The 106,646-nt window shown below is 42.3% G+C and overlaps 5 protein-coding genes across 7 annotated transcripts; 3 read left to right on the top strand and 2 right to left on the bottom strand.

Annotated features, from left to right (window-relative positions):
- Positions 1 to 6,416: 6,416 nt before the first annotated feature.
- On the top strand, positions 6,417 to 13,568 carry LOC308137097 (allantoinase, mitochondrial; the record flags this gene model as incomplete). Its single annotated transcript, XM_080505671.1, has 11 exons — positions 6,417 to 6,563; positions 7,865 to 8,016; positions 8,271 to 8,385; positions 8,486 to 8,632; positions 8,742 to 8,787; positions 9,008 to 9,101; positions 9,173 to 9,359; positions 9,461 to 9,599; positions 11,514 to 11,686; positions 11,775 to 11,807; positions 13,419 to 13,568. 11 exons carry the CDS (start codon positions 6,417 to 6,419, stop codon positions 13,566 to 13,568), a joined length of 1,383 nt encoding a protein of 460 aa, XP_080361797.1.
- A 1,764-nt stretch (positions 13,569 to 15,332) lies between these two features.
- On the top strand, positions 15,333 to 19,956 carry agxta (alanine--glyoxylate and serine--pyruvate aminotransferase a; the record flags this gene model as incomplete). Its single annotated transcript, XM_080506956.1, has 11 exons — positions 15,333 to 15,488; positions 17,202 to 17,394; positions 17,609 to 17,673; positions 17,755 to 17,855; positions 17,933 to 18,003; positions 18,087 to 18,171; positions 18,257 to 18,355; positions 18,447 to 18,516; positions 19,453 to 19,548; positions 19,631 to 19,759; positions 19,849 to 19,956. 11 exons carry the CDS (start codon positions 15,333 to 15,335, stop codon positions 19,954 to 19,956), a joined length of 1,173 nt encoding a protein of 390 aa, XP_080363082.1.
- Positions 19,957 to 22,012: 2,056 nt separating this feature from the next.
- dtymk (deoxythymidylate kinase (thymidylate kinase)) lies at positions 22,013 to 25,711 on the top strand. Its single transcript, XM_080506028.1, has 5 exons — positions 22,013 to 22,235; positions 22,313 to 22,421; positions 23,225 to 23,315; positions 23,408 to 23,605; positions 25,480 to 25,711. The coding sequence occupies exons 1-5, from the start codon at positions 22,106 to 22,108 to the stop codon at positions 25,588 to 25,590; spliced, it is 639 nt and encodes a 212-aa protein (XP_080362154.1). The 5' UTR covers positions 22,013 to 22,105; the 3' UTR covers positions 25,591 to 25,711.
- Positions 25,712 to 26,285: 574 nt separating this feature from the next.
- atg4b (autophagy related 4B, cysteine peptidase) lies at positions 26,286 to 42,153 on the bottom strand. 3 transcript variants are annotated; one of them, XM_080506026.1, is made up of 13 exons: positions 42,116 to 42,153; positions 36,222 to 36,323; positions 36,065 to 36,136; positions 35,546 to 35,644; positions 35,336 to 35,437; positions 35,163 to 35,235; positions 34,994 to 35,073; positions 33,875 to 34,071; positions 30,167 to 30,245; positions 29,937 to 30,082; positions 26,709 to 26,765; positions 26,501 to 26,594; positions 26,286 to 26,426 (listed from the first exon to the last, which is right to left on the bottom strand). In XM_080506026.1, exons 1-13 carry the CDS (start codon positions 42,123 to 42,125, stop codon positions 26,353 to 26,355), a joined length of 1,185 nt encoding a protein of 394 aa, XP_080362152.1. In that variant the 5' UTR covers positions 42,126 to 42,153; the 3' UTR covers positions 26,286 to 26,352. The 3 variants fall into 3 exon arrangements, 2 of the variants coding, with proteins under 2 accessions (XP_080362152.1, XP_080362153.1); XM_080506027.1 differs by lacking the exon at positions 42,116 to 42,153 and adding an exon at positions 41,981 to 42,003; XR_013936845.1 differs by having other exon boundaries at positions 26,383 to 26,426; positions 26,709 to 26,751.
- Positions 42,154 to 52,899: 10,746 nt separating this feature from the next.
- hs2st1b (heparan sulfate 2-O-sulfotransferase 1b) lies at positions 52,900 to 61,293 on the bottom strand. Its single transcript, XM_080506658.1, has 7 exons — positions 60,862 to 61,293; positions 59,395 to 59,621; positions 58,305 to 58,390; positions 57,916 to 58,054; positions 57,727 to 57,824; positions 56,653 to 56,810; positions 52,900 to 54,100 (listed from the first exon to the last, which is right to left on the bottom strand). Exons 1-7 carry the CDS (start codon positions 60,983 to 60,985, stop codon positions 53,874 to 53,876), a joined length of 1,059 nt encoding a protein of 352 aa, XP_080362784.1. The 5' UTR covers positions 60,986 to 61,293; the 3' UTR covers positions 52,900 to 53,873.
- Positions 61,294 to 106,646: the final 45,353 nt, after the last annotated feature.

Genomic DNA, 106,646 nt, shown 5'->3' on the forward strand with positions numbered 1-106,646 from the left:
CCATACATCAAAAGTGTAGTCAATGAAATTCCCCAGCAGAATCTCTGGAGGACTGAAAAAGACACAGGAAGGTGAGGATGAGGTGGTCTGATGAAGAACCTGAGAAGTCAGCTCACAGTGCAGATCCACATGTGCTCCAGATATGTAGTCCAGATGTGGTTCACATACTTGTAACACAAGTTGCCCACGTATTTCCACTGCTTCTCCAAGGGGTTGCGTATGGCCAGGCCAAAGTCAATGACTTGTACTTGGAGTTGTTCTGCATCTCGATCCACCAGCATGATGTTGCTGGGATTCAAGTCAGCATGAACAACTCCTGCTTCCTTCAGGAAACTCAGAGCTTCAGCCAGCTGAAAGAAAAGACACGACAACACTCAAAATGAAATGCATTTCAAAAGCATCACCATTTTTACTACCGTTTTAAAGAAGTGAAGCTACACATCCATCTACAACCCTAAACACGCTGCAAATACTTTACTGTGTTTCATCATTTCTGTTCTCTGACTTTAAAATTCAAGCTACGTCATGGAAAGGAAGTTGCAGCTGGAGAGTTTTAGTAAACCAAAGCATGGAATCAGGAGATGTTGAACAAGATGACAAAACAAAGAGAAAAAGAAGAGAAGAAGGTGAAACCTGATGGAGAAGTGCTCTGATGTCTTCCAGTGGAAGCTTCCCCCGCTCTCCCAGGTAGTCTGCCAGACTGATGTCTAACATGGGGAACTCGATGCAGAGGCTTCCCTCAAACATGAAGGAAGCATTACAGGTGGCAATGTGGAACTCTTCTGCCCCCAAATCCTTGAGGTAGTTCAGTACCTTCACCTGGAACCACACAAGGCCACATGAAACCAACTGCTACATAAACATAGAGGCACCAAGTGAAATGGTAACGAGTGTTTTATCGTCTCACCTCCTCTTTCGCCTGTTGGATGAAGACACTGACTATTTTCAAAGCCACCACTTCATTTGAGGGTTTCTTCAAGCACCGGAGCACGGTTCCAGAAGAACCCTCGCCCAGGAGAGCCTCCACCAGATAATCACAGGTGGGAGATGAGATTATGGAGCCACTTGGGTAAGAACTGGAGTCCATCGCTGGTTCCTCAGCACCAACCGTCAGAGAACTATGAGAAATGTCTGCTCTGCTGCAGCCAGAGAGCCAAACATTTGGTGTGAGAGCAAAGCAGGCTAACAGTTAAAAATCACACATTAATATTCTGGGGTTAAGAAATACTAAACTTGTCTCTTCTCAGGTCTGTTTGTTTAAAAGACTCAAAATCATCAGAGAGACGACAAGAGGACAAATACCTGTTGACAGTCTCTGCATGGTCCAACTCCTCCAGGTGCTTTTCATTGGTTGAAGACTTTTCTTCACTGAAGGTGATGCTGGAGAAAAGAGGCTGAATATATTCATATTCATAAGAGCTGCAGTTGTCGCACTCCACCACATGGTTGCTGTTGGACCTGGTGATGCTGGCAAGAAGTGGCTCAATATATTCATCCTCCTCAGAGCTGCAACCGTCACACTCCACCACGTGTTTGCTGCAAGAATTCACAATGGAATATAAACAATCATTACACAGCTTGCAAAAGCACAATGTTGTTGAATATTTGTAACACTTAGCATCTATTGTATTGGTCTGTTTGTTTAAAAGACTCAAAATCATCAGAGAGACGACGAGAGGACAAATACCTGTTGACAGACTCTGCGAGGTCCAACTCCTCCAGGTGCTTTTCTTCAGGTGAACAAGTCACTTCTGGAAAGAAATCTTCTTGCACCGAGAGAAACCCATGGCTTGTTCTTTCCTGGCCATTCTCCACCTCTTCATGCAGGTCCTTCAGCGCTTTTTCCAGAGCACCGATTTTCTCCTGCTCGTCATTCAGATTTTTCAAAAACATCGCTGCAACTCCCATCACCTCCGCCGCGAGGGTCTGTCTGTTGATAGTGGGAGTGCCACTAATGTACTGCAAAACACAAGCAAAGACCATCATTAGACCTGCTCAGTTTAATTTTTGCCTTAGTTACCTTAGAAAACGTTATTGTGGTCTTCAATCTTCCTCTCATTTCATTTACATCCAAAATGACGTGGTTCTACTGGAAATACTTGTATTTAACAACAACTTACATTCAAAATCTGGACCACTCCGTGAAGCACATTCCCCTCTCCGGTCTCCATCTCTGGAAGCTGTGGTGGGACCGTCAAGTTGTTCATCGCGTTGTCACGACAATCTGCAGCAAATATTTGTAGAAACATATTGTCAATTTTTTACAGCTGCAGAACCAGCAACCACAGTTAGCAGGAGGTGCTAACTACAGGAGAAGACACCAGCTTCACTCCAGCAGGACAACAACTGAACTCCTTCAAGGAAGTGGGAACAACTGGGCTTTACCTGAGATTAGTTAAACCTGATGCTATGATATAACTGTTTAACTTCATGAAGATGTGTTGATTATATTACAGTGATTGAGTTCTATACATAATGATATTAGGAGCAGTTATCAACCTGTAAACCAACGTTAGCTCTGCCACAGACACAGGGTCTGCATGCTAATCTTTGCTTTACTAACTTGTTAACTCACAACCCTACACATATCACATCAAAGACAACATCACACAGTAACTGAACACCATCTGACGACTCCTGACGTTTTACAAGACAAATCTCATTCACATCAACTCATCTAGAAATGGTCCTCTAGCAGAGACGCACAGGAAGCAAAGGCAAAAGACTAGCTTCCATGTTCCATTGTTGTCCAGCACATGGTGGAGACCCAGGACAGACTTCCTGCTCTCTGATAACCTCCATTTGAACGTAGTTTCTTGTGATTCACCATCTTGATCCGGGAAGATCCTGTTGCATGGACTTATTGTATAAAGTGTATCATCTTCTGTTGCAGCTATCATCCAGGAGCCTCAGGGTAACATTTGTTTGGGTCCCAGCCCATGTTAGCATTGAGGGAAATGAAGAAGCGGATATTTTAGCTAAGCAAGCTCTGCGGTTAGAAAGCATAAGTATTGAAATTCCCTTGAGCCGAACTGAGGAAAAGTCCCTTATCAGTGATAAAATATTAGAACTGTGGCAGGAGTCTTGGGATAATAGTGAGACAGGCAGACATTTGTATAGAATTCCAAAGAGAGTCTCCTACAAAAAAAAGTCCAAATAGAAATCGCAGAGCAGAAACTGTTGTCTCTCAATTGAGGATTGTGCATTCAGGCTTGAACCATTCACTCTGGAGAATTGGAAAACATCAATCAGGGTCATGTAATTATTGTGGGTGTGATGAAACAGTAAAACATGTACTGACAGAGTGCAGACAATACGCAGAGGAGTAGAAAATACTCCAACATGCTTTAGAGAAGGAGAAGAATATGTTTGATTTAGGTAATATTCTTGGGGAAGCTTCAAGTAACATTAAGAAGGCACTACTGCAGTTTTTAAAAGATGCATCTTTAATACATCAAATTTAAAGTATAGGGAAATGTCGGGAGCAAGTTCCGGTATAAGGTATGAAGTACATACAGTGGGGCAAAAAAGTATTTAGTCAGCCACCAATTGTGCAAGTTCTCCCACTTAAAAAGATGAGGGAGGCCTGTAATTGTCATCATAGGTATTCCTCAACTATGAGAGGCAGAATGAGAAAAAAAAATCCCGAAAATCACATTCTGATTTTTAAAGAATTTATTTGCAAATTATGGTGGAAAATAAGTATTTGGTCACCTACAAACAAGCAAGATTTCTGCCTCTCACAGACTGTAACTCCTTCTTTAAGAGGCTCCTCTGTCCTCCACTCCTTACCTGTATTAATGGCACCTGTTTGAACTGGTTCTCAGTATGAAAGACACCTGTCCACAACCCCAAACAGTCACACACCAAACTCCACTATGGCCAAGACCAAAGAGCTGTCAAAAGACACCAGAAACACAATTGTAGACCTGCACCAGGCTGAGAAGACTGAATCTGCTATAGGTAAGCAGCTTGTTGTGAAGAAATCAACTGTAGGAGCAATTATTAGAAAATGGAAGACATACAAGACCACCGATAATCTCCCTCCATCTGGGGCTCCACGCAAGATCTCACCCCGTGGGCTGAAAATGATCACAAGAACGGTGAGCAAAACTCCCAGAAGCACACGGGGGACCTAGTGAAGGACCTGCAGAGAGCTGGGACCAGAGTAACAAAGGTGGTACATTTGAATGAGGTCTGTAATGTACTGAGGGGCCAGTCCATTCAAAGCTTTAAAAACAAACAACAACATTTTAAAATCAATTCTAAAATTAACAGGGAGCCAGTGCAAAGATGCAAGGATAGGGGTGATGTGTTCTCGTTTTTTGGTCCCTGTTAAAAGTCGTGCCGCAGCGTTCTGGACTAACTGCAAGCGGGAAAGTGCTTTGTGGCTAACGCCAGAATAAAGTGCTTTGTGGCTAACGCCAGAATAAAGTGCGTTGTGGCTAACGCCAGAATAAAGTGCTTTGTGGCTAACGCCAGAATAAAGTGTGTTGCAGTCGTCCAGACGAGAAGAAATAAAAGCGTGCACGACTTGCTCAAAAAGATTAAAAGATAAAAACGGCTTAACCTTAGATAAAAGTCGAAGATGATAAAAGCCCGATTTTAAAATGCCATTGATCTGTTTATCAAATCTAAAATCACTGTCTATGGTGACGCCAAGGCTGGTGACTTTGGGATGCAAATAATATTCGAGTGATCCCAAGTCCGTGAGGGCTGATCCAAATACCATCAGTTCGGTTTTTCCCTCATTCAGTTTTAAAAAGTTCTGGGCTAACCAAGCCTTAATGTCACCTAGACAGTGGAGCAGGGGTGTCAGGGGGCTGTGCTCATCTGCATAAAAATGGTACGACATGCCATGCTTTTTAAAAATCTCTCCAAGTGGGAGGAGATACAAAAAAATTTACAACATATATATATATTGAAGGAATATACAAGTTAAACATTTGATTTCTGTGGGACAACTGAAGACATTGTATTGTTATCTTCCTACACAGCTGGGATTTCTCCCACTGCTAAAGTTGGGAAAAACAAAACTATAAATTAATGTTCAGGGACATTCCTAGTTGGTTGGCGATGTCTCCTCAGTGCTCCATTCTGCACAATTCATGGTCAAGGTAAGATTGGAACAGATAAGAGGTCAGAGGTTACTTTGGTCCCACGGAATGACAAGCTTTGAGTAAAACCAGTTTTAAGCAGTTTTGGAGACAAAGGAATAACAACTTCACCATAGCAACGCATACATCACGAGGAACTGACCAATGTGAGGTTGAGGTGTCGTATGCAAATGTATAAATATGAACCCCGCGTTGTAACGGGGCCTTGCTTCATTGTAAACCTGGTCTGTATTCTTGGGTCTGCAGGGAAGAACGGTCCGAGCTCGTATAGATGTAAACTCTGATATATGGAATTTTGTAGCATTGTATAATCTGATATGCATTTTTGTAAACTCTTGTTTGTGTGATTATTAAATGCATTATTGAAGAAATTAACACTCTCTTTCTGCCTCTCCCGGATCAAACGAACATGCAGGAATTCAGGGGAACACAGGTACGAATTCCAACAATATATACACATTGTTTATTGTAAGGAAAATAATCTTAAATGGGATTTGACAGTAGCCAACATGAATCCCAAAAAATATAGAATGAACTGGACTGTTAATATCTGTCTTTTGATTAACATGGTTCAACAGAATGTGGATCAAAGTGCAACATAATGATGATGTGGAACTTCATGGAAGAAAAATAACAAGAAAACGAACAAGATCACTGTTTCTTTCAGTGAATCGTCTCAATTCCACAGACAACAGAGCAAACTACTGCAACAATTACTGAGGGGAAAATCCTTCACTTCGTGCAATGCTTATATTCAGCATTGATAGTGTGGATGCCATAAAAACAGATGAATGGCGTGTTAAACACAGCAGGCCATGCAGATTCTGGAAGGACAGTGTCGTGTGGCCCAGTACACAGTGTCCCTTCCTCAGAGGTTCTACCGTATATATAGCCTGTCAGAGGTAAGTACAAATGGCTGTGGAAGTGGATTCATACAGTTTAATTTCTGTCCAATCTGGATTTCTTTAATCTTGCTTTAAACCTTGAGTACCATGAGGAGTTTCCCTAACTGGTGTTTGTTTCTGCCATTTTTCACAAGTTTTATTTCCTCCTAACACACTGACTGCAATGAGTGTGTTTTAAAACATGCAGAATGACTGACTGATCAGTCCGCAGACATTTTCCTGAACATGACTGGCTTGTGCACAGTGAAATGTCAATAATGCAAAAGGGGGAAAAAAGTCAATAAATCCTAGTCCTTTGACCTGTTCAGTAGGGGGTGGCGTCCCGGCTGGAGGACACGGAGCAGCAGGAGTTCATCTGCAGTGCAGAGGAAGATTTGAAGAAGTATCTTCTGACATGGAGCTCGGATCAAGTGTCAGCGCCGTCAGAAGTCAGAGGGTGTTGGTTGGTGATATAGTTTGCCCTGCTGTCATAGTAATAAAAGATGGAAAAATACATCAAATACTCTCCAACGGCAGCTCTTCTCAGGATGTTGGCTGTAAGGTAAGCCAACCTTCCCTGATATTCTGAAGGTTTGGTACCATGCAAAATAACTCACTTTATTATTTAGAGTTTCCGGTTGTGTGCCTCAAAACAAGGGAAGACTTTTGAACCACGAGTCCCTGGTAGAGTTTATGCTTTGGGTGGGGTAACCTTGTCTGGGTCAAATTTGAAGAAAGAACTGAGTTTGATTTGCTGTTGTAGTTGTTTTTTCCTTATGAAATGTAGCATGGATTTGAACTGTTTCTCTTCCAGGCAACAGCAGATTCACAGTAATGTTTATTGTCACGATAAGCAGATCTTTACAAGCCATCCCCACCCAATGAGATCAAATAACTTGTGTGGACTTTCTGACATGACACCAACACACTTTCTCCTGAAAACAACAATTCTGCTCGTTCAAGAAAGACAAAGCACATTTGGGATTTGTTTCTAATCTACCGAGTAACTAATATAATATTAATTCTGACTCCAACTTTTTAAATGGCTTCAACAGCATTCCTGTTGACATGAGTGGACTAAGAGAAGTGCACACAGCACATCTTTGCAATTTTTTATTGTATAATATAATAAAACAATGTCGTGTGCTGGGTTTTGTTGGGTAAATAAAAGCTGATTTATTCAAATTCAATTTAGTTTTTCATTATATCATGTGTAAGGTGCATCAGACTGAAAAAGAAGTAGATTATAAAAAAATCCTGAAAATCACACACGAACAAGCAAATACTACATTTCTTGACTGATCCATCAACATCAATGTAGAAATATTGTGTTTATATTTTAACTTGTGATTCACATTGTAGTAGTGAAAGTGACGGACAGTCTCACAGGAGTAATTGCGACAGCTCATTAAGTAAATACAAGTGCACAGTGTTATCTCCCTGTGCTCTCATGTCAGGTGTGAGAGAATAATATGAGTTAACGCGTCCAGTCTGGTTTAAAGACGCAGCAGACAAAACTTCCCACAAACAACTGGAAGCAAAAAATTTAAGTTTATAAAATGTCAACAAATCAAAGAGTTGTGAACCACTTGTTTCATTCTCAGTTGATAATTTGCCAGAATGCCGTTCTGCAAGAAGGCTAAGTTGTCATAAGATCTCCGTGGATTCGTGACGAGCCGTTCAGCAGAGGGCTGTGTGTACATTTGCTATTTCAAGACCATAGAGGCCAGATGAACTGGAAATGCGACTTTAGCTAAAACAAACAAGGAACCTTACTTCATACCGCTTTTACCTGAATGTAAAAAAATGAAGTGTTTCCATGTGGCTGATGGTGATACCCTGAGACTGTCACTGTGACTGCAGGTGTTGGACGTTGGCGACAGCCTCGTGATGCCGGGGATTGTCGATTGCCACGTCCATGTGAATGAACCGGGCCGCACCTCCTGGGAGGGTTTCTGGACGGCCACCAGGGCCGCAGCAGCTGGAGGAGTGACCACGATTGTCGACATGCCGCTGTAAGTCTGGAGACACCCACCATCAATCATTGCCCACCGCCTGACCTGACGGGGTCGCTGGTGTGAGGGGGAATCCAGACAAGTGAATGCGTTGTGAAAGTAAAGTAAACAAAAGTTTCTCCTTTGGGCAAACATCAGATAGACCTGACAGTGACACTCACCCGTCCACGTCTCATGTATTCCTGGAGTGTGTCACAGCTAAAGGTGAAAGCACGACTGCAGCTGATTCTTTCTTGTTCCTCTTACTCCCACAGAAACAGCATCCCTCCCACCACAACACTGACCAACTTCCATAAAAAGATGCAGGAGGCGTCTGGGAAATGTTTCGTGGACACGGCCTTCTGGGGGGGAGTGATTCCTGGCAATCAGGTTACACATGAAACACCTGTGATAATGAAAAATAAACAAATAAAGAAGCGCTACTGAAATGAAATTGTACGACCAAAACAAATGTGTATCTCCTGAACAGCTTGAACTTCGGCCCATGATTCAGGCTGGGGTAGCGGGTTTCAAGTGCTTTCTCATCCATAGCGGGGTGGACGAGTTCCCTCATGTGACCGAGTGCGATCTGCACGCAGCCATGAAGCAGCTGCAAGGCACAGGAAGTGTCCTGCTGGTAAATTACTGACCGTAGTCCTCATCAACAAACCCCTTCAGTACGATTGGTCATTATGAACATTCTGTACATGTCCAGATGTGTACCTTTTGCCTCTTATCTTCACCAGTTTCACGCTGAGAGGGACATTCAGGAAGGCACAGCAGAAAGTGGTGGTAACAGATTTACATTGTCTTAAATTGGGATGATGTTGGAGCTTGGAAGATCTTCAAATCCCAATGTTCTGGTATTTTTGTCAATACACATCATTGTACGATTGCAATAATGTGTACTCTGACCATCCAAGCTCGAAATATCTGCCATCTTTTATAAACTCTGTGAAATTAAGATGGTTGGCTTTCAGTAACAAATGCTGCCATTTCCCCAACATGTCAGACCCTTGCCAGTACTCCACTTTTCTTCAGTCCAGGCCAGATGTCATGGAAGTGGAGGCTATCCGCATGGTCACCGAGCTCTGCCTGCAGTACCAGTGAGAAGCATTTGATAAATAACCAAACCGTCACAGTCCCTCCTTTTTATGCTGACGTTCTCTCTTTATAGGGTACGCTGTCACATAGTTCACTTATCTTCTGCAAAGCCGCTGAGACTGATCATGGAAGCACGGGAGGCCGGAGCCCCGCTGACGGTGGAGACGACCCACCACTACCTCAGCCTGTGTGCAGAAAACATTCCAGCAGGAGCCACTCAGTTCAAGTGCTGCCCCCCTATCAGAGGATCCAACAATCGGGTAAATCTAGCGTGTTTTACAGCAGATATATATAATAAGATCATGTACAGCAGAAATCTACTCTTTCTCTGATTGCTACTGTGCTGATTCTCACTCACCAGGAGCAGTTATGGTCGGCGCTGAAAGCCGGACAGATTGACATGGTAGTGTCCGATCACTCTCCCTGCACCCCCGACCTCAAGAAACTGGACAGTGGAGACTTCACCCAGGCCTGGGGAGGGATTTCCTCTTTACAGTTCGGTACTGACCCATGACAAACGCACATATAAAGACTTTTTTTTATTATTCTTTGGCAGCTTGAAGCACAATGTGACACTGTAAATAATAATTGGTTTAAATAACAACTGTAAAAATAGAAAGAAAGAAAAAAGCAGCAACAGGAAAAAGTCTAGACTCAAAAGGGAAAGCCTTCTACACAGACAGGATGGGGACATTATTATTATTATTATTATTATTATTATTATTATTATTATTATTATTATTATTATTATTATTATTATTATTATTATTATTATTATTTAGAGGGAGCCCTAACTGTAAGCTGTAGTAAATTGAAAGGTTTTGAGCCAGTCCTTAGAGACGGTTTCAGCCTCCCTAAGTGACACTGGGATCTGGTTCCACAAGACGGAAGCTTGAGAGCATGTTTCTAATTTTGGAAATATTGCGTAGGTGAAAAAAGGCAGTCTCGCAGATTTGTTTAATGTGTGAGTTAGAGAATAAATCCTGGTCAAAAATAACTCCCAGGTTCCTCACAGTGGTACTGGAGGTCAAAGTAATACCATCCAGTGTGACTTTTTCTTTAGATCATTTGTCTCTCAGATGTTTTGAGCCAAATGTAATAATTTCGGTTTTATCAGAGTTCAGGAGCCGGAAATTATGGCTCATCCAATCCTTTATATCTTTAAGACAAGCTTCTAGTTTAGAAAGTTGGTTATTATCATCAGGTTTCATAGATAAATAGATTAGTGTGTCATCTGCATAACAATGGAAGTTAATAGAGTGTTTATTAATAATATTCCCTACAGGAAGCATGTATAAAGTACAAAGTATAGGACCTAAGACAGAACCCTGTGGAACTCCATGTTTAACCTCAGTCTGGACTGACGAGTTATCGTGAACATGAACAAAATGGAACCTGTCTGATAAATATGATCGGAACCAGTTCAGTGCTGTACCTTTAAGTCTGATGATGTTCTAGCCTCTGTAACAGGATGCTATGATAAATAGCATCATATGCATTCAGGAGGAAAACAGGTCCATCTCTTTAGTTCACAGAGAGATTTCTTCTTCACTGGAGTGATCTGGGACGATCTATTGTCATAATTATCAATTGGCACAATTTTTTTCAGACCCATGTGTCATGGTTTGATTGATGTTTTCAACTCACTGTCTACATAGGAGCCACAGAATCCAAATCACTGGATGGTTTACTGCCCTTTCAGAAACTGCGTCATATGAGAGATATTTATAGAATAAATGGGAAATTGGACATCTATACAGAAATGTGGGTGCTGTTCCAAACAGACCGAAGAGTGTAACTTAACAATTCCACTGTATCTGACATGCATGATCCTAAATAAAACTTACAGTGAACACCCCTGACTGGTGGGAGGGGGTGGGATGACAGCGGGTGGGTGGGGGTTAATTAAAAGGGGAAAAAAGTTTCACAACTGATCATCTAGCTTATCTTATCTTGGTTAGTATAATACTGTTCAATCATATCTATGACCAATTTTACCTGATGTCATTACTTTTCCTGGCATTCTTATTTGTATGCTTTCCTTTTTCTAACCTATTTTCTGTATTTTATGAAATAATTTGTTATCTTGTTTCGGTGTATTTTCTGTTTCTATGTTTTGGCCTTACATGAGAGAAACAATCAAAATTTAAAATGGAAAAAAAATAATCTGAAGGGATTTCTGGACTATGCCAGGGATTTAATGTTGACTTTGGGGATTTCGAGCAAAGCCTCCCCAGTTGGCAAAGTTCACGTGGAGGTAAACAAGAAGTGAGTTCAGGCCGGCGCCGTGCCACGGCGGACATCAGAGCGCTGACACTTTGACACACCGGAGAAGGAATCGCCCTTAGAACAGAGGCTGGTGTGAAAAAAGTCAAAGTTTGTGTTGACGTGGACTCGGTTCTCCGTGTCCCCAGGACTGCCTCTGTTCTGGAGCTCGGCCAGTGCCCGAGGCTTCCGGCTGGCTGACGTCGTGAGGCTCCTCAGCCACAAAACTGCACAACTCTGTGGCCTCGCCAGCCGGAAGGGCAGCCTGGCCCCGGGCTACGATGCAGACCTCGTCATATGGGACCCTGAAAGAGAATACGAGGTGTGTGTGTGTGTGTGTGTGTGTGAGCCGCTCTGTTAACCACCAGAGGTTGGATACGCTGTGGTTTATGTTCTGTGTTACTTTCCAGGTTCAAGAGCAAGGCATCCAGCATAAGAACAAGGTAATACAGTCACTAAACCACATCCAAACAAAAAATAACTGAATGACAACAAATTGTTCTTTCAAGAATATGTTAAAAAAAATTCTTTTATTGGACATTTTGTTATGATAAAGATGTCTTAAAAGGGGTGAAATCCATAGCTTGAGTTTCTTTTCTTTCCCACTCGGTAATTAGAAAATGAATGAATGAATGGTTTATTTCGGTTACAGTTTCAGTATAAGTGCAGTTGATGAGTTTTTGTGCATTCAGTTCATGGTACAAGTTCACACACCTGTGATTTTTCACTGTTTCCACAATATCCTTGTATTAGGCTGAAGCCAAGGCTTATTTTAGCCTCTCCCTTAAAAACCCGTGTGGTTACCCCAGACACCAGTGATGCAAAAAATATAATCACATTTTTAAAAAGAATCTGGAGAAAGAAAAAATAAATAAATAATAATAATAAACATAGCAGTCGTAATACGGGAGAAAAAATTCATATGGAACATAACAGAAGTAATACATGAGAAAAACCCAACCAAACAAAAAGAAGTAACAGAAATTATTGTTCATTGTAACCAATAATTATTTTTCTTTTTACTGTTTTTTTGAAGCAGAACATTGATTTGCACAGTTTTAAGTTGTCACTGAGACGTTCCATTAACCAACTCCCAGAATAGAAACACATCTGTATTTCACGTTGGTTCTCGCACCACCTTTTTCAAATATACACAGTCCTCTTAAGTTGTCGTTGTTTTCTCTTGATTCAAATTTTTTTTGAATAGCTGTGGGAAGACTTTTATTCTTTATTCGAAATAGTATTTATAAAATAAACCAATGAATAAGTGACACATATTATAATGACCCTGCGACTCTTCCTCTGCATTAAGTCAGCTTACGTGTGTCAAACAATTCTATGATTTCAGAATTGTTTTTGACAATGATAAGCTAAAGGATCAGGTCGTTTTCAAACCAAGAATAAAAAGAACTCGTTAGACATCCAAATAAACTTAAATCTTTATGAAAACCATTGTCTCAAAGTTGTGTAACAGGCCTTGAAACGTGAACAGTATATGATCTGTTTGCAAGAACGATGTATTTACCATGTCATTGCAAAACATCAAGTAATGAAAGAGGTTTCAATATATTTAATAATTTTGTTTCATAAATGGTCTGTCTTCATTCTCTGTAAATCCCTTATTATTTAAAACCAGTAATTATTTAAAATCAGTAATTGGTAACATTAATCACACCCTCTGAGTGATTAGAGTTTACTCTTCACTTCAATACATGCTTATACTTTATATAGAGATTGAAAATTGTGATTTTTAAGCAAATGACTATCAGAGAAATGAGTTCGGAAACAATTGTCATGGTGTGGGATTAGTAATACGGTTATGTCTTGTTTATCTTATTTTATCCCAATATAGGAGAATTCAACCGTTCTTAAAGAATGGCATTTGATTTGTTGAAAGTACAAATATATAGATATGATGAGAACACACAATATATTTCCTGTAGTTTAACACATCCCGCATGTGTAGAAATATGATCCAAATGAAGCTATATACGTGGTAAAGTTTGATTCGAATGAAACAGAGATGGTTGAACCGAGCTGTGTTGTGTGTGCAGCTCACTCCGTACCTCGGCCTTACGCTGCAAGGCGTGGTGCGAGCCACCGTCCTGAGGGGGCAGCTGGTATACAGAGATGGCAGCTTTTGCCCCGAGCCGCTGGGGAAGCATCTCCTCGTCCCTCAGGCGTGCCACGCTAAGCTGAAGTAATAAACCTCACAGAGGTGGAGTTACCGGGTCCTTGATGCTGCTGGTGACAACATTCTGCATGAGCACCTGATTAAACAAGTGGTTTAAAACAGTTTTGTTGACTCGTGATGGTTCAGTTCATTTGGCTTCATTTATTTGCATTTCTCACACATAATCCTCATGTAAAACAAACAGCGTGGCGTCTCTGGACTGGAGATTGTTTCAGTTGTATGTGGTTCCAGAAAAGAGACATTTTATTATCTGTTAAGAGAACGTGAATGAGAAATAATTATTGGGGGACTCTTTCACCACTTTGTCCTAACTGCTCTGTTTACCTATATTAGCTGAATGTCCCCTGTTGAAAGGTGAACACAGGTCATACTTGACTCAATACCACATTATATAACAAGGTATACACGAAAGAGTATACATAGATGTAGCTATATTTATATATATATATATACATCTCTGTGTATGTATGTATGTATGTATGTATGTATGTATGTATGTATGTATGTATGTATGTATGTATGTATGTATGTATGTATGTATGTATGTATGTGTATATACACACACACACACACACACACACGGATGACAATATGCACAAAATAACAATAATGGAGGGATACTGGTATCCTGAATTCTGACATATTTTTCTTTGGGTAAAAATGAATCCAGCCCATTTACTGTAACACTGACATTCAACGTGTGCAGCTCAACACATATGTCTACTTTTGATTCTCAGATTTTTCTCACATTCAACAATTTGTTTTCAAATTTGAAGAATTTCTCTTTGCCCCTTATGGCCCTACAAGGACTTACTTGGCCTTTTTTAATTTTTACCTCATCACTTCCAACCAAATCTAAACAAGGCAACAAGTACAAGAGTACAAGACACCCACACCTATACAACACAAAGCAGAATAAATGTTTTCACCACATTGCAGAATACAAGTTTTTAAATCGTAGAATGAAAGGGAGCAGAAGGAAGAATAATAAAGTGTACATTAAAATTCAATTTTATTCACGTAACTTTGATTCTCTTACAATTCCTAATGGCAACTGTTGTGATAAAATTAAAGTTCACTAAAGGACAAAGAACAGAACTGAAACTAATACCACATAAGGACGCGGTGCAACTTCTGATTATTGGGATGTAATGTCATTAAGATATAGGAAGGATTTTTAAACATTTTCCATCATTGAACCTAAAACACATATTACAGTGAAATCTAGAGCAATAGCTGGCATTCTGGCTGACTGGAAGTCAAACATGGTGTTCTAGTGGTAAGTTCATTGTATTTAAAGAGAACTTGTCCTCCCCTCTGTTGCCCCAGTACCTCCCTGGAGGAAAACTCTTGAAGAGGATAAAGCCTGAGCTGTATCTCCAGAAACCATCGGATGATTTGGCTTGATGCATTTAATAGTGAAGTTAATTCACGATGTTAGAGAAATAAATCCTCATTACTGGAGCTTGAGCACAGCAGTGAAAGAGTTAAACTGGATTTAGTGGAGACTCACCGGTCAATTATTAACACATATGTTGGGTGACTTCCTTATCTTTGAGAGAGAAAAAACAAATCCAACATGGAGTGGAATCATCTGAACACACTGCGCAGTGTTGACAGAAGAACCACAGGAGATAAAGGCAGAATATGTTGACAGACTTGTGACAGAGGAGCTCACTGGACAGGCCGAGGGGTGTGCTGCTCCACACTGCATTACTTCACTTGCTCTCTGCAACCACTTGTGGTTTGTCTTCATTTGCCCCCCGTGGGAAACATGTCGCTCTCCGTCCCGCCGCCAACATGTCTGCAGAAGCCCCTGGTGATCCCTCATCGCTGCATGTTTGGACCAGGACCTTCCAATGTCCCTCCTCGCATCTTGGAGGCTGGAGCCAAGCCCGTTATTGGACACATGCATCCAGAGACCTTTGAGGTGACAAATGAAGAAGCTCAGAAATCCTAACCCTAACAAATAGAGGATGAAGTGGTGGTTCAGTTTTGGGTTGTTTTTTTTCTTTTTTTTACATTTTGTACTGGACAGATCAGTTCATTTTAGCATTTCAAAATATGTTTAAGTGATTTTTTTCATGACAACAAATTACAGTAGGACTTTTTCTTATAGCAGCATGTGGACTCTGAAGGGTCAGGGTGAATCTCTCTACTGCAGCCAATTCTAGAAAGGTCTGTCTCTGTGAAAAAACCAGCTTAAGTGCATAACTATTGTGTGGAGGCCTGTTTGGTGTGAATGACCTGAAATAGTTGTTTAACGGTTGAAAGGTTAGTTAAAAATTACAGATAAGTTGGATTTTGGTTTAGCTATACAGTGGTTGCATGAATTACACAAAATGAGTATTACTGTATTACTTCTCAACCCAAAGTCTGAGTTTCTGGTTGATTATTCAATCTTCACGCTTTATGAAATGATCTGCAGAATGTTGCTAAATATCAGGAAGCCTTAATATGTTAGATGTCTTTAGATGTTTGCCAGGAGAATTTCCTCATAAAAAAAACAAACTCAAGGAGACAGAATACACAGGAATCCCACTGAGACTGATTTAAAAGCACTGAAAAATGATGTTGTTTTCATTTTGGACCTTCCAGTAGGTGCTGCTGGTTGTTTGTGTAATGAAAGCACACACACAGTCACACACGTGTGCAGAGAACAATAAAGTATAAACTTTAACGATGGGGGTACATGATGAAGGTGGATTGTTTATTGCAGTGACTCTCAACTATGAAACGATGAAGTCTCAGGAGAAAAGGCACTGGAAGACATGACACTCTGGAGGCAAACACTGTTGTTATTGTCCATCAGCTGAGCATGTGCAGAAGGATTCTTTACACCTGCCATGATGTGCGAACACAGTAGCAGTGTTCCTGCCGTCCACACAATTATTACATTATTCTTGCAAGAAGTGACAAAGTCCCAGTACAACGTGTGCATGGTTATCCAGTAGTTTGTCTCACTATGGAGTTAGACAGCACCTTCTCAAAGGCAGGATTGTTTTGAGAAAGAGTCACGTGCTTCCTGCACCGTAGACATTGAAGGTTACAGAAAGCAGCACAGAGATTCTTTGAAGTGCTGACACAGGTCGTCCTTGAAACTCTGAGAGTGAACTCGCACATAATTCTTTATGAGACAAGAACAATGTTCTTAAAACAGTTGTTAGTGTAGCTGTAGTGACACTAAATATCATCATACTGACGTCAAAGTGTCGGGGGCCACCCGTCACTGCCTATTTAGTTTGCTATTTATGGATTGTTTTTCATATTTATTATATCATAGTAAAAGGAAAAGCTTTGGTAAAGTTGGATTGGCAGTGGAATTGTTGATTTAATGACCAGTGAGGCTTCAAAAACACAAAAGTTGTGTTCTGTTGTGTAACAATATTGCAATAACCAAAACATGTATGAAAACATGATGTAATTTTATACCACACACAACTTGTTGTATTTTAAATTGGGAAACTGAGGTGGTGACAATTTACCAGCTGACCAACAAAAGGTCCCTGTTGTACCTCTGTATTATGTCGATATTATATTAATGAATATTGCGCACACTGTGGATTAAGAGATATAAGGCAGAACTTAACGTGTTTTTGATTTAAACTTATTATCACCGCTGTTGGCCCGTTGTGCCTCACAGGTAATGAGCGACATCAAAAGCGGGATCCAGTACTTGTTCCAGACCCGAAACAAAGTGACCTTCGCCGTGAGCGGCACCGGCCACACCGCCATGGAGTGTGCCATCTTCAACGCGGTGGAGCCGGGGGACTGTGTGCTCACGGCAGTGAACGGGATCTGGGGAGAGCGAGCCACAGACATCGCAGAGAGGATAGGTGAGTGTGGCCCGCAAGAATCCAACGACAAGTCCAACATTAGCGATTTGATGTATTTCCAAGACAAAGACGGTGCTCTTGAAACTTGAACCCGTCACATTATCCTGGGTGACCATGAGGCTTTTGAAGTTCAGTGGATTCTCCAGTTCAAACTTCTTCAAAACGTCGTCACGTGGGAGGATAATGATATTAATAAGAACAAAATGTCACACAGGGGCCAGAGTGAATACCATAGCCGCCCCTCCTGGTGGTTACTTCACCAATGAAGACATTGAAAAGGTATTGTGACCAGACATCAGGTTTCTCTAAGGATTACGCTCAGTGTTAACCCTTTCCATTCCCACTGTGATCGTACCACAGGCTTTGTCAAAGCACAGGCCGGCAGTCTTCTTCCTTACTCAAGGAGAGTCTTCCACGGGGGTCCTGCACCCCTTGGATGGCATCGGACAGCTGTGCCACAAGTGAGAATCCGGCCTCATGGCGTTGGTCACGACAGATGACCCGATGACAGCTAATACGTTCTGACTTGCGCCCACAGGTATGACTGCCTCTTCCTTGTTGACGCTGTGGCTTCGATTGGAGGAACCCCTCTCTACATGGACCAGCAAGGTCGACTGATAAATCTGGCCAAGGGTTTCCTTTATTATTCCTTTGTTATTCTGACACATGAGTTTATTGTTTGGTGATCACAGAGATAGACATCCTGTATACGGGCTCTCAAAAGGTCCTGAACGCCCCTCCTGGCACGGCTCCCATTTCCTTCAGCGAGAGGGCCTGGTGAGAACTGCTTCCTGTGTATTTCAAATCGCTGAAAATAGCAAAAGTATTCATTCCCTTTTCTTTCTTTTTTTTTTTTTTAAAGCCAAAAGATTTTCAGCCGGAGGACAAAACCTCTGTCGTTCTTCTTGGACCTGAGCTGGCTCGCCAACTACTGGGGATGTGATGACAAGCCGGCAAGACTGTAAAACCCTCACACTTTGAACATTTTATTAGAAATATTCCGGCAACACGTAGCTGTATGTGGACGTGTGGGCCGTCTCTCCCCTCTACAGGTACCACCACACAGGGCCAGTCACTTCATATTATTCCCTGAGGGAGAGCTTGGCGGTCCTCGCTGAAGAGGTGGGACACAAAGGTTTTCTCCTGGCGTATCCACTCTGAGCACTGAGCAAATTAATCAGGAGGCACTTTAACTGTTAGGTCAATGATACATTTGCCAGAATACCAATACATTAGTGTGTACTTATGTTGATATTGAGATTGATATCTTTATGTAGTTTGAACATGGAAAACAAAAAAACCAAATCAAGAAAAAAACAGAGAAGACAACTGAATCTGTCTGAATGTACATGAACAGTATAAAGTTTCAACTGATCTAATCCTACCACTCAAGTGCTTGTGCATTTTAATCAATTATTTTTTTCTTAATTCAGCATTAGTCTGCGTCTGACACATAATGCAACAATTGAACCTTGCTCAACAGTGTTTTCATGTGTCTGTACATTCATACAAACACATCAGTTATTCTAGAATTTTCTATAGTATATTTATCAATTCAACATTATCCACAAAACAAACAAACCCCCATATTCATTATCAAGTGCCACAAATGTAAATTCTTTATAAACTGAGTTATGTTTCAATCTGCTTTATCTCCACATAGTTTGTTCCACAGTTTTACTCCACAGGCGGTAATACAGAAACTTTTCATTGCAACCTCTGGAGCACCTTGTAAAGATTAACAAATAAATTAGGTAAACTCAGTTAATGAGCAAATAAAGCTGCTCTGATGCAGTAAATTAAAAAGTTAAAAAGACGAAATTGTTTAAGAAAACAAAAAATCACAATGACCAAATAAATGCTGCAATAAGAGCAAAAAGGTAAAACTATCAACAATAAACACAAAGGCCATCCTTCTAATTAGTTTAATGTGAAGCCAATTCACAGTCGCAACAGCTGCCATGTCTGTAAGAATTAATGCGCTTAACATGAACAAAATTCTACTATTTTAATCCAAAGTCAGCCAATCTATGGTTTTCTGTCACTGATTGAATTAAGGGTCTGGAGAAATCATGGAAAAGACATCAAGCCGCAGCGGAGTATTTCCATGAAGGCCTGGAGAGCATGGGCCTCAAACTATTTGTCAAAGAAAAGGTGAGTTTTAACATTGTTTGCATTGTCATATAGATAATATGTCTGTGGATATTCAGTATATACTGTCAACGGTTGGTTACAGCGAGCGAGGCTACCAACAGTGACCACTATCGTGGCCCCTCATGGATACGACTGGAAAGAAATCACAGGCTACATCATGAAGACACATAACTTGGAGATTTCTGGAGGTCTCGGGCCGTCAGCTGGTTTGGTAAAGACAATATCGGACGCCTGCTTTCATTTCATTTCTACGTCTTGACTGCTCACATGAGCTGTTTCTGTTGTGTGTGGTGTTTCCAGGTGCTGCGTGTGGGACTGATGGGCAGCAACAGCAACAAGGCCAATGTGGACATGGTGCTGGCAGCAGTGAGAGACGCTCTCAAACACTGCCACAAGAGCAAAGTGTGAATCACTTCTGTCTGGTCCTTGAAGGACGATTATCAATCAGCTCCACTGTCATGAGGAAGAGTGATCAATAAACATGGGTCTTTCTCGTTGTGTTGCACTCTGGATTGGATTTAATTTCGATGGGTATCAGAGCTTATAAATCCAGTTTTTATTAACAACAGAATACAGAATAAATAGCAGATTAGTGACAAAATTCAACAGTTCATGAAAAATAGTCACTTTTTACAAATTTGCTGGTTGCAACACTGAGTTAACAACTTGGGAAATATTAATGTCTCCGACTGTGATATTACTGATTATGCTAACAATTCAGGTCAAAACACAGCTGCTATAAATGTGTGTGTTGTAAACATGAACACAATACACACACTCCCTCAAACACACAATGTAGGTATGAATGAGTTTTAGTAAAGAAACAGTAACAGTTGAGTTTATTTTTCTCTCTTGCTGACACACACACACACACACACACACACACACACACACACACACACACACACACACACACACACACACACACACACACACAATTAAACAATATTTAGAGGTAAAACCCCTTTGAAAGGATCTTGCAAAGCTTCTGGAATGAATGAATGAATGAATGATGCTGGCACTCTGCAACAAGAAATGTGGTGTAGCCTTTATGAAACGCTGGCACAACAAGCATTTAATTATGATTGTAGATTCCAATATGTGCATTTCCATGTTTTTCAACTACAACTACATTCATGTTAGTCACTCAGACATTAGTATACTCAGTTAGATAGCTATTTAAATTAAGGTTCAATCAGTATACAATAGAAGAAGCACACAAGAGTTAAGAAAAAAAGTAATATTAGGATTTGTGTATTATTGTACAGTGTGCAGTTCTTCAGTGTTCCCTACCTCGGACCTTTTACGCCTTCTTCCACCCAGGTAACCCTAAAGTCATCTTAGAGAAAATGAAAATATAACATCAGATGATAATCTGTATTATGGTTTCCATGATTTATACTGTATATTCTATGTTTTGATCATTGTCCCTGTAGCACACCCAGCCTATAGTCGAGGATGACAGAATTTGGATTCCCAGAAAAGGGACTCTTGTGTCATTCTCAGTGCACTTAAATGATACTTGAAGTTCACTTGAAGATACCCGAGAATTATGACATATTCAAAATATGCTGTTTTCTGTTGGATAAATAACATCAATTAAAATAAGAAATAAGATCTATCTATAACTGAAGACATAATTCACTGATTATACTTTATTGTGCCTAAAATAGTGGTTCTTCAACATTCAATGGTACTAAACATTTTTTACAATTTGTCTTTACAGTACACAAAATCATAATACAACAACAAAATATGAAGCATCTTCCAAAGTCTTACTGGACAAACAAACAAATGAAAAGATAGATGGATAGATAGATAGATAGATAGATAGATAGATAGATAGATAGATAGATAGATAGATAGATAGATAGATAGATAGATAGATAGATTTTTTTTCAATTCGATTTAAGGATTAACATTTTTATTAGATTAGTTGTGATTTAGACTGATTCAAACCGCTAGGTAGGATGTTGAACATTCGTCAGCAAATATTATATTACCACGAAATATTTACACCACTGGAAGAACATGTGTACATAGAGTTTTTCCACCACATGGCACCACCTTGTGGAACAATACAAACATCGCAAGCAACAGAAAACCGTTTAAAAAAAACAATGGTTTGATTAAAAAAAAAGTTATTTTGTGAAGAATATGAATGATGAACTAATGTAGTCAATTATTACAGTTCAATTTTATTTTTTACTGATGATGAATATAAAATGTGGAAGGCCATGTCCAGCACTGAATTGTTTTGATAAATGCAAACGCTTCACCCAGAGACCAAGAAACAGATCCCTCCAAAATAAAACAAAAAGATAATTTTAACTTTAAGATGCACCTTCGTCATTGTTATTTAATCATCCGCCATGTTGTTTGTCCATGAGCGCCTGTGAAATAAAGTTCATTTAAAATTGAAGAGAACCGGAAATACGTCACGAGCACTTCCTTTTGTTGACATGTTTGGCGGGTAATGTTCGTCAACAGAAATCCTCCGCCCATTATCTCTCCGTATCCCCTGTAGCGTGACTCTCCGAAGAGTGTATCCGGGGCGATGGCGTGCAAGCGCGGGGCCCTCATCGTCCTGGAAGGGGTGGACAAGGCCGGGAAAACCACGCAGTGCAACAAACTGGTCCAGGCGCTTAAGCAAAGCGGCCGACCCGCGGAGATGATGAGGTTTCCCGGTGAGACGCCTTCCCGGAGGTTCCGGTCCGCTGTGTTGTTTCGGCCTAACGGTGTGTTCGTGTTGTTTCCCCCGCAGATCGCTCCACGACCATCGGGCAGCTGATCAACGCCTACCTGGAGAAACGCGCCGAGCTGGAGGACCACGCCGTGCATCTGCTGTTCTCCGCAAACCGCTGGGAGCTGGTGTAACTGACCTTTTGTCTTAGGAAGAAGGTTTACACGTCTGACAAATATATTTTAATGTGATTCTGATGAGATAATCATAAATCACAGTGTTTCACTCTGTGCTGTTACGACGAGCTGGTGTCACGTGGTCAGCTGTTCCAGCTGCCTGCAAGCTTTAAAGTAAAAACACTTTCCTGGTTCACCTAGTGACACTCTTTGCAAAGAACATTGACTAAGAAGGAAGGCAGTCAGTTAAGAGAAAATCAACTCCAGACACAGAATAAATGCTTATTTTCTTTAGTGAATTGGGAGGCTGCATATTGGACAGAATGAGTAAGCAGGGGAAACAGTTTTTTCTGTCAAAACAATGACAGTAGATTGGGTTTAGATTCGAGTGTTATTGTGAGTATAACACCATGGCCAAAGAGACGTGCTATCAGGCTGTTTATGCATCACAACATTCATCCAAATATTTCTATTGGCTGCAGAATGAGTAATTGGGTGAAACATCCAGGAAGTGTATTGACACATTTTGCATTATTTTAATGGAAGTGTACTGAAGGGAATTTGACCCAAGTTAAAAACAGATACTGCCAATGTTTTCTTTGCATATATTAATATATAAGGGAGAAATAATCCCTTAAACGCAAAATGAATGTGTTGTTTGGTTGTATGAGGTCTTCCATCAAACATACACCTTTTAGTTTCCTGAGCTCTGATTCATCAATGACCCAAACGGCTACTGGTGGATTATTTTAGAAGACCTTGCTTGGTCAACATTGCAACCTGGATCTATAAATAAGAGCATTCACTAACCCCCCAGGCCTTTAATGAAGAAGAAGCTGGAGCAGGGCATCACTCTGGTTGTGGACAGATACGCCTTCTCTGGAGTGGCTTTCACCAGTGCCAAGCCAGTGAGTCTGCTCATGTCGCCTCTCAGCCAGTAGGAAAGTACGTTTAAGAAGTCAGACGTCCTTGACTGTTGAAGTCATTTGGTGTCCTCCAGGGATTCCGTCTGGACTGGTGCAGGAGCCCTGATGTGGGGCTGCCGAAACCCGACCTGGTCATGTTCCTGCAGCTGAACTCGGCCGAGGCGGCTCTCCGAGGTCACTTTGGGGAGGAGAGGTACGAGACCAGTGTTTTCCAGAGAGCGGTGCAGCAGAAGTTTGAGGAGCTGATGAAGGATCCATCGGTAAAGTGGCAGGTAAGAGAATATCTTGGATTGAAGTAGAACCCCTGTCTACGGTGCATTTGTCCTCATCGGGGCGCAGGAGTTTTTTGTGGCCTTGCCACAGGTCACAGTTGGTCATTTCTGCACTCAGCAGTCAGAAATAATATGATTCAAAGAAGTTGCAGTGGGGCAAAAAAGTATTTAGTCAGCCACCAATTGTGCAAGTTCTCCCACTTAAAAAGATGAGGGAGGCCTGTAATTGTCATCATAGGTATTCCTCAACTATGAGAGACAGAATGAGAAAAAAAAATCCCGAAAATCACATTCTGATTTTTAAAGAATTTATTTGCAAATTATGGTGGAAAATAAGTATTTGGTCACCTACAAACAAGCAAGATTTCTGCCTCTCACAGACTGTAACTCCTTCTTTAAGAGGCTCCTCTGTCCTCCACTCCTTACCTGTATTAATGGCACCTGTTTGAACTGGTTCTCAGTATGAAAGACACCTGTCCACAACCCCAAACAGTCACACTCCAAACTCCACTATGGCCAAGACCAAAGAGCTGTCAAAGGACACCAGAAACACAATTGTAGACCTGCACCAGGCTGAGAAGACTGAATCTGCAGTAGGTAAGCAGCTTGGTGTGAAGAAATCAACTGTGGGAGCAATTATTAGAAAATGGAAGACAAACAAGACCACCGATAATCTCCCTCCATCTGGGGCTCCACGCAAGATCTCACCCCGTGGGCTGAAAATGATCACAAGAACGGTGAGCAAAACTCCCAGAAGCACACGGGGGACCTAGTGAAGGACCTGCAGAGAGCTGGGACCAGAGTAACAAAGGTACCATCAGTAACACACTACGCCGCCAGGGACTCAATCCTGCAGTGCCAGACGTGTCCCCCTGCTTCAGCCAGGACATGTCCAGGCCCGTCTGAAGTTTGCTACAGAGCATTTGGACGATCCAGAAGAGGATTGGGAGAATGTCATATGGTCAGATGAAACCAAAATAGAACTTTTTGGTCAAAACTCAACTCGTGGTGTTTGGAGGAGAAAGAATGCCGAGTTGCATCCAAAGAACACCAGACCTACTGTGAAGCACGGGGGTGGAAACATCAAAGAACACCAGACCTACTGTGAAGCACGGGGGTGGAAACATCATGCTTTGGGCTGTTTTTCTGCAAAGGGACCAGGACGACTGATCCATGTAAAGGAAAGAATGAATGGGACCATGTATGGTGAGATTTTGAATGAAAACCTCCTTCCATCAGCAAGGGCATTGAAGATGAAATGTGGCTGGGTCTTTCAGCATGACAATGATCTCAAACACAACCAAGGAGTGGCTTCGTAAGAAGCATTTCAAGGTCCTGGAGTGGCCTAGCCAGGCTCCAGATCTCAACCCCATAGAACATCTTTGGAGGGAGTGGAAAGTCCGTGTTGCCCAGCGACAGCCCCAAAACATCACGGCTCTAGAGGAGATCTGCATGGAGGAACGGGCCAAAATACCAGCAACAGTGTGTGAAAACCTGGTGAAGACTTATAGAAGACGTTTGAGCTCTGTCATTGCCAACAAAGGGTCTACAACAAAGTATTGAGATGAACTTTTGTTATTGACCAAATACTTATTTCCACCATAATTTGCAAATAAATTCTTTAAAAATCAGACAATGTGATTTTCTGGATTTTTTTTTTCTCATTCTGTCTCTCATAGTTGAGGAATACCTATGATGAAAATTACAGGCCTCCCTCATCTTTTTAAGTGGGAGAACTTGCACAATTGGTGGCTGACTCAATACTTTTTTGCCCCACTGTATATGTTCTTGTAATTGAGAAAAGGTGACAGATGGTGCCGTTAAGCCTTCTAATTGTTTACATCCACATGTAACCATCTATCTGATGTTTTCAGGTGATCGATGCCTCACAGAACATTGAGAGTGTGCACTTGGACATTTCGGACCACAGCCATAAAGCCATTGACTCGGCACAGAATTTGCCACTAGGAGAGCTGTGGAAGTGAACCTGGACCAGTGTGGCGACGTCAATGCTTTGCACATTCTGTTTACTTGTCCTCACGTCAATGTGGGAGAAGAGTCTCTTTTATGAAAAACATGAAATATAAACAATTCTGAAATACCAGCTTCTGCTTTTATTTAGCTTTTGAATTTCTTACATATCTGTTGTTCTGTCACCATCATATATATTTCGATTAAATAAATAATCTTCTGATGAACCTCTGTATATATTCCGGACTGGGCGGGGATGCTTTCCGTGAACAGCGAATGTGTCTCGTCTTCAAATGGGACTAAATTTGGTTAACTTGCAGGCTGTTACAGACTTTATTTATTAGTGACAAACTGCATAAAACCATAGGTGTCATGAGCCATCGTGTTTCTATACAACATAAAATTGTTATGGCGATTATTTTTTTCTCTTTAAATTTTATGGAGTCAGGGAAAGGCACCATATCACTTCAGAAGAAACATTTAAAAGTGTTAAGACTCAAATGGAAACATGTAATGTGAAGATGTGCATACAGAATTGATCCTGAGCTCCTGCTACAGCTTCCACTGGGGCAGTCTCACCGTTGGACACAGAGAGCATCATTCAGAGGCTGTTGGAGAAGATTGTGTGCTAGAAAAGACACATGGTGGGAGCTGGACGGGCTCAAGGGGTCTCCGCTGAAATGTTCATCCCCTCCGGTTTCTCTTCTGATACAGAGAAGAGACGCAATCCTTCGCCCACCGCCGAGTACAGTAAAAATTATTGTTCGTTACGTCCCTCACAGGGAAAGGATCTCAAACTCCTCATCCTCTGAGTCAAAGAACCGCTCCAACCTGTCAGAGTCTGAGAAATCTGCAAAGGACGAGGAAAAACATTAACAACTGAGGCTTTTGGGTTTTTAAACAAGAAACGAGACGTGGACTTACCAGGAGTAAGGTTTAGGGCGTCCACGCTCACCATGTGAGAGGGTTGGCTGTCTACCAGTTCAAACATGGGCAGCCCGCCTCTGTTGCATGACAACTGGAGAAAGAGAAATATTAATCTATTATTTTATCAGGAACAACTTCACTGAAAACAAAGTGATGCTTTCTTTTCACACAAGAGACATCAGGGGAGGAAGAGACGGTGACATACCCTTCTGATGCGCATACACCAGTCGTCAAACTCGTCCTCCGTTCTGCAGAAGAAGCCCTGGTAGACACCAGAAAGCAATCAGCTATAATACATTTATTTCAGGGTGCTTTTCTTGGCACTCAAGGACACTGCAATCAGTCAAAACATCATTAAAAACAACACAAGACAATTTGCATCATATGGAACAAGCAGGTCTGAACAGACGAGTTGTGAGTTGTGATGTGAAGTGGGGGAATGAGTTCCAGAGGCTCTGCTCCTCATGGTGGTGAGACGGGCGGAGGTGAAAGACAGGTGGATGGAGGGAGAGGATCTGAGAGAACGGGAGGGAGTGAAAACATGGAGGACATCAGGCAGATACAGGGGGCAGGTTGTACATGAAGCTGGAGGACTGGGGTGATGTGGTGGGTGGAGCTGATGGAGGACTGGAGTGATGTGGTGGGTGGAGCTGATGACTGGAGTGATGTGGTGGGTGGAGGAGCTGCTAGAGGACTGGAGTGATGTGGTGGGTGGAGCTGATGGAGGACTGGAGTGATGTGGTGGGTGGAGCTGATGGAGGACTGGAGTGATGTGGTGGGTGGAGCTGATGACTGGAGTGATGTGGTGAGTGGAGCTGATGGAGGACTGGAGTGATGTGGTGGGTGGAGGAGCTGCTGGAGGACTGGAGTGATGTGGTGGGTGGAGGAGCTGCTGGAGGACTGGAGTGATGTGGTGGGTGGAGGAGCTGCTGGAGGACTGGAGTGATGTGGTGGGTGGAGCTGATGACTGGAGTGATGTGGTGGGTGGAGCTGATGGAGGACTGGAGTGATGTGGTGGGTGGAGCTGATGACTGGAGTGATGTGGTGGGTGGAGCTGATGGAGGACTGGAGTGATGTGGTGGGTGGAGCTGATGACTGGAGTGATGTGGTGGGTGGAGCTGATGGAGGACTGGAGTGATGTGGTGGGTGGAGCTGATGACTGGAGTGATGTGGTGGGTGGAGCTGATGGAGGACTGGAGTGATGTGGTGGGTGGAGGAGCTGCTGGAGGACTGGAGTGATGTGGTGGGTGGAGCTGCTGGAGGACTGGAGTGATGTGGTGGGTGGAGGAGCTGCTGGAGGACTGGAGTGATGTGGTGGGTGGAGGAGCTGCTGGAGGACTGGAGTGATGTGGTGGGTGGAGCTGATGACTGGAGTGATGTGGTGGGTGGAGCTGATGGAGGACTGGAGTGATGTGGTGGGTGGAGCTGATGACTGGAGTGATGTGGTGGGTGGAGCTGATGGAGGACTGGAGTGATGTGGTGGGTGGAGCTGATGACTGGAGTGATGTGGTGGGTGGAGCTGATGGAGGACTGGAGTGATGTGGTGGGTGGAGGAGCTGCTGGAGGACTGGAGTGATGTGGTGGGTGGAGCTGCTGGAGGACTGGAGTGATGTGGTGGGTGGTGGAGCTGCTGGAGGACTGGAGTGATGTGGTGGGTGGAGCTGATGACTGGAGTGATGTGGTGGGTGGTGGAGCTGATGAGGACTGGAGTGATGTGGTGGGTGGAGGAGCTGCTAGAGGACTGGAGTGATGTGGTGGGTGGAGCTGCTGGAGGACTGGAGTGATGTGGTGGGTGGAGGAGCTGCTGGAGGACTGAAGTGATGTGGTGGGTGGAGGAGCTGATGACTGGAGTGATGTGGTGGGTGGTGGAGCTGATGGAGGACTGAAGTGCTGTGGTGGGTGGAGCTGATGAGGACTGGAGTGATGTGGTGGGTGGAGGAGCTGCTGGAGGACTGGAGTGATGTGGTGGGTGGAGCTGATGACTGGAGTGATGTGGTGGGTGGAGGAGCTGCTGGAGGACTGAAGTGATGTGGTGGGTGGAGGAGCTGCTGGAGGACTGGAGTGATGTGGTGGGTGGAGGAGCTGATGACTGGAGTGATGTGGTGGGTGGAGGAGCTGATGGAGGACTGGAGTGATGTGGTGGGTGGAGGAGCTGCTGGAGGACTGGAGTGATGTGGTGGGTGGAGGAGCTGATGGAGGACTGGAGTGATGTGGTGGGTGGAGGAGCTGATGAGGACTGGAGTGATGTGGTGGGTGGAGGAGCTGATGAGGACTGGAGTGATGTGGTGGGTGGAGGAGCTGCTGGAGGACTGGAGTGATGTGTTGGGTGGAGGAGCTGCTGGAGGACTGGAGTGATGTGTTGGGTGGAGGAGCTGCTGGAGGACTGGAGTGATGTGTTGGGTGGAGGAGCTGAGATTGAAAACAATCTTTTAAAGTGATGGTGCTTGGTAAGGCCTTAAATACATCTGAGAAAAGAGTAAAGTGTAAAGAATCCACCTGGTCGTGTAAACGTCTTTCCCACTAGTACCTACTTGACTTGCTTTGCTTCACCTCGGTCGTTTTCCATGACAATGTATTGTCACCGCCGTGGGCGGAGTCATCTGAGCTTTTTCCTGTTGTGTACAACTAATCACCCCGATATGATGTGGAACGAATGTGCATTGGATATCAGCTTAAATAATATATTAAATAGTATATATTTTTATACGTTTATTAATAATATTACAAAATGTGGATTGTTCCGATAAGTGCTTCACTGTTAGGTGTTCCAGTTTCACTGGTGCCGCTGTTAACTGGTGACTTCAGCCACTCGCCGTTCGCAGCAGCTGATGTCAAAATAAGACAAACAAACGCTAAGATACTTTAAACTTTAATGGAAATGCGGTTAAATGGCGTTCGCCAGGACAGCTACAGATTTTAGTGGGGTTTTTAACATCTGCTGTGAAAAGGGGACACTCCAAGAAGCCGGCCACCAGTTAACAGGGAAACCAGTTAATCCAGAACACCGTGGCTGGGAAACCTCCCGATACTCGTAGCAGGTCAGTACGTGGAGTTCCCTCTAAATCTGCTGGTCGCCGCGAGACAAAGAAACTTTTACACATCGTCCTTTGCACCACGGGGTATATTTTTGTGCAAATGTCTCTGTGAGCGCTTTTGTTGTGATCGGGTTTAAAAATAGCGGGGTGAGTGAGCCGCCTTCTGACTCATCTATGTTGTGACCCGCCGGCCAATCAACGGCCTGCCATGTGTCAACGTCACATTTTCAACTTGCATGAGCTGGTTTGGGACCTTGGCTGTGCAGGAACCACAAAAGTACCTGGCAGCAGGACTAACATAGTGGGAAAGCGTCAACAGTGAGTAGAGTCCAGTAGAGTAAGGCCGAAGAGGAAGTAGTGGAAAAGCCCCATTAGTTTGCTGTGCGGGACACTCCTACCGCTGCGATCGACGGGTCCAGTTCACAGATGTGCATGCGGCAGGGCGGGTGCTGACAGTGGTACGTGTCGTCGGGGACCTGTCCGTCGTCACACGGCTCCACCGCCGGCTGTGTGGTGTGTGGGTCTAAATAGATGAGCTCCTCTCCTGGGGAACACAAAGACACGCGTCTTGATGAAGTGGACACAAGCTGCATTGCAAATGCAAGCTGAGCACAGAGGAGCAACTTACCGACATAACCGATGAAGTAGTGGGCGCTGTTGGGCTTTCCGCCAATAACCCCGAGGGACTGAGGCAACATGAAGCATTGCTGTGAGAAGAGAGGACCGAGGTGTCAAAATGTTGGAACTGCATCTCCCAATGTAAAGTGCTGTGGTTGTAGAACAGGGGTCGGCAACCCGCGGCTCCGGAGCCTCATGTGGCTCTTTGGTCCCTCCACTGTGGCTCCTGGAGCCTCCGTCCCACTTCAGTTCATCCCGGGGGGGCGTAAGGAGGCAAAGCCACCCAGAGAGGGGCGTAAGGAGGCAAAGCCACCCAGAGAGGGACGTAAGGAGGCAGAGCCACCCAGAGAGGGACGTAAGGAGGCAAAGCCACCCAGAGAGGGACGTAAGGAGGCAAGGCCACCCAGAGAGGGACGTAAGGAGGCAAAGCCACCCAGAGAGGGACGTAAGGAGGCAAAGCCACCCAGAGAGGGACGTAAGGAGGCAAAGCCACCCAGAGAGGGACGTAAGGAGGCAGAGCCACCCAGAGAGGGACGTAAGGAGGCAGAGCCACCCAGAGAGGGACGTAAGGAGGCAAAGCCACCCAGAGAGGGACGTAAGGAGGCAAAGCCACCCAGAGAGGGACGTAAGGAGGCAAAGCCACCCAGAGAGGGACGTAAGGAGGCAGAGCCACCCAGAGAGGGACGTAAGGAGGCAGAGCCACCCAGAGAGGGACGTAAGGAGGCAAAGCCACCCAGAGAGGGACGTAAGGAGGCAAAGCCACCCAGAGAGGGACGTAAGGAGGCAAAGCCACCCAGAGAGGGACGTAAGGAGGCAAAGCCACCCAGAGAGGGACGTAAGGAGGCAGAGCCACCCAGAGAGGGACGTAAGGAGGCAAAGCCACCCAGAGAGGGACGTAAGGAGGCAAAGCCACCCAGAGAGGGACGTAAGGAGGCAAAGCCACCCAGAGAGGGACGTAAGGAGGCAAAGCCACCCAGAGAGGGACGTAAGGAGGCAAAGCCACCCAGAGAGGGACGTAAGGAGGCAAAGCCACCCAGAGAGGGACGTAAGGAGGCAAAGCCACCCAGAGAGGGACGTAAGGAGGCAAAGCCACCCAGAGAGGGACGTAAGGAGGCAAAGCCACCCAGAGAGGGACGTAAGGAGGCAAAGTCACCCAGAGAGGGACGTAAGGAGGCAAAGTCACCCATAGAGGGACGTAAGGAGGCAAAGCCACCCAGAGAGGGACGTAAGGAGGCAAAGCCACCCAGAGCTCAGTCCCGCTACAAAGAGTGGTCAAATGTAGGCGGGTTGTGAACGACGCAGCGATGTGACGTCATTACGCAACAATGAAGAACGTAGAATTGCAGCTCAACTGGTATCTGAAGCTGGGAGCTTCCTGTACCTTTCACAGTAAAAGCCGACAGTTCCAGGAGGTTCATTACAGACTTGTTGAGAGTGACGGAACATTCTAGTGAATTCCACAACAACTACAGGACATTAAAGACACACCATCACACTCATGGTTCTAACAATCCACATCTCCACATTTATCTTCCATTTTAATAATGTGTAGCAATAAAGGAGCTGAGAGCTGCAATGCATTGTGGGAGTTTCTGTTTGTGGTGTTTTAAATGTAATTATTGGGGGTTATGTTAGGTTTGTAGTGTTGGTAATAATTGTGTTGTGTTGTGTTTTTGTTGCTTAGTTCATGTAGTTTAGTTTATTAGTTGTAAGTTGTCAACCAGCAGTGAAGAAGGTTTTGTGTGTCGTGTCCTCCTGGCATGGTCTGCCTGTGGGACTGTTAAAATAAAATGCGTGTGGACCTTTGGGTGTTGTGTACGGAGCGAGACGGGTCCAAATGGCTCTTTGAGCATTAAAGGTTGCCGACCCCTGTTGTAGAGCGTATTATGTACCGTGGAGAGCTGCTGGTCCAGTGTCAGGCCCCGTTAACATGACAGGAGTGCTGGGGCCACTGGAAACCAAACGTTTTCACCCCAAAAAATGTGACTGTCTTTTAAACAGTGGAAACGCTGCCACTGCAGTGACTAGTTGTTCTGCACATGCTCAGTTGGTGGACAAGCAAGAAAGTTTTCCTCCAGAGTGTCGTGACTCTCAGTCCAGGTAGGGTCAGTTTTATTGTTGACAGTCATTGTAACAACACACGATTGTCTGTCTAAATGTTTATAGCGTCTTGTTCTCTGCGTGCATGTCTGTCGTTTGATTGCAGAAACAAATAACAGCACCCACTAGTGGCCCGACATAAAAACTACATCAGCATTACTGATGTAGTGGAATGGAAACGGACATTGTTTTCAAAACTTTGCAGAGTAAGCGTGAAACCTTTCTGAAACAAAAATGCAAAAACTATGTTTTCACTTGAAACACTGTTGTGTAAAAGGGGCCACGGGCAGAATAAGTTTCATTATCGTAGCTTTATTATTTCACACCTAACATCACCTAATTATTTAATGGTGTTCCTTCTGGCACAGAAGAAATTGTACGAAACTGTAATTTTCTTTAAAGAAATCCAGCTGAATGAATTTATGTGCCTTAAGATGTTGCCATCGTCCTTTTTATTTATTTATTTAATTTTACTTATTTGTTCATGTTATTTCATGCCATTTCACAATATATATATATATATATAATAATTTGTCATTCATACATGAACCAAGGGGAACAGAGAGAAGATTAATCTTGTGTTATCTGTTCCTATTAGCACTGTTCAACAAAATCAAATCAATTGGATTCCCCATCGGTGTGTTCTCTATAACCTTTCTTACTGATGATTCTAATTGCTCTTTTTTGCAACAGGACTAAGGGCTTAGTGGTCCTGGTAGAAGTATGACCTCAGACTTCAGCACAATAACTGAAATATGGGAGAATCGTTGAGAAATAAAGCATATTCAACAGGCTACAATCAAACAAATCTCTAACTTTATATAAAATGCTGATACTTTTGCTGATTTTTCTTTTTACATAATCAATATGAGCTTTCCAATTTAATTTTTCGTCTACAACAACACCTCGAAACTTAACTTCCTTGACTCTTTTTATGCTAACTCCATCAATTGTGAGTTTCACATGATCAATTTTGCTGTGATTACTGAAAATCATATAGTTTGTTTTGTCCCAATTTAAGGACAACTTATTTTCGATAAACCAATTTCTCCCTTTTAACATTTCTTCTTCAATTATTTCCGAAAGTTCCAACAAATTACTTCCCGATTGAAATATACTGGTGTCACTAATTGTTATGTAAAGAATTTTTTCATTGCTGCATTTCCATCATGTGGGAAGTTGAGGTTGTCCTCTTGTACCATGTTGACATACTGGGTCTTTGAGACACAAAGGTCAAACAAATGCAGACAGCTTTTGTTTTCTTTGTTTTCAGATCCCTTGAAAAGCTGTGAATGCCGACATCAGTTCCCTTGTTTCCTACCGAATGAAATTAAATGCAAATCCAGCATTTAACTTGAGCCTGCCATCATTAGAGGAAATCAAAACTGTTGATTCCTGCCTAGGAGACTGTTACTTTTTCAGACTCCACCTCACTATAGTACATCGAAAATTGCACCAGCGGTAACTTGTGATGGACGAGTTCTGTTAAATAGATATTAGTAGCCTAAAGCTGTCATTTGCGGAGAACAGTCAAAACAAAGCAAAAAACACACCAAAAGTGGCAGCGTCCATAAAGCCAGTAAAGATATGCAATGATGGTAGGTGTATGAGTGCTCACCTTGAGGGTTTCAATGTAAGCCTCATTGATATCGCTCAGGCCCAGCCTGAGGGGGATGAGCAGGACCAGAGGTTTCCAGAGGGCCGTCTCCTCCTCCGCCAGGGAGCACGCTCCCTCCAGGCAGCCGTTCAGCTCTCCCACTCCCTCTGCCACGCCACAGGCTCCGGCCACATCCAGCCAGGGCATACAAAGACGCTCTGCAGAGGAAAAGGCGATTGCAGCATTACTGCCACATGGAGTGACCATGCTATTTCTTCTTCTTTCGTTTTTAAGCTGCTACTTTGGACTGAAAGACGGCCCATTGAGTCGCTCTGGATTTCTGACCCCGTTTACACAGCAACATTGTGACAACAAAGTCTGTTTTCACAGAAACAACAGACATTAACCATGTAGTTTCATGTTGGTCCACTAGTTGGTGCTGTTGTTTGTTTTTATAATGAAACCACACACATGCTAACAGAGTGTATGGTTATAGACTATAAATAAAAATGGAGAACAGGACATTCATATGGACAGATGATCTAGTGGGATTGTCATTACAGTGGCTTTGGACTACAAAGTGAGTGCCAGGAGAATCTGTCATGACACTGTGGAGGAGACAGTAGCACAGTAGCAGCGTTTCCACTGTCTACATGGCGGCAGAGCTGAACACTTTGATAACGGTTTTTTCCACCCGTTTACACGGAGAAAGAGTTGGAGAGTTTTTGAAAATTCTACCCTGCGAATAGTTTTAAAAAAGTTCTGCCAAAGTTTTGCATTTTCACTTTTATAGAATGTTGTCGAGTAAATGGAGCCTTAGTAAAAAATATTAAGGTAACATATTTTGGATTATGGCTAATCTGACAAGTACAAAAACATTATATTAATGAAAGTCATAAAAGCTCCTCCTGGTCACCACTCTTAAGTCTTCCCTGAAGGACCAATAAGATTGAACTGAACTGCTAAACTATGTGAGCACAGTTCACTATTGAGAGTACTATATAAGTACTTCAATAATGCCAGAGGGAATTATTATTGTTAGATTAAATACAAGAAGTAAGGCGACGTTTCAACTGCTTATGCCACAAAAATCCAACAGGGAAAAGCGTTTAAATGAAGGTATTGCACAGCTGGACTCACTGATCTCTTCGATGACCACGGTGTTGTCCATTGCCACATGTACCACTAATCTGCTCCATGTGTCAAACACTGCCAGCTTCCTGGAAGCAAACACAATGAAGTATTAAATACTGTTACTAATGACAGAAAGATCAACAGGGCTCAACTCTCCTGCTATCTGGTAACGTACTTGAGAACCTGGGCGACTGTGTTTGGTCCGTACCACTGGCCAATAGGTTTTCCCTCTCCGACTCCCATTTGAGCTGCAACATTGGAGAACAAAACAGTTTGACACAAACTCCCAGTGAGATTCCACTGGTGAGCCTCTGATTTGATTGGAAGAGTCCAAATGTCACTTCTGACCAATTTGATGGATGGAATAATAGCTGTCTTTTTTGTCAATGAAGGCATTGAGAATGCTGATGTACTCTTCTCTTTGTTTCTGGTCTCGGGCCCATCTCCAGTCTGAAAACAAGCAGCCAGTGTTCAGGCCTGTGTGGAACAAGCTCCGTGTGGTACAGTGTGATCCTACCGCAGCAACGGCGCCACACAGTGCTCACAGTCTGTCTTTACCTCGGCCTACATGTCTGCACATCAACGCCTCGCCCAGGATCATCTGGCCGCACCGCAGCATGCAACCCCAGCCTGTGTCGGACGTTGGTCCAGTGCCCCCTATAACACACAACTTCTCATTTGAAACTCCAAGCAAAAACCAGAGCATCTCAGATTATGGGAGCAGAAGTAAAAACAAAACAAGAGCAATCAAGAGATTTCTGACCTCCGCCAAAGGTCGATATGGACACAGGGAAATGACACGTTCCAGATCAACTGCCTTTATTCATTTATTTAGTTATTTAGTGATTTTATCTCATAATTTGATATACTGCGAAATTAACAATTTCTATTGTGACAATTATTTTGATCCTGATCACCAGCAGAATTGAATGGTTTCTTCCTTTGATCAAAAGTGTACCAATCTTTTTGAAGATCTGCACATTAGTTTTTGAGCTATCTTGTTAACAGACAAATAAACACAGGTGATTTTATAACCTCCTTGTTATAACTCAAAACACAGTTGTTGGGATAACTTACCAATTGGAGGGAAGTTTTTTCTGTATGTGAACCACAGCCTTGAAGTGACATCTGATAGAATCTGATCTTTCTCTACATAAAGAAAAAAAACAACGCATTACATTACAACCATTAAATGTAGTAATGTGCTGCAGAGTTATGCATTTAAAAGTCCCACCTGTGAGTGCATTGTACTCTTTCCCCAAGACCCACACGGGCTCCAAGGTCTCAGGAAAATCTTCAAACTCTCCGAAGCGAAGTGTTTCGTATGTCAAAGTGGCTACAGAGAAAACCAGAGGACAGAGAGGGAGACACAGCTGCTGGTTATCACTGTGGTTCACAACAACTTCTTGCTGCACCTCATAAAAGTGAAGCTATCAGCCAGGATGGCAACAATTAGTCTGCTGTGGGGAATCGATCTGAAGAGCCGTCTTCCATAATTAGCCATGTTTAAGGTTTTAAAACTCATGATTCTTCTTTTGCATACATGCTAGCATTTTTCTGTGGACTGAATGAAGTGGACAATTCAGGGGAAGTGGACAAACATCACAGCTTGAATCCAGTGAAACATGACTGTCATCTGGCGTCACAAGATGGAAGCCTTGTTTTATCAATGATTAATTTGGTGGGTCCCACAACACTGGAACTTCTCTGGCCAACGCCACACACCATATAAACTTAGCCAATGTGCCATGTGGCGATCACAGCCAGAACAACATTGGCACATTCATTAAACCAGCTCTATTTAGACAAGCTCATGGTGGCGATGATGCTGATGCTTCTTTTCCAAGCACCTGAACGACCTGAGATAGTAACTGGTAGATTCTCTCAAAACAACCTAGGGCCCGTTTACACAACAACATTTTGAAGTGACAATATTGCATTTTGGGCTCTGTTTACATCACAATGGTGCTTTGGAGCCACGGAAGATGCTACTTTCCAGAAATGCTACGACACCATCATTGTGTAAATTGGACAAAAATGCAACAAACTGAAAATGCGAAGAGTCCGAAACACTGCCCTTGCAGATGTGCACCACTGGCAGAGTAAACAGTTTATAAGAATAACGTGTATGTCACGACTCCCAGTCCTTGTTCTCCTGGGACTTGGTAGTTTTATTTTGACAGTCACCATAATAACAATCCATTAGAATGTGTATGCACTCACCAATGTAATTATTGATAGCGTTGTAGTTTCGGAGCATATGTGTGTATGGTTTCATTACAAAAACCACCAACCACAGCCACTAGTGACTCAGCATGACAATTACATTGTTTTCAGCGTTTATGCCGTTTCAATAGAAACAAACCTTTTTTCAACATGTTGTGGTGTAAAAGAGAAACTTCTCTGAAACAAAAATGCTAATTTATGCTATTTCCCTTGGAACGTTGTCGTGTAAACAGGGTCTTGGTTTCAGAAAAGTTTCATTTTAAAAAACAACCACCATACAATCGCAAATGCCAGAAATACTGAAAATACTGTCGTCTGCATGCCACGCCATAATTTGGTGACATGTTTTTGCAATAAGTCACACACATGCATGCAGAGAAGAGTACGATGTAGATGTTTTGTTTTCCAGCTGTGTATATTCATCGTATGGATCCAGTATATCTGGTGTATTTAAAAAAAGTCTCTACATGTGATCCAGATGAAGGTATCACTATTTAAAAAAACAAAAGTGCTGTGAGGCTGAATAGAGCAGGCGGCACAAACATTCCTGAAACCTTCCTCATTATTGTCTTCAAGCGACTTGCACATGTGCAGAAAGAATCATTTGCTCCAAGTGTAGAGGGCATCCCTGTTTACACACAAACTCGCTGTAATGAATACAAATGGCCAAAAATGCAATGAAAGTTTCCAGTTTTCACTTGAAAATATCATCTTGCAAACAGAGCTTGGGGCTCTGTCCATACGTTTCCAGTTTCCCTTGCAGTGAGACAGCTGACCTTGCTTCAAACGTTCTACCTCCCACATCTACTGGCTGCACACTGACTGGCCACATGTGCTGTTCAACATCTGCCCTCATGTCTGCACACATCAGCAGTTTTCTCCTTTTGTAAGCATGTTGATTTACCAAAGTAAAAAGGTCTTGCAGATACAACAGCTGCTTGTTTGCAGCGCTTTGGACTCAGAAACAAACTACCTGAGAATAAAAATGAACAAAGAAGAAGAAAACCGGAACTTTGGCCAGAAATGAAAACGGAAATCTATCCTATTCAAACTGTTTGTTCATACAAAATAAGGGTTGTTTTTCACCAGAAGCTGCCCAATGAATGACGTTGCAGTACCAAATAAGGAAAGTACACAGTGTAATGCTTTTTGTATAGGAAAAAAAAAAGAAAAAAACAAGCCAACAGCGATAGTCTGAGAAAGCCGAGGTAAACAAAGTAAAAGGCCTTGTGGCCAAACATGGAGTAAGTAGACGCACTAATCGACACACGGTCAGATGACTGTATACAACACGATGCATGTAGCCACCCACAAGAGCAACCATCATTTAAATTGGGTATCAAGCGGGCTGAATAGATTCAATTCCAGATTCTCTTCTTCAATTTTTACTTTTAATTCATGGTCAGTGTTTATTTGAGGAAAGAGCGACCCAAATGAGCAGCTGGTGTAATTACATGAACCTGTGGCAGTGGTTTGTTCTGCTTTCAGAGTGCAGTGAGAGAGTAAACCAAACCAATGTAGGTGTGAGTCTTTTTAGCATTCCTCGGCCAATTGAACAGTGTGTGTGAACTATCCTGGTGTGAAAGCACCAAAAGTTTTCCCAAGGAACTATCAGCTACATGAAATCATCTACGTGTTTACTGACAGGCCATGACACTATCTCAGGGCTCAAAGTATAATGAAATATTTCTTGAGGGATGACAAACTTCCCTCCTAAATCCTAAATCAGCTTGCATTTCTAAAAGTACCTTCCAGGTGGCCATAAACTAAACTATCCTTCTTACTACTGAATCCACCTGTCTTTGTCTCCAGCTACTACATGCAGATCAAATTTTAATACTAGCTTATGCCTCCACGTATTACAGCCTTGTTTCAAACCAACCTTCCAGCCATTGCAGTACTTTGTTGACACAATGTTCATGATGGGTTCCAATTTACTCAAAGTGTTAGGTTCTGGGATACTGACAGGGAACCTTCTTCGACTCTCCTCCATACCCCACCGGTCACTCCAACTCTTGCTTGAGCCTCTGCACCTCTAACAACCTCCTGCTTTCTACGTACCTGTTCATTCTCAGACTTCCTTAAGCTGAGCTCCAGACCAAACATCCTCACCTACAATCTCTGAGCTGCTTCTGCCATCTGGGGTGTCACTTCCTCCCCGTGGTTGTTGGACTTAGAACCACACTCCTAAATACCATATCTTAATCCTAGATAACAACGGCTCTGTCCGAACAGTGATATACTAAAACTCTTCTCTTAAACTAGATATTGATAGTAGATGAAATGTGCCTTTCCATACAACACCACAGTACCTAAGACAACTAGGTAAATGTAAATATTATACAAACAACATAATATATCAGCTAACAATCATTCTGATCACATAAACTGCAAGCACCACAATTTCAACTTTCCTGGTAGAGCCAATCGATTTCATCGAACACTTCAGTTAGTTACTTTGTAATCTTTCTCAAACAGCACAAGCTGTTGACCACCATTCAGGTCCACATCACACCACCGACATAACTCTTCAGTGACTTTAGTGGAAAACAGCAACTTGGCAAACATTTGTTATGAGGTTGTAACATAATTTACTCTCCACAAACAATGTCCTACTTTGGTTAAAAAGGTTAATAACACTAACCTGCTTAAAAAAAATTGTTTTACATGTAAACAGTACAATTATTTAGTATTATTAGTTGACACTGGACCGTGTTAATATGCTAAACCATGATCAGATCTACACTGTAGACCTCAAACATACAACCCAGATCACAGTGTTGACTCTGATATATTTAACATTATTTATTAATTAAAAAAACTGTTTCACAGCTAGTAAATATAGCAGTTGATATCAAAATATGAGTCTATCACAAGTAGACTCTCCTGAAAATGTAAAAATGTGAAATGTACCCCAAATAGTATTCAAACAATACAGAAATTAATCAAGACACACATCAAAATGGCCCAAATGAAAACAGTTACCTACCCCCAATTCCAAAGAAGTTGTGAATAGAAACATATGCAATGACTTGTTTCATTTAAAATGGAACAGAAACAATATAACAGAAGTTGAAACTGAGACAGTTCACAATTTCTTTTGGAATTTGATAGTAGTGAAACATATTGAAAAAGTTTGGACTCTTTTTTTAACGTGTGCCTTCGCATGTTATGTGTAGGTAAAGGTAAAGGTAGGTGTAATAGTAAAGGTGTGCATAATGAAGAGAGCAGCTGCTGGAAATTCAGGGGAAGAATGTCACCCCATTCTTGTTTGACTTTTGAATTCTAGTCACTCAACAGTCCTTCACTGACGGACTCCTTTACGTTTCTTTTTTTTTTTTTTAACAACTTGTCATACATTCTGATGGTGGAAGATGTGCACTGCAGACAGGACACTTGAACATGTAGACTCTTCTACTGAGAAACCATACTGTTGTGGTGGATGCAATATGTGGTGTAACATTCTCTCAGCTTCCTCCCGATTCTCTTGAAGCCTTTCGGGATATTTTGTTTCCTGCATATTGGTAAACTTCTGGCTAATTTTACATCTGAGAGACTGTACTCTGAAACGATCATACGGTTTTGTTTATAAGTCTGTTTTTTCAGCCTCTTGTAACTCCTGCCCACATTTCTCAAGTCATGTTGCTGCCATCAAATTCAAAATCAGTGAATATTATCTATGTGGTAAAATATGTCAATTTCAACTTTTGAGGCAATGCTGTGTTTTACTGGGAGTGAAATATGAGATATTTTGATTTCTGTACATTTATAAGCCTTTTCCATCATGACACCGCAGTGCTTTTGAAATTGTGGTGTTTTACAGTATAGTTATTAATATCTGAAGTCTAAAATCTCAAGCAAACGAGATGCGATATGATCAACACTGAACTGCTGTGATAATCCTGGAGCTGATTTAAAAGGCTGGAGATATTCATGAGATTCGGGGATTTCATAACAGATAGAAACAGTGCATGGCTAAACTGATAAATTACTGTGGATGGGAACAAACATCCAAACTGTTCCAGAGTTCAGCAATCTCGCTAATGGACTGTTTGCACACATTTCACTGCAGTTGGGAAAAACTGGGCCCAGAGCCAAATGTAAAGTTAGACACAACAGTAATGGGTGCCATTAAAAGATTCAGTTCCTCTTCAGACGGTCAGAACAGCCTGATCATATCCGTGAAAACAACAGATTGTATTGGTGGAAAAGAAAAGAGGGTTGCTGTGCCAAAACAAAACCTTTTTTCTTTTCCAGATCATTACATGCAGCCAGCTTTGACACAAAGCTGACGTTTACAGGAGGGTGTGAGGCCAAATGCAACAGGACGCCCGTGGATCTTACATGCTTAACATATTATTTGTCACAGCTGATCTCGGTCCCAGTGTTGGGAAATGTGTTGACGGTGACAGTGCAGACTGGTTATTCTCATTCTGGGCGTTAGCACAAACAGACGCGAGAACACTGACTGGCTGACTGACTGACTGACTGACTGACTGACTGACACACACACACACACACACACACACACACACATTTGGACTTTTCACCAAACACACCGACAGTGACACAACAGACAGCCAGACACCGTGTGTGTGTTCACACGGCAACACCGGGAGCTGTCAGAGTGAGGGAACCCCCGCAACCTTTAAAAAAAAAAACCACCAACAGCTGGCTAACGTGAGGTTAGCATTTAGCTATGGTCATTACTTTAGCATGCTAACGTCACCGAGGTTACAAAGCAGCGAGTGTCTGTGCGGCACTGACAGTCCCGTCAGCACACAGCGACCGGATTCACCACCTGCTGGAGAAACGGGCCCGACTGTGGTTCTCGGCAGCAAGACACTGCTGCTAAAATAGAAATATTAAATCAATTTCACTCTATAAAAAGCCCTGGCTTACCTGCACCCATCCCGACGGTCTGCACCCTATCTTGTTTGTTGTTCTCTGCACACTGACACGCTGGACCAATAGAAACACAGTCCCACTGTGGAATCCGGAAGTGGGCGGGGCTACTATGATGACGTACGACACCATATATTTATAAAAAATAGACAGCTTGATGACTGACTATTATTTACTTAATTAAAGTTATCGCAACTCGCTGAACGTAAACCGATTTTCACGTGGTTCAATCTGTAATAATTATACGGTGAAAAATCACTATATTCTGACTTTTATGGAGGTATTATTGGTGAAAAAGGTTTGAGCACTTGTAAAAGTGGGATTTGTCGTTGTGTACTGTGAGTTGTGTACTTACTCACTACAAATACAACTCCACACTTACATATTCACAAATCCTTAATTACAGGTGCACAAATACAAGTTTAAGTCACAGATTTGAAAAAAAACGGCATATTTTTCTTGCAATTGTTGCAGTAAGTCTGGTGAAAAACACATTTGTGCATCTGCATCAATGTGAAGTTGATACAGGTGCACAGTTCTCCACGAGTCACACATCACGGCTCAGCTGAGTTACCAGGGGGGTATTGCACAAAAGTCGGATAAATCAATCCAGGAAAAAGGAGAATGCGCGGCCAGGTTAAGTCTGGTCGGCGCAATCTTGGATAATTTGGTTGCACCTTTGCCGATGCAGGATAAAGAGACGAGGTTTAATCAAGCCTGGTGTGGATGTTTGAGATGAGTGCAAGCTCACGGTGTCCTCAAGAAGACCCATGAATTCGATCACAGAATCACTGATGGAAACATGGATCACGGACGTGCAGCTTCATTTACACCTGCCGAGCAACTGCTGCTTCTGCAGCAGTATGAAGAAATGAAACACCAGCGCTGTTCGAAAGGAGAGAAAGGCTGGCGATTATAGCTGACCGTCTTAATGCTTAAGTAACCCAAACATGGAGAATTCATAAAGTGAACTTATAGAGCGTTGATCAGTTATATAAATCACTGATTATTAGATTTCCCCCACCCCATTTTTTTTTCAGTTCCTCATAGAACAGCATGCTACCTACTAGTTCAGTGTTTTTCAACCACTGTGCCGCGGCACACAGGTGTTCCTCGAGATACAGTCACGTGTGCTGTGGGAAACTATCCAATTTCACATTTTCTCTAAGAAAACATTTACTCTCACAGTAGTGATGATCCAATTTGAACGAATCGTTCAATACCCACGAGTTACGAATTACTGAACGGTGACTCACGAGTTTTCACGTTCATTAACTCGTTCACTGAGTCATTCTTGCTACAGCCTCCAGCTGCAGAGAGGAAAATATGTGTCTCAGTTCTGCAGCTCGTCTAACTCCATTACTCACTTTAGTCGCCCTGTGAGAAAAGCAGCTGTAACTCTAACCCTAACCTGTTACATACCACCGTGACCGTGTTTATGTGGGTGTGTCACAACAGTGACGTGTACCTGTCTTTGCTGTTTGTAAAAAGCCCGCGCTCCTGATGGATGCTGGGAAAAGTAGTTTAGTTAAATAAAGCCGTTGTTCGAAGGCACACAGTCGTGGTCCTCCTACTTAAAACATAATATTGGTGACGAGGATGGAGTTTTTTCCACTTTCACCACTTTCTGCATTCCTCGCTTTGCCGGGCGAGCCGCCGATCCCGTGGCCCCGCTGGTTTGAGTCTTTTCAAACTTTTATCGCCGCCGCCGGGTTAGCTGATGCTAGCGACGCTAGGCTAACGGCTCTGCTCATTCACAACCTGGGAAACGAGGGACAGCGTATTTTCCGCACGCTTGGACCCGTGGACAAGTATCAGGACTGTGTCGCCTTACTGGCTGGACATTTCGCTGCTCCACAGAGCGTCATTGTCCGCCGGATCTTCTTCAGACAGCGCCGACAGCGACCCGGTGAGCCCGTACACCAATACGTCATGGACCTCCGCTGTTTGGCCAGTGTCTGCAAATTTGGAGCCTTGGAAGACGAGTTTATTCGGGATCAGCTAGCCGAACACATAGCGGATCACAAATTACGTGAGAGACTGCTTATGGCACCGGATGATACGACTCTGTCTCAGGCAGTGGACATGGCTTTTCAGCTCCAGTCGGCTGCTCAGCTGACATCGCGGCTAGCGGCTACAAACGCCCCTTCCTATTCTGCTCCGCTGGCACAGACCGTGGCCCTAGCAGCTCAGGATCCCGGCCCCACTTATCCTCACAACGAGTTCGAGGTTAACGTCGCGGGACACCAGGATACCTCACCACGCCGGCCATGTGGAAACTGTGGCTCGTTTTCCCACACCACACGAGCACAGGTCTGTCCAGCCACGGGACAGAGATGTCAGCGGTGCGGTAAGCTCAATCACTTTGCTAAAGTGTGCCGCTCTGCACCTTCTACTACAAGAACCCAGCGCCGCTCATCCCGCCCATCAAGCCCAACCACCATTCACTCAGTGGGCGCCAACAACAAGCCCTTCACCTGGTGCACGGTGGAGCTGGATGATGTGTGTTTACCACTACTACTGGACACTGCTGCCTCCAGGTCCCTTCTCAGTGAGTCCACAGTCCGGCAGCTCTTTCCCAGACAGACTATTAAAACAGGAGCAGAAGAGCTGTACGGCTATGGTAAATGGTAAATGGTAAATGGTCTAGATTTATATAGCGCCTTCTAACCACACTGAGTGCAGTCCCAAAGCGCTTCACATATCAGTCATTCACCCATTCACGCTATGGACACACTAAAATTAGAATGATCGGCACGGCTACCTTTTCTGTCCGTTATGGCTCCAGAGTCCTCCCAGCGTTCACGTTCCAGGTGTCACAGCGTGGCGCCAACCTCCTGGGATTCGACTTGTTCTGCGCCCTGGGTTTCTCCATCTCTGATAACCTCGGTGCCACCATCCTGACAGTGACCACGCCATGGCAGCAGCGTTGGCCATCGCTTTTCACTGGGCTGGGCTGCCTCACTGCCTTCAACCACCAGCCGCTCATCGACCCAACTGTGAAAACAGTCATCCAACCTCTGCGTAGGCTACCCCTCACCCTGTGCGATGATGTCACTGCTGAGTTGCAGAAATTGATGGAGGCTGGCATCATCGAAAGAGTAGACGCCTCGCCCTGGATCTCCAATCTGGTTGTAGCAAAGAAGAAGACAGGCGGCCTCCGCCCCTGTGCCGACCTCAGACAGGTTAACAAAGCGGTGGTCCCAGACAGATACCCACTACCCACAGTGGAGGAGCTCTCTGTGCAGTTTTATGGCTCGACAGTTTTCTCAAAACTCGACCTTCGCCAGGGCTACCTGCAGGTTCCCCTACACCCTGACAGCCGCAACCTCACTGCCTTTGTGACCCATATGGGGGTCTTTCGGTACACCCGGATGCCCTTTGGACTCAGCTCCGCTCCCAGCTGTTTTCAGAAGATCATGGCCACCATCTTTGCAGGCATTCCCGGGGTGGTTGTGTAGCTGGACGACATTGTGGTACACGGAGCAACATCAGCCCTGCATGACGACCGCCTCTCCAGGGTGTTGGATGTGCTCGCCGGTCACAACCTCACACTGAATGGGGAGAAGTGCATCTTTGCAGCTCCTGTTATTGAGTTTGTGGGGTTTCGTCTGACCGCTGAAGGCCTGAGCCCGCTGTATTCAAATGTCGACGCCATCCTGCGCCTGCCCGAACCATCCTGCCCGGCGCAGCTATCATCGTTTCTTGGGATGACTGCATATTAATTGCGCTTCCTTCCCCAGTACTCTGACACCACTGCACCGCTACGCGCCCTTCTGAAGCAGGATGCACCCTGGGCCTGGTCTACTGCATGCTCTGCTGCAGTCAGCCGGCTCAAATCCCAACTCACCTCCCCACCTGTACTTGCTCACTTTGATCTCGAGAGCCCCACATTTGTGACCTGCGATGCCTCCAACACTGCAGTCGGCGCAGTCCTGTCTCAAATCCACAAAGGGACTGAGCGTCCGGTGGCGTTCGCTTCAAGGGCGCTAACTCCAACTGAGCAGAAGTACTCTGTAGGGGAAAGAGAGGCACTGGCCTGTGTCTGGGCATGTGAGCGGTGGCACATGTACCTGTACGGGCGACATTTCACCTTACGGACCGATCACCAGGCCCTCACAGCCCTCCTGGTCACAAGCGGATCTGGCCACAAACCGCTGCGCCTCTATCGATGGTCTGAGAGGCTACAAGCATACAACTTCTCCACACAGTTTACCCCAGGCAGGGAGAATGTTGTAGCAGACCTCCTCTCCAGAGCCACATCCACTTCTGCACCTGACACCAACCAGGACTCCTCAGAACCAGAACTGATCCTCTTGCTGCACGCACCCCTCGAGGCAGCTGTTTCCCTGAAAGAACTTCAGGCAGCTTCTGCACAAGACCCTGTTCTCACCCAGCTCTGCACTTTCATCCGTAACGGCTGGCCTGCCAGGGTTCCTGAAGATCTAGCACCCTTTCACCGGGTCAGAAGTGACCTCTCCTGCTGGAATGACGTCTGTGTGGCGAGAGGGCTGTGTACGGTGGTCCCAAGCGCTCTGAGAGAACGAGTCCTGACCATGGTCCATGACGGCCATCTCGGCATTGTAAAAGTCAAACAACGCTGCAGGGGACTGGTCTGGTGGCCAGGTATCGACAGAGACATTGAAGATCTGGTCAAAGACTGTGCAGCCTGTCTCACCAGTGGTAAAACCGGCCCTCCCCCGCCTCCACCCTTACAGCCCGTGCCATGGCCTCAGGCACCATGGACCCACATACAGGTGGACATATGTGGTGAACTTCATGGCACTCCACAGCATCAGCGCTTCCGCCTGGTGGCCTACGACCTTCACTCTAAATGGCCAGAGGTACTTCCTGCCGGGTCTGTCACCACTGCAGTGATCATTAACTTTCTCTCCTCCTTGTTCGCCCGCTGGGGTGTCCCTGACGCCATTACCACAGATAATGGGCCCCAGTTCATCTCAGCCGACTTCGCAGCTTTTGCAGAAGAGAGAGGGATTAAGCACATCAAAACTGCCCTTTACCACCCTCAGGCCAATGGAGGTGTGGAAAGGTTCAATCAGACCCTGAAGAATGGGCTCAGAGCACACATGGCAGACGGCCTGTCATTCTCCACATCACTGCAGAGCACCTTACTGCACTACAGAGCCACACCCCACACTACCACTGGCAGCTCTCCAGCCCTGCTGATGCTAGGGCGGGAACTACAACTTCCTTTGGACCGCCTACGCCCTCCAGTGAGAGACACTCCAGTAGCAACACCCTCACCAGGCGACCGAGTGGCACAACAACAACGTACCATGAAGCAGCGGTTTGACAGGAAACACCGTGTGAAACCACCTGCCCTCGCTGTATCGGACTGGGTCCGAGTCCGGCGTCCCACTCCTTCTCACCAGCTGCTCTCTTTCTGGTCTGCACCAACGCAGATCACAGCACAACTGGGGCCGGCCACCTTCCGTGTGACCGATGGCTCACGCTGGCACGTCAGTCGCCTCCGACGGGTGAGGCAACCTTCTGTGTCGGCCCAGCAAGCTGCGGCTGATTATCATCACACCAATGGGGTCTGGGACCCTCCAGACATATGGGTGGAGACTCCGGCGAGACAACCCCCTCAACCACATGTGCAGGCTGAACCCCTGCAGAACAGGCCCCGCCCACTTCGGGCCCACCAGAGGCCCTTGTACCTCAATGACTACGTTACTGACTTTTGAGACATTATCACAGTGTATAGCCTGTCATGTGGCAGAATAACCCACAGGGCTATACTAGTAAATCGGCAGTCTACCCGGTTTACTTAGTTAAGCTGGCCGTTCGGGCCTGAATGTTATTTTTGTATATTTGGGGTCTTGGTTTGCGACCATTGTTCTGATGTTTAAATGGGGGGGAGTAAATGTTACATACCACCGTGACCGGTGTTTATGTGGGTGTGTCACAACAGTGACGTGTACCTGTCTTTGCTGTTTGTAAAAAGCCCGCGCTCCTGATGGATGCTGGGAAAAGTAGTTTAGTTAAATAAAGCCGTTGTTCGAAGGCACACAGTCGTGGTCCTCCTACTTAAAACATAATATAACCCACTAACCCTAACCCATTTAATATCACTTCAAAGTTGGTGTGATAGGTGCTCAGATGAGCAACTGCAGAAGGCTCTTATTTTGAAATTCCACATCAGATCTGGCTGATACCTGGTGAGTGGCATCCTGGGGTGTCCTTCTATCAGTCTGAATTGGAATGGTTAAATGATAACGTGGAAATTCCATTTAATATCACTTCGAATTTGGTGTGATAGGTGCTCAGATCTGGTATTTCAAAGGGCTCTTATTTTGAAATTCCACATCAGATCTGGCTGATACTTGGTGTGTGTCATCCTGGGGTGTCCTACTATAAGTCTGACTTGGAATGGTTGAATGATAACGTGGAAATTCCATTTAATATCACTTCAAAATAGTGTGATAGGTGCTCTGATAGGGTATTTCAAATGGCTCTTATTTTGGAAATCCACATCAGATCGGTCTGATACTTGGTGTGTGGCATCTAGAGATGTCCTACTATCAGTCTGGCTTGGAATGGCTCAATGATAACATGGAAATTCAATGTAATATCACTTCAAATTTGGCATGAATGTTTCTCAGATATGGTATTTCAAATGGCTCTTATTTTGAAATTTCAAATCAGATCTGGCTGATACTTATCTATAGTATTATAATAACAGTAATAATAAAAAATACATCTTTTTTGGCTTCTGTGGGCAATAGTTTTATTAATGTCATTTTATAAGTTTGTATCAATGATAAAGTCATTTATTTTCTTTGTTGTTATTAGTTAGAGTATTAATTTGTGTTTCATTAACTATCTGAATGAAGGCGATATTTTGTTCATTGAAACGTCACTTTTATTTTGAAATCGGTTTGAGTTTGCTCTTACGGTAATGCATAGTGTATATGCGCACTGCTAAATTGAGTGGGGGCTGGCTTGACGTTGTTTTCCGAAGTGAGGGCTGGCTTGACATCAGTCTATGTGTATACCATTTCTGTCATTTAGACAGAGGATTTCTTTTTTTACTGGATTGTTTATTCTTTTTATTTTTACTTATTCTATTTTCTTGTGCTCTTTTTTGCTTCTGTTTAGATTTACACATGTTTACATATTTTTAATTCTTTCATTTTATAATTCTGCACCTTCTACCGTGAGCTGCTGCAACGTTGTGTTTCCCCCTGGGGAGGAATAAAGCTCTACTTTACTTTACTTTATAATCTAGATTAAGGAGACCCGGACCACTAAGAACGAATGTGTACTTATTGTTTATTTTCCTCAGAAGTGTTTCAGCATTTTACTATGAATACATGATTCTCCCCGTGGTTCATGTCGCGGTTCAAGCTGAGCCTCCAGGTCCAGGAGCGGGTGGAAATAGTGCGCATGGGCAACTGAATCAAATGACTCAGACAACTGATTCACTTGGATGAACGACTCAAAAACCCGTGAGTCCGTTTAAGGAGTCGGGTTTCTCATCACTGTCACACATCCGCTTCCAGCTGTGACGAGTGCCACGGAAGAATTGCTCTGAGTAGAAGTTCTATTCTACCAGCTGAACACCAGAGGCTCTTACTTTGACTTGAACACACGTAACCGGAGCTTCATAACAGGATGAGACTCCACACAACACATTACTCACTCATGGTTGCACACCAACATCCAACAAACCAAACTAGACAAAATAATGAACTACAACTCGTAATATAAACAACCCACCAATGCCTGTGTGAAGAAAAGAGAAAAGAAAAACTCTTTTTTTCCCCACACCTGAAAAACAACCTTTTAGCTCAGTTGGTTAGAACGTTGTTTTAATAACCCCAAGGTCATGGGTTCGATCCCCGTACGGGCCACACAAGTTTTTTGCCTCCAACAGAGAAATTCAGTTATTTTTTTAACACTTTAACCTGCTTTCGTACCACGTTCTTGTGTAATGACGAAGGTGTAAAACCCAATTTTTACTCAAACTAGTCCAGAAGAAGTCAGGTTTTTGATGAAAGCTTCCATTGCTAGCACAACATAGCACGTCTGTTCGATTCTCACTGGTGGCTCTGAATGTTTCCAAGCCCTGTAGTTAAACTGAGCCAACACGGCTTCTATAAACATGACTTAAGCCAGTGTTTTTCAACCACTGTACCACCACACGAGACATAGTCAGGTGTGCCATGGGAAATTATCCAATTATACATTTTTTCTAAAAGAACATTTACTTCTCATAACTAATATCAGTTATGAGAGTAGTGTGCAGAGTAAATGTGAAATACTACTGTGGCAAGTTCCAGGGCAGAATTGCTCTGAGTGGAGATTCTTTTCTGTCAGTTGATCACCAGAGACTATTATTTTGAATTGACCACATCCAACCAGAATTTCATAACAGGATGAGAGTCCACACAACACATTTCTCACTCATGGTTGCACACCAACATCCAACAAACCAAACTAGATGAAATAATTAACTATCTGAACCGAGGAACAAAAACACAACACAAGCATAAATCAACACACACAACAACCCCAACAATAACCCTCGATAACCTCCAGCAACACATAACCTGAACTCCCATCATGCCCTGCAGCGACCAACTCCGTGATGCTACAATACTCTTCACCACTAGAGGGCAGCACAGAACTTTGCTGGTGAAATGAAACTTAACAGAGTCAGTGTGGTTAATCTCCACCTCCTGCTACCATCTTGTATCAAAGTACTGTGTCAGTGACAGTGATGGAGAAGTTTTTGAAAAGGAAGAATGTGAACCAGGATCTCAGCTCTTCATCCATCAGGTCCAGGTTTCACACTGACGGAGTAAAAATAAAAAAAGAAATTGGGAAATACTTTTGTCTGTATTTATTTGATTCCTGTTGATAAAGCATTGATGAGAATGACTTTATATTGTAAATAGAGGCTACAGAGTTTCACATTTTAACATTTCCGGGTGGTGGTGTGCCTCCAGATGTTTCCAAACAAAAAAGTGTGCCTTGGCTCAAAAAGATTTAAAAACACTGGTCTATACCATGAGTTTGACTCCCCTGCGCTACGGACATTTAAACGTTTGTCCCTCGCTCATTGACTGTAACATTTCTGGAATTCTGAGTTGCAAGTGGTCAAATGTAAACAAAGGATGTGATTTCACTCACAAACTGTCTCATTGAAATCTTACTTGAAACTGAAGTAATTTGAGCTTCACACACACACACACACACACACACACACACACACACACACACACACACACACACACACACACACACACACACACACACACACACACACACACACACACACACACACACACACACACACACACACACACACACACACACACACAGACCAGATAGGAACCATTTCCATCAGGAAGAGGATTTGAGGCACGAGAAGCTTTAAGAAGTGTCTCTTGGTAGTTGGAGAGTTTAACCATACATCCATATAAGTTTCATTCCATAAAGCACAGGATCAGAGGTTTGCTGTGCTGGTCGGTTGATGCTTGTTCTGATTCTGTTACATCACTATGTGGCAACAAAATAACTCCAAAGCGTTTACTCTGTGACTGACATACAACTGAATGTCACATTACTCACTGGCCTGCTAGTTTAGATCGGCTGATGTCATTACATCCAGGGGGGGGGGGTGCTTAAATACTGCAATGTAAAGAAAGAGGCAGGCCAGAGGCACAACATCCTCATTCCTACATATTATTATACAACTACTCAACCCTTAATATTCCACGTTATCAATAAAGGTCCACAGACTCTGACCTGAGGAGCTGCATGTATTTTAGGGAGCCATTAACCCACCTGAAATGTAAAGAAAGCCAAGTTCAGCTGGCATTCCTCATCAGCTGGACAGACCGTTGTGCAGGAAGGATTTAATTTCATCCATGTGTAGATGACAGTAGATCAGAGAATAGAAATGACAATGGCCTCTGATCCAACACTGTTCAAAGAGAGACCATGAATGTTACTTCAGACACCAAAACTCTGGTCAGTCAGTCCAAGTGACCTTCTTGGAAGTATTTCCTGGTGTAAGGTTCATCACAGGTCTGGAGCCTGTCCTAAGTACTGACACGATGATTCTTCACTGCAGGCAAGTCACAGTGTTGGAATATACTATTAAACACATTTGAGATGAGTTACCTCCAACTTGAAGAAGCTCCGATTTCAAGATCGGTCAATTCACTGACTTATGAACCGATGTCGACTTTTTCTTACAATAAAGTGCTGGACTCTCTCAACTCTGATGAAATGATAATTTGCGTTAGATTTTGAATGTCATACTGACCATATCAGCGTCATATTGTCCCGGTAACAATCAGCACCTCTGCTGCACCACAGCCCAGAACACAAACACACTTTCGACACTTTGACTCGACGAGACATGAGCCTGACCAACAAACTGAGATATCAAGCTTGTAGAGCTGATACAGCTGTTCCACCTCTGCAGTTAGGTTCCTTCCCAGCAGGTCACCAGTGTCTCTCAGGGTCTCTAGGTGCACAACCAAAGTCAATGAGCGGTTGCTGGACGAGCTCCACTGTTAGAACGTTGTTGGGCTTTACGTCAACATGAACATTTTACTCTGGGCTGAAAATGAAAACTGTCATGATGGAAGTTTCAGCTTGAATTCTGAGTGAACCAACACATGAAGTGGCACAAATAAAGACGATAAGAAACAACGAGCTGAATCTCCTTCAGTTCAAAAGAATGATTTTTTTAATGAAGTCATTCAGGCTGATGTGGAGCTTCTCAGACTCCAGGTAGTGTCGCTCACCAGCCATGGAGGAGTCGGCACATTGCACCACACTGAACCTCTGAGAGGCCAAACCTGGAATCACATCACATCAGATCTCATGTTACACACTGTTTCTGGATAGAAGAGAGTCACAGACTGAACAGAAGCAAACAGCAACAGAGCTAAAGCGACAAAGAGGCCAAAACATTTGCAGTTCTGTTTTCATGTCTTGGGATTTATTGTACATGTGGAAAAAAACAAAACAACAGAAAGGCTAAAAGAACACGGCAAATTAGAAGGAAACTGATGGTGGGAACACTGAATAAGTAACAATGAAAACAAGAGCTTCCTGATACATCCGAGTAAAGGCACTATCAGTATATGCCTGCTTAAAAAACCCAAACCCTGTAGTCACCCATGTCTTCATCAGTACTCGTCTTCTCCTCTCAATTGCGCTCCCAAATACAACAGTTGTTTGTCTTCACAGCATTCTCATAAGAAATGTTTGTGACGTGTTCAACACATGAAATGAAGACCTTTTCAATGGTATAAAACAAAAGTTACTAAAATGCTTTACATTTGCTGCCATTTGGTCCAGAAATTGTTGATTGTATATCATTACACAAAGTACAAATGCACCATTTTAATCTGCAAAATGCTAATAAGTACGGTTACATCTAAAATCTAGTGTGGAGTATTAAAACTTACACAAACTGGACTTAGTATGTCCCTGGAAAATTCTATTTGAATACAAGTTCTACCTTGTAAAATCACTCTTTTTGATGGTCCACTGTGTTTGCACTTAATAAACATGAAATGTTTAACACCTTCAGCATAAATTCAAGAATAAAAAAAGACCCTGGTAAAAAAAAGAAGAAAAAAAACCAAACAAATTCCAACAGCGAGTTTGTGTGAGAGGTTTCCTATAAATCTTACAGTCTTCTTCTCCCAGTGTCGACTTGCAATTCCTCTGCGACCCCCCCCCCCCCCCCCCCATGCAGCCATCTTCAGTTTACTTTGGGGTGAATCTTTTCGTAGAAGAAGCTCTGGGCCAGGATGAAAACTTCTCCATCTTTTTTCCTGACAGCGTGTGCACGCACAAAATGAAAGTATTCCAGTGCAAACTCATAAAACTCATTTTCCACTTTCCAGACATCGGACTGTCGCAGCTTTGCTACGGTCTCTTTGGCGAGGGGTCTCTTCTCATTGGTCTTCCGCAGGTGGGACTTGTTACCTGAAGGGACACAAAAAAGAAATTCACAGATGGTAATGCAGAAGTGCATGAGGTGCCTCACAAGCCAATCAGCTGGCAGGATTAAGTCAATGGCGATAACCTGCTCTCTCTCTCTCTCTCTCTCTCTCTCTCTCTCTCTCTCTCTCTCTCTCTCTCTCTCTCTCTCTCTGGGATGAGAGTATGGCATGGCAAGCGCCTGCAGGAATCTCAACAATGACTTCAGTGGACGATTTAGTGGCGAGACGTGGCTCGACCTCACGAGCCTGGAGATAGTTGAGTTTTGAACGGACCAGGAAACAGTGGCTGTGAAGAGCATGACCAACAACTGAGCTCAGAAGAGAAAGAACCGCAATGTTCACTCACTTAGTGTCTCTACTTTGGAGTTGAACTGCGAGTCTCTATCATGAACGTGTTTTATACAAAACAAACAAGAACTGCTGTTCTGAATCTTTGTGTCCATCCATAGACGTATGTAAGCAAGAATCCTTTTCACTTATTTTGTAAAGAAATCACATTTTAAAAGACATTGTCAGATTATCATTATCAAGAAAAACATTCCTGAGGTTTTATTCTTTCTGTTTGTATCGCACACCCCTACATATAAGAGTCTGAAATATTGAGAAACGACAGGATCCATCAGAAAGAAAGAGTGTCGGTTCGTATTAATACTTAATCACAACGACCTACACACTGGTTCTGATCATGTCTCAGTAGTATGGATGCGTTAACCCACTGGATCCCAACCTTTTTCTTGAGGGAACAAAATATGAATGATTATAAAGCTCAGTGGCGCCACATCACTCCACCACATCCTGTACAATTACAACGACGAAGAAACAGTGGAAGGAAACTCCTAACATGTGAAAGACTCTTTGTTTTATTGTGTAACGATGAGTTCCTGTCCACTGAGGATAAACTCTTTGGCTTTACACTCCGTCTCGCCGGGTTTTGGTGGACTATTGGAAAGATGTATTCACCAATGAAGCCATATTTTATGGAACTCTCTTGGTAACACGGTTTTTCCTTTTGGCCCGATTCATCTTTCTCTTTAACCCGACACTGCGCCATTGTTTTCTCCTGCTGCTTTCACTTTTGATGTAAACACTTAAACGTATTACTTTTGTGACATAAATGCAGTTGACAATTTTTTTAAGATATAAAAAAAAGTTCCACCCCTTAAAGCAGGTTGTCAAACACGTTTTAGTTGAGGGGCCAAAGACGGAACAATTTCATTATGAGTGGACCTTTTTCCTCTTCCACTGTTTCTTTCGCGCTACAACTGCATTTCCAACAGTTTCTCCAGGGTCACTCAGTGCTTTCTCTGTCTTATAGTATTGTTGTTTGTTTGTTTGTCTCTGGACTTATTCCAAACAAATCCCATAGTGGTGTGGATGTTTGTATTTGATCACGAGCACATCTGGTTCCACCTTTGGTCGGTTCAGTCAGATGTGCTTGTAACAACTCCTGTGCTGCAAATTAACTTAATACATTTGTATTTTATCTCAGATGTGGAAAAATAAGCCAACATGTCAATTTAGTTTTATAGAAGCATTTCATTTTCTCTTTCTTGGAAACTGATGTGTTTGTAAATCATGAAAAAAAAGTGCTGAGTCGCAATGAGGGTTGAATAATGTTAAGTATGTGCGTTTAATAAACCTTTATATCGGACGAGCTTTTGAGGCTGTGAAGGAGGAAGCAGCAGAAACTGAATGTGGATTGAAAATAAAATCTCCTGTAGAAGTCTTGCATCTGGTGAACATTCTGGACGCAGTCATACCGGTACTGCATCCGATACTGCATAGAGTACTCCTCTACAGGTTCATGGCAATGCATAGTGCAGTGTATGGAGTATGAATTGGGCTTTATGGCATTGAATAAGTACTTGTATCGGTACTTGGAATAAAGGTTAGTACTCATAATGGGGCTGCTCAATTAATCACATTTTAATCGCGATTACAGTTTTGGCTCCAGACGCTCTGAAAATTCATATAATTGAGGAAAAAGAACGATGTTGTCGAGCCGATGAACGGGAGTCGGAGGCAAGGAACTCCAAACTTCATCCTCCAGTAATCCACACTTCTCAGTCACTCCTCTTTTCTCTCTCTTTCCCCAACATGAGAGCGCAGCTGTTACACCAAAATACTACCGACCGCAAACCCCCCCCTACAAAATAAAGTTTCACAAAATGAACTCCCGTTCATCGGCTCTACACCACCACTATTTTATTTTGGACCAGTTTATCAAAGTATTTATGTTGGACTTATTTATTGTAGTACATCTATCTCTTATTGTATTTTATTTATTTTTTTGTTTTCAAAAGATTAAGTGTAGTACAACAGTTTATTGTTTACTACTACATTACAAGATATTTTCATATATTTAACAGGAGAGTCTTTTTTTAAAAACATGTTCAATAAATGCTGGTCCAATTTCAAAGAAATAATTGTGATTATTATTTTTTTCCCCCATAATCGAGCAGCACTAACTGTTCAGAACTAAATGTTCATCCTTTAGGAAAGTGGTCTGGGTGCATCTCCACAATGTGTGTCTACCTGTTCTATAGAGTTGCGTGGCTCCCTTGAAGAACCGCGGCAGCGCTGCCTCCAGGATCATGATGAAGTCCTCCAGCTCCTCGGTCACTCCCACCAGCAGGTACCGGTTCATCAGGTTGGCTTTCGCCTGTTCCAGCGCCCACCGGCTGCCGACGTTCCTGGAAAAAGAACCCCCCCCCCCAAAAAATGTTAAAAGTAAAAACCAGTATAGATCATAATGTTTGATTCAACCCAGTCTTGGTCAACCGTTTGAATGTATTTTCATAAATAGCGACAGCTGCTAAATTGCTGAAATCATTTAAGAAGTTCAGACCCCGTTGACACGACAACGTCTCGAGTGAAAACACACCGTTGCTTTGTTTTCGTCTCAGTAAAGTTTCATGTTCACACGGCAACGGCGGACACGCTGAAAACGATGTCATGTTGGTCCACTAGTGGGTGCTGTTGTTGATTTTGTAATGAAACCACACACATGCGTGCAGAAAACAAAATGCTATAAACAATAACAATGGGGAGTCAACAGACATTGGAATGGACAGACGACTAAGCTGCATTGTTATTACGGTGACTGTCAACTGTAAAACTATTAAGTCCCAGAGAATCTGGACACGACGAAGAAAACGTGTTATTGTCCATCTACTCACACTTGTGCAGATTAAATATGTATTATGTCTGTAGCGTGCAGTAGGAGCGCTTCTGCCGTCTACACTGAGACCGAACCCGGGTGTTTCCAGTTTAAACCGTGACGAGCACCGTTTTCATGTAAACGAACTAAAAGGAAAGCAGTTTTTCATTTTCAATCGAAAATGAGAGATTTCAAATAAGCTATAGGAAATATGAAGCTGGTGTCAAGCGATAAGAACCCAGTGCTGGATTTTACCAAGGTTCAAGGAAAGTGGAACTTCAGAATAAGATAACAAAACAACAACAAAAAAAACCAAACATTATGGCTCATAGGTGATGGACAGGAACACAAAGCTTTTATGGGTTTGAGGACTGTAGTTACTGGCGTTCCTCATTTCATTGACCGTGAACCCTGAGAGGTCCGCAGCCTGGTTCGTCCAGTTCTCTCACCAGCACTCTGAAACATGTCCACAGAAGAAAGGGACCTGCATCCAGAGCTTCTCAGGTTTACAGTCGGAGCCTCCTAAAGACACGCACTCATCGAAGGTCTGAAACACAACAGAGACGCCTGATGTCATCAAACCGGACGGCCACACCAAAGACTAATGCGATTCAGAAGGACGGGCTGTTGCTCATCACCTGCTTGTCTCCTTGTTTCCTGCGCCGGAGCCCTGGCCTGTAGTTGTCACCAGAACGCAGGAAGTAGTAGTACGACACCAGACGCTCCAGAGGATCCCGCACCACGTTTATATAGAGCGGCTTTTCCTTCGCACCATACCTGAACAAAAGAGGGAAATAAACTGCTTTTTACAGGAATCTGTTGTTCCGGGCATTTTCTTTTAAAGTGAAATCCAGGTTGGCAACCACAGCAGGAAGTGATCACCTTCCACCTCTTCCACTGGAGCAGAGCTGGACTCTCTCTGATCATCCACTGAACATAATGTGAACCGTACGTTCCAGATAAATACATGCTTACCATTTGCAAGTAATGTGTATATTACTACGACCAGGGAAATAAAGAGCCTTACTTTGAGAAGTCCAGATAAGCCATGTGGCCATGGTAGAAGCCGGGCTTCTTCTCTTTCCATGAGGTGACGTTTTTCACAAAGCGTATCTGAAATTAAAGATAAAAAAAACAAAAAAAGATTAATATGGAAAAGAGAAGCTGCATTTAGGTGTTTGGGCTGCATGGAAACGTCCCTTCTTACTTTAATTGACATTTCTTTAAGACTGAGTCAGTTCACATGTCTTTACCACAACTGAAATGGAAAGCAAAGTAGCCCACTAACAGTGACTGAGGACTTTTAAAGACCAATGCAAGTTTCCCAGATGGATGTTGTTGAAAAAGCAGAGGTGAACATTGTGGATCCAAGCAGGATATTTTAGGTCTCATGATTGTGGCGCACAGTTGCACATTTCAACAAACATTTAAGTCTGTCCAGATTCAGTCCCATTCCCTGCACAAAACTAAAACCTTTCTAAGCCACGACGGCTTCTGTAGGGTTAGTGGGTGAGCGTTTAGAACTGGATGGGACACTGGTCCATGGCAGGTTAGTCCCTAGCAAATCCTGGTGCTCATTGACAGCTGAGTCGACTGGAGCAGCACGGTGGAAAGGCCAGGAATGGAACTCACGAGTCAGACACAGAAACCACTTGGCCTCTGTCCCAACAGGGTGTAAACAGCAAGTCTGAACGCGTTTTAAGTTTTATGCTTTCACATCAAACTGCGCTGCACCTTTTAATGGATGATCAAGCTGAACCTAGGTTTGAGAAATCTAAGACAAAACTCCAATCGAAATCGAAAATCTTCCAAGAACTTTGGATTTACAGTTTTTTCCCAAATACTTCACAGTAAAATAATGTCAGGGACGGGAGCATCTGAATGGAGGCAACTGTCAGTAAAATACAGCAACAATTCCGACAAGAATCTGATCCAATAAAGAAAAATACATGTAGTTTTCTTTCCTTCAGTACATGGTTTTAACTTCTGACCACAGACTTTAATAATAGACTAACATTCTGTGAAATAACAGAATTTGCCTCCATGTTGGATCAGTAGCACCATGATGGAAATGAGCTCATGTGAGAGTTGGAATCGTTCTTCTCCTGGTCGCTCACCTGGTCCTGCAGAGAGAGGAGGGGGTTGTTTCGGGAGATGTTGATGTGCAGGACATGGAACTGGTTTTTCTTGCACAGATCGTAGGCGATGTTGGCGAAGGATGTGCTGGCCGTCTTGGGCACCCTGTTGTAAACGATGACCGTGTCGTCTTCTCTGGCCAGCGGCGGCCGGTCCTCACCGACACGCCGCTCCGCCTCAGCCGCCTCACGCTTGAGGATCGTTCTCTCTGAGTGGGGCAGAAAGCAGGAGATCTGAGGAGGACTCACAAGAGAACGGCATAAATCGTCTTCATATGTTGTTTTTGTTAAGTTTGAGAATAATGTTTTGAAATGGGAACCAAATTTGATAGCTATTTTTTTTTTAATGAACAATTTACAAAATGTATGTCAAATGACAATTATGTCATTTTAAGAGAAAGTACATTGTATGTGTGTGTGGTGGTTCATAATAGGCACCACAGTGGAGCAGTGGTTTGCACTCTTGCAATTTTTAATTTCAAGGTGTTTCTCCTGGCCAAATAAATAAACTAGTAGCAAATATATTTGCTCGATGCTATTTTCTTTGCCATTTAAAGCATTACTGTAAGATCCCCCTGTTTGGTCAGTTAACTCAGTATCTTATCACACGCACATGTCTGAACTGGAATGTATGAATCATATCATTATTTGGTTCAAAATGCTGCAGCAAGAACACTGACAGGCCCCAGCAGGACACATCACGTCACGCCAACACTGGCTTGTCTTCATTGGCTTCCTGTTAAATCTGGAACAGAATTTTAAATCCTTCTTTCAACCCATAAAACTGTTAATCATCAGGCTCCATCGTATCTTAAAAGAACTGTTAGTATCAAAACCACCCCAGAAGAACTCTTGGGTCTCTGAGTGCTGATTCCTGGAGGTTCCGAGGTTTATTTAAAGGTAGAATGGGAGGCAGAGTTTTCAGCTATCAGGCTCCTCTCATGTGGAACCAAATCCACTTTCAGTTAAGGAGGCTGATACGGTCTCTACTTTAAAGGTCAGGCTTAAGACCTTTCTATTTAAAAAGCTTACAGTTAGGGCTGGTTCAGGCTCCCCTGACCACTGGAGTGGAGGTCCTTCCCTGTATGATCAGTGGTTGGGACCCAATTTTTGACCATGGAGAATTCAGGCGACTCCCCCACTATATGTGAAATACAGTTTAATTGTTCTATTCTGTAGCTATGAGTCCCTTTCCTCTGAGGGTAAGCCTTCTGGGTTCACACATCTTCGTGTGGTGTTGGTGGGGAATCCCTGCTTCAGAAGTCTCTGCCTGCTTTAACACTCGGTGATCTCGTGATTCACCATGAAGCTCCCGAGAGGCCCAACCACTGACTGCAACCAGGTGTGTCAGGAGTTCTCCATAAATACTGGCCACCGCCACCACATGTGCCTCTCAGAATGACTGTTTAACAGCAGCTGCGTCCAGAAGGGTGCAGGATGGTCTCTTACCGAGCTTAGCTCTCGATTCGTCCAGTCTCTGGATCTGATTCTCGATCAGCATCACGGCCGCCCCGAACACCACAAGCGCCAGGAGCTGCATCTTCTGCGGCATCATGATCTTCCACAGACCCATCCCCTCGGCCAGGAGGCACCGTCTGCACCACGATCCCCTGTTAACGGCTCCGGACCAGCGAGAACAGCTTGTTGTCAACAGCTAATCCCGATCCAACCCGGATTAAGTCGAGCATGGCACGTGTAGCGTGTTGTTGTTGTTAGCATAACAAAACAACACCAACTGGCGTATTACACAAACGGCGTGCGCGTCACCATCACAAAAGCACCCAAGGCCGAGTCTGCATATCCACCCAAGGACGCTCAATGCCTGAAGTGGCACATAAAGACAGAGACTGAGAAAAAAATAATCCGAACTAAGAAGTTTTGAAGCGGCTTGTTGCGGCACTTAACGCTTCTTCTCTGGTCGCACTGCACGGCCGGAAACCAGCGTTAAAGCTCCGGGGCTCCCCCTGCTGGACAGTGCGCAGTACAGCACCACTGTGAAGCGGCACAACGTTCCTTGTCAAAAATCACAGGATTCGAGCAAAAAGACCCCAAAAAAGGTATTCATTAGGAGAATAGTGCGAATTTTAAGTTGATGTTTTTTGTTTTTTTTTGTTTCGGACAAAGTCCGAATTCTGAATAAACAATGACAATCAAACTATTACAATAAAAAAAAAATAAAAATCAACAAAAAAGTTCAACTCATTCTATAGTGCGTATTTATGGGTATTAGACAGTATGTTGTACATCAAATATTAAACTTGAGGTGAATCGATTTGGTTTAGGAAGCAGAACTGAGTTTGCAATATGTACTTAGTTATTGCTTAGTAGTTCTATATAAAAATACCCCAAACTAGAAAACAAAAACTATCATACTTTATTACGGTAATCCCCTTAGGAAGAGTCCTTTTTCAACATTTACTCATATCATTCTAGATCACATCAAGGGACTCCGGGCAGCTGATGTGGGGTCAAGAATGACTCCTGCTCAATGACCACCAGTAGTGAAATGTCTGCTGTGGGATTTAAATGTGCAAACTTTCAATCCCAAATCCACTTATCCAACTTCTAGAGCACCACTATAGAACTGCAAAACATTTATTCACACAGACACACTCACACACGTTAGATTTTGAGCTCTGAAAGGAAAAGAAATTACCCAGAATATCTCCACCATGCCTGTTCTCAGGGTGTGTGTTGGTTTTCTGCTGAGCCTCTGATTTCATCCCACTGTCCACAATCATGAATGTGAGTTTAATATGTGATATGGTGGGAATTGTGAGGATAAAGTCAAAATTCTGATTTTAAGGTCATAATAATAATTTAAAAAAAACCCAAAACAAAACAAAATTTTTAATGTGGCCCTAATCCTCTTCCCTCCCAGAGCAATTAAGAAAGAACAAAAAGAGAGATGCTGGAAAGTTAAAAGTATCTCATGACATTCTTTAGAAATGTGATCCAGCAATATGTATACAGTCATTGATACCAGTGGGAGACTTTTTAAGTTGTTTTCAAGACAAATCACGAGTCCACTGTTCCATCTTACTTCATTGTGTCTCCAGCTGTCATAGATTTCTAAAGATTTACTGACATGGCAGAGCTGTTCTTTTAAGTTCCTATAATTGTTTTTATGAATGTGAAAACACATTTGATAAATGGCCACTGCACTCGTCCACTAATATTACTGATATTGCTCATTTGGGGTATATTTAATTTATCATTTAATAAGGTATAAATATTTGCATTTAGTCTTTCAGTCAGAAATGAATGTTGGAACGTGTAGAACAGGACTAAACTAACATCTAACAACTGTAATAGGCTGCTGTATTTCATTGTGTTCAATTATACTTATGTTGCATTGTCTTCCATCACACCCCATTGTTGTATGACATTCCATTCTCCATCCAGTGTTCCCAGTGTGCAGGGTGTGAAGTGCTGGAGTGGATCTCCCTGGTCAGGTCACCAGTCCCTCATTTACATCCTATTCAGTTTAATTTAAATTAATTCTATTTCACACTATATTATCACTTTGAATCTATCTGCATTTAAACCCATTTTCCACCGAACAAAATAAAAATATGGTTTGCACGGTTCTATTTCATCTGAGATGGGAGCCTCAATTGAGGCAGAAGTTTCAGTCGGTCTAAGTTTTGAACAATACAAACATTGCTTCCTCCTCATGTACTGAGATTTGTGTACATTGTCAGCGATGAGATTAGAGTGGCTAAGCTTGATGCAGCATGTCCGAGCCTCCTCCCACCGCTGCCCAGCTCCATTGTTTCACTACTTACCTCCAGGGTTTGTGGTTCCTGAACTGAGAACAAAAACAGCTGCTGTCAAATTGGACCGTTTTCACGCCGACGGCAACAAAAATACCTCTACCTCTGCTTCCGTCCTTTGTTCTGTCCTCATGGAACCAACCCTCCATTGCAGGGTGTCAAACACGCAAACTGCAGGCCAAAGGTTCAAATCACTATGAAACATTGACCTTTATTTCCTGGTTGATTCACTGACGGTTGCACTGTTCCAGTAAAAGCTCCGTTACTTCCAATCATTAGCACACAAACAGGGTGAACTTGTAAAAACCTGAATGCTGAGGGATGCAGAAATAATGTGTCTTGAAAAGTGACAGGATATTGTTGCAGAGGGGATCTCAGATGTGTCTACAGATTGGAAGGGTCAAAATATGACAAACAAGGAAAATGATTGGCAGTATTTTGAACACTGGGTACATAGAGAGAACATGTTTTTTTCACATGTTTCTTTTTTGTATCTTGCACCAGGCAACATAATTAATGCTTAATCGTCTTAATCGTCTTTATATAATTAAACTTGGTGGGTTTTATGAAAAATATATATGTCATTGAATTGTCATAATGGGTCATAATTAACTACAACCAACTACCTAGATTTTTATATTTTTATCTAATTTTATATTCTTGCACTGTATTGCACTGTCTTTCTTACCTGTCTTGTCTTGTCTGTGTGTCCTGTGGTGCATGGTGGCTCTGCCGGAGCACCCCCCAATTTCCGTTGTACTCCCCGGTACCATGACAAATAAAGCTATCTATCTATCTATCTATCTTTCTAATGTACTCATACTTCACTGTCATTTTGCTTAAAACCTTGCAAATATTTTTTGTTGGAAATTGACAAGTGAATCTGTCTCTCTGTTTGTCATGTGACAGACTGGAGAGCTGACCAGGGTGTGTCCTGGATGGATGGATGGATGGATGGATGGATGGATGGATGGATGAATGGATGAATGGATGAATCGATGGATATCATGAACGTGGTTCAAAGATGAGACGAAGAAATCGCATCAAAAGAAATTCATGCAATCGTGTGTAAAGTCCAGGAGCAGCAGCAGCAGTGATTCTCTCCCTTCACTGACAGCGTGGTGGTGCAAATATTGGCCACTAGATGGCGAAAGAGTTCAACTAATGATCAACGCAGCTACGTATTATAGGAAGAGCAGTTTTTTTTTCCAAGAGTTGAAGTTCAAGTAAAATGTGATGGCCTCCCTCTGCTTATGAGATCTTTTTTGGAAACGAAAGAGGAAAACTTTTATTTATTTGCTCGTGTAAAAACTCCATACAGGTTGAAGTCCGATGAGAATTTACTTGTTGGATCCTTGTCTGGTGAATCAAATAGAGTGGCTCTCCAAACCAGGCATTAATGCAGGACATTTATTTTTATAGTTTTTACAAATTAAAGATAATAAACCGTGATTTCTGATTTGTAGAAGTGTAGAGTTTCTTTCTTTCTTCTTCTGGCAATAAGGGAAACCACACCAACACTGAACTTGTATTGAATATGAAACAACAAGAACACATTCAAAGTTAAACTAAGTGACATAGAGAGGATCGTGTACCAACCATGGGGACCGGCTTACAAACCTCAGGTGACTTTTTAAATCACTAATACCAATTAACAGATGTTTTGAGTTTTTAAGGACTGGGTGATGTTCAGAACGTTGGGCCACTGGCCTCATTTACTGACACTGATCCCCAAAAGAATTTACATTTCCAAGTCCTTCCACCTCTATGTGGTTGTTTTCTTGGTGAAAAATGGACTGACAAAGTAAACAAAATAACAAAAAAACAAAGGAATACATGAACTATACATTTCTCCCTTTGTGAAATCCAAATCAATCAAATATTTCAAAATATGTAATTCCACAAAATCACCAGGATTAGAACATATTCACGGGTTGAGCAAGCTAAAGGAAAAAAAAGACAAATTTGTCACAACTATTGCTCACATCGCATAATGTCCTATGTAATGCAAATCATTGAGCTATAGACATTAGAGAGGAATACTTACTATTATGGAACAGTTTGGACAGAGCACGGGGCTGTTTGATCAATGAGGTTTACGTCAAACGTGTAGCGTCTGTGGAAAAACAGTCACTTTATTCAATTAGTGCGAAACAACGTCACAGTGGTTCTGTCTCTGGTGTGGAGCTGCAGGGCAGCAGATAACAGGTAAGTACTGTGGATAACCTGATGACCACTGCATTTTCCTCTGATAGCACTAATAGGATAAATAACAACACAACAATCAATAGAATGCGATTTGATCGTCGTTTGTGTTGAATCAGTGTCTTATGCTGAAAAATAATGTCATTTCGTTTAACCCGAACAAAACGTGACATGATTCTACACGTCAGATTTTGTCCAATATCACAAATTCAGTGTAATTTTGTTATATAGAAGGCAACAGTCACTGGTTTCAAACCAGCAACTTAAAATATTTACATACATAAATGTTGGGTATACTTTAAATATAAAAAACTAGCAAAACAATTATGCATGCATTATACATTATCATTACATTATTACAGCCTCACAGTGAAGCCTTGCTCTTTTATAATTCTAATATTCTAACAACAATGTGAATTATGGCTGAAGCTTCATCCAGTGTGGTAATCACATTTATCACATTCATCACATTCATCACATTCATCACTGGAAAAGTAACAAGCTGATGTTGTGTCAGAGTTTAACGAGTATTAATAACAGGTGACAATCTGATCGATGAAGTGATGCAAGTCTGCATGATTAACGTGACACATAAACGATCAACAAAACAACAAGACCCTTCATACGAGCTCAGAGGGTTCGTCTTTGTTGTTTTACTTTCAGAAAAGGCTTGTGTTTAAATGGCAACATTTTGAAAACGATACCTGCTTGCATAGAAACGGCAGAAACACTGAAAAATGATGTTGTTTTCATTTTGGGCCTTCCAGTAGGTGCTGCTGGTTGTTTGTGTAATGAAAGCACACACACAGTCACACACGTGTGCAGAGAACAATAAAGTATAAACTTTAACGATGGGGGTACATGATGAAGGTGGATTGTTTATTGCAGTGACTCTCAACTATGAAAGTATGAAGTCTCAGGAGAAAAGGCACTGGAAGACATGACACTCTGGAGGCAAACACTGTTGTTATTGTCCATCAGCTGAGCATGTGCAGAAGGATTCTTTACACCTGCCATGATGTGCGAACACAGTAGCAGTGTTCCTGCCGTCCACACGGAGATGGAACAGAGATGTTTTGATAAAATTGAGTTTCCCCCTCATTTCCACGGACACTGATTGTTTTCTCAAATTGCTTTCTGGTATCTTTATCCACCGCTGAGGAGGAACACAGTCATATTATGCTACTTTTTATTTTAGTAAAAAAAACCTCAGCGAGTCAGAATACACAGGAATCAGACTGAGAGCGATTTAAAAAAAAGTCCCAGTACAACGTGTGCATGGTTCCAGTAGTTTGTCTCACTATGGAGTTAGACAGCATTGAAGGTTACCAAACGTAGGATGGATGTTCCAAAAATGCTGACACGGTCATCCTGCAAAATATATTCTTTATGAGGCAAGACAAGATTTCCCTAACACAGATTACCCTGACACATGTACTTGAAGGTCACAGATTACCGTTGCTTTTTGTCTGCAGCTATCAAGCCAGCAGCAGCAGCAGCAGCCCACCCCCGCTAACAGGGCAGGACCTGACTACTATCTGAATGAGGAAGAAAAAAACAGGTCAAAACTTCCCCGTCTTTTTTCTGGATTGAATTTCAGTTTGTCTTACGTCAGAGTCGGAGCTCCCGTTAGTCCGTCAACGTTCATGAATCCATCATCAGCACATGTTGCAAAGCCAGAACTTTCATCAAGTCAGCACGCCACAAGCACCTGACAAAAAGTCAGAAAAGAACAGAATCACAGCTCACGACAACGCATTCACATGCCTGCGAATAGAAACAAGATCCCAGCCTTCAGACACATTGAGGCCTTGATGTTGTCCTTCACGTTTCACTTTTTCAAGCACTCGAGTGCTAATATGGAGATCAGAACACCGAAAACCCCCAGAGCGATGCTGACGATCGTCAAGGTCCGGATGGCTCGGAGCAGAGCCAGACATAAAGACCTTTAAGAAAATGTTTTCACCTGCTGATCACAATAGGGCGTGACAAAACTTTAAAATGTCCAAGCATTTCTTGAAAGTGAGGTCAGGAAATTTTCAAAAAGTTCCACCGTGTGTTCTCACAAAGTTGCGTTTTCAGTGGCTCTGGGCGCCGCTGTTGTTTTAATGGACTCAGAGCTGAAGTCATATGGTCAGTGCAAAGTTACTGTTACTGTTAACTGCAGTCTTTATATTTATTTTTATTCACCTTCATTCATTTCAGCTACTTTTTCTCAACAGAATAAATCCGCAGATGTCATGAGAGAAGAGTATAAAGACAATACAGTCCAGGTATTTCCTGAGGAGTGTACATGAGTGTGTCCTGTCATGTCACTTCATACTTAATTCCATTAAAAGCACTGAGTTCACAGGCAGAGAAAATTGAAGGGGCCATTTTGTAATTACGTCTGTATCTGATAATTACAGGATGATTCTGAGAGCTACCTAGTGTAATTAGGACCTCTTTTCCTGTATTTACAAAATCGTCCATTCGTCTTACGTCATATCTGTGTGAAAACTATTTTTCTCATGCTCTTATGGCACATGTGTGGAGGCCCTGAAAAGAAAACAAGTATATAAATAACAGACCAAACAATCAGATATGCACTACAAAATTAAACTATAAAGATTCAGATTCATCAGATTTGCCATTTGCAGTAAAACCACATTGGAATACATGTGTAAAAGTCCCCAGTGTGCACAAGACAGGTACAGCCATAAAATAACATTAATTAAAAAGTACATAAATAAAACAGGATAAAAGTACAGAAATAAAACAAAGAGAACAGTAAACAATTGACACTGTGAAATCGATCAACTGAAACAGATTCAATAAAGTGCAAGATCATTCATTAAAGTGCTCTGTTTAGGCTGATAACAGCTTGTGGAAAGAAGCTGCTGGCATCTCGAGATGTCCTGCATCTCAGCGAACGATCTCTTCTGCCAGAAGGAAGAAGCTGGAACAAGGCTTTTCCAGGACGGCCAGAAGAGTCATTGATTATTCCAAGTGCTCGGTTTAAAAGTCTGGATTTATAAAGAACTTCCAGAACAGGAAGCTCACAGCCCACAGTCCTCATTGCAGAGCGGAGCACCTTGTTTAGAGCTCTCCTCTCTTTGTCTGTGGTGTTACCAAACCACACAGTCACAGAGCCAACAAGTACACTTTCAATGGTGATAAAAATTAAGCAGAATCTTAGAGTTAGTGGTAAATTCTCTAAGTTTACGTAGAAAGTAGAGACGCTGACGAGCTTTTTTAACAACCCGGTTAGTGTTTTTGACCCATTTCAGGTCTTTAGAGAGAGTTAAACCGAGAAACGTGCACTCCTCTACAATCTGCACCTGGGAGTTATCAATAATGACAGGTGTGTGAGAACTGTTCCGGCTAAAGTCAAAGACCAGTTCACATGTTTTTGATGCGTTGAGCTGGAGGTTGCTAGCTTTACTCCACTGAACCACATTGTGGATCTCTGCTCTATAAGAGGAATCATCATTATCACTGATGAGACCGATGATGGTGGTGTCATCAGCATATTTGATTATCAAGTTAGAGTCAGAGGAAGACACACAGTCGTGAGTGTACAATGTAAAAAGCAAAGGACTCAAAATACATCCCTGAGGAGATCCGGTGCTCACAGAAACAACATCTGAAAAACAGTCATTGATTTTCACTCTCTGAGATCTGTCAGTTAAAAAGCTAAAAATCCACTTACACATGGCAACACTCAAACCGAGAGACATGAGTTTTTCAACCAGTTTACCTGGGACAAGGCAATTAAAAGCAGAGCTATAATCAATGAAAAGCATTCTCGCGACAGATTTGCTATTGTCCAAGTGACTGTACACAGAGTTCAGAGCAAAGGAGATGCATCCTCAACACTTCTGTTCTGTCTGTAAGCAAACTGGAGCGGGTCAATACTCACAGGGATCTGGCTCTTAATGAAGTCCAACACGAGCCGCTCAAAAGTCTTCATAAGAACAGACGTGAGGGCCACAGGACGATAGTCATTAAGGCAAGACACAGGAGTTTTCTTAGGAACGGGGATGATGGTCGACTCTTTAAAGCTGTTCGGCACAGTGCAGTTCCTTAGCGACAGGTTGAAAATGTCTGTTAAAACAGGGGCAAGTTGCTCAGAGCACAGTTTCAGGACACGAGGAGGGATGCCGTCCGGGCCTGGGGCTTTCCGGACTGTGGTCCTGGACAAGACCCGCTTGACTTCCTCCTGAGTCACGGTGAAGGCACCTTGATTGAAACAATCAGGGAATACAGCAGGACAGGCATCCGCAGATTCAAAGCGACAGTAGAACGTGTTAAGCTCATTTGGCAGAGCTTGGCCAACAGATGCAATGTTCCCAGCACTAGGTTTCCAGGACGTGATGGCTTTTATACCGTTCCACATGCGGCGAGGGTCAAAATCAAAATAACCCTTTAATCTGTCCCCGTAACTGCGCTTTGCAAATACTTTTAAATGATTTTTGGTATTATATTTGGTATATTTATTAGCAGAAAAATTAATTCAACATTTTTATTAATCATTCAGTTATTATTCATATTGATCTATAACAGAAAAGCAGTTAATCGCTAAAAAATTCCTGTAATTATAAATCCTGTGGATAGTTTTGGAAGGAGTATTTTTTTCATGATGGGCACGTCTAAACACTTTTACCTTGAAAGTATTTATTTCATCGCTGCCACTTTCATATAAATAAACGTATTCATATCAATAAATGTTTTTATCAAGTGAAAACACATACAGAAAGCCGTTTATAGACGCTTCCGCATTTCAACATGATGAAGAAAGAGGAATAAGGAAAAAGCCTCCTTATTTTCTTTGACTGGGGATGGCAGGTCAACAATCACTGGAAATTGCCACTTAAGATATTGTCTGATTTACAAAAGACAAGAGAGGTCCTCATTCAAATGAAGAACTCGCTTTTCTTCCCCGATCTTGAAGATGAAAGCAAAAGTAATTAAAGAGGTCTTCATCTCTGCAATTAAATTCCCGTCTTAGTTCAAGTTCCCTACAAAGGAAGTTCAAGGTGCTTCACAGACACATAAAACAAGAGAAAAAATCAAAAAGGTAAGTACACACAACCCTGTGCATGCAGGAGCCACAAGGATGTGAATAAATATGAACTGAGACATAAATACTGATCAAAGGAAGAGGTTTAAACCTCAGCAATTAGAGATATTGTCCTCCGGACCGATTAAGCTCTGCACACTCGGAGTTCACATTCAATTAAAGTTCTAAAAACACTGAATCTATGTTATTTTCCAGCTTCGGGACAGAAAAAAAACCTCGTAAATCAAACACGCTATGCCATCTTTCAGTGTCCTGAGATATTGTACCTGTATTATTCTAGATTTAAGCCTTTAAGACCTTATATACAATATGCTCTACACTACATTCAGCTGTTAAGTACAGAGTGTGGAAATGTACTTTACATTGTGTGACACGCTGGTAAAGCTTGTGCTTGCTCAGCTAAGCTTTGGATGTCTCATCAAATTTCCATTCGATTCCCGAGAGACACCATCTTTTCTGCCGTCGACTGCAGTTTTTACACAACTGGAGAGTGAAGGAGGGAGCGTGGAGGGTAGAAGGGGGGGGGGGGGGGGGGTGAAAAAAAAATCTGCCCTAAAACCCTTCCAAATATTCTAAAGTACCTTCCAAGGTCCTTTGGAAAATGTTCTCCTCTAATCTGACATGTGGAGGAATATTTGATAAAACGTCTTTTTTCTTTGCTCTCTTCCCTCCCCGAGTGTGATTCTCTTACCTGGCGGTGCCGGGCCGGTAGGGCCGGTTGGGAAGGTAGGGCCGGTAGGGCCGGTAGGGCCGGTAGGGCCGGTTGGGCCGGGCCGCCTCTCCTCCACCTCCACACGTCAATCACAGTTCGACATTATGAGCCCTGGTGATAGAGGAATGGTTGTTGACTCCACTGCTAGTAGCTTTGACAAACCTTCTCCGTAGGGTGGGCGCTCCGACCGATACTGTTCACACTTCCATACAGACGTACTCATTTTCTCGTCGCTTCAGGCAGAACAAAGCAGAAATGGATCGATCAACTGTTCAGCAACAACAAACTGATGGAAGTGTTTACTGGAAAGAGGAAGGGAAGTGGAGATTCAATAAAAACTACCTTTAGGCGCCATGTGACAGTTATGGTCAAAAGTCAGCCTTGAAATCTTCTTTGTAACCCGAGTGGTGCACTTCTCCATTTCCAGTGTTGGGAGGATCAAACGATGCCTTTTCAATTCACAAAAGTTGTTTTTGTTGTTGTTTTTTAAACCCATCACATACTCATTTGAAAACTTACAATTCAAGATTTTAAAAGTTTCTAAGTTAATAAATTTAGTCATATTTGCATTTTCTGTCCCATTTTGTTTTTCAATGCTTGTATCAGATGGGGTCAAAGGTCAACACATACCTGTTAAGAGGGTTCATTCTGGCCTGTGAAACAACTAGACTTATTAAATAAAACTAATGCCAAGACATCAACTTCCATTTTCAGTGGAAAGCAACGGCTCTTCTTATGTGTACACCGGAGATTGTTCTGTTTAGTGAGCGGAGCTGGAAGAACACGACCCCGAGACGCAGAGCTGCGCTGAAGATAGCAGCAACGCCTCTGAGCCAGAGATCAGTGATGCAATAGTGACTACCTGATTGCAAGGGAAGTGCAGTGGCAGAGTAGTAAAAAGTTCATCAAAAGTATGTAGCTGAACTTCTTTGCATGAAAGCAAAAGCACGTTTGGAGTTTAAGGGTTATCATCGGTTAATATGGTGTCGTTTTACCGGGACGGCCAAGATCAAACTTGGCTGCACGTTTGCTCCTGAACAAACACGAGACTGTCGATCCTGTCACGTGTCGGCAGGAGACACTGTGAGATGAGAATATGCTGCTGCCATTTAACACTGATTACTGATGTCTGTCATCTACGGCAGCGCTCAGAGCATCTGAGAGTTGATCCATTTAGCACAGTTCCCGGGGACGGGGGGGGGGGGGAAGACTCATGACGACAGGAACAGTCTCACTGAAATAAAGCTTTCACCCACAAATGTTTTGCTTTTTTGATCAGTTTGGTTGGCTGCACTTAACGCAGCATTTTGAGGATTCACTTTGAGCGTGACTCTCCACAAAAAAAAAAAGGTTTCATTTTAAGAGCACAACATTTGTAGATTAAATATTGTTCTGCACTGCTGCGGGTGAGTGAAGGATACCACGATGGGGCTTTTGGAGTCGGAGCTCCGTATCGCTGCGGCTCCCGCAGCCAGTCAACCAAAAGTAAATACTGATATGATTGTAGTGACCTGAAAGCAATTTGTGTGTGACTGATATGTCGGGGGGAACATGGGAGGCGGACGGACTGAATCAAAACGGGTTTAAAACACAGGCTGTGCCGCTCTGCATTGAGCCGTGTGATAAACACAGAATTTTACCTGCTACAAACGAGAAGCCAGATTCAATAAATCAACTTGTCAGGTTGTTTTGGTTCAGGTTATTCACCTCCTCATAAATATATTAATCATTCCCTTCATAAACTGTATATATATGTGTGTGTGTGTGTGTGTGTGTATAAAGACATTAAATCAGACCATTTTCTCCAATTTACAATAATGTTTGTGGATAAGCTTTGCGTGTGTCAATGGAGCCATTATATTTGCCTTGCTGAGGCAGACAAATATCATTTTTAAGAGATATAGAACTCAGATATAAAGTGTTCTTTGGACTAAAGTGGACTATAACCACTTCACCACTTCAAAACATAATTTTGAGAGAAATCTGCAACTCTGAATAGCCTGTTGGTGTGAATGTATGATCGTCTCTCTGTATTGCCCCTGTAACAACCTATCCAGGGTTACCTGCCTTCTAGTTAGCTGGTCTCGGCTCCATCACCCCACAACACCAACCTGGATGGAGTGGTATCAAAGAGGAGATAATAAACTGAGCAAAAGATGTCCGGTCAGCTTATCAGTTATGAGTGATGACAATGATTATCACTTCGTAAAAGAGAAGGGGGTCGAGAAATTAAAAACAGATGCATTGTCGCCAAGAAAAAAGTTATAGTGAAAAGGTTCGTGGTGACGTGATTCAATAACTCCAACTGTGTTAAATACGATTTTGAATTCTGAACCATAAAAAAATTGATTCTGATGACGATGCAAATTTTCACTATTGGGTGTTGTTGTTGGACAATGTGTTGGGTGTTGATACGTCGGTGTAAATAAACACCAATACATGCCACATTTGTCAAATAAAATGTGTTGAGGGTTATAAAATTGACCAAAAGCACTTTATATTTTTGGATTTATTCTTAATCTGATCTGATGAAAAGCACTCAGCTGTCTCATTCTGTACACATCTTATCGTCTCAAACAAAAATAATAAGTGATGTCTTGTCAACATCATGAGGGTTTGTTTGAAGAGAAACAACAAAAAAAAGTCATAAATCCACATAAATTACCTGATAAAACTGAGGTGTCAAAAACAGACGAGAAGGAGACAATCTTCCCGCAAAGCCACCAAGCAAACATGCCAAAGAAAACAATGATTTTTAAACAAATTTCTTAAGAGTAGCAAACACAAAAACAAAACACAACACAGAAAAACACAATACAAGAAAAGAAAAACAAACCAAAGCAAAAACAGAACAGAACAGAAAGGAAAAGAAAAGAAAAGAAAAGAAAAACAACACAACACAACACAACACAGATGCATGTGTTAGGTTTAACGTGCGGACTCCAAAGCAGAGACAGAGGCAAGAGGCGAGTTAAAGATTGAATCAGAAAACAGGTCTTGAGCAGGCAGAGGAGCTGAAGAACGTCACCGGAGCAGGAAACACCAGAACACGAGCAATAAGCCACCAGGAGGCCTGAGCAGGAAGGAACAACCTGGCAGAGGAGTGCTGGGCTCATCAGGCTTAAATACAGGGCTTGATTAGCAGACCAGTTGCAGGTGTCCAGTCTGCAGCAGCAGCAGCAGTCGGCCACGCCCCGGTCACGCCCCCGGCCACGCCCCCTGACACACACTGCTCTGCTGAAAAAACAAAAAGGGAGGACGACAAAAGGAGTCCAAAACATACCAGCATGAGCTGAGATATCGGTGATGTGGCCATAAAGATATAAACTAGCCTCAAAGTCATGCTGTTGGAGTGAATTTGTAAAAACTTGCATAATACAACATTTTTTAATGAGACATTTCACTGTATTTCATCCCAGAAGGTTTCATGGGAATTGGCTTAATAATGAGACTTCAGTAATTTTCTGAAGTAACTGTTCTTGTTGTGTTTTCATGGCGTATACGCTGCATCACAACAAAGAAAAACTTTAACGTTTGAATTTCAAAGTTATTAGGTCAATATTGTCCCGATCCGGCCCACCCAGTGAAATTGGGCAGCATGTGCCCCCTGAATTAAAATGTGTTTGACACCCCTGCTAAAAAGGGTTAGGAAGGATATTCTACTTTGTTTTTTTTCAGGGTTGTTTCAAAGCTCACTGAACTGTAATCATTATTCAATAAGAATTCTATGGCAAACTAGATTATTAGGCAGGTTGGAGAAACATGCACAGGAATAAACAAAACAAAGAGAAGTTATGGCGAAAACAGTTAGAAGAAACCCTTGGCCTCTCAGGTCGCCGTCCACACAGGAAATCCCTGATAAGTTTATTGTGAAAGGCTCTCGCCGTTGGCCTGATTTGATCGCTGTCTTCAGAAATAAAAGAAACCTACTGCGTGCAGCGCTAATGATTTTTGGCCGCTGCTGTGCGAAGTCGTTTGTCTCTCAGCAGGCCGAAGTGTAAGCAAACTATTTTCCCAGCCTCTGCGGGATCCGAGGTTCACTTATCTTGAGGCTGCTGATGGAAAAACGCTTGAAAAGAGAAACCACTTCACAGCCATTTGTTTCCTCTGCTTTGAATGAAACGTTTTTCTCAACTATCTCCTTGAGTGAAAGCTGCGTCCATACGTGGCTTTGTGTCAGTGGCTCAACCGTTATGAGCTACATATATGCTTCAGCACTAAATATTACATTTTTAAAAAAGAATTAAAAAGAACTAGAAGATAAAATCAAGACCATAGAGACAGCTCATGCTGCTTCCAAAGACAACCGTGTATTAACAGAGTTAAGGAAATTAAAAATGGATTTGAATTAAATAATTGAACATAAAATACAATTTCAACTACAGAGATTACGCTGGGAGAACTTTGAACATGGCAATAAATCCAGCAAACTCTTAGCCAATCAGCTAAAACGAAATAAAGAAAAGTGTACAATCCCCTCAGTTAAAACTCAAAATGGTGAAATCACTTGTGACCTTCAGGAAATTAACACTACTTTCAGAGAATTTTACAGAAAACTTTACTCTTCACAAATTGACCTTCACAATCTGAAATAGAGACTTTCTGAACAGTTGACCTCCAAAATTAAAAGACGAACAGATCCAAGGCCTGGAAGCTTCTGTATCAGTAGAAGAACTGCATGAAGCTCTCCAGCACATGTCTGATGGTAAACTTCCAGGACCTGATGGTAATCCTCCAGGACCTGATGGTAATCCTCCAGGACCTGATAGTAAAGCTCCAGGACCTGATGGTAAAGCTCCAGGACCTGATGGTAAAGCTCCAGGACCTGATAGTAAAGCTCCAGGACCTGATGGTAAAGCTCCAGGACCTGATGGTAAAGCTCCAGGACCTGACGGTAAAGCTCCAGGACCTGACGGCAAAGCTCCAGGACCTGACGGTAAAGCTCCAGGACCTGACGGTAAAGCTCCAGGACCTGCTGGTAAAGCTCCAGGACCTGATAGTAAAGCTCCAGGACCTGATGGTAAAGCTCCAGGACCTGATGGTAAAGCTCCAGGACCTGATAGTAAAGCTCCAGGACCTGCTGGTAAAGCTCCAGGACCTGATGGTAAAGCTCCAGGACCTGCTGGTAAAGCTCCAGGACCTGATGGTAAAGCTCCAGGACCTGATGGTAAAGCTCCAGGACCTGCTGGTAAAGCTCCAGGACCTGATGGTAAAGCTCCAGGACCTGATGGTAAAGCTCCAGGACCTGCTGGTAAAGCTCCAGGACCTGACGGACACACTGCTCAATTTTACAAAGAATGTTGGCCTTTACTCTCACCAATTGTTTGTTAGAACAGTTGAGGAAATTAAAGAATCTTTATCTCTTCCTCCACATATGAACTGTGCAAATATCAGTCTTCTTCTTAAACCGGATAAAGATCCTACACTACCATCTAGCTATCGCCCAATATCACTAATCAATGTAGATCTTAAAATAATCAGTAAAACCTTAGCAAGCAGAATAGAAAAATTACAGCCCACATCATCACCCTGATCAAACTGGGTCATTAAAGGACGACACTCCACTAACAACACACGCAGATTAATTCAGCTTAATTAAGCTGCTGCTGCTCTTATAACTGTAAATAATATATGTAGCACTAACAAGGACTGTGTATGTTGTCCCCCACCCACCCCCTGCCCCCCCACTCTCTCTCTCTCTCTCTCTCTCTCTCTCTCTCTCTCGCTCTCTCTCTCTCTCGCTCTCTCTCTCTCTCTCTCTCTTTGAGCACCCCCCCCCCCCCCCCCCGTCGTGTACAGCAGCCATGCAAACTTCTAATAAAGCAGCAACATGGGGAGACTCTTAGTCTCTTCCTGTTGCAAGAGCAAAAACTGTTCTGACATCAGAAGCTCTCAATCACATCATAATGTCTGCACAAGCTGCCGAACAGGACAAGGGTTAAAATTATTATTATTATTTTTTACTTTGACAGGAGAATTAATTAATTACATCTATATTCTATACCAGCGGTTCCCAAAGTGGTGGGCTGAAGGTGCTGAAGGTGGGCCATGAGTGCTAAATCTCACAAATAGCTTTCAATATTCCATTTTGTATTTGAGTTTGGGCCCACTAAACATGATGTAAAGATGCATATTTTTATTAAAATGTTATTAAGAAATGACTATATTATGTCAGATTTTGTCGTCAGCTTCGTTTCAAATGTGAAAGTGTGTCAACAAATTGCTTTAAAATAAAAAGTAAACCATCAAAAAACACTCCAAGGTAGGTTTTATTTCTTTAATATTTTACAGCTTAACACTCTTCAATTCTTCCTAAACATCCAGCTGTAATAAACACTGTAATGCAATGCATTTGTTTAAAGTTATGCAAGCCTTTTATGTGCATCTATTAAGATGCAATTTATTGTATGTCCAACATTGAGTTATTGTGTTAATGGAACAAATGCTTTAGGGAAATTGATCCCAGTGACATGTTTAGATGAGATTGTAGATATTAAGATTTTGGGATATTCCGGTGTTTGGTACTTGCTGTTCTGCGTCTGTTCAGTATCCATAATTGGTAGATAAAACAATAACAACCTAATAAACTAAAGGTCATCCTCACAATTCACACTATAACTCAGAACTCGAGCAGTTTAAACATATCATGTTTGTGTTTCCCCCTGGGGAGGAATAAAGTTCTATTTTAATCTATATGGACTTTTGGACATTTTGGCCCAAGCTAGGCCCCGTTTACACGACAACGTTACACGTTTTTGCATTTCCGTTTTAGAAATGTTTTGAAACGGGCTCTTGGTTTAGTTATTCTTTCATTGTGTTGAAGTTTTCAGTGAAACTGTTGTTTTCCTTTACTTCGGGCCTGTTTACATGACAGCGTTTTCAAGGGAAAATCCAAACGTCTTTGGGGGTCCATCATTTCCATGACAACGGTCCTTGGATTCTCCAAAAACAGATTCCAAGTTGGTATTATTTTCTTTTTTTTTTAACACGGACAATTTAGGAAAAAAAAACATCTTTTTGAACTTAATTATAAAATCTAATTTGTGATGCTGGAGTGTCTTTAAGAAAATAGGTGGAACTTTTTGACAACGCTCCAACACCATCTCTGTGTCGACGGATAAAAACCCAACAATAATACTTTAGTCAGGTAATCTCTAACTATATTACAGGAACGTTGCTTGATTTGAAGGAATCTGGCACATAAACTGAAAATTGGACTCCCATTGGACTGACCAGGGGTGAGGCTGGCCATATGCCTTGCTCATGGACCCAAACAATAACTGTAAGTAGTGTATTCAGACCTGCAAACCTCTGAACACCAACCTGTTTCTCTAACTTGTTGGCCACCACTGCCTATCCAGTTTTGTTATATAGCTTATAGGACGCCTGGATGTCCCTCATGTGGTTGATATAGCAACGTATCGCTGAAGCTGTGTTGGACTGGATGTCGGTCAACTACACATATTCTGCCTTCTCTTTGACTTTTACTGTCATGATGAGTAACGACTTTCCATCCAGATGTGTGGCAGATGCAAAAAAATTGGTATTCACAGTAAAAACAGGTTTAATTTATTTACTGTGGGCATTTAATAAAAGTGGCAACACTTGTAATGTAAGCTCAGTAGTACTGAACAGTCCCTGTGGTGTGATAACTGCAATAGATGAGCAAAGAGTAAAGCGACATCAGCGACGAGGATTCATCCTCTGGGAGTTATGAATCTCCACGATCGTTTTCTGGCAGCGGGACTGAACTTGTGAAAACTTCACAACCGATGCAAACACATGGATATTATTATTTCTTAGTCAATGTTTGTGTAAAATTGTATTCAGATCAGAGTAATATGAACAGAAAGCATGGGGCGATACTCACTTTGATGATATCTCAATGTGTTGTTGTTTTTTTTAAAGAAAAAAATGAATAAATGTATATTAGGTGGTAACTGACACTAGGTAAAATAGTGCTGTTCTTGTTTTTGTAGCCTGTTTATCTCACTGCACTGCAGACAATCCTTCAAATGGACTCCAACACAATGATTAAATTAAAGAACGGTTCAACGGAATGCCATGGCCCGGTGCAAGCTTTAAACATAAATGACAGAGAACTAAAACCTCTCGTTCATCTCAAACAGCTGTGTTATCTTCATTTTAAAGGTTAAATATGTTTTTACTGATCCAGATCAACATTATTTGGTGTCAAGTGGGCAAAACGGCTCATGAAAGTTGTGAAAATCCACCAATAACTGAATAATCACAAAGTTTATTTCCATATTATAGTTAGATATCAAAGAGAGACCTCACTAGAATCACAGCATGTTTGGCTCCTATCTCCTAATAACGCCTTCAAATATTCTCTGGATTATTCCAGAATAAGGTTGAGGCACTTTTCTGTCTGCTGCTTCTTTCAGTTAAAGTAACATATCAAATACATGCAAAGCCATGGTGTATCCTCTCCCCCTGTATTTGTAGAAAACCTGTGTTGAAATGAGCAGATTCATTCTCAAAACAGGGCAAAAGTCACATTTTGTGAGGTTATAATTGTCTTGAACTCTAAAATCAGCTCCTTCCTCTTGTTTCTGTTTCTTTTTCTTTCATTGCACACAATATGAATATATTGTATAAGGATATATGTTTATATGAAATCCATTATTATAAGCATTACAAGCACTACTATAATGGGAATAAAAGTAAGAGATGAAGGAAGAACAAAACAAAGTTAATATAAACAATCAGCTAAACCCCACAACATGTTAACATAGAATTGTTGGAATCCCATTTGGACAACAGATAATTAAATAGTTTAGCCTGAAATTTGGCCAAAGAAAGGAAGTATTTTAGGTGTTTTTTTTTTTCTTCTTCACATTTGCCGGTATCACAGAGAGGAAACTGAAAGTCTTTCTTGGTTCCTCGTTGGGTTGCAGTGAACGTCTGGTGACAAGAGGAGGAAGTTGTGAAACGTGTCTGGTAGGTCCCGTCTATCATTAATGAATCTATACACAAATATACATGTTTGTACAGTATTTTTTAGATGAAACTGGAACAAGTTCGACATTTTTAGCATTCCAAACAGAGTTGAGCCTTCAATTCTGGAATATGAGAAGTCCTTTTTGTCTGAGAAGTATTTGATGAAGTGGAGAAGAATGCGAGGTGTCAGGACAATATTACAGCATGTGGATGTATTAAAGTATGGGTGTAAATAATAACAGCTGTAAACAAAAAGAGATGACAGTTGAGGATGATTATATCCTTCCTCTCTATGGGCAGCGATACATTATAGTGTGCTGGTGCTAATTCAATGAAAGTCCAACACTTTAATAAAAACATTGGACTTTCATTGCAGGACTATAAGATGGAAGTGATCTGGACTTGGTAAATGTTTCTTGTGGAGAGCGACTCCTCACTAATGCAGTGACACCAACAGCAGGTCATACAGCCGGGCGAGTAGGATAATCTGCCGCTGTCATTTTTTCAGAGTTTTGTTACCAGGAAAAAAAAAAAAAGTTTGGGCGACAGACCATGAAAGAACATTTCCACGCCAACTTCTATTTTGAACTCGAGTCAAGAGCTCCATTACCACTACAGGCCACAATAAGAAAACACTAGAAAGAGATGTGTTGACATGATGAAAGGCTGTCTCAGAAAATGGTACAAAACTGGCCCATTTACTTTCTTCCTCCTTTTGGGAGTCTAAATGGATTTATAGTAATAATGACGGCGATGGCGGGCAGCGGCCACTAGAGGGCAGGGTGAGCGCAGAGAAGGCAGCGGCTGCCTCACAGCAGGGGAGCAAACTGGCTGGCAGTGCGATAAGGAGGCCTGAAGTGGATGTGCTGCTCCTCTGAGGGCCTCAAGGAACTTCTGCAAAATACGAGCAGGTCAGAAGGGGGGCAGTGGCGCTGCCGAGGAGGGGGTTGGAGTGAATTATCCCCCACCTGTGACTGCATACGGGAGAAATCAGTCTGGAATTAACCGTTTGGCTCGGAAAAAGAAAGAAAGAAGCCGGTTCAATGTGAGCCAAAAGCCACCAGCACCACCCTCCCCAACCTCAAACCTCCATGACAATGAGTTGCTACCTGGGCAGCAGACGCAGAACACCCCACTCTCATCCTCCCCTTCTCCCTCCTCCTTCCCACAAATCTGCTGCATTTGAAGAATGAGCAAAAACTTCAAAAATCCCCGAGCAATTAACCAATCACAGTCCAGCAGGACAGTGTGACAGAGTGCACACATCATCGGTCGACAGGCTCGCATCCGTTATGCTTTCAGTGGGGCGAGATCTAAATTAGAGAGCCAATTAACTCTGCTAATAGCTCTCTCCTATTTAATCTGGAAGACAATGGGGATTGAAGAAGAAGCTTTTACAATATCCTCTTTCTGCCACCATTCTGAGGGCCTGCGCTTGCCTCCTTGTTTTCACTTCAATTAGCCCAGTGCTTTCTATGATTAAGTACCTATAATTATTTTTCAATTAAGGCTTTGATCTGCTGTGTACTGTATACAGCTCCTCGGCGTGGCGGGAAGAATGAGGATGAAACAGTAAATTTGTTCCCTTCTGTGTTGTGTTGATGAGAGTGCAAGTGAGATTAAGCTTGCAAGAGGCTGCGGAGAGAAGCCGCTGCTGCAACGCGCCTGAGCTCCATCCACGTCCTTCTCCGGCATTTCACTCCACTCTTTCTTTTCTTTCATAATGCATCGCATCGCGAAAGCTGTTTTTAATTCTCCACTTGGCGGTGCAGTGGTTGGCGCCTCAAACTGAAAAGGTTGTGGGTTTGAACCCGGGCCTTGTCGTGCAGTTTTCCTCGAGAGGTGGAATGTTGGACTCTGGTGTGAATATGACCGTCTCACTGTGTTGACCTGTCCACGGTGTGTTCTGATTTAACCCATCCACTGCTGGGCTGGTCTCCAGCACCATGAGGCCCTGGACTGAGGGAAGCATTGGTGCTTTAGCTTGGAGCCCCGTGGGATTTTTATTACTCTGCACTGGTTCTGCAGCTGGAAAGATGCCAAACTCAAGTCAAAACAAATGTGTGATTCTTTTATGCGTTGAAGATTTTCTATCTTACTGGTTATTTTAGGAATTTAGTCGTTTGTCTTTACAGACATGGGGAGACTTTACGTTTGTCTTTTACAGTTCTTAACTGTAATTTGGTCACTTCTCTCTCTTTTTATGTGTTCTACTATGATAACAATTGTCAATTGGAGGATAAAAATAAAGGTTTGGGAAGATTTTTTTTTTTAATGATCAGGAAAGTTCTTTTTGAAGTATGTTTGACCCTTATACGTAAGTTATATTAAGTGTACACTTTTTGGTAAATAACACATGGTTAGAAGTACTCAATAATGTATAGCCAATATCTTAGGTGAATTAAAGCTTATTTACAGTATTTCTTTTAACTCGAAATGCTAAAATGTTTGATCTTGTCAGTATTTCCCCACTTTCAAGAAAATATTATTGTATAATTGGTATATAATGGCAGTGTTAGGGTTACACCGATTTTAACTTGTTGGAGTATATGAATAACCTCTAATAAACGCTGTGAAGTTAAAATGTTCAGTATTCATATTTTACTGAGAGCCCTATATAGGGTTGATTTTACTGACTGTTTAATGATTAAAAGGAAAACCTAGTGTTTTCTCAGTCATCTTCAGTTCACAATGCTCTACGCATTCCTGTGTAAATCTGATTGAAAGAAGGATGTTTGGTTTCTAGTAGTATGAATCGTTAGACGGAAAGCAATTTGTCTTATATGAAAACTTCTACGCAAAGTGATTTTAATGGATTCTTTTTTGTACAGCGAATAGCTGAGTTTTTTTTTTTTTTTTATTACCGGACATTTTAATTCCTTCATAAAATCCTAATAATAGCATTTAATTATGACATCTCTTTTTTACACGTTTGTTCACAAAACTCACATGAATTGAAGTCATGAACATATGTATATATATATATGTATATACACACACACACACACACACACACACACACACATATATATATATATAAATATATATAATGTCAAAAGGTGTAAGATTGGGGGGAAAATATGATTTTTATGCTAGTTAAAAATATGAAACATTACTTCTTACTAAGCATTTATAAATAGTCTAGAATTCTCAGAGTTTCAGTTATCAAAACCTGTTTTTAAATCTTTATCCGTAACAAAACAACTGTCTGGTGCAAGAGTTTTTGTTGGTTTTATTGTTTTCTGCTCCCACAATAGAAAAAAACAATATTTTCAAGCTTGCCTGGGACTTCGGCGCTGATGTACTTGTTTAAATCAGTGGCAAGTAGGAACAACAGCAGCTATGTTCTAAAAAAAAAAAAGTGTTGGACTCAATCTGTTTGACATTCAAAATGGGTTTTTATCGTTTCAGCACTACAAAAGAGAAAAAAACATTTCTTCAAAGGATTACTGCATGACTATGAAGATGATGAAGAAGAAGAAGACGATGATGATGATGAAGATGATGATGATGATGATGATGATGATAATATTAGTGTAACTGGGTCATGTCACATACCCACTGAATGTAATGTTTATCAACAGGATCATTACATAATTACTATGGAAGTTTCAACCTGTGTCGTGATTAACATTGTCAAATAATTGTGTGTGTGTGTGTGTGTGTGTGTGTGTGTGTGTGTGTGTGTGTGCGCATGCGTGCTCTGTCTTGACAGTTTCCTAAAAAGAACCCAGCAGATGGTTGTCTGTTGTACCAAAGGCGGAGGTGAAGATGGGTAAAGATGCCAGTGAAACAAACAAAACAAGCAAAAGTGCTTGATCCTCTCCAGCGCAACAAGGTACTTAATAACACTTATTATAATTCCTCTGTTTACCTTTTGCTACCTGACCTGGGAGTGAGATCAAAAGCACGCTGACGCGCAGGGTAAAATGACAGTCTGGGTTAATTATCTGTAAAGCTGCAGGGATTAAAGGCATTCACAGTAAAGCGCAGCCCTCGGGGAGGTGGAAAGGTAAAACATGTTTTCTGGAGGAAAAGGCCTGGGATCAGACGCTCCCAAACAGAGGAGCTGTGTGAATATGTATGTACACGCCAAAGCAATCACATTCCATTCATGGAGATTTTTCACAGATACTGAAGTATAATAGTATCTATTATATCTGCTAAATGTCTTTTGAGGTTTCATTACAAAGCCAGACAGCAATCTGTTATACATGGATAAAAAGTAATTTCTCACTAACTGTGATTAAAAGTTGTGGTTTGTGGTTGTGTTTGTGCAGTCGAACAAAACGGTAATAGGATACTTTTTAGGATCGTGGATCAATCTGGAGATACAGATACTTTTAAGAGGCAGTAAAAAACAACAGGTCAAATCTTCTGAGACTACATTTACACAACATTTCCAGTGAAAACGTTTGTGTTTTCATTTGAGGAAAGTTTTGCTTTTACAAGGCAACATTTTGAAAATGATGTGGTTATCATGTAGGGCCACTAGTAGGGAGAGAACAATTCATTCATGTGGACAGGCGATGTCGTCGGGTTACGATCACAGGTGACTGTCAACTCGAAGAGAACCAAACCCCAGGAGAACATGACCGGGAGTCATGAAGAGGAAACATGGTTGTTATTGTTATCTAAGGCCATGGCGCGTGCGCAGTAGCCTTCAAACAGTTGTGTTGTTGCCTGTTTACACATTCACACAGAGTCAGAGTGTTTTCAAAAGGTTCCACCTTGGGAGTCCTTTTAAAAAAGTTCTGTTTTCAGTGGCTCCGAGCAGCGCTGTCGTGTAAACGACACCAAAACACAACAGACGCTTTGTGTTTTCACTTGAAGACGTTTGGTGTGAACAGGCCCTCAGTTTGAGTGTCATTTGCTCTCACCAGTTCAGGTGTGGTTGGAATGCAGTGACAAACAACAACACCAACCTTTTTCACCAACAAAACTACAAAGAATCATTGAGTTTATTCCTATTTAGCTGTAAAAAATTATTCTATGTTTACTTTTGGTTTCAGACATTTTTCTGGTTGACATACATTCTTTCTATTTTAATTTACTGAAAATGATACAAATATTGATGACTTAAGTTCCTGCTCTGTCAAATATGGTGATAAAACTAAAATGAATTTTACCAGCTGGTTTTGCAAAGTAACTTTAGAAAGTATTCAGGTGTCAGCCTGACCTACTGCAGGCTTGAGGGTCTTTTACCTCACTTCCTCGGGACAGGACTGTAAAAGAATCTGCATTGCATTTAATTAAGGCAATAAATATACAATTTATACGTCTGTCACACAGCCTTCCAAACTAGCCGCAAGGCTTAAAGCTCCTTTTGGTCCCTTTGCTCGTCTTCTCTGTGTAACTGCTCAGGGCTGAGTGGTTTCTAGAGCAAGAAACTTTACTTCACAAATAATAGAGATGTTCTTTCTCAAAAAATAAAAAGTACAATCCCCATACTGGACAAGATTTTAAGTCCTAATTTCTTACGTTTAAGCCGAGTTCTTGTGTTTCAAAGTTCTCTCCCACAGCTGGAGGAGGGTGAGAATCTGAAATCCACTGAGAGGCCAGTAATTAACTCCTTTACTGTAATTAAAACAGTCGTCTCTAAAGGGTGTCGCGCTCCTAATGAGTTGTGACATTTTCGAGGCTCCAAGTACCCAAAACTGTACTGTCACCAGACGCCAACCTGAGGAGAGGGAGAGCGTGTGCAGCCAAGCGCGGAAAAAATAGAGAAAAGAAAGAAAGAAAGAAAGAAAGAAGAGAGGGGAAGAAAGAGGGAGATGGGATGCTTTCATTGCCTCAGAAATGTAGAGAGAGGAGGAAATAATGAAATATCATGCCTTTGTGAAAAATAGAAAAATAAAAATGGGAGGCGCAGGTAGCAGGGGGTGGAGGGTGCGATGGGGGGGGGGGATTGTGTCTGAAACATTTTGTATGACCTCCTCCCTCGCCCATCCATCAGGCAGGCTGGCTCATTATTCTAACTAGCCAGCTCTTTTCTTCTGCTGCGGGACGCCATCAGCTGCAATCTGCATGCCAATTATCGGCCAGACCCCTTGATACCCCTGCATGGAAAATGATCTGTCAAGGAAAAAAAAAAAGAGGGGGGGAGAAAAAAAGGAAAACGAAAAAGCGAGAAGGCTCGTGCACTGTAGCCCCAATCTCTTTATACCCCCCCCCCCCCCCCTCCCTCCTTTTCTACACTCTATTCCTCTCTCGCCGCTTCCCCTGTACAGGCAGTGACAGGGCTTCCTAGAAAATTAATCTATGGAAAGAGAAGAAAAAAAATTATAAATGTAGCTATTCTCCCACTCCGGCCGCTCAGTTCTCTGGGCTCCGGAGGGCAGGGGAAGTGGAGTTTGTGATAATTGCCAGGGAGAGGGGGGGTCGATAACAAAGGGACACTCTTCCCCCTGAATGTTAGACTAAGGGCAAGAGGAGCGGTCATGAAGCAGCCATCATGCTCTCATGCTCCCAGGTATGCTCCCCCCTTTTTCCCTCTTCCCTCCCTTTTCATTCCCATCTATTTCATCATCAAATTACAGAGGAGATGAGCTGCCACTCCTGATCACTCTCTTGATCTCTTAACTGTGCCGAATAGGCAGAACCGGGAATATAGAAATTTGATGTCAATGGGCCAAGTGGTAATCACTTAAAACCACATGAACTGTGCGCCCCGATCGCAAACAAAGCCCGGATATGTTTAAAAGTCACAAATGACGCCCCCCCCCCCCCCCCCAGTCCCTGACCCCCGACCCCACAGCAGATTAACTCAAACCAAATATTTTGTATTCATTACAGAAATACATATTTACAACAAATAGCTGCCTGTGTTGCATTAACAATTATTTGCGTCTTATTTGCTGCGATGTTGTGTTCAACTCAACTGTCACAAAACCACTAACACTACTGGAACTGGTAAAATAATTTCTGGTGGTAAATTCGAACAGACAATGTATTTTCCATTCCATTGTGTTTGTCAAACATCACTCTGCAATGTTTTTGATTCAGGTGCTTTACGTATATAATATACCATTTTCCAGACGTACTTTCCACAGAACAGATTTATTTGTTGCAACACCAACAAAGAAGAAGGAAAAATATTTTGAGATAAACGAGAGTTGCTAAAGTTTTGACTCATTGAAAGCAGTTGTAGAGCCGCTGTCTCTCTCCTGCTGGTTTAGTGAGCGGCGAGCATTAGAAACCTTCATTTGTTTGGTTTTTTTCCTTCTTTTTTCTTTTCTTTTCTCTTTTGACACCTCAGTTTCACATTTCCATCTCGCCAAATTTCCATCTCGCCAAATTCTCGGAGAATCAGTGATCATCATAGGTGTCCTTTTTTTTGTGGCTTTTTAGTGACAAACCGTAACCATAGTAACATTAAAAGGCGAGGAGGAGGAGTGTCTCATTAATTCTAAACTCACTTTGTACCTGTGGTGCATTAGTGACTTTACATAAACATTGGCTTTTATTGATGAAAGGCGCCTGATCGCTGGCGATTCATATCAGTAGTTGTTGTAACTGTATGAAAGACCTCGTTCATGCTGCAGGGAAATGCAACCTAATATTACATTTTTCTCACAGTGACCCATATTCAACCTGTTTTGTAGCCGTGTGAAAGCTCCATTTGGATTTTTTCACACCAGACCCAGGCCTCCACCATATGTGGTACCATTTCACATAGTTTTCTACAGTACATGCGACTGCTGAAGGAAGCGGCTTAAAAAGCTGTAAAAAGCTGTGCTCTCTTCATTCCTTGTTTCCATTCTCCTTTCACTCATGATATTGTCTAGATTTTGTCGACTGGTTGCCAGATATGGTGGTGTCCCTCAATGTAGGAGCCAAACTTTCTTACCCATTAACTCCGTTTATTTTGTGTATTTTGTGTTTATAGTGTGTTCATTATTACATATATGATACATTATAGTTTTACGGTTAACATCATTTGTATACAGGTTGAGATTTGGGCTGGTTTTTATTGAAGCGTGTGGGTTTTACGTTGTCTGGGCTGGAATCAATGAGTCACATCTGGCAACCCTGCTGCTGACCTGTGTGCTGAGCGTGAACAGCTTGCTCGGTGTGACTTCACATCATTTTCTGCACTCCGAAGGCCTGAAAACATCCGGTGTGATCACGTTCACACGGCAGGTCGCATTTGAAATGATCCTGCAAAAAAATTGGATCCCAGCAAAAAATCCGAATTGAGCCTCAAGACCTACGGTTTGAATGTAGCCTCAGACAAGCTTCAGCACAATGAGTTTAAAACGTACAGTAACTGCAGAAAGTACAGCACAAATACAATTTTGCACATGGAAGGAGTTTAATCTTTAATAGGAACCCCTCAAAACACTTGGAAAAATAACATTTGAAAAATATTTGACCAAAATATATCAGTTGTGTGCCACTTTTATGGAACCTGTGCAAATGTATTTAAAATGAGTAAAACCAAACATTATTTGTCATTTGTAGCCCCCCCCAAAAAACTCAACAAAAGTAAGCAGTCCCCAAAGTGCTTGACAACTGTTAATCACATTCACCCATTCACACGCACAAAACAAAAGTATATTTATTTGCTGTATTTTCGTCTGTTCTATTTTAGTGTTCTTTAGTGGATTTCAGACTGTATTCCATTAGGGCATACAAAAATAGTTCAATGTTTGAGAAATGTCTAATTCTTCTGTTATTTTTCAACAATAGAAAAATATTTAGCAGCCTCTCCCGAGAGCTTATATAAAGTTTATGTGGCTCTCTATCAGCGAGCTCACGTCAGCACCACGGATTGTGAGAAACAGAGAAATAGATCCATAATCACAAAGCTTCCCACTTGTACTTAATAACATACTACTTTAGTTTAACTGAAAATATTCACTCTCAAAACAGCATGTTTTAATTTACCTGCATTTAAAACTTATTCACTGGTCATCCTCTCTAAAATTACACATCAAAGGTTTGAAGTTTTCACTTCAGTAAAATCCATGGAAAGACTTTAAAATATTCACAGGATAGTGACTTTCATAATAAAATGACATGTTATTACAGACTATTGCAAGGTGCAATGTTCTGCCTGTTAAACATGAGTGAGTTAAACATCGCTGAGTGAATGGTTTCCAAAAATGACAAACTGGGTTATGTAATTATTCAGCAAGCGTGTAAATAGGAGCAATACAGAGCGGGTAACAGTTCACAAGTTAGAAGAAGGATCACAACTCTGATTTGAGGTTAAAATAACTAAAAGTGTTTGATGAAATAGAGAAAAACCTCAGTGTTACCATTGTGTCAGTCATGATGAGTCATGGACATAAACACCGGACCGTCACTCTCTGGAGGGGGGATTTATATACTTTTAATCATAACTGTATTTCCTTCTCCTTCAGCCTTGTTTGGGGACACGATTAAGCAAATTAGGACTTCTGAATGGCTCAAGCGCTCAAACAAAAGGGACATAATGCCAACAACACAAAGTTCGCCGTCCATCCTTAAAAGCCAAATCCCCATAGTCCAATTCCTTGTGAGATGAGGCAATGAATCTGTGAAAACGACAGCCGGGGATGAAAATAAATAAATAAATAAAAGAGAGACTCAAAGCCAACGTGATCCTGATTCCCAGCACTGAAGCCAGGAGAAGAACAGTCACTCGGCAGAAGCAGTGGAGAATTGGGTTTGCTCTGTCTGCCTTTGTGGTGCATGTGTGTGAGCTTTGATTAAAGACAGAAGATTCTTTAAGCACATTAGGGCCATTTTGTCCAATTGTTTCACGCCCTCTTCCATATCCACCCGCACAAAAGATACAGACTGCAGCACAAAGCGACGCTCACCCTCTTTACTCTCCTCTATCACACTGAGCAGGCCCAGCGCAGGCACAAACAGGCAAGGACCAGAGGAATTATGCTCTTGTGCGGCGCGAGGAGCAGCGGAAGCCTCAGTGTAATGTCTTATCACTTAAAGGGCAGATGAAGTATTGAAACACAAAGGCAAAAGAAACAAAGGAACCATGTAGCTTCATGTTTGGAGCCTAAAAAAAAGGAGACATTTTTTTAAGTAACGGCAAGAAATCAGACGCACAGATCTGATCGGGAACTCTCACAGGGACGACTATAATATCTTGTTAATACACTGGGATGTAGCTGCACTGATAGGGTCAGTTTTCCCGATAGCCTGCAGTGCTCTTGTATAAAATATGTGCAGCATTCAAATAACGGCACTGTGCATTTCATTTGCAATCATCCCTTAAATTTAAAATCTCAGGGTCTGATGCGGACATGCGGGGAACAAAACTGCACTTCAATATTCACAGAGAAGAGGAAAATGACTCTGTTAGCATACTCAGTGCGAGAGCTGAACCCAGGCCAACCAGCCACCGTACCCTAGAGTAATAATTAAGAATCCTGTCGCCGAGTTGTCAGTAGTCAATTACACCTCCTGTTCATTCGGGCGCACGATCTGACTGCAAGCAAAATGAAGACACTGGAGCTGTCATCAGAGATGGAGAAAAGAGGAAAATGACTGAAATGAAGATTACTGTGGAGTGGGGATTTTGAGCAGGGTTTAACAGTCTCTGTCAGGAGGTGAGTGCTGAATGCGAGTGACCAAACGCCCTCCCAAACATGAAACCATTATTGCCGATTACACAGACCAGGGACTTTGGAGGTGCATTAATTGAAGCTTTGGCTCGCATCAGTTTCCAATTACTTTTATGCTAGCCTACGGTTAATGCGGTGACAATGGATGGGAGGAAAAGACGCTCCACAGACGGAGGAGTGGGGATGGAATGAGGGAGGCTGGTGTTGTCGCCAAGCGTGAATATAGTCAGATGTGAGAGGCAGAGAGACTGCAGTGCTGCTTCCTTTGCTGGCGGCTTTGGGAATATTCAATATACAGTGGCATCCGAGGCCAAACACCAACAGCTAAACGCAGTTTGGAATCCTGTCCTACAGGACCCAGTTCAAAGTTAGCAGGCAAGTAAAGATTTACACACCGCTGAGCTGAGAGGGATGCACCACCCATCTACCATTCCTTCTGTCAAGTCTGTAGCCATGCCCAATGTCGGCCTAACGTTTGCCATCAGAGCCATACGACAAAGCAGAATCAGCTTCCAAACATCCCTCACGGAAATAAGGTAAAGAATTCATGCAACAATAATATCTAATGTGTGATTAAAAAGAAATAAATCTGTGCAGCAGAGGGTTTTTTTTTCCCTTTTTCATTTCTGTGAAGACATCCTGGTAAAATAAATAATAATTTGAGGCTGACACAACTAATGACATAATTATAACACATTTTTATTTATTGTAGATAGAGATTAATTAATGTAATTAATAATAATAAAAAATAATAAAAATAAAAAAATTATTATTTACAAACCAACAACAATAGTTGGAAACAAAAATATCCATTACATGATCAGCCTGATAGTCCAGCTCATAACTTCACAACTCAAAAAACAATTTTACTCATAAAAATAAGCAAACGACTTGTTTGCACTTCATCAACTGCAGCTACAGCACAACAATCGCTGCAGTAACAAACGTATACAAGCCTGGCCAGGGCTATCTATGATGGATAAATCATCATATTCACACATAATTGACTTAGAGGTCAGTCATAATATCACAGTCGGCGACTGCCCCAGGCCTGAGCCCCCAGTGGCCCTCCTCACCCCCCCTCAGCCCCCCCCCCCCCACCCCACCCCCTGAAGCTCCGCCCCTGCCCACACTGGGGACATTACAATAACATGATGTTTTGCATTTACCTGGATGTGACGAGTTTAGAAATCTTTTTTTCATCCATATATCCACTGAGAAACAGAATATCTGCACTTTTGGGGTCTTTTATATACGACCTTGAAAGAAAAGAAGTTCTGCTGAACATGCTGCTGAATAAACTCAGTGTCTTAGTGGAGCTCCCTCTGCTGCAGTGATTCTCACAATAGAATAGAATAGAATAGAATAGAATTTATGAATCCCAGGGGGAAATTATTTACAGTGATGTTCCAAGTACAGTAGTAGTAATTTACAGAAAATCGTAATTAAGATAAAATTTGATTTAAAAAAATTAGGGAAACATTGTCAATATTATTTTCATTCTTCTTCTTCTTCTTCTTCTTCTTCTTCTTCTTCTTCTTCTTCTTCTTCTTCTTCTTCTTCTTCATTTCATTTGGATATAGAATATTAAACATTGAATATCATTATGAAAGTAAGCAAAGGGCTGTGTGACGTGTATACTGTAGACTGTAGACTGTATACTGTATACTGTAGACTGTAGACTGTAGACTGTAGACTGTAGACTGTAGATGAAGGGACCGAGCTCACTGTGTGTCGATCGCACACACACACACACACACACACACACACACACACACACACACACACACACACACACACACACACACACACACACACACACACACACACACACACACACACACACACACACACACACACACACTTCAGCTCACTGTTAATGAGTTTATCAATCATACTTTAATCATGTTTGGCTTGTAGCACCGGTGGAGTGTGAGCCCCGAAACCCTTTAGCATGTAGCATGTAGCATGTAGGTGCCACTCGATCCACTGAGCAGTTAAAGTCATGAGTGACATTGTTCTAACTCTGCTGGTCCAAATGTGTCGTCTGAAGAAGTTTCTGGTGTTATATGAACGATTTTTCAGCTCTTCTTGGTATTTTAGCAGAACATAGTTTACAGTCTCCTTTACATTTGTCATTTCCGTTAGTCTCAAAGAATTTCCAAATTGCTGACATTGCTCGTGCTCTGTTGGATCTCATTCTGAATACTCCGTGCAGTACCCCAGTATTGGACCTGATACCCGATACTGGTATTGGCGCATCCCAAAATACCATATAAATGCAGAGAAGCCCCATACAGTAATGATACCTCCACCATGCTTTGTAGTTGGTGGGCTGGAGCTTTTACAAACTGATGTGCGACCTACCAGAAGAGGTCAGCTCTGGAGGATTTCAGACATGTTTTGGTGTCTTTCCCTGAGTAGTATTGTCCTCCTTGGCTTTTCTCTGTGGACTCCTGCTTGGTTTGCTTTTTGGTGTCTGGTACAGACTGAAAACTTGACTCCACATTGTTCCAGCTCAATCTCACACTCTTCCCATGTTCTGCTGGAACCTCGGGATCTCGGGAATTGCTTGGAGTTGTTGTGTTGTATGAACATTTCTGATATTCCCAGACTCTTGAAAAAGTGCATTTCAACAACTAGACTTTCTTAAAATGGACTCTACTTATATCGAGCATTGCACTGCTTTGTAATGATCTGATACACACAATACACACTCCTATGCAATGTGCAAGGACAATTTTAGAAAATAAATTAAGAAAAAAGAAAGATTGCTGGGTTCATTTGCATGTATTTGTGAACATATCGTACATTCAGCGTGTATGTACCTTTGAGAAGCACTGCAGGACAATATCTAATTTTATATTACAACATTCAAAATATGTAACATGTCAATACACAACAGTGACCCAAAATCTAGTCTCATACCACAATATTCCAAATTTAGATGATGTCTTGCTTCTGGTTTTGGTCTTACAGAATTATTCAATTCAATTCAATTCAATTCAATTCAATTCAATTCAATTCAATTCAATTCAATTCAATTCAATTCAATTCAATTCAGCTCAATTCAATGCAATTCAATGCCATTCAATTCAATTTAACTTTATTTACGGAGCCCCCGAAGGGACATGGAGGGGAAAAAAAGAAGAGGAAAAAAAGCTATCTCGGGATCTCGCAATAACTTTTGCAAGATCTCCCAAACCTATATTGTTATATATGCGCATCGTGTATGTGATTGTTTAAGTTTGTCCTTTCAGAGACACCGTACCCCCCACTGTTGTTGAGAGAAGCTAAAGCTAATGGAGGACACACACCCGTTTATTGAGTTTTATTTTGAAATCAGCCTAAAATATAAAGACATTCAAGCAGTGCTTGGCGAAAGGACATGCGTTTGCAAGATCTCGCAAAAGTTATTGTGAGATCCCGAGAAAGTTTTTTTTTTCCTCTTCTTCTTTTTTTTTTCTCCATGTCCCTTCGGGGGCTCTGTAATATTGCACCACAACTTAACATAAAATAAAAAAAGTCTCACATTACAGCTTTATACTTATTTAAAATCTGGGATGATATCTGGTCTGTTTGTTCATGGAGCAGGAAATGTTACCTGCAGAGAAAAGATCTACTTCCAGGTTGGTGTATTTATCATTGTCATAACTCCTATAAGCCAACACTTTATGTCTATATTCGTATAGTTCATTTACACACCTTGCCTTTACACATAGAAATCGAAATAATAATTTACTGGCTACAAAGTCAAAGCAAATGAAGGCTGAAGTTTTGATATTTCCTCATGAGTCGTCCTGACACTCACAACAAACACACAGTAGTTTGTAGTTGAATGCCGGCCCTCCTAATGATTTTCACTCAAACATGTGCAATTAACATTTTTTCTGCCCAGCGAGATATTTGTTATCACAGAACGGCTGGTCAGGAGACTACTGATCTGATTCAGTGGTAAAATACAGTCGTTTATTTTTGATGGGTTGATAATGACCTGTAATGTGTTTGCATGTTGAGTTATGGGGCCCGGAAATGCTTCTTTTTATGATTCCAAGTAGTGTAGAGATTCACCATGCTTTGCTCAAGGGCACAATGACTTGGAAGCTTCTCTCCACTGGCATAACTCAACCAAAGAGCGGAGAGAGTGAGAGAGAGAGAGAGAGAGAGAGAGAGAGAGAGAGAGAGAGAGAGAGAGAGAGAGAGAGAGTGAGAGAGAGAGAGCGAGAGCGAGAGCGAGAGAGAGAGAGAGAGAGAGAGAGAGAGAGAGAGAGAGCGAGAGCGAGAGAGTGAGAGAGAGAGTGAGAGAGAGAGAGAGAGAGAGAGAGAGAGAGTGAGAGAGAGAGAGAGAGAGAGAGAGAAGTTCCAGCTAGAGTTTTTACACTGACCTAGTTTAGCTGCTTCTTTCCCCACTGAACACTGAAGTGGCTCTAATTACTAGCTCTACGGAGGGCCACGTTTAATACCCTAATGTATTATTACCTGGATTTGCTACAAACAGATTAAACAGAAGCAAGAAAGGCTTAGGTAATTTGATAATTGCTTTCGGCACCTGCGTTTTGTTCTCCCCTCCCCTGTTCGAGAGCGGAAAGGATCCCCGAGCTGAGTTTTTGCGGCTTTACGGAGGAACGGCTCGACGTCCCACTGTGTCGCTGCTCTGAAAAAGGGTGCGTCTGCACCGCGGTTGCCCCGGCTCAGCACGTCTCCAATTCGGGCCGCATCCAGATCTTTATCACAACATGAATTAAACCTTGATTTTTTTTTTCCTGTCCACTCAGCAAGAGAACTCCACCTCGTTTTCACACTCTGGACAGGCAATCCGCCGAGGTATGCAAGGGGAACACAAACTCAACCACCTCACCCACCCCCACTCCTTTCTTCTTCTTTTTTTGTGGTGATGGTCTCAAAATAGCAATAAAGGTCCTTGACACTGATTTTTATTTATTTATTTAATTTCTCGGCTCTCCTCTGATTCAAAGCCTTTTCTGTTTCGACCTGGTCTCTGTGGATTCTTCAATATGAGGAGGTTGGGGAGAAAAAAAAAGAAAATTAAAATCCATCAGCTAATGTGTCTCCTGGTAATGAAATAAGAATCTGACACCCTCTCGCATTGAAATGCAAAAGAGGTGTCCTGGTGTTACCCTGGCAATTTATCATAAAAGCCAGTGAATTTCTACTTAATATACATGAGGTACAGTGAATTATTACAGGGTTTGCCATTATAACAAACTTCTCAAAGTGTCCAGACAAAAAGGGTCAAGTATATTATTTTCCCTTACGTCACTCGGATGGATGATCTAAATGGCTTTCTGAAGTTGGGGAATTTCATACTTTCTTTGAATGTGTTTCATACTTTGTCCCATTTTGCACAATGCAGCCCTTTTTACCCTCTGTTCCCTTTTCTGGGGGAGAGAAAATGGAAGAGAGAGGGAACAGAGAACCAGGGCCAGAAAATGTCACCTGCTAGTATCTGAGTGCTTTTCCTCAGCTCTAATTCATCTCTGCCAACAGCCCGTCTCTGGTTCGCCTTATTCTTCTCACCTGCAACCAAATGAGCCCACTGATTCAGCCAGTCATCAGCACACCGGCTTTTTTTTTGGTTGAAATGAGAGAAGATGCAGAAGTAACATTGGACACACTAACAAGTACCATAAACCTGCAACCACTGCCCAAACCACTCGTGATTAATCATTTGTTCCTAATCTGGTGATTCCGCCTGGTTAAAATAATCAATGGTGAACAAAGCCTGTGATTGATATGTGAGCCTACTGCATTTAAGAAGTGTCGTCACGGAGGGACAATAGTGAATAATGCTCAATAATATCAAGTGTGCTGTACGGGATCCTTTGATCGATGAGTTTCATGGAGCGACGGCCTCACACAGTTTATGTATCTGTCAGTTGGGTGATTAATGGAAACGAGGGCAATATCACCTCAAACAGGATCCGTGTTTGTGTTTCCAACAACCTCCAACGTGGCTGTCGCTTCTCCGATGTGTGATAGTCGAATATCACACGGTGTTGTGAGTCAAAGCAAATGCTTTGATATGTGACTCTATAGAGTCCAAAGGAACACAAACTGTCCAGAATAAGTACATACATGTGTGCATGTATGTGCATATATACTTCATGCAAATAATACTAGAGCTTTATGTATGTTAAAAATGTAGTCAATCAAACTGAATATATATATATATATATATATATATATATATATATATATATATATATATATATATATACATATGTGACTGTATATCTATTTTACCTGGATTTTACCTGGATCCACTCAAAAAGTAACAATAACTTAATGATCAAATGGCATATAAGATGTATCAGTACCAGAGTGAGGTGTGATAGGTGACCTAACAAGAGGCCCGGGAATGAGAGCCTACATTAAAAATGACAAAGTCAAGTGTTTTTGTCCCAGACTGAGAACTGTCACATCAACATATATGATGCATGCAGCCACTGATAATGTATAATTTATATGACACATTTTCACTGCAGCGTGCATAATGCCATTATCATACTGGAGAATGTCTTTACTTTTCCCACGGGTCCGTCTCAACGAATCACCGTGTCTCAAGGAAAGCAGGGCCAAAGATTAATGATAAACATGACAAGGACAAATTAGAATATGTGGACGTTAGCATGTGCGAGTCACACTCAATATCCTGCAGCTAAATAAATAGACATGCCTTCTGATCTATTCCCTGTAGTACAATTTTTATAAATGCTCCTATCGGCCAGTTTATAAACCACTGAAGTGTATGTTTTTCATGGCGACTGCAGATTCAGCTGTCACTTGTAATAATACTGCCGACACAGAGGGAATGATTAGCGGTTGCTCGTCCATCCACGACACTAAACTGATTCTTAGCTAAACAGTTGTATTATTGTTCAGCAATGGCGCTCACTCTGCTTAACCCCCCCTCAAAATCAGCACAAACACATACCAAAAAAACGATATATATTGGTATTCTGTATTTACGCACCCTCCCTATTGTTCTCTACACTTCTGCATGGTTTCACTATAACAGCATCCACTAGTGGCCCAATATGAAAACAGTATCATTTTCAGCATTTCTGCCATTTCCGTGTCAACAGAAATAGTTTTCAAAACGTTGCTCTGTATAGAAAATGCAAAAGCAATGCATTTTCACGAGAAAACCGGTTGTGTAAACGGGGCCTAAATTGGTCGTCCGTCTGTCCGGAACTTCATGTGACCTCTCACACTGTTTGTCAAAGCAGAGACAAATCTATTCAGACAAATCTTTGAAAATAACAATGCTAACTGAAAATACATCTGAGGTGGTCATTTTTACACAATGGTGTCCATGTAAATAATAATAATAATAATAATAATAATAATAATGCATTTTATGTGTATTGCACGATACATTTGTAAAACTCAAATGTGCTAAAAGAAACAATATAAAAAACATTTAAGAAGGAGTGATAAAGTCAAAAAGAAGACTTAAAAACAGCAAAGAAAATCAATAAGAGCTGCGAAATGGAATGTTTTTAGTCCCTTTCAAAAGACTCAGCAGTCTGTGGAGCCCTCACATGCTCTGGAAGTGATTCCACAGTTGGGGAGCAGTGATGCATAAGGCCCAGTCACATAAATGTAAGACATTTTAATTAGGACTTTAATGATTACCATTTACATATACTGTTATCAGTGCTGCAACATTGAACCAGTTCATTATGATTTGTGATCCTGCTGTCAAAAACACACGTTACAGAGTTGAAAAACACATCATGTAAAACAGTAACCAAGAGGTATTTAGCTTGAGCAGCCATGTTTAATTTTACAAAGTGTGTGGACTCTAGGGCCCACCTCCATACTCACATTAATTCTAACTCACAAAAGATGAGTTAGAATTTAATTTCAATTTAGATGCTTTCTCACACCTAAATTTATTTATTTTCGTCAGTCAATGTTGCCAAAATAACTTAAACAGGCTTCACCTGTACAAAAACACAAGAATAGATTCATAAAATGCAGTTCAGCCATGCTGTTGTGTTCAATGCAACACATCCTTTGTAAGATGTGCATTGATGTGCACCAATCAGCCAGAGCATTGTGACCACCTGATTGAGCAAGCCTTGACCTCAGGACATGAACTCCACTACGTGTCTATCTGAACCAGTGTTAACTTCCTGCAGCAGTTTGAGTTTCAGCAGCTGGCCAGTTGGATCGGACCACAAAGGTCAGCCTTCATTCGCCCACGTATATCAATAAGCCGTGGCAGTCTCGACCTTGTCACCGATTTGCTGCTTTCACTTCCTTGGGCCACTTTTGATAGATACTGACCACTTCAGAATGGGAACAACCCACATAAGCTGCAGTTTAGGAGATGCTCTGACCCAGTCGTTCATAAATCACAATATGGGTCTTCTCAAACTCACTCACATCCTCAATTTTTTGCCTCTAATACATCAACTTTGGGGCAAAATGTTCATTCACTGCCTGATATATTCCACCCTTTATCGGGTAACATGATGAAGAGAGAATCCGTGGTATTCACTTCAAATGTCAGCGGTCAGAACAAATCTTTCAACTATCACAAAATATATACTGTAGTATTATTTTTGCTTATTCTAGACAAAAACTACATGATTGAAATATCTAGTTTATGTCTTCTCAGTTCTCTGTAGTTTGTTGTCCACGTTCATTCTTGATTTACATTTGCAGATATACTTTTTCAATAGTTTTTACCCACCAGCATCTGTTTTCCAGATGCTTTTCAATAATTATGCTAAATTCAACAGCTCAGGACTATAACATAATAGAGGCACAAACATTTCAGTTACAAAAACAGACATTACACAAAAAATATAATATTTTGAGTGTATCTAAGTATAGTACACTTATGTTATATTTGTAATATGTCCTTTAACGTGCATAAACAAAGCACATGTTGGGGGCAATTCTTCATAATTTTTTGATGTCCTCATCCTAATGTTAAGTTTAGCCCTTTAGGGAAACATGACCATATTTGGTAACTTCCACATTCCTTCCTGTAACCTTAAAACCAACAACCAGGAGTGGATTTAAGTGTTACTTGATATTGAGATTGATAAATGCACTTTATAAATAAAGATTGATTGATTGATTGATTGATTGATATAGTGGGTGCAGGATTTATAGAAATAGTGAAAACTGCCTAAGACAGCTGCATATTTCCCTCCCGTTAATATAATATTTTATTAGATAAATTGTGCATTTAAAACCCTTGCAAGTTACAACATGTCCATTTTAAAACATATGGATAATGCATCCAGAAGGTCATATTTATTGAAATTATTATTTGAAAATTAAGACATATTGTTAGATGTCAATACATAGTACTGAATAAAATGTGTAAAATGTAGACCTCCCCCAGCCCCCGCCCCACACACACACACGTTTTCATCAATTACAACATTAAATGATTTTTCATTTTTATTAAGTGCAAATGACACATAATTCTACTTGTTTACCCCTAACTTAAAAAAAGCCATTAAATTCCAAAACAAGAACAGGCACTAAGGAGAGTGCAGACCTTGCCCAACGCCACATTTGTTTGTGGAACCAAGTTAGCATTGTTAGCATGTTAGCAGTTAGCTCATATCAATACCAACTCGTCTGTCAAATATCACTGTGCGAAACACTGAGTGGAGTCACACAGAAAAACCACAACCCGAGTCAACGTGCTCACACCAGTGTTTCTGGATATTTGCTAAACTGAGATGTTAGCCGCGCACTCCGGAGCGCAGTGTGTTAGCAGGCGGCTAACGGTATCTTCTTTGCTGCAGCCCTGAATGACAGACAGCGCAGTACTCCAGTGTGTCACCAATGGAGGAAATACCTTACCTCTCCAGGAGATCCAAAATCCCAAATCTAGTGGATTGGTACTTGACAAATCAGCCCCGAAAATTGTATGCAATTGGGGTCAGTATTTTTTGCATCCATACTTCTATAGCGTCCACACCTCCTCTCATGTTAAACAGTATTATCTTACTCAGGGTTGTTCTGAGGGGCTCCAGCCAATCCCTGCTAACACTATGTGAAGGCAGGTTACACCCAGAGGTCCATGACAGAAACAGAGAGACCTGTGGGACATTTCACCAGTTAAACTCAAATACTTGGTTTTGAACAATGCGGTGAAACGGGAATACTCATAGAAAACCCACACATACTCAGGAACAACATGCAAACTCTGCACAGAAAGAGACCCAACCCAGACTGAAACAGGAGATACTGTCACTATGAGATGACAGAAATAGCCGCTTCACCAACGCACAGGCCTGAGCAATAGCTGCTCATCATATTTTAACACATGTTCACTTAGGTTTAGTCAATAAAAGCACACTGGGTCAGAAATCTCCACACACTTCTCAGTAACAGGAGGAATGTCTGGATTCGTGCAGTGTCTGTGTAGAGAGGTGGCGTTACTGTTTTTGAAAGGGAGCATAAATCCCAATAACCATCAGTAGTGAGTGCTGAGCCATTAGCCTCCCTCCTAAGTGACTGTCACATCCAGTGGAGAAGTCGCTCCTCCATCCTCCACCTGAGTCCCAAGAGACGGATGTCCCCGCTGCTGCACGGCACGCTGGCTCATTTCTGCCCCGGTACAGAAGTCAGCGCTGATTAAAATATCCACACTGGTTCCCTTATTTCTATTACCAATTCAGTCAGCCCGGCCGAACCCTCTCAATTAAAGCGGCCCAGATGAATGGAGATGAGGGGGTGAATGGTAGCTGACAGAATTACAAATGCTCACAGTCACAATTTATCCTCCTGACAATTAGGAGCAATTTGTTTCATGCTAACTCATCCTTAAGGTTTCAAAAGGTCTTATTTGATATCAACAGGAGTGGCTGCAGCTGTCACAATCCCCTAAGTGCCGCTCTCTGTTTTGATTATCCACAGCCGACTGCACTTTACAGTACATGTAATGGTTGTCTCAGCACTGCTCTTACACCTAAATTAAATGGGTCTGGGGTGTGTTTATGCAGGCTACGATGAGATTAAGTCAGGAACTGGGCCTCCAGGAGAGAACTTACTTAAGATCTTTTTCTTCTTAACACACCTGATCTGTTGCAGCTTCACAATTAGATTCACAATGGTAATTATTCTAACAGGTTTTAAGGCAACTCAGGGATACATAAGCTTTTTTCTCCCCCCCCCCCCCCGACAACCTTTAAACTCCGGCTGCAGGGGGAAGTGAGAAACGATGGTGACTCCGGAGCATGGGAGCGTCTTAGGAGCCGCTACAATATGAGAACAGCTCGCAATGACAGAGACACTTTCTTCAGCGGAACCACTAAAACTTCTGTGGCGATATTCTATTGTGCTTTGAAAAAGGGCTTTTGAAATGCATTAGCGCTACACACTTTCTGAAGAAAGAGCAAGCACGGATTTGAAACAGCAAGGCAACAAAAAACGAGAGAGAGAAAGAAAGTAATAAATAAATAAAAATGGGATGCAATCTGTTTTTTTTTTTTTAAAGCGATTCGCTCGGCCCCTTTGAGATCTCTCTTTCATTGTTTGCTGACGACTTGATGCTGCAAAGTTCTATCTATTTTCTCTCTCCCCCCTCCTCTCTCTTCTTTTTCTTGTGCCGAAGCAAATTTGTTTTCAGGCTCCATAAAATAGCCTTTTCTTATTTCAAGCAGCAGTGTATGAAGTGGAAAATCTTTCACATAATATATCCTTAAAAGCACATTACTGTGTCCCATACACCGTTAAGAGTTAAGAACACAGTTAATATTTACAGTTGGGGGGAAAAAAGAAAGAAAGGAGAAAAAAAAGAAATGGGAGAAAAGGAAAGGATTTTGCTTGGGAATAAAACACCCCCACCCACATATACACACTCACTCTCAGTGCAGCAGTTGAACAATTGCTATTCACAATCCTATCCTTAATGCCTAAGACCAACATAAAAGAGGGGAGTTTAAGAATATAGGGATAAGCCCTTTCAGCTTTTCTAAGTCTTAAGGCTGGTTTATGCTCCATGAATACTGAGCATCGGCAGCCAGTGCTGTTGCCACTCTAAATAGATATTACAATGATTTGGGAACAATGCGTTCGACTGATTCCCTCAGACACAAAAATACATATATGTGTATATATAGTGAATAGGAGGCAAAACATTAGCGCTCCCTGACAATACAAGCATTTCTTGATGTAGAAGGGTAGAGCAAGATTAATGTCTGAGCCAGAGAAAAGGCGAGATACCACTTTGGGTGTTTGCTGGGAAAGCTGCGGCGGGAAGATGCTTTGAGAGTCTAAATCCCCCCCCCCCCCCCCCCCCCCCCCCGACTACAATGCGGGGCTGCTGATACAACCAACAGACACGGGGTCACCTCCCCTCGGGGAGACAATAAGTGGTGTGTGTGTGTGTGTGTGTGTAAGATGAGAGGGGGGGGGGGGCACAAGAACAACAACAAAAAAAACAACAAAACCAAAGCAACGGGGACCACAATGGCATTGAGAGGAAGATGAGCAGAAAGGAACAAGGTGGGAAAGAAGGTGGGAGGGATGGGGGAAAGGTAGGGAATGAAAAAAAGCAATTTGCAAGCTTTTTTCCCTGCTTGATTACTTTTGCTAAAAATGGTGGAGGGCAGCTGAATGTCAGCAGCAGAAAGTGACCATCCATCGAGAGAAACTCCTCGTGAGCCCGACAGAAGTCATCGACGACGCACGTCAGCGTCCCCTTGCTCAAAGAGGGTAGTGTTGGGTGATTTTAGACGAGAGAGGCCATCTTACAGGCAGTACAAGAGAGGTATGGATAAGCGGCCCTCTTTTTTTTTTTTTTTTGCCACTTAAGCTTTCCAAACGGCCTCGGGGCTCCAGAACAACTCCGACCCTTGTGTCTCCTCTCCCAATCCAAGATTAGCCTGTCTTCTTGTCTTAATCCAGCAGAAACGCTGCATCCTGACTCCAACACCTCTCCACAATTACTGCACTCCGTAATCCCCTGCCTGCCTCCATTTTCCCTACCGCTTTAAGAGGGGTAAAAGATCAGGGGTGAGCACTCATCCTCGAGCCCTCCCCTATGCCTCTCACCATGGCAGTTAAGTGTCTGTGGAAATCACAGAATGAGTAAGCCTTGTGACAGCTTATTAATACTCCTCTCTTTTCTTGGGGGGTGGTAGTGGGGGTTTACCAATGGTCAGTCCTTAAGTATACTGTACTGGATTAAAAGGATTTGCTTGTAGCTCAGGTTGGCTTCTTGCAAAGAGGTATTTCCAGTGTGATTCCTCCTGCTCTGTTCGTACTAAGATGTCACTTGAAGGGTCTTGAGTCGTATTGTGCGCCCGGCTGATGGTCTATGAGATATAATGTTGGAACATGAGGCTAAGGTCTTTTTCATGGTCACTGCCTCCTATGATTTCAAGAGGCACTTGATCCTCTTTGGGGCAGCAAGCAGAAGGGGGCGGGGGGGGGGGGGGGGGGGGGGGGGGGGGGACAAGAAGAAGAAGAAGAAGAAGAAGAAGAAGAAGAAGAAGAAGAAGAAGAAGAAGAAGGAGAAGAAGAAGAGGCACTCAAGCTTAGTTGTTGAAATACAGTGAGCAGACAAAGTGAGCGAGCGAGGCTCTTTATTCGGGCAAAACTTTGATAGTTTTTACTGTTGTTCCAAAGAATGACCACCGCAGTTCTCTTCCACTTAAAGCTGCTGTTCGCCACAGTGTACACAGCTGAGCAACAATGACTGTGGCGCTTACAGAGATGTGCTTAAATGAATCATCCTGCTGGCTTAGCATAGCTTGGCTGCCTCTGTGCTCTGGATGTCTTTAATACGTTTGCTTGCCTGCAGGCCCTCCTGATTCTTTCTCCCTGCTTTCTCTGCTTTCTAGCCTGGATAGATTATATGTTCTCTCTCTCTCTCTCTCTCTCTCTCTCTCTCTCTCTCTCTCACTCTCTCTCTCTCTCTCTTCTTCTTTTAAAAAAATATTTATTTATTTCAAAAGCTAAATGGACTTGAATCGATCAATACTTCATTGTACGTGTGACGAAAGCCGCGCAGGAGGGTGGGGGCACCCAATACGACAGATGTTACAATTCAGATTTGCCTTTCATTCTTTTTCAAGTAAACACAATGGCATATCGAAAGGCATTTCAAACGCTGTTTTAAATTGATTTAAGTTAGCTCCTTGTCATAAAGCCGTGTGTTCACAAGTATCACAAAGATGACTGGGAACGGAGAAAGAGAGGGAAAAAGAAAGCTGCCTCCTCCAAGGAGTCTAAGCCATTGTAGGCTTCTACCCAAGCCTTAGATTTAAAAAGGGACCAAGCCTGGACAGATTTGCTCAGAAGTCTTTTCAGAAGATATATTTTTTTTTTCTCTTTTCTTGAGCCGGAGATAGTCATCATGGAGAATAAACAACTTACTTTGAGAGAAGGGAGGGACATGAAAGAATATGGAGGCAAAAATGTCCCACTGGTAACGAAATCAAGGAAAATAGAAGGGCATCAGAATCCTCTGAGCCTCCGTATCAAATGTCCCACCCGATCTGGAATTCACAATAAAAAAGACAGCACTTGTGCATAATATAACGATTGACATGACATATCACTACAGCAGGGGAAGTAAAATAGGGAAAGGAGAGAGCCTTTTATGTGCAGAAAATATGATATGATTAGGCCCTTTTGACGCTGGGAGCTACTCATATTTTTTTTCTTCCCGGCATCAAAAGGTGAGATCATAAGTTTTCCATATTTCTCGTCCTCCATCATATCTCTCAATATCTTCAAAAATTATTACTGCCGCATAACTGAATTAATCGACACAAGTACAATTGAGTCGGAACCTCAGTTGCCCTAGCTACAGGGACAATACCGCTGGGTTTTCATCAAGTCTCATCTGTTCCATTTAGTCCAGACATGATTTTTTTGGGAAGTCTCTAATCCTGCCATGCCTCATTCAGACGAGAGCGGTGACCGCAAATACGCCGCATCCTCCAACCAGAGATAGATGGAGGAGGAAGAGAGAGAAAGGAGCTTCTTGGAATGGGGAGGTGGCGGTGGCGGTGGGGGGGTCTTTGCCTCTGCGAGGGAGCCGGAGCCTCAGAGAGAGAACAAAACATGCAATTAGAGTGGCAGTGCACTGTGAAGTGGTCATTACTAGAGCTAATGAGCGCCCTATCTGTCCGCACATTAAAGTGCTTGCTAACGAGGGCTTGTTCATCATTGCACGAACACAAGTCATCGCATAATCCTATCTCCTGTCCTCTCATCCCCTGGAGCAGGCAGAGGAGGCTCATTTGGGCAAAGCGGGAAAACAAAAGGACCCAAACAAGGATTTGGCTTGGAGAGCGGGGCGATTTGGAGCACTTCAAACTTGACCGGAACAGTTGTCTCCTACTGCTTCTTCCACTTTGCAGATCTTCTCTTGTTACCTTCCAAAGAGATTACCCACATCTTGCTCTTCAAATACATGTTTGAGGGTCTTAGTAGGGTGCGAAAAACGAGACAATGACATGTGTTTTGTTCGGTTGACACAACTTCAGGCAAACACAGACTTCCTTTGAGGACTTTGCCCAAGTTTCAAGAACTCAGCTTCTATGGCCGGCCACAAGAGGGCACTGCTGTCATGGATTTTCTTCCATCAAATGGTGCTCTTTTTGCTGCTGCAGCTGCTGTGTGGCATCCCATACTGTACACTGATAAAGAAAAGACAACTGGTAGTTGCATCAGATAAAAGGGAAGGGAGCGCACTCCATAGGGTTCTCAGATTCTTAAACACTTGTTATCTGTTTGATTCATTCCTGATTGCAAAATATTTAAAATCCTCCCACGGGGCCAAGCAAACTTTAAACCTCCACCACACACACACACACACACACACACACACACACACACACACACACACACACACACACACACACACACACACACACACACACACACACACACACACACACACACACACACACACACACACACACACACAC

The sequence above is a fragment of the Blennius ocellaris genome (assembly GCF_963422515.1).
Source record: "Blennius ocellaris genome assembly, chromosome: 12".
In the NCBI taxonomy this organism is placed as follows: domain Eukaryota; kingdom Metazoa; phylum Chordata; class Actinopteri; order Blenniiformes; family Blenniidae; genus Blennius; species Blennius ocellaris.

Bases quoted from the DNA above. Each gene is read 5' to 3' on its own strand.
- hs2st1b (XM_080506658.1), bottom strand. From the start codon at position 60,985: ATGGGTCTGTGGAAGATCATGATGCCGCAGAAGATGCAGCTCCTGGCG. The intron at 59,622-60,861 runs GTAAGAGACCAT...TGCCCCACTCAG, and splicing joins CGAATCGAGAGCTAAGCTCG to AGAGAACGATCCTCAAGCGT. The intron at 58,391-59,394 runs GTGAGCGACCAG...CTTTAATTTCAG, and splicing joins TCCTCTCTCTGCAGGACCAG to ATACGCTTTGTGAAAAACGT.
- atg4b (XM_080506026.1), bottom strand. The intron at 35,438-35,545 runs GTAAAGACAGAC...GCTTGTTTTCAG, and splicing joins GTGCAGACATGTAGGCCGAG to ACTGGAGATGGGCCCGAGAC. The intron at 35,074-35,162 runs GTACGTTACCAG...GTTTGCTTCCAG, and splicing joins ACAGTCGCCCAGGTTCTCAA to GAAGCTGGCAGTGTTTGACA.
- dtymk (XM_080506028.1), top strand. From the start codon at position 22,106: ATGGCGTGCAAGCGCGGGGCCCTCATCGTCCTGGAAGGGGTGGACAAG. The intron at 23,316-23,407 runs GTGAGTCTGCTC...GGTGTCCTCCAG, and splicing joins CTTTCACCAGTGCCAAGCCA to GGATTCCGTCTGGACTGGTG. The intron at 23,606-25,479 runs GTAAGAGAATAT...TGATGTTTTCAG, and splicing joins ATCCATCGGTAAAGTGGCAG to GTGATCGATGCCTCACAGAA.